The following is a 144,179-nucleotide window of genomic DNA, read 5'->3' on the forward strand; positions in this document are numbered from 1 at the left end:
GGTGGGGGAGACAGGGAATCCATAAAGGCCCATTGTGTACAATGAATGCGTAATACCCTCCTACACCTGAGCGGAGACCCCATTGATTCGACGAGCCTTATGGGATTATTGTGTGTTGGTCGAAACTTTAACAAGTTCAGTTCTTAATTTTGTGATTTTCATTCTAATCTTGTTATCTACATATGATACGGGTTAATTTACTTTTTTTAATCCTCATTTGTTTTTTGTTTTATCACTAGTAGTGATTTCGGTAGGCAGCGGCTTGGCTCTGCCCCTGGCATTGCTGAAGTCCATGGGCGACGGTAACCACTCACCATCAGGTGGGCTGTATGCTCGTCTACCTACAAGGGCAATACAAAAAAAATTGTATCTGCTATTTTCCTACGTAGCTAATTCATCAAGCTTTAGTGGTAGGGTGTGTCGTGGGATTCTACTTAAATGAAGTCGTTATGGCCTAAAGGATAAGACGTTCGGTGCATTCGTATCTAGCGATGCACCGGTGTTCGAATCCCGCAGGCAAGTACCAATTTTTCTAATGAAATACGTACTCAACAAATTCTCACGATTGGCTTCCACGGTGAAGGAATAACATCGTGTAATAAAAATCAAACCCGCAAATCAAAAGTACCTTTTGTGTTCGCGTAAAACTTCTGCCATATTTAATGGTACGACGTCTTGTGAATCCGCACGGGTAGGCACCACCGCCCTGCCTCTTTCTTCGTGGATATAATATCATAAGCAGGTACAGACTCTACAATCAAGATATTTATTCCATTCTGCCATTGCTGATTGATATTCTTTTTATTTGCAACTAGCGTCTCGCCCCGGCTTCGCTTGATTAGCAGCGCACGCGATGTAAAGAATTTTAGGTAATTTTTTACACATTAGGTTACATTATTGGAGTTTCAGTAAGGATCACTAATGTTTTTGAAAATATAACAGTGAAATAATTTTTTAAATCGGTTCAGTAGTTTCGGAGCCAATTCAGTACAAACAAACAAACAACTATTTCCTCTCTATATAATATTAGTATAGATAAACATTGACGACCCTCTTTGCTGCCAATATTATTATCTATATATTAATACGTGAAGCAAAAACTTTGTATCCCTTTTTACGAAAATTCCGCGGACGGAGGAGTATGAAATTTTCCACACTTATAGAGAATATAGAGAAGAAGTGCACAATGCTAATATTTTTTTTAAAATAATGCATAAAAGGTACATTAAATCAATAAAAAAAACCTTACACACATACCATGTATTTGACACACACACGCATGCATACTATTTATTGTCAAACTTTTATTCTTGACGTCTGTTGTCAAATTGAGAATAGAATATGGTTTGTCTTTGTTAATATTTTTATAGTGTAGTCTTGGCGAAATTTGTGATTATAGAAGTATAAAATACAATCATAATAGTGTACAAACTTACAATTCCAATTAATTATAGTCGAATTTCGACTACTGCGGGATCACTAGTTTTTATAAATTGTCCATCATAAGATAAATGAGTAAATTTAATACACAAAATGAAACGAAATCTTGAGGTGTGTCAGTGATTAAGATCGAATTTCGCAGCAAAACAATATAACACGACGTTCGAAATGACGTGAAAAAAAAAATCGTACGAAAACACAATCGACCATCAAAAAATAGTAGAAATATAAAATCAGATCCCGTGAAAATTTCAATACAATCCTCGACCGATAAGCAATTAGGAGCGGCTCCGCGAATTGAAAACGGCGAAAACTTTGATTGGCTTCCGTCTAACCTCTAGAATACAGGCCAATTATAATGAATATAGGCAGCGGAACAAGCCAAGTTTTATTGTCCGTGGTTCGACGTCATAGCCAGGCCCGGAGATCAATTGAGGCCAATAATTAAAACCACAACGGGAGCCGATCGAGAATTTCCAGTGCTTTTTAATTAATTCATTTGTTTTCTCTTATTATTTATTTACGAACGACAGTTATTTGTTTTATTGAATTTCGGATCTCGGTTTCTGGTTTATTTTGTTTTTTCTGCGTGAAGCGTGGTTATTGTAGATAGAAGTTTTGATGTCAGTGCTACCTAAAGTCAAAGTTACAACTGTGTTGATACAATGGCAGTAGTACCTACCTACTCGTCAAATGTAAATAGATGTTTACTTCTCGGCAGGGAAGTAGAACACTTACCGATTTACGAAAAAGCATATAAATGATTACAATTTTTTTTTAAATAATTTCTCATTCAATTCTATTTTATATTTATAATAAACTAACTGACCCGTCAGACTTTGTAGTGCCTCAATCGATAAATAAAAGACCTAAACTTTTATACAAAATAAACTTAAAACAAAGGAAAAACAGAATTGTTATTTTTATTTAATTCCGAGCGTTTTCGTATTTATCTACCTTTTAAACCTTCTCTGGACTTCCACAAAAAATTCAAGACCAAAATTAGCCAAATCGGTCCAGCCGTTCTCGAGTTTTAGCGAGACTAACGAACAGCTATTCATTTTTATTTAAATAAGAAGATAGATAGATAAAAGATAAATTTAATATTTAGGTAAATAAAACCGATTCATTTTTTTAATTATAGTATCATCTTCAATTTTCTTTGGAAAGTTCTCAGCAATAGGTAGCTTCATTCAGTTAATCAGATAGCCCGTATAGTCGTCTATCTTCGAAGGCAAAAATTCCGAGCGCCTGTGAATTGCATCTATTTCTGTAAGATAGTATAATTTTCTAAAACTTAATTTGTAACGAAATTTGGAAAATGTATTTTTATGAATGAAAAGGGTCTTCATTATGAATATTATTATTATTAGAATACTCCCATAGCACTCGTCTTCAATCATCTTCCAAAAAATGTCTAGCATCCTTTCGATCAAGCTCCAACAAAATTTAAATGGTTACAGTCGTAATTAATTATAAAAAGAACCTATGAAAAAATATCGGTTGGTGAATGATAGGCTTTTTGTAGAACCAACAAAAAAAATATGGCGGTGTTTCATATAAACTTGGCCATTGACAACTGAGCTCCATTGACTATATAAGAAAATCACACGTCCAGAATCGAATTTATTTACGTTCTAAAGATTTTCTACGTCCATTACTTTATTTTGTTAAAATTTTGAAATCGCTTAAGTTTTGTTACGCTGTGTCGTGACTATGCTACGGATATAAAAGATGACGTATAAAATTAACACTACATTATGTGGATTTACAAAATTAATTATGGCAGAAATGAGTTTGGAATTTAAAATCAAGCATTAAGATTCGTATTCGCGATGATAGAAGAAAAGATAGAAGTAAAAATGTTAAAGTTTATGTTACGTCCATGTTCAGCATCTAATCACTGGCTGCAAGTTTACAACACCTGCCCATTTATTATCACAACACGACTATAAATAGCAACACCGTTTAAAAAAAAAGATAAAGAAGAGGAAGTGATAAACCTTTGGCAACCCTGACACCTAATTCTTGACTCCTTTTTTTTTCATTCATTAAATTTGTGGCAATGTGATCTTTTGATATGACGGAAAGTGTGTTTGACAATGATAATATAATATTATTCTCTTACAACATCTTTTTAGATCAAAATTTGATGTGTATAACTTTGATTTTAAATTAAATATATTTTGTATAATTGAAAACGCTTTGTCATGATTTAATAATTAATTATTATTCCTTATTGAATTTAAATTAAAGGAAATTGGGTTACAAAAATTTAACGATAATTTCTCCTAGCATTATACTTAGAAACCTTCACAAACGCCTTAAAACATACCTACATCTGCATCCAAACCGAATTAGAAGCTCTTAAATAACAAAAATAAATGGCTAACGTCAAAATGCGTCCAGATTATAAAACGCTAATCGTTTGTCTAATGATGAGTGGGAACGGGACGTCGGAAAAAATTCATTCATGCTCTTTGTGGAACGCTGCCAAGGAATTTACTGATCCCATACAGTTTTTTTTCATGTTTTCCACCGGCTCCGTAACTAAATGTCATTGTGGAAAAGAATGTAGCTCGATGACGCAGCACAATGCAGCTAGGTGCTATTCTTTCCTATTTTAGAATTAAAACATTTTTAAGTTTTTTGTTTTCGATCGCAGATGAGTACCAACAGTTGAGGCCGTCAGCGCAAAAGTGGCCTAACCCACAATTTTAAATAATCATGCTTATAATTATGTATATTGCAATTTATTTAAAATATAATAAATTTTGATGCAAAACCTGCCTGTCCATAGTTTCACCCATATAAACAGATGGCTTTGTAAGCATTATTTTTGAACGTATTATTTTTTTGCCTACTCAAATTCAAATTCATGAAAACTTAAACCTCTTTTTTTCCTACCTATGCTGATAGCCTTGAGAGGTTATTTCAGCGTAACCTTAACTAGTAGGGCCAGTAAATATAATTGAAATCAAATTAAAAACATCGAATTGTTGATACTAATACCAAATAAAACGAACCTTTAATTACAAAGATAAATGTCGCGTACTAAGCGGAATATCGCTTAAGCCAAAGCTTATGACTTTTCAGCCCTCGACATGAGATCATAGCTTGATCGATAAAATTGGCACGAGGTAAACCTTAAAACAGTAGGTATGCTTCCTCAACAAAAGTACAAGTATCAAAATACTGTCTCAAACTATAGTCTATAAATATCTAAGGAGGCAGGGAGGGGTGTGTACAATAGCGGCGCTCCCGTTGCAATGAAAATATTAAATTTAATTAATAGCAAGCGGTGTCGGCGACGATTATATTATTACGGCTTTGTGTTATGGGTGTGCCACCCCTGACGTACGGTGACCATTATTACTAGGTTGTTTAAGACCCTAATAAAACTCGTTATTTGTTTTACACGGAAGGCCAGAACACTGTTTTATAAAGTACTAGTGGAAATGGATCAGGCTGCCCTGTGATTATCGTAAACTGTATGAAAAACTACGGTTCTTTGATACCAGTCAAACTCATACTCAACATATACTGTAAGCTGAAAGTACTGTGATATTCAGAGACCTTTCCTGAATTGTCAACAATAACTGTACAAAATTACATCATAATAGAATAAACGGCTTAGCACAGCGAACAAACATAGTGGCAAGCAGTCATTTTACACAAATATGCGAGCTTCAATTTATCGATTTACCACTAGTCTTCTTCAATTTCATCCTGATTGGAAATGCTCAAACCAACAATTTTATCTTTGAACGTTTTAAAGTTATTTAAACCCAGAAATTTAATTGCAGGACATATAATATTATTCCGAGAGAGGGTGAAGCCTGAATGTGCTTAACAGAATAGCCCAGAGAAGTCTGTAGCTAGAGAATGTCTTAATAATTCCAACAAAGCCTAGGAAGTGTTTTCATTTTAAGTTTTGTATATTCTGCTCCAAATGAAAATCAACCTACCAGTGAAAGTACATAATTATCCCTTCACTAGTATAAAGATGTGCGTGAATAAGCAAACCGATAAATAATTGTGAAGATCACGTTCGATTTTGTTACTTTTCTTTTTTTTTCTGCCTATGCGCTAGTAGGTAGCTTAAGAGGCTATTTGAGCTACACCCGGACGCGTAGGTGAGCTCACGGGCTCAACCTGAGAGAATTTGTTAACACTAGTCCCAGCAAGAACAGTGCTTCTCCGAATCGACCACCGGATCGGAATCACGACCCACTGTTAAGATACGGTGGGAGGGAACCTCAGTGGGCTGCATCAATGGGATAGTTCGAGGATCTGTTACTCTTCCTCAGCCACAGACAGACCGAATTTAGTTTAATTTTTCCCTGCCTAATCGCTGGCAGCTTTGAGGGGCTATTCCAGCCTCACCGATCTGTAAGGTAACTAGTAAGTCGTGCTTCGCTGAATTCCTACTAGATCTGAGTCATAGCCCACTGAGAAGATTCGACAAGAAGTTCTGTGGGTTGTGCCTATGGGTTAGCCAGATTCAGCTGTATTACGCGTTCTTTAAACTGGGAATGTCTACTTTTTCGTATATTTATGGTGACAGTACAACATGGCCGCCGAGACGGCTCATTGTCAAGCAAATCCGAGTTTGACGACATTCTAGTACGCCTAACTCGAGACTACTCGATAAACGCACTCGTGATAACTTATCATAACTTATCAGCGACGCATAACAAGATGAAGTCGATAAGTGAGGGGGTATAGGTACAAGCAGTAGACCAGAGGAAAATTTACATTTGTACTGCATTTTTCCGATATAAATAAATTCGGTCTCGAAAATTATTTTTGGATCGAAGTTCCTTATGGGACGATGCGGAGGGGTACCCTAACCGGGAAAAAACGTCCGTAACGTAAGATTCTTATTACTAAGGCACACAGTGTACTATAATACTATACTATAAGTTATAATTTGCGTAATTACTGATGGTAGGACCTCTTGGGAGTTCGCACGGGTAGGTACCACCACCCCGCATACTTCCGTCGTGAAGCAGTAATGCGTTTCGATTCGAAGGGTGGGGTAGCCGTTGTAACTATACTGAGGCCTTAGAACTTATATTTCGAGGTGGGTGGCGCATTTACGTTGTAGTATCTATGGGCTCAGTAACCACATAACGCCAGGTGGGCTGTGAGCTCGTCCACCCATCTAAGCAATTAAAAGAAAACAGAGTCTAGGTGGGTAGAATGAAATAAAAGTGGCAAGCAGACTGCTCTGTCCACTTGTTGAGTTGGTCGTAATTAACCTAAAAAGCGTGTTGTGTGTAGGGATCATATTATTATGTAAAACTTTTAATCGAGAACCTAACAATGAGCGGTTATAAGATATTTTAAAATAGCAAACGATTATAGCGCAAGTCTTACTTAAAATTATTTAAAACAGTATCCCGACAAAAACATCAGAATCGTCCGTATGGTTCTGAAGATCAAAAGTTCCAGCCTCGGCTTAAAACATTAGCCAAACTGCTGCGGTCTGCATGGATAGGTGCAAGAAACTTTGTGATCCTTGAAGCCTGTAGAAGCAATTACCAGATCAATGTTCAAAGTGTACGTTTTCGTGTTTCTCTTTTTATTTACGGCCCTACTAAAATTAGGAGATTATCGTTTGTAAGTAAAATGTGGATGATGCCTTTCTTTTGAGATATGATAAAAATCGTCTAGATTTTTTCATGTAGCGCTGAGACCTGGTCACTGAAATTTGCAAACCGCAAACGCATTGACGCCTTTGAGATGTGGTGCTGGAGAAAGATGCTCCGTATTCCGTGGATAGCATTTCGGATTAACGTATCAATTTTGCAAGAACTCAAAATCTCCTCGCGACTGTCATCAGAGTGTATTATTCGCAGACTCCTTGAATACTTCGGTTACATTGCACGGAAGGATGGTAGTAATCTCGAGAGGCTCATTGTAACCGGTAAGGTAGATGGAAAAAGATCTCGGGGGTGCAGCCCAATGGGTGGTCCGACCAGATCCGCACCGCTCTTGATTCCACATTTCACAACGCCCTCCACACCACCAGCGACAAGAATAGATGGAGAAAGATCGTGCGTGAGAAGGTGATACAAAAGGGTGGTCACAACCCTCAGCCGTGAGGAATACGACGCAAGGAGGAGGAGATATGAGGTCGCTGTCTCAAATATTCCACGATTAATTGATTAGCTCTTGTTCGGGTTGAAGGCGAAATCCGACTACAGGATGAGCACAATCAATAATTTAGACCACAGAACAAAGTAGCCGTAAAAATCTTCACCTAAATACAATTCAAATCAATTCAACGTACCTACGTAATGTATGTATGTTCGCGAGACACAATATTGGAAAGTGAGTGTATAGCTTTGTATAGATGGTGTAGACTTCGGGGAACGGAAACTGTGCCTTATTGTGTCTTAGAAAAGAATCGTTTTCGTTCATTGTACTCGTTGTCGTATTCGGTTCGCTGTTCGAATTTTAAGTTGGGTTTGCATGGTGCCTTTGTGTTTTTTTTTCGTTTTGATCAGCATGAATTGACCTGTCCATCTGGTATAAGAATCCATACGCTTTTGACAACATATTATATAATAATATGATTATTTTTTTGACAATCTGATTCCCGTAATTCTAATGGCGGTAGGGCGTCTTTTGAGCCAAACACTAACCACTGAGCCACCAGGTGGGTCGTGAGATCGTCCACGAAAAAGTACTTTTTGAGTTGTTTATTTTATAGTATACTCCCTTTTTTCAGTTTTGAAAACTTAACAAATGCCTATTTAAAATAGACAATAATTGTAACACATTCTATAATTCAGAGAACTGAAAGCGTTCATGAACAATCCAACTGTAAGCCGCTGTCACCATGTATACGTTTTGGTCAAGCTGCCCACAGGAACACTGATGATGTGGAAAGACTCATAATTACCAGCAAAATAAGAGGCAAAAGGTCTATACGCCGAAGCCCATAGAACCCGCGATCTGACCAGGTTACTCTGCAATAGAAATGCTGGTCGACGAAGGTCTAGGCAAAAGAGAGGAATAAGCGGAGAGAAACAGTGAGAAGACCACAGCAGAATCACGATCCTCAAAAATGAGAGAACGACTGAGAACGAAGAGGAGGCTATGTTTCTTTTGTACAACACGTTGTGAACACTGTTTATTACATCAAAATGATTTTGGAATGAAGATAATGGTTCTTATGGTGACATGGTGATCAAAAACCACCTTGAGTTCAAAGTTTGCAGTCATCCAAGCAAAGGTAGTCCTTCAAGCCGAATGTATGGTTGTCCCGAATCCTGGTCACGCAGGAGCCGGTCACCGTCGACGCTCCAGACACGTCCTTACGGATCCATCAGATCCAATAATCTTTGAATTAGACGCCTTCAGCTCCAACACTAGGAGCAGGTTTAGGGACCCCGGTAACCGTACTCGTCGAACTCGACAAGGAGGTCGACGTGCAACCTAACCCATGCATCAGTCCGTTGAATTTCTCGCCGGATCTTCTCAGCGGGTCGCGATTCTGATCCGGTAGTAGATTCATTCGCGAAGCAGTTGTTCTTGAGTTGTTAGGTCTCCTTCGGAGGCACTCAGGCAGCTGTTAGCATTTCCGACAGCTTCTGGCTGAGCCTTTGCTCGCCCACCTGTCCTGGTGAAACTGAAACGGCCTCTGGGTCACCAGTACTCCTTAAACCATAAAAAAAGAAAATGTCTGTTTGTGGCAGAAACATAACAACGAGAGCTATGTAAACTATGTACATTCATTTAATTGTAATATATTTCCGTAAAAACTCCATGTAAACTCAGCATTACACCGCCATTGTGCGTCACAGCGCCTCGTCCCAATATATCTGTAGCTGGAAAATGTCTGAAAATTATTCATGCGTACAATTGTTTTTCTTATTTCGTATTTTTTTCTATATACATATTAATTAAGACCAAAGACTAGAAAAAACTAGAAACTTAACCTAGACTACAAAGACCGGTTTCATTAGAATGCTGATATTCTCCATGTTTTTATACAGTGCTCATACGTAAACTCTAAGAATAGTGGATAGAAAGAAAATAGCCGCTCTGACGATGTGATAATAGAGAAGATTGCTTGTGAAGAGTTCGTGGACGGACCTTCGCATGAGAATCCTATTCTTCAAGAACTCAAAGCGTCAAGCAAAGTCTGTTTTCTATACTACAGTCTCACATAATACATTTCTTAGGACACTTTTCACGACCAGATAACTGATGTATTAAACCCTTCCTCGAAAGGAAAGGTGGATGGTGCAAGACTTATCAGGACTACAGCAAGAAATAGCTGGCCATCATGAGACGCGCCAAGTCTACCTCCCAAACCCCCTCCCTGACACTCGTGATGGCCACGACCACTGTTTCAAGAGTAAATTATTTGAGACAAAAAATTAATTAAATTATCCTCCCCTCTGCTGTTATAATCTTTTGAACTTTTAATATTCTTTATAGGAGATCGACGCGAGCGAGCATGGAGCTTAGGCACTATGACTTTCCAAGTCTGTGACATTTTTTTTTCTGTTATGTTGGTAATAATGTAGCGCTATTACCGTAATCATAAGTACTAGTCGAATATCCGTTTTGCTTTTCACCGTATTCGTGTCATTTTCTCATATCTTTGCCAGGACCTCAACTTATGCAATTATTAGATCAATTATTGGATTTGAATAACATATTGTGATATCTATGTGATTATTTTTATAGAAGTATCCGGATGACGACTAGCTCGTGGTCTTCCGGGTGTGTAGTGCTAGGGAAGAACGTGTAGGTATCGCAAGCCTGCCTAGTTCTGCTGTCATATTTGAAGGGACAGACAGATGTTATTTTTTATTGCTTGGATGGGTGGACATGCTCACAGCCCACCTAGTGTTAAGTGGTTACTGGTGCCCATAAACATCTATGACGTAAATGCGCCGCCTACCTTGAGATATAAGTTCTAAGGTCTCAAGTAGGTCTCATAGTTACAACAGCAAAAATAGTTATACAATTCAACTGGGACTTCGAGCTGAAGGTGCGTGACGGGAATCATATTGTGATATCTATAGGCCTTTTTCTCGTAGACCACGGACCCAAGGATGTTTGAAGTGCTCTAGTGTACCAAACGTCTCCCCTCGCTCTCACTCTCCCGATATCCGATCCCCACCAGGGCTCAAAACACGGTCAGAGTAGGGGGGTTCTAATTTTATCGGGTGGTGTCATCATCCGACCATGATCACGAAAAATGTATGATGTTAATTAAAATAATGATGATAGATAAACAAAGTTCACAGTCTACCATTTGAGTGGGTACCAAACCGATAAATGTCAGACACGAAATGTTCTAAGTTCAATAAAAAATTATATTACATCCCAAACTAATTAGATTCCATAGTTTCAGAATAAATCAAGAATACATGAACAAGTACTTGTCGAAAATCAGTGTTAGCATCCAAATAGATTCGAACCACAAAACGCTTGCCCCCTTAGCGCCAAAATTTTACTTCTACAACATGAATGAATGTTAATTTAGATTCACACTCACAAGCTATCCTGTGTATACAGTCGTCCTATTGTGATATGGATCGGCACGTGTGCACGCCTCTTTTAATTATAAGCGACATACGAATCTAGTGTGGTTGTATTTATTTAAAAATTTAAGTAGCGCGTTGTGTTTCTGTATTATTCTGATATCATGCAGTATTCACAAAATTAGCTCAGATATCTTTTACAACGGTACGAATAATTGACAATCAAATCCAACGACTTACCATCCGTGTTACTAACAATGTCCGTATCAAACCTAAAGAATATTAAAAGCAAAAATTTGAGTAATGAGGCCAGTTTGTCTCGATAAACTGGAATCCTAAAAGCCTCACGCGGTAGCGTTCAGAAAACATTTACATATAAGCAGACACCAATAACTAGTCTATCGGTTTGCTTGTTTCTTCCGCAAAAGAATCTTTTCCCCAATCGGATAATCCCATGGGACGTTAAAAGAAAAAAATATTCATCAAACAAAAAAAAACTTACATCAATATCAGGCACAATAACCCATAATCAATATTTAACAATTGAAGAGGGACAATCTTTAATACGAGGGTTTAAAGTCTTGTGAGGGCGCGTACAAAGAACCTTCCGTCCGCCTCTGACACCGTAGTCCTTATGTTCGATATTTACGGGTGGTATGGTAATCTTAAGGTTAGCGTGGTATGGACATATTATGCGTTTACAGGAGAGGAAGAGATCGACCGAACAAGACACGGATGGAGCGTGTGAACGGCGATATGAGAGAGAGAGAAGTGAGTGTTGAGATGACGGCTGATAGAAGAGAATGGAATATAAAAATTCCCTGTGCCGATCCCACCTAGTGGGATAAGGTGCAGACAAAGAAGAAGAGAATGGTAAACTTACTCATGCGAACATACATTACAGATTGTATAGTTACGAACAATAAATACTTTTTACTGGTGGTAGGACCTCTTGTGAGTGCGCACGAGTAGGTTCCACCACCCAGCCTGTTTCTGCCGTGAAGCAGTAATGCGCTTCGGTTTGAAGAGAGAGGAAGCCGTTGTAACTATACTTGAGACCTTAGAACTTATATCTCAAGGTGGGTGGCGCATTTACGTTGTAGATGTCTATGGGCTCTAGTAACCACTTTACACCAAGTGGGCTGTGAGCTCGTCCATCTAAGCAATTAAAAAAAAAAATACATGTGTGCAATTCACACGTGGTAGAAGTGAAACCTTCCAAAATTAAAATACAATTATCCTAAACGTCTTAAGTATATGTAAAATTTTGTCATTAGTAAATAATTGTAAGGTAGCGCCCTCTGTGAATTGATATTTTAATTTCACGTATAATCCTAAATTAAAATTCACTACAAGAGCTTTCATACACACGTTAGTATTAAAAAATCTCACAGATGGCGCTGTATTAAATAGTATGTATATTTCTGTCTCATTCTTTGCTGGCTTCATCCTACACATTTTTGTATTTGTGTCTCTTACCTGTCGTTTTTTCCGTTGCATCCGGTTTGAAATCACAACGATTCTAAAGAAGTTTTCACTTCAAAAAATAGAAGTCCGTTGCGTGCAGACTCAATTTCATTATAATATATAGACATTTTATTATTTCCTCGTACGGTGTGAATGAAGGACGTTATTTCCATCGAAACGCGAGGGACTCGCCAACAATACGTCTAACTGACAGTTCGTAGTAAATAATGTGTTTTTGAAGAAAACTCGCCGTACGCAAGAAAAGTTTTTCATGTAATTTATCGTTGTACTTGTTTATTGTTTGAATAATTTGTTTGGTTGTGTTCGAAACGTATTTAATAATGTTTTTTAAGTATAACCGGTACGCCAGTCTTCGTTAAATTAGGATGATTTTTTTTCCCCTACCTATGCCGATAGCCTTGCGAAGCTATTTCAGCTTCTCCTTGACGTGTAGGTGAGCTCACGGGACTCAAACCGGCAGTGTTGCTAACACTGGCCCTAGCAAGAGCCGTGCTTCGCAGAATCTACCACCGGATCGGAAACGCGACCCACTGAGAAGATCCAGTGAGTCCTTCGTCGCAAGCGACGGGTTCGGCAAGGACGGTGACCATTGCCTGAGGTACCTAAAAGCACCGTTAATGGATCGGGAGGATCCGTAATGACGTGTTTAGGGCGACATCGACTTAGGATTTAGGGTTTTGTCTTAACATTAAAAAAAAGTCATCTTTTTCATTAATTTTTAAATGGCCTCGTGAATGAACTAGCTTACGGCCCACCTGATGAGACCTGTGATAAGTGATAAGTGATAAGTGGATTTGGTTCTTTGTTTGTTTGTGTTTCAAGTATCCGAATGTCTGAATTGAAGTATTAACATACTACATACGACTCCCGACTCGAGCCAATAAATGTGTATGATTTTGAGTCTCACTCGTGTGGGGATTAGTGATCCAATAGTATTTACTTCACCACAAGTCCGGGTTTGATTCACATTTCAATCTTCTGAAAAATATCATGTGGTGCAGCGATTTACTAGTATATTGGAAACTTTAGCAAATAATCATAAAAAATGAAAACACAATTGCAATTAGGCTTAGTGTTTTATAACATTTAAATTTCGGAGTTTTCGACAATCGTAAGCAATTTACATAAATGTTTTAAAATCTCACAAACAGGAAGATAATAAGCAGTTGTTTGAACAAAGATATCTATAAAACGCTCTACCAAAAAGCTGGCAATAAAACAAAATATTAAATGTCACAAGTCATAATGTCCCAATGTCATAATATTTTCTTCGGCTGTGAGTTGTAGACACAATTAAATGTACTTTTTTTTGTACTGTCAAACTTTAAAGTGTTCATAACCTATAAAAATAATATATATTAATAACACTATAATAAACAGTAAAAAATGCGAGATAATCCGTAAAAGTAGTTTGAATTGTGAGATTTGTTTGTCACATGATCACTCAAGCTGGTGTAAGCCATAGGGATGTTTACATGAACATCCAGTACTTAGTCTTCATTTTCCTTATTCCTTCCTCAATCCTCTATCCACATCATCTGTTGACGCTCCAAGAAAACAACAAAAAGATAAACAAAAACATTTAAATTTAATAAACAAAACAACGCTGCCAAAAAAGGAAAATTTGTGAATTGTGCCAACCATTAATCTGCATAGAAAACTATCGAGTTTGAATAATCACGTGAAAAACTGCATCAGGAGCTTCGGAGTGAGTCAACATCATTACTTATTTCCGTCGCACTCTTCTATTTGAAGGTCAGTGTAACTGTTATTCTGGTGCAAGCAAAACGGTCACAGGGAATGTGAGCTCGTGCGCGCATATACAGTACGACTTAATATATAGAATCCTGCGGCCGTTATCAGCGCCGTGGGTGATCTCCTCCTCCTCGCGTCGTTTCCTCACTGCTGAGGGTCGTGACCATCATAACTCGACATGATTTTACTCCTTGTAATGTCCCGCCAGCGCCTCCGATCATTGGCCGCATGAAGGGCGTCGAGGAATGGGATCTCTAGTGTGGTGCGGATTTGGTCGAACCACCTTGTCGGAGTGCGCCCGCGCGGTCTCTTTCTCTCGATCTTCTCTGTCACGAATAGTCTCTCTAAGCTATCCGGTGTTTTCCGAGCAATATGACCGAAGTACTCGAGTGCGCGGCGAAGGCAGAGTGTGGACAGTCTAGTCTTGATCTGCAGTTGATCTAAGATATACAGATTGCTTCTCTTCCGCGGGTGATAATTTAACCAAAACAATTTCCTTTCAATTTAAAAGTTCATTTTCCAGAACAAAAGAATGACCGACGCCCGCGTCATATCTGACAGGTCGCCGCAACCTGACCTGTCAACTGTCAGGCGCCACGTGCCGGCGTGTGCGACTTTTAAACTGTTATCGTGGATTGTGACGGCCTCTGTCAATCTTGAAGGATGTTTTGGTTTTTCGACGAAAGGGTGTTGGGCATTAACGTTTTGCGTGTGAGCGCGCAATGTAATACGTGATTTTGTAGATAATGTGCTTTTTTGTTCATTGCGCCCTTATTAAGAAAGTGCGTGATTTATGTATGTATATACACTCACAATGAATTACCATGTGAGCATTCATTAAGGCTACGCTGGTTTTATTTGTTTACGTTGTAGATGTCTATGAGCTCCGATAACCACAGAACACCACGTGCCATAAAAAAAATCTTTCCTAGATTACTAAGCAATTACCTTATTTTCGATGTGTGTTTCATGATCACATACGACTAGTGATCACGTATCGACCTTATTGTGTTATACGTAATGCTTACAATACGACTGCAGTCGTTTGTAAGATGTGACTTTTATAATTATTAACTGAACGGTAGGTAGACTCAGCTAAAAATAAAAATGCCTTAACGGTATGCAGTTACTTTGAATTATACACGTGGTGATTTAACAAAATTGAATGTTTGTTTACATATAAAAATATCGAATAATGATTGACCTTATCCTTTGACGATAAAAAAATATTTAGTCTCCGCCTTATTTGAGTAAGCTTTTTTTTACGATTTCCGTCATTCGCAATGTGTAATTAACGATTAAAGCCGACCTTTTTGGTTCCTAAAGTTAAGGATGTGATCAGACGAGCCAACTCCTTATGTCAATATAATTCATTCGAACCTCAAAATATTATTAACGAAATTGTAATTTTTTTCATACGCGACGCAAACTTCAAACACTCCCTCGAAATATCCAAACAAAATTCAATAGCATTTATATAGATCTTTTTTATTAATTTAAGGGGTAGAATTTTATTAGGTATAATTCTGTTTGTAATGAAAACAATCGAGCCCGTGCAAGCGTTGATTATTTATTTATTTTACAAAGTTTTGTCGCTGCAATACGGCGACGAGTGTGAAGTGGTCCCTACAGCATGATTTATTGTACAAAATTATTACCGTTCTAATTTTCCATTGACTGGTTTTTTTGCCCGTGTAGGTAGATGAGCATACGGCCCACCTCATGGTGAATGTTTACCGTCGCTTATGGACGTCAGCAATGTCAGAGGCAGAGCCAAGCTGCTTCTTACCATTTAATAGTCACCACAAGCCTCGTTTGAAGAAGTACATTTCATGCTCTTAATTATAATATGCTACCTCATTATAAATTAAGAGGTGTAGTAATCGATATCTTTTTCGTCCTGTTCCTTTTTAAGGATACCCACATTTTTAGACCAGTCGACTTTTACTATCTATCAAGTATGACTTGAGACTAGTTAAGACTCGTAAAGCTGTCATCGTGGATTCGTAGTAGTATTTTGAGTCAATTTCCTGCCGTCTCTACTTGCATACTAATTTCAATCTTGTGTACTGGTGTCAAGGCATATTGTGAATACGCAGTTGGTCACATAGTTTTCCACAAAACCAATCTAAATGTCCATTTATTCCCTTAGCCCGAAAAAAAATCCGCACAGAACTAAAATGTAACCAAACATTATAGATGCTTTTAAGATTCTAATCAATATTTGCGGTTCTGTTTGAAAATTTCTTGACGATACAAAAAATTGAAACGAAGGAAAACAAATTTTCAATCATCCTGTATACAGGTTCCTACCTAACAAGAGGGCTCAGTACTGTTTATGTTATTCCGTGTGGCGTACAAAAGGCAAGCCGGTTGTTGATTTTATGCCAAATCACTACTACCCCATCGAGTTACGGCGCGATGATATCCATCGTACGCATGTTTTATTTAAAAACATTAGGGGTTTGAGTTGTTCATTAATACATGAACGTTTTTTTTTCTAAATAAACACTTGTTAAATTAAAATTATTTTCGTTGGATTTTTAATACCAACTCTAATTTAATAGTGACATTTTATTATTTTATTATTTAAAACATACTCGTATTATTATAGTAACGTTTTTAAATGTAAACAAATTTGATACGGTTTTTTATTGGTATAGTATTGAACTATTTGCCTTATATCTTCGTAAATTTAGTTAAAATTAAGTTTTTAAATTAAGTTCTTAAATTACGTTAGGTATATCATTTTAACATGCAAACTCAACGGCCCTTGGTCTTGTATTGGACTTTTGCGTTATATATTCGTAAATTTAGTTAAGTTTTTAAATTATTTTCTTAAATTAAGTTAGGTATACAATTTTAACATACAAACTCAATGGCCCTTGGCTATCATTCTCTCAAATACACATAGACCCGTAACATCAAATATCCTAAACAAAGACATCGATTCCGAAAATCTGGATATACTAGTACTCATCAAATCAAACACCTGGAGATTGTTTATTTCTGCTTATAGTCCTAAAGCGCCTAACTGATATTAAACTAGCATTATATTTAGTCTTACGTATAAATTTACAACACATTTGTTGAAGCAACAGACACACCGCTTGTCAACAAAAGTCTGTTGCAACTTTTGCCGAGTTTTATCACAGAACGAGGGTAGAAGTGTTTTTCGGTCGTTGGATGGGTAAACTTAACGGCTCTCTTGGCGTAAAGTGGTGACCGGGGCCCATGGATATCAAAATGTATATTCCGTCAGCCAACATGAGATAAAAAGTTAAAATCTCTGTGTATTATCGATTGCCACACTCCCGTCCCGGAAAAAAGGCTGCATGCTGGCTTATGCGAGGATGCAATGCGCCTCAAAACCAGAGACATATAAAGAAACATTAATACATATAGAATGGATTTTTCTGGAATTAGTAGTAGGTAGGTACTTACTGTCATTCTTCCTTAACTCACCTTTGTTTTGCTTTGAAATTAACTTTTCTGTTTCAGTGCGTAGTTATTACATAAATATACGTACTTAGATAATAGGAATCTCTCGGTTACGAACCTGCTTTTGTAGAATTTTACAGTGGGCATCATAGCTTTGAGTGTTCGGCGTTGGTAATGACAAGATCGGGAACAGTATAGAAATCATACGAATGTAATTAAGATCACTACCGAGAGATAAGCTGTGTTTCATACTATACATTCAATACTGAGTGCTCTAAAGAATTGTTAGTGATGATCCTGATATATTTTTTACATCATCACACCGTCCTAATCGGATAGATAGATACTCGTATGTGGCCGAATTCAAATGATATGTATACAACAATTTAGTTTATAGAATGCATAGTACCTATATTTGGCTCCGACACATATCCATTCGTGTGTATCCGAGGAGTATCTCTATCTCTCCCTAAAACTTGCATTAGGAAGGCTAAAGAATAATGTCCCCCAAGTTTTCGGTAATAAGGGGAGAATTTAATGCAAAATATAGACTTGGTGGTAATCAGAAGACTTGATGGACAATCACCCACCGTCGCAATACGGCCGAAAGCTTAACTTGCCAATGACAATGTCAATTAATGACAGTCACTGGTAAATGATAAAATGAAATAAAACGGATTTTAATTACTTTTTAATCAATGAGTTTTAATTACGCATAATGTTTAGTTTCAATAAAATTTCTAATTTTACAAGTAAATTTTTTACATGTCTTGTTAATTTACACATTTAATTATTACATAAATTACAATTATTCCTTATAGGTACTAAATCTGAAATTGGCTAAAAACGTTTTCGTAAATTTTTATAAGGGTTATTTTTATGGCAACAAAATAAATGCACTGGTGTCTACGTATTATGGCTTCTTATTAAAAAGTGTTCAAAAAAATTTAAATGAATGTGATTAAATTACAAAAAAACACGATTCAAAATATTATATTCCGATTTACAAAAAAAAAAGTGCTATTATAGTCATTTAAATCTATTATGACATTCCGTTCGTGCTACCTTGACCGTGGTCGCGATAAGACTGATGTAAACTTTTCGTTAACCACCCGCAATTTAAATTTAAAAAGAATGAACGATAAAATGGCGTTCTTTGGCGTGGAATAAATCGATAAATTGAAGTCCATATTAAATTATACCATAATGAATTATCGTGATCGCGTTCAATGTTAATTAATTTTAAAGTTGGTACATGACTGAATACAAAACAATTTTGTGGTTTATCGTAGCGATTATTTGAATACAGGACATCTCGAATAAAGAAATATAATTACAGAAGAAATGTGAACTAGTTGAATCTTTCATAAATTTCACGCTAACGTCAAATTGTATCTGAAGCCTCAGAGATTGGTTAAGAGATTTTAATCGACACAGGAAAAATATAATATGTTTAAAAAAAAAACATTATTTTAATATTTTTTTTAAGTGTAATATAATGATGCATTTTTTTAAATGTCAAAATGTAGGGCAGTGTTAAGGTTGTGTCAGCTGTGGTGTACCTTACACCTATAGACACAGCCCACTGAGTTTCTCGCCGGAACTTCTCAGTGGGTCGCAATTTCGATCCGGGGGTAGATTCAGCGAAGCACTGCTCTTACTAGGGCTAGTATTAGCAAATTCTCTGTTTGACCCTCAGCTCACCCACAAGTCTACACGTAGCTGGGTAGCCCCAAGCTACCAGTGAATAGGTAGGATCAAAAATATCTTACACGGCGTGTCTGGCTAAAACGCTTTCCATCTCCTTCTGCTGCGAGCGTTAGAAGAGGATGAAGAATCCATCGACTTTCCTTACCATTATCGGCTGTTGAAAATCTGTATGAAAACGTGTGCCTATCAAGGGGTAGATACATTTTGGAACATGGAAACATCGTGTAATATGCAGCTTAAGAAATCGTGTCTATGGCGTGAGATTTAGTGAAAAACCTAATTAAGTAAAATACTTTAAGAAAATTACATAACCATTATATTCAATTTGCATTAAAGTTAATTAAGAATAATTTTGACGTTATAAATTTAATTATAAATACTATGTGCTATATTTACATTTCGATAGCCTAAATCGTTGTAGTTTTGTTTTGGACTATTTTTTGTTGGCCATCACCCTGTCCCGTTCGCTCTTCACTCCGTTATGCTGTGTGCGAGCTGGACAGATTGATGTTTACATTTTTCGTCTAATTAAATAGGTACTATCTTTAATATTGTACAACATTTAAAATACTTCTTACGTTTTCACAATCGTTCCTAATTTAAAATCGTTCGACGCTCAACTTGTATTAAACAAGTTTTATTGAGAATCTTCTGGAATTAAGATTTACTTTGCGAATTCGTTATTATTTATTTTGACATAGTAATTCATATAACAGAATCTTTCACAGAACTATCGTGTATGTCGAACAAATATCTGGCACGTGTGACAATTGTACCAACTAATGTATTGTTTATTTTATGAACCTTCCGAGATTGCACATCAATCAATACTGGCTTAACAACGAAGATATCAAACGTGACTCATAGATAAGGTGTAATGGAACTTATTCTGTTCTTTTTTTTTATTGCTATGATGGGTGGCCGAGCTCACAGCCCACCTGCTGTTAAGTGGTTACTGAAGCCCATAGACATCTACAACGTAAATGCGCCACACACCTTGAGATATAGTTCTAAGGTCTTAGTATTGTCACAACGGCTGCCCCACCCTTCAAACCGAAACGCATTACTGCTTCACGGCAGAAATAGGCGGGGTGGTGGTACCTACCCGTGCGGACTCAAGAGGTCCTACCACCAGTAATTACGCAAATTATACTATTTTTGCGGGCTTGGTTTCTATTACACGATGCTATTCCTTCACTGTGGAAGTCAATCGTGAACATTTGTTAAGTACGTATTTCATTAGAAAAAATTGTACCCGCCTGCGGGATTCGAACACCGGTGCATCGCTAGATACGAATGCACCGGACGTCTTATCCTTTAGGCCACGAGGACGACGAATAATAAACGTTACGTGTAATAGAAAAAAAAAACCACGATAGTACTCTCGTAACCATTGACATATATGTATATATATCGATGCTTGTAACAATATTTATAGTAAGACTAATGACAGTGACTGATACTGTCTCGTTCCAACACACCGGATTGGCGATAAGCGAATGCGGGACACACAAAGATTGACTATTTGCATTTGAAATTTCACTGAAACTTTTTATAATAATTAATTTGTCGAACATCGTAATTCTGTTATCGGTTAGTTTATTTACGACGCCACAGCTTTTAGGAAACTGTGCATTGAATTAAACGAGATAAAATTAACTTCAACATATCTTTGACTATGATTGTCAGTCTAGATTGATGTCTTAGAAAAAAATAATTCCGTTCATTTTCGGCAAATCTTTTTTTTATTTTTTTATTGCTTAGATGAGTGGACGAGCTCACAGCCCACTTGGTGCTAAGTGGTTACTGGAGCCCATACACATTTACAACGCAAACGCGCCACCCACCTTGAGATATAACTTCTAAGGTCTCTGTATAGTTACAACGGCTGCCCCACCCTTCAAGCCGAAACGCATTACTGCTTCACGGCAGAAATAGGCGGGGTGGTGGTACCTACCCGTGCGGACTCACATGAGGTCCTACCACCATCATATGGCGCGACCGGATTTATGGAATTTGGTCCAAATGTACCTACAGTTTAATGGATCTAGATAGTTCGAAGCGGAGAAATATACATGAAATTAAGCGAGAAAGGCATGCCCTGTTTTTAGGGTTATATACACGGATAATTGGGTCAGTAGTTTTACTTTAAGCTACAACGTACTTTGCTCTAAGGTCTTCACTGGGTTTATCGCCATTAGAAGCAGAACGCAAGTCTTGACCAAAACCTGACGCTCATATGTACTATGCCGAAACCTTACAGCCGATAAGTGTGTCGCAACTTTAAAGAGAACTGGCCATTTAGTAGACATCTCGACTCGTATGTCTGGTCATGTTTGAATATAACAAAAAAAATGTTTAAAACCAACTAAACATTGCCGATATTAAAGTACAATGACCTATATAAACAATCTTATTATATGTATTTAATTAACTAATTTCAAGTTCTGTACATATCGCTACATAGGTACTTACTGCGACAGCCGCCCGTGTCACTAGAACCTCTAAAACAATTAATAATTTGTACAACGCACCAACAAAACAGTTAAAACTTATTCTAACATAGTACATATTGACACTAGTCTCAAATTCTCAACTTTCGAAAGTATAATAATCTATGGTCGATCGTAATCTATGGTCTTTGAACAGTTGACATTGACGTATCTAATTGTATGACAACAACTAGGTAGATTCATGTGTTTTTTTGTTTGTGTGTTAAAGTAAATTATTTTTTCATCCAGTCTGAATTATAAGTGAGCATGTCACACATAAATATTTTTTCCAACAAATATGTTACTTTTAAACAAAATAACATTACAATAAGAAATCCTCAAATGAGATTAAATCAATAAAAAACACTCAATTTTCGTCATTTGAGAAAAGCTCTCTCGGTATGACGTCATCATGGGTGCTATTTTTATAGCTTTTATGCTTTTGCACAACAGCTTCAACATCTCAAAAAAACAATAACAACACTGATCATGAGCAGTCAGTACATTAAGTGTCTGGTCAAAATATGACAGTCAACGGTCTCCGAAACTCCCCCGCCTGGGTGCTCTGGGCGTATTGGCCAGGATATTGCGGCATCAGGATACTTGATGACCCTTGGTAGTATGGCAGGGATGGCGACGGATTCGATCCTGATGATGTACTGCCTTCAGTCCTTTCCTGTGCTTTGGCCATGTCCGGAGACTCTGCTGGAGACCTGGGCGATAGGCTGGACGGAGCTGAATTGACAGAGTTCAGCCCGGCCATGGCGGCTGAAGCCTCCGTGTACATCTTGCTGATGTCCACGGGATATCTCTGCTGTTGCTGGTCCATATACATGTAGGCCTTGGACAAGGCTGCCGAATCCAGGTAGCCTCGTGAAGGATCCGGGTACATTCCGTAACTCCTGTATTTTTCAGCTTCTATCGAGTATTTCGACATGTCCATCGATGCACTGACCTGTAACAATGAAGGGAAATTATTTTCAAGAATTGCTTGTTGAATTTTGTTGGAAAATTTGAAAATGAAGCGGCATTTTTAAATCTAACCCAAGTACATCATGGTATCAATACCCTTAATTATGCCAAAAAATTGGCAATATCACTGACTCCTTTCAATTTACTCCGAACTTCTTTTTTTTTTACTTAGTTGGGTGGACGAGCTCACGGCCCACCTGATTTTAAGTGGTTACCGGAGCCCATAGACATTTATAACGTAACTACCGCTACCCACCTTGAGATATGAGTTTTAAGGTCTCAGTATAGTTACAACGGCTGCCCCACTCTTCAAGCCGAAACACATTACAGCTTCACGACTGAAATAGGCAGGGTGGTGGTACCTATCCGTGCAGACTCACAAGACGTCCTACCACCAGTAATAACATAACATTTTTCATATTTATTTAACATATTTCGCGTTGTTGTACATTTAGCGTCTATTCTGAAATCAGCGACTCAATATTGAATAGCCTCTCTTCATACTAATACGCCACTAAGGTCAATTAAAGGATAAATTATATTTATATAATAATATGTATGCGTTGAATGCATGAATTATTTTATAATCACACTGTTTCTCAGATTATGAGATTGCAAAAACACAAAGACCTTATAATTTATACGATAAGATATAAATTGGCATGATAACATATATCTCCAATGTGTATGTGATAAATTCAAGCCCACAAATCAAAAGCTACAAAGGATACGTGTAAAGGTTTTGAATTATTTTTTATTCGGTAATTTTTAATGAAGTGAGCCCAACACGTTAACGTCAGGGAAATATCGTTTGAATATTTTACACACGGTCCTGCGGTTCGGCGAAAAAAATAAGATACGCCTAATTTAATTCAACGAGGTCATAATATATTCAATCGCGATTCATATTCATAATACATCATAATACACGATCGGCTCGGTAGTCGAACGAGATCTAAAAAATAAAACAGCAACGTGAACTAAAGACACTAATGGAATTAAGGGGGGTTGATGGAAGATATTAAAAAAAAAACCCGAAGAAATCTTTGTAACCCAAAAGATAGAAAGAGATTAAAAGAAAATAAGTATTTCGTCAATATTATAAACAGAACGAAGAATCTTCAGCTTTAGACTTGAAGACTCAATTACATTTCGAAGAACCTTGGGATTTTCTTCGTAGCTGGTTGACTGACTGACAGGACTGCAGGACTGACTTGTACCAACTCCCAACTTACAGTTCCACAAGACATTCACTTATGATAGAGCGGAATACAATTAGAGAATCACAGAGAAAGAGTGATGGGAAAGCAGTTGTACTTTGAAATTTCGATATTCCTCTCCGTGTGGGCGGTGTCATTTGATCGCACTTAAAACAGGGCAATTTAAAATTAGGTGGGTCTTAAGCTTATCTGAAATCCCTCGCCTCAAATACGCCTGACGCTTTAACGAAGGCAAAAGCACAGAGAAGACAGGGACATGTAATTTGATGCAAAATCAACTCTTCAAGAAAAATTCGGACTAAACACATTTAGCAGTATTGATTTTACGTATAGAACCACTGAGAAAACAGAGATATGGAATTTGATGCAAAATCAACTCTTCAAGGAAAATTCGGACTAGACCTGACCTTTAGCAGTGTAAATCTATGTATTTATGCTGAGAATTTATTTATTTATTTACGTATTATTTAGAAAAGTGAATGAAAATAAATTTTATTGATGGACAACCGAGCCGGCGGTGTGTATAGCACGTTAACGCACAACATACGGTCCTCGGTCACGGGCGGCGCGCTAAATCAGGATTAGAGTCGGACACCGCGACATCACCTACCAGGTTTTATGCCTTTTGCCGCTTCCAACTATTTTATTGCCGGCCATTTATACAGCCAGTTCATTTCGAATTGGCCCTTTTACCCTTTCTTCGTTTCAATGCTTTGCTGTTTGAATTTGGAATAGATGCTCAAGGAATTCTTCGTTTTTAAAGTTTGCATCGTAATGTTATTGAACTAACTATTGTACGTATTTTTATACAATTTAAATTTCGGTATTATTATTGCTGTTACATATTATTACATGCGTATCTTTACGCCTCTTGATGAGTGGACAAGCTCACGGCATTACGACAACACTACATAATATTTTTTTGTATAACGCATTTTTGCCCTTTTTATCGTTACTAGTGGTCCCCAGTAGTTGAAAGTCGACTATAATTAATTGGAATTATAAGTTTTACCATTATTAAGGTTGTATTGTCAAAGACTATTTATTATATGTACTTCTATATCACAGGTTTTGCCAAGACTACACTTTAGACAAATATTAATAAAGACAAACAATATTTAATCTACTCTCAATTTGACCACAGACAGCAATAAGAAAAGTTTGATATTAAACAAACAGTATGCATGCGTGTGTGTGTCAAATACATGCTAGTGTGTGTAATGTTTTTTTATTGATTTAATTTATAATTTTGGCATAATTAAAGAAGAAATTGACATTCTGAACCCCTTCTCTATATTCTCTATAAGTGTGGGAAATTTCATACTTTTCTGTCCGCGCGATTTACGTAAAAAGAGGTACAAAGTTTTTGCTTCGCGTATTAATATTTAAATTGCACGATATTATTTCTCATCGTGGTAATGTTAAGTACGAATCCTGATAATACAAACTTGGTATCTTGTGCTGGATCCGAACAGCGACGTAGTCTCCATAGGTGGATACGAATCGATCGGCTGTCTCATCCTTTAAATACGGTTGTAATGGCGATCTAAATGACCTAAATTAACTCTATTCTTCAATATAACACAAACACAAAATCTTGCTTTTGGACTTATTGAACGTAAAAACGGATCGAAAGAGCGCCACTTATCCCGCAACGTTTAGAATGATGATTTCACACTAAGTTATCGAATCGACGAACTAATGAGTCCACTACCTCGACCGACGGACACGCACACATCATCAATCAACATAATCGAATATACAGAATCACAATGGTTCGTTAAAAAATACGAAAAACGCCAATTCACTATATTTAATACGGCGCAGGTAAAACGTGTTAATACTTTACTTGCTGGGCATATTTGTGGTACGCTAAGTCTTGTGACGTCACTGTTCTATTGGCTTACCAATTGCTGACAGATTTGCGCTAGTACTCGTGAGCACACTTCAAACCAAATTCATAAAGCTAATAGATAATTTGTAGTCGTCGTGGCCTAAAGGATAAGACGTCCGGTGCATTCGTGTTGAGCGATGCAACGGTGTTCGAATCCCGCAGAAAAATGTTCACGATTGACTACCACGGTGAAGGATGGTGTAATAAAAATCAAATCCGCTAAATTATAATTTGCGTAATTACTGCTGGTAGGACCTCTTGTGAGTCCGCACGGGTAGGTACCACCGCCCTGTCTATTTCTGCCGTGAAGAAGTAATACGTTTCGGTTTGAATGGTGGAGTAGCCGTTGTAACTATACTGAAACCTTAGAACTTGTATCTCAAGGTGGGTGGCGCATTTACGTTGTAGATGTCTATGGACTCCAGTAACCACATAACACCAGGCGAGCTAGTCCACTCATATAAGCAATAAAAAAAAACACGTAAATGACGTCACTAAACATAGCGTACTCACAGTATACTCGAACGCTACCGTTGAATGGCAACTAATTATTTTGTTTCGCGAGTTTAGGGCACGTTTCTCGATACGTTAATCGAATGATTGAGAAAAAAAAAAAGAAAGAACCAAAAACTGCTATTTCATTCGCTAGTTCGGGAGTCTATTAGGCGGCACAAAGGGCGTGATCGATAGCCTCCCCGCCGGGACCCGCTACCGGAGGCCTTCGATCGTTTTAATTAAATGATATATCCCCAGCGGAATCGATGAAAAACTTATTAGATATTATGTGGGCGTGAAATACTGATACATAACGCCGATACGTTTTGGGGTACAATTAGTAATGTATCACAGCTTCACCAGTCTTAATTTGAATTCGCGTTGGAATCTATAAATTATGTGGGCGGTGTATTTCGGTACCAAAATTATTACTGCCCTAACACTACTTACCTCCAAAGCATCTGTGAAAACTATACGAAAAAGCATGAATAATACAAATGAGACCAGAGCTGGTACTACATATAAATGCTTGAATTCATATGTTTATTATAAAAAAAAATATTTTATTTATTGCTTAGATAGGTGGACGAGCCATCTGGCCCACCTGGTGTTAAGTGGTTACCGGAGCCCATAGACATCTACGACGTAAATGCGACCACCTACCTCGAAACACGAGTTGTAAAGTATCATTTTTTACAGTACAATTGCTTCATCACCCTTCAAACCTCATTACTGCTTCACGGCAGAAATAGGCAGGGTGGTGGGCATCTACACATGCGGGTACACAAGACGTCCTACCACCAGTGAAATGTATATATTTTGAAGCGTATTCACAGATAATGACGATTGGCGCCCATTCTTATCTAACGACGTCACAACGTTCGCTTTTCTCACGCAAAAATCTGATGCAACTTCACCAGACAGCCAATATCCAGAATCCAAAGTCAAGTCGCGGTCTCAACCACAAGCTTTGGATTGAATACAGCCCAATGAAATCCAATTTCTCATTTCAATAAAAAAAATCAATTATAAAGTGAAAGCTAACATGCATTACAATCATTAATGCAGTTAATCGATTGAGTTACAGATAACCCATATTTCGGAATGCTTTTAATTTTGCCATTCAAAGTTCGATATTAGAATTTGATGCGTGATAATATGGTCCCTACCTCGAAATTATATCGATGTTTTTCTTGTATCCATCTATATTAATAGACGATTAACTATTAGTGTGCTTAGTGCGAGTTTTTTAACGTTCTCGATAGCGTAAAAGTTAACTCAAATTTATATCGAGTTGGAACATTTGCCTACCTTTGCCTCTAGGGGTGCTGTTACAAATGCCTACAAATTTTAAATTAAAAAAAACTCGCCCTAAGTACGCAGCATGTGTAGCGACGTATTTTATCTCTGCGACAGTTGACTTACAATTACCATACCCGACCAAAGTTTATACAGTGCTTAGACGACTGTACATTCTTAAAAGTTCAAGTGTTGTACTTTAGCTTGTACTTTTACTAATCGGAAGTATAATTAATGTCATGTCAAATTTAATTGACAGTTTTTGAGCAAATTGACATAATGGTGACACAGTGTGCCTTTATGTTTAGCTGTTGATGTCCAAAATTATTAAAGAAAAGTTTTAGACGTTGAGCTGCAATTATCGCTAAAGAAATTAATCAGGCGCGTTTATCACATGCATAAAGACCTATATTACGGGTTTGATTTTTACTACACGATGTTATTCCTTCAACGTGGAAGTAAATCGTGAACATTTGTTAAGTACGTATTTCATTAGAAAAATTGGTACTTCCGTGAACATTTGTTAAGTATGTATTTCATTAGAAAAATTGGTACCCGCCTGCGGGATTCGAACACCGGTGCATCGCTAGATACGAATGCACCGGACGTCTTATCCTTTAGGCCACGACGACTTCAAAATCATAATGAACATACTCGATTCGTTGAAGTTTAATGCGATTTCCTCACGCCTCGTCTGATCGAGTGCAAACAGTGAACCGCCCCCGCTAAACATTTACGTCACAGACATAAGATTAAACGTCACACGAGAGGGGAAGATCGAGGAGTTTTTAAATCGAGGGCTGGTTTAGGGATGACGGAAACTTTTAAACGAAAACTAGTTTTTAATAAAAAAAATATGTACCAACGCGACGCGTCAAATACTTTAGAGTTTTTTGGGATTACAATAGAAGAATATATGGTTCGTCATTGAACGTCTCTGGCGATGACTTACCTGGGGAAAGTCCTGAAATATTGTTTTATAGAAAAATAGACGGTAGTTTCCACAATATTCAAATGTCGACAAATAACTACAACTAATAATTATTATCTAGGAAATACAAAGAAGAATATATTTCGGAAACATTTGAGATATACGAGTGAATACCCAAAGATTGAATGTCAAATATCTTAAGTAAAAATGCTGATTTTGACCGCAAAATTTAATCCAGATCCAACAAACAAGAATCCTTTATCCACGAACCTTCGCTACGTTCAAACGCTGCTACTAAAGTCCTCTTTACCGACACATGTCACTTTCTGAGCTTATGAGTTGCATGTACTGAAAGCAAGGAGGTCTTTCTGTGTCGAAGGTCAAGTACCAACCGTTATAGGTCCGGAAGTATCACAGTAGTACCTAGTCAATGGTAATTAAAGTTTGCACTGTGAATATTACTACGGTAGTCTGAAGGTTTCAACCCTGAGACGAGGGCCGATTGCGTAGGTTCAATTGTCTAAGTAGTATGTCAAGTGTAGTGTTTTAATGGGGATTATTTTGTTAGGGGCGGTTTTGGGGTTGTGAAAATGATGTATTACGATTTGTGGAGAATTTAATTATGACGAGATTAATGTCTGGCGACGAAGGTTACGGTTAGTGGTTTTTGCTAATTTTGTGGAGTAGACTATTAAATGACCTGGATGATGTTACGAGGTCATCGTAACTAACCTACGTGAAATTGTTTCGAACATACATCCATAAATTCATCAGTGCTTCTTACACATTTTCCGTTTGAATTTGATACATAGCGTATGTATCATCTTCTCTATTTCTGTCTTAGATCAGTGAAGCGTTCCGTTTTTAAGCGAGAAAATTGTTTTACAACAATTTTGCATTGCAACAAGATTGAAATTTTGACCCTATATTTAAAAAATAGTGACGATATTCTATGTGTGATCTCAATAGTCTACAGTAGTCACTGTGCGACAGATGGGTACTAACCACCTATTTACTCCAATAATATAAAACAATAAATCTTCAATGAAATCGATTCGGAACTTTAGCGTAATAATGGTATCAGTAATAATGTTCCGGTACTTATTGTCAGTAATAAAACAAATTATTATCCATTAGACATTAATATTAAGAACACGAAAGCACATAAACAGACATACGATTAATAATAAGGTACATTTCAAAAGCTTGTGCAAAGATTAATGTACGCTATGAATGTATTCATCCGAATATTTCCGGATAATACCGGTTTAGGGTTGTCGTTCTTTTGATGAAATAATTTTTGACATTTATATTCCTTTTTTTATCTTCGGGTTGAGAGTTTTGATACGTCAGTAGTATCCCTTTGTGTCTTGCAGAGGTTCTAAAGTCGCGATATTAGTTTTAACGTGCGTGAATAACTTGACTTTGAAGCTAAGCAGCTATCGGATTCGAGCTACGGAATAGTTTTCAATACAAAATAGCTAAGTTCCATTTTTTATATTGCCAACCGATTTTTTTTTCTGTGAATATAGAAAAAAAAACTCCTAGGTACCTTTTTCGCCTCAGCTTCTCAAGGCAGGTTGACAAGCAAATTTTTTTATAAATTATATTAGGAACTATTGAAGAGTTATTATACTGTCTTATAAATTGAACAGTTTCTTTTTTTTTTTAAATCACCAACGAATCAAAACACAAAAAACCTTATACATAGATACAACGGATTGAAGTCTTGAGGTCTCAGTGGTTATGATCGACTTTCCATCATTAGTTATCCGTAAAACCAGTTTAAATTCCCTGTTGAAATTAAGTTAAATTTCAAATTAATTGACATCCCTATTCCTTGGCTATTGTTTACGGTTTAAAAGCGACGAGTCGTCACAATATAATTAGTGAGATTCTGTAGTTAGGGGCAATATTCTGATATTCAGTGAATCTCATATAATTCACTCAGTGGTTCAACGATTTTAGCGCGATCATCGGGAGTTGCAATTATTATTGTCCGGGATGCCATTATCATTTGCATTTCCCTTGGAAACTACCGTCGGTCCTACGTGATAACTGTCTGGTTAGTTAGACTATTTTCTTTAAATCAGAGGATCTTGAGGAAGCCTAATACCATTCGTCATGTGAATCCACGCCATACGAGAAAACGATATGTTTTTATCACAAAAAAGGTGAATTGTCAACCCTAATATAAAAATTTGTCTGAATTTTCAATTTAGCAGCGACTATTCACGATTTTTTTTTTCTCAAAAAAAGTTAACCTGAACTAATTTTGCTAAAAATCTAATAAATTACTTTAATAACCTTATCAAGAGTTATTATCGCCGACATCAATCCACAACTGAACGCAGCCTCCGCTATGTCGGGACCTGTTGGTAGCGGCGGCACCATTGAAGATTCATGCGTCAGCGAAATTAAGACAAAATCTTAATTCCATTTATAATATTTTACGACTTCCATAACTGATCGGGGGTAGTTTCAAAAGTATCGTTTTCTAAAAAGAGCGTAAGTGATGCTTATAGCGTTAAGAACCTTTGGGCAATACTTTTAAAACTATTTTTAATTGATCGTAATGTATTGTTAGTCAATAATTATTCTGGCACGATCTCCATATTTCACTGTTATGATTTTAGTAAAATTTGAGGAAGCGTATGACAAATACTTAAAATTTAATTTTCGATTGATTATTTTGTTCCTTGTCAATGACTTAAACAATTTTAGCACGCTTTTACGAGTAATGGTTTGGTATGTATCTCTATGTAACAGAATTTTAGAACGTATTTTTTATCTACTTTAAAGCGTTGAATTGAATTGAGACTTCGCACACCTAACAAGGAATTCCAATTGTTTTTTACTTTTTAGTTCAGCTACCTACAAAAGTGCGCTTATATAGTTTTTTATTATTGTTATTATTTATCTACGGTAAGTTGCATTGCTTATCTATTCGTAAGCAATGTAAAACTTTCTGTCTAGAAGTCGAAATATTTCGATGTTCTTGACGTCATTGTTTTTCTACGCCGCTTCATTCGCGAGTAAATCATAATTTGCGCTCTCCCCGTTTTAAAGTACGAGTATTTCAGATAAGGACTGCATGTTTGAACGTGTTACGCGAAATTCCGTCATATAACCTCCGGTAATGGATCGATCTGATACACTCTGGGTGCTGTTGGACGATACTAGTTTTAACGTTAGCAGCAGGTCACTGTTCTCGTTAAAAAGTCCTATCTGACATTTAGTCCATAGCATCTGCATAGAGTTCCTTGCTGGATCTTATCGTGGGATGGGAAGGTTTATTAGCCACTGCATCGTGTGAAATAAGTTATGTTATTTTATTATTATTAAAGAAAGAGAACGTAAAAAATTTTTTAATGCTTAGAAGGGTGGACGAGCTCATAGCCCACGTGGCTTTAAGTGGTTACTGGAGCCCATAGACATCTATAACTTAAATGCGCCGCCCACCTTGAGATATAAGTTTTAAGGTCTCAAGTATAGTTACAGATCTAGCTGTAAGTACATTCTACAAGCAGCTGTCCTTAAGCAGATAGGCCATCTTCGGAGACTCTCAAGCACTTTCAGCAAATAATCCCCATGTAAAAGCTGTACAGGACTCTGGGTGATCAACTATCGCTCCCAGAAAATAATAAAGTAGAAAGTATTTTAAGCCTTCTTACCTGAGCATTAGGGGTCAAAGCTGCTGAAATAGCATTCTGCTGAGCAGCGGCTGCGGCGGCTGCCGCCATGCTTGCTCCGAGCGGCCCGTAAGCTGCGCCGTAGTAGCTTCCCATTGCTTGACCCATTCCTCCACCGGCCATACCTATGAAAAAATGAAAAAAATTAAGCCATTCATCAATTAATAGCATTCATTAATCTAATTGTAAAATTTTTGGTAAACGTTATGATTTACTTTTGTTATTTGCTTTACATTCGTAACTTTTAGAAGCACTCGAGAAAAGTTCATACCCGATCCTGTAGACTGAATGGTAAACAGTCGACGTCGCCCAAAGCACGTCATTACGGATCCTCCCGATCCATTAACGGTGCTTTTAGTTACCACAAGCACCGGTCACCGTCCTCGTCGAACCCGTCGCTTGCGACGAAGGGCTCGACGAGCGAATTAACCCATAGACACAGCCCACTGAGTTTCTGGCCGGATCTTCTCAGTGGGTCGCGTTTCCGATCCGGTGGTAGATTCTGCGAAGCACTGCTCTTGCTAGGGTCAGTGTTAGCAATACTCCGGTTTGAGCCCCGTGAGCTCACCTACACACGTTAGGGTGAAGCTGAAATAGCCTCTCAAGGCTATCAGCATAAGTAGGAAAAAAAAAGAGAAAAGTTCTTTGTCAAATATGTAGGTACTAATGTTTCTAAAAAACAGCACACACGTACATTTAACAAACTTCAACTAGAAAAAAAAAGTATTTGAAATTCTAAGTTCGAACTGCTAATAACATTCAAAACGTCTAATTCAGTTTCACACCTCAGTCGGCAAGTGGCCGCCCCGTAATGGACACTGCTCCATTGAGTCCGGCTTCCACAACACTCATAATGGCTCGCCGGGAACTCAGATTCGAGCACCAATTAATTATTTCATTGTACTATGAATAATCCGGCTGCCCTCGAGTGCTATTAACTGACGGTCAGTTCCTTAGAGGTTTATATTAAATGCGCCTTAGGTACGGGTTAGTTTGCATTGGTCGGTTGTTATGAATTATCATTAAATAGTGGTGGAATGCTGTAAGCGTTTTAACGGTTTGATTCGAGTTGCTATTGCGAGTGGAGATCAGTATTCATTACAAGCATTTGTTTCTGTTTATTAGGGTTGGTTTATTTATTCTGATTTATTTATTAAATAGGTATGTCTCTACAACGAAAGTTGAGATTATCGACGTATTTTTGTTAATTGTTTTTTTTTATTATTATTTATAGACGAAACAAATATATAAAATAATTTGAACAGTTAGTGTTAAATGTTCAAGGAAAACTGTTTCTCGAATGCATCTACTATCGAATCAGAGTCCCGACCCCCTGAGAAGATCAAGAGAAAGAGAGCATTCACAATAATATAGCAGCATAGTATTTTTTTTTTTTAATATGTTTTAAGTACTTAAATCCATTCTTAGACAAATCGGGGCATAAATTGATTTCTCCAATACGAATGTCAATATTCGAGTTAAGTACGTGTATAATTCAACCAAATTAGGATGTCACCGCAGTCTACCCACTTGTGACGTTATTACATGAGACTCGATATACACTTCATGTCTTGCCGCGTAAAATATTCGAAAATAGAATTTAAATAAATAAAAATATGAGACACCCTCTTTGTGGTGGCGTCAATCCTATCTATAATATATTATGAGGCGCGACCGCAAATTAAAATGTTGTACCATCAAAGAATCGTGAGCTCTATGTCGGCAGGCATGAAGGTGAAAATTGCATGTGTACTCGTGAACGCTAACAACCTTTTGATAAGGGACGTTGGAGATGTTTTTATTATATTTTATAATTAAATTCGCTGTCATCTCCTGTGGGTATGGCGGTATCTATTGGCATTTGTCGATTCAGAGTGTCTATTTCAAAATGCTATCCAATTTTTATTTATGAAACTCGTGTGAAACGCATTTTCTTCGACTTTCACGAGTCGTAGACATAATTATAACTAAATTGCAGCTTAATTTCACGTTTTTGCGTTTTTTATATTAATATTTCCAAAGTCTCGAATATTTTACAGTTTCGTGGTCACGGATTACATACGAAAGTAACTAACTGTAGACGACACAATAATAAAATAAAAATAAAATGTATCCGCGACTTAAGATGGTAAAGGTTGTTTTAATTATGTCCAGTCACAGAAACTATCAATTAAAATTTTAAAATTATTTCGTGCATCATCATGATAATTTGCTTCCAGGGAAACTGGAAAAGCAGCTGACAATCCACACATTTTAGAAAAGCGATTATCGAAGTCGCCTATCACCGGAAATTCTGCACTCTCAAACTTGAAGATGCTCTATCCAGCTTAATCAGCGAAGTATATGATTGCTTCATACCAGAAACTGGAAAAATCCTGTTGGTTAAAAATACCACTAGTGCTTGTGGTGAAGTTTAGGCAGGTGTACGTGGCAGTAGTAGGTACGACGTGGTAAAACTTCAGGTATCTGACTCCGATTATTTTATCATTAACTGAAAACACTCTTTATCTCTCACACTTTTAGAAACCCTTATAACAGAATTTATGCGACACACCTAATATGAGAAAATTCCTTTAAGACAAAAACAAAACTGGGGATAATTTACTATTTATTTTGGTACCCGTATTAGCGAAAATTCCAAGGGCTTACTCGAAATAAATCCGATGAAAAAACACGTAATCAGACATACTATTTTCATAAAAGAAACATGTACAATGAGTGTAATTTCATACATGATTCGCCATAAGCCCGCTCAAGTCCGGCCCGCTCCTTGCATTAAGCACAGAGTAGGCACCCTTATTGTGTCCACGATAAATAGAAAAGGTCGGACACGACCCCTAAATGGGATTTCCATTCGGGTTTTCCTATTCAATAAGGCTATTTGAATGTGTTAAATTTCACGGAAAAAAATTCTTATTTTCCGTGACGTCAGGTGTTTTTTCTTAGGTGATTTATGGTGACCTTAGCGATAAGATCCCGTTTGTGCATGCAAAATGGTCCAGGTAATTCGGATCGAACGAGGATTTAGTGTTACGGGTCTCGAATATTCTAGTGATTTTAGTATTAGCAGGCTAAAAAGAGTTGTGTGGTAATGATTTGCGTCGGCTATTAATCAAATGATCCAGGTAAACGACCCCAGCCTAGTTACAACTTCATCATTTGTACGTAAGAGTTGTAGCCAATCCTTATCTTCTTATGTAACTGCCTTTACTTCTCTCGTTGGAATTAATGGTGACACTCAGGTCAGTATCTCTGTTTCTATGTTACCGTTAAAAAGCATTCATATATTCTAATCTGGCCTGTCATCTTAAATACGATTTAAGATGCTTAAATGCTATCCGGCACACTACGAGTACTAATACTCCCATAGGCACAATCCACCTAGTTTCTCCCCGGATCTTCTCAGTGGGTCGCGATTCCGATGCAGTAGTAGATTCACCGAAGCACACTTACTCTTGCTAGGGCTAGTGTTAGCAATTCTCAGGTTGAGCCCGTGAGCTCACCCACGTGTCCGCATGAAGTCGGAATAGCCCCTTATGCTACCAATGATTAGGTAGGGAAAAAATCTACAGCTTTCGTCAATTATCAATAAATATTCGTGCTTTGACTGATTTAGCATAATCAGACAGACCGTTGATAATCATAAGTTTGGTATCCGTTATTAGGTGTTTTTTTTTAATTGCAGACCTTCGTGGACGAGGTCAGAGCCCACCCGGTGTTAAATGGTTACCGGAACCCATATACCTCTACAAAGTAAATGCCGCCACCCACCTGGAGATATGAGTGTAACGTCTCAGTATAGTTACAACGGCTGCCCCACCCTTCAAACCGAAACGCATTACTGCTTTATGGCAGAAATAGACAGGGAAGTGGTACCTACCCGTGCGGACTCACAAGAGGTCCTACCATCAGTAAAAGTAGCTGTAATCTCTTCATCGAAATTATCATTCGTGAACTTGGCCCTTATTAAGTGATTCACAATCGAATCGCTTCCAAGCCGTTTTGATCTGCACCGCAAATTTGAGGTACATACTAAATTTCTTGAAAGTAGTTAAACTTTGATGTCAATAAACACAAGAATTTCCCTAACTCATTGCTAAGTACCTACGTTTTTGAGTACTTTTTAAACAAGAAACTTCAAAACTTCTAGTAAGCTTCTAGTAAAAATAGCACAAGAAAGTTTTTAGTTCGGAGTCCTGATTAGAACCGCAAAATGGACCCTCAAGATCCAAGCCTCGTGTTCGAGTTGTTCTATTTGGATCCGCATTTTTTTTCCAAACCAACAAACTTACAGGTGAGGTTCTTTGTCGAAGGGAAACTTCCACGGTATCGTCTGTACCTACCGTACCGTACCGACCCGTCGCACTGAACGTACCTTTGACAAAGTTTCAGAGCTTTCCACGAATAAAGTTCAACGTTACCTGTTAATTAAAATTAGTCATTTACATTACACTTTTGATGTTGCACTGCATCGGTTTCAGAGTTAATTTAAACCTTTCGATCGCATTAATTGGGTTTTTGTCGTTGGATCTGTTGTCGTGTATTTTATGTTTCGTGCTTTGATGTTTCGGTAAGGATTCGTTGCGATAACAGAGCGTATTAGAAGCGGGGATGGAAGTAAAGGGGAAAATAATTCGTTTCTCTTATCGTTTAAATAGTGGGTTTCTCTAAATGCCTATTCGGGTTGCACAACGTAATCATGAAGTAAGTGTCTATTGTTTCGATGAAGTATTTTTCGTTTTTTGATACAATAATAATTATTAGGAATTCGGTTGATAGAAGTCTCATTTGTAGAGTATTAAAGTACCACACATTTACCTGTGAACTTAAAATATTACAGAAGTAAAAAACCTATCAAGGCTTTTTTCTCTTTTATTAATTCTGTCTTGGACCCCGTTCTTATGAACATTTGTCTGAGTATCCTGATCTAGTTAGAAAGAGAAATAGCAATGAATGTAAGCACATACATATAACTATAACGAAATCCTTACTGGTTTAAGCTTGACTGAAATCTGCAATGAAATTTGTAGTAAAGTAGAAAAATAAAATATGTCCCAGCAGTATTATTATCAATTGTGTTTGGAACAAACATTGCTAAATATAGGGAAATCGCTAGAAAACCTTTGTGGAGTTTTTTTCCATATTCAAACGCATTTTTCCTCGTCACAGCCGTATAATAAGACGATAATCGATTACCTAAATCAGAATTCGACGCCAACAAATGACGAGCGAAATTTTACGTCGCATCACAAGCCTCACCCCAGTGTCCGACTGTCGGCGTACTTAACAAACCGTGGTTGAATTGATAGATTAGTTGTGTTTCGTGCAAATCATCATGTTTTGTTTAGAATGTTTCCCTGTGCGAGCTTCGATTAGAATCATGGATGAACTCTAGTTGGGATTTCGGTTTTTGCGTTATGTTTCCGATTGAAGATTTTTAGGCAGATGCCTAAATTAGATATTCCCCAAAAGTACTGTTGCCTGACTCATTAACTTTAACTCATACCTGAATATCTATTGGTACTTCATCCCAGCTCTATAAAAACAAACTAATTTTATTGAAATGGAGTTACATGTTCAGAATGATAGCTAGATTTATTTTGAAAACAAAACAGAAAAATTATAAACAAGTCATTTCCTTATATCATAAACTAAAAATAATCTCGCTGCATACGTTCACTCCAAGCGGCGTTTCGCGATCAACTGTCATGTAAATGACGTCACGTGACCGGAAGCAGTTTGGTGGGGGGAGGAGTTTCCGGCAGCGCACGCGATTGGTCACTTCCGTTCAGTAACAAACTGCCAGTACGTAATATGCTAATAGTGAATAGGCATTTTTATTGGATTATTGTACGGATTAGTAAAGGGTCCTTTTTAGACTATAATGGTGCTCCGATATATTATTGTGTCAAATATTGTTTTGACGTCTGTAATATATCATAAACGCTACATTAGCTGGATTTTTAGTAAGTACATACAGGATGTTGTAATTGTTTTACAAAGCGGAAAAAAGAATATTCTAAGGTCCTTCTTCTTCCTCCTCAAGTAATTTTCTCACTAATGAGGATCCTGGCTTCGACGTAAACGCTACAGCAAACTCCTCCGCTTGCTATGATCTTCAGCCTAATGGTGAGCCTTAGGCATTGGCATTTTGAGGCCACAACACCAGACAACGTCTAAAGCTTCTTCTTCGCCGAAGTCTTTTACTGTCTACGTGGCCCGTAATTATGCGCCTTTCTAGATTATCTGTATTTCAGTGCGCTATGTGACTAAAGCACTGGGGTAACTACCTTACAGAGGCATATTGTAGAGACGGCTTGGTGATTGTCGATCCCGAGTTGTTTTAGAATGGGGACGTTAGTTTGTCGAGCTGTTTTAGGAGTGCTAAGCATTTCTCGCCAGGCCACATCTCCAAAACGTCGACTTGTACCCTGTTCGATACCTTTAGTGAACAAACCTTCGGAATCTTATAGGAATATGGAGGAGACCAACGTGCGGATACAGTAAACGTTAGTGTTTTTTTTGATGTTCTGATCTTTCCTTGTCTTGAAGAGCTTAGTTAGGGTCTGGACCATTACAACGCGTCGACGAATTTCTTGACAGCCTCTCCTATCCAAGGTATTGGAATTCCTAGACAGACTATTCATCTAGTATGCCGGTAAGCTGAACTCTGTTGGATCTGTCAACCACCATCAGTTTGATCTTGCTTTTATTTATACTGAAATCAAGTTCTTTGATAGTCTGCTGTAGTAAGTATTTTATCTATGTTTCAGAGGCAGCCAGACAACAAAAGTGCTGTCTCGCTGGAGCCTTATTTACTTCCAGTTTGCTCATGGCGTCCTCTATCTTTGACATTACCTGCCCGCGCAGACTCACAGGAGGTCCTACCACCAGTAATTACGCAAATTATAATTTTGCGGGTTTGATTTTTATTACACGATGTTATTCCTTCACCGTGGAAGTCAATCGTGAACATTTGTTGTGTACGTATTTCATTAGAAAAATTGGTACCCGCCTGAGATTCGAACACCGGTGCATCGCTCAACACGAATGCGCCGGACGTCTTATCCATTAGGCCGCGACGACTTCAAAATTAAGCTCTAGTTCCTCAAATCCTAGTGTAGTCGGATCGGTATTGGCAAAATCCTTGCAATACTTCTTCCATCTCTCCACCGCCTCTGCAATATTATTGATTTCCTCTCTCCGTCGTTGATTGTTCAGGAGCTTGGTTTAAATAGCGAGTTACTCTGAAGATCTTTTTGAAGAGGCACAGATGAATTCTATAAAAAGGTTTTTGTCTTTCTTTCTCTCTGTTTTTATTAAATTGTGCAGTTGCAAGTGTTGTTCTTGTGCCTATATCGTATTTTTGGTCTACAGTTCTCCCGTCTTGGTTCTTAAATCTCATATCTGGTTAGATATCTAGTCCTTTCGAGTTTATAAGATTTGTAAGGGCCTTAATGTTGATGATAAACCATATTAATTTGCTCAATTACGCATTAACACTTTTATATTATTTTAGTAGGCTTTTATTTCACTAAACCATAATCTAGTATGACAGTTGGAGGAACATCCACATCGTTACAATGGTGTAATTTTGTTTTTTGGATAATGGAATTGCTGCTGTTTGGTGGTTGGTTACACCAGAAGTTGCCTTAAGACGAATTGTGACAACAACTTTAAATGAATGAAATTTCATTAATTTACATATAAATAAAACGAAAATAGAACTTGTGCTGTTCGGAAAAAAAATGTCGCCCTGTGAGTTATAAATCTCTTTATCTTCGTGTGGGTGGTGTTGTACTCCTATTATTTGTTGCATCGTATATTTTTCTCTAATGTTTAGTTTGTTGCATGCGTGTGAAGTTGATAAAGAAGAAAAGAATTATGTTTCTGAATCTACGTTAATTAATACTTCTTTTACTACTTCTTTATAATTTCTTCTTAAAATCTTTAATTATTACTTCTTTCTGCCTCATCTACGAAATACAGTCTCTTTTTGTTTCGGTTAAATTTCTTAACCATCTAATACATTTTTTATTGTTAATCGAGTAAGTGGCTTTTAAAACTATATATGTAATATAATTTTTTTTTCCCGAATTTCAGAAAAAAAGAATGTTATTCTACATTACCACACGTCTGCTGGCAACACACCCGAACAACGGCGTGAACATACAAATAAAAGAAAACTCGTATTTAATTCTATTATTTGAGATATAACAAACACGGACAGAACACAATGGGACCATTAACTACCTTATAATAACGTGCACTTGTGTCACTAAAAGCGTTTTGGTACTGTCGTTGACAATGTCCGTTATAAAGCATATTAATTATATTTATTTATACAATATTAATTAGTTTTTGTACTTTGTCATAGATAGTTCTACCTAAATTTATCCCCATCGCTCATGACACAGAATTTCTTGACATACGCGAATATCTCTCTCGTAAACTTTTTACTGGTGGTAGGACCTCTTGTGAGTCCGCACGGGTAGGTACCACCACCCCGCCTATTTCTGCCGTGAAGCAATAATGCGTTTCAGTTTGAAAGGTGGGGCAGCCGCTGTAAACGTTGAGGCCAGTTATCAATAGAAGCACGCACTCTTTCCATGTGAAAATTATTCACTGCTAATCGTACGGATTTTAGGGACTCCAAATTATCATGGCGTTTAGAGCAAGCCGTACCCTCTAAAACTGACCATAAATCATAATCCAGCGGATTAAGATCGGGACTAGACGACGGCCAGTCTTCAGCTCTGATGAAGTCCGAAACGTTCGTTTCCAACCAAACTGCGTAGACCGAGCTTTATGACCTGGCACCGAGTCTTGCTGGAAGGACCATTCTTGATTATTGAACATGGTGTTGTTAAGGGGCTTCACTACCTTCCCAAGAATGGTATCTTGATACACTTGTGCCGATGTTTTGATACCTTTTTCACAAAAGTATGGCCCAGTCACTCCTTCATAGCTAATACCCCACCAAACCATCACTGAAGTCGGATAGTGCCCACGTTGCACTCTGTTGACTAATTGGGAAGTTTCCTTAGAGCTTTAAGCATAAATACGGTCATTTTGTTAAAATGTTGCTCAATTGTAAAAAAATTCTCATACGTAAACAAAATTTTTCTATGACCTCCCTTTGCGTACCGCTTCAGTAGTTGTTTCGATTTTACCACCCTATTCTCTTTTAAATTATCAGTTAAGAAATGACCAGTACGTCTCTTATAGGCTGCAAGTTATAAGTCATCCTTTAAAATACGCGACATGCTATCTTCATCTCCCGAGATAAAATCTTTTGGTTTCGGACAGGATTTCTTCGAATTCTTTCCCTTACTGCTTTGACCACCTTTTGCGTACGAACACTACGTGAACGGCCAGGTCTTTTTCTGTCACAAACAGAGGAGGTCTCATTGCACCTATTAATAGCCCGGTACACAAACATTTTACTAATACCAAGCGTATGGAGAGTTTTGAAAATTGCATTTGGCTCCATACCTACTTTGTGTAATGCAATCACAGCGATTCGGTTCTCTTTATCACCCCACTCCATTTTAATATCGCATAATATTGTACAATGTATTGGCGCAAAAACACAAAATGAGAAAACTTAATGAGCAATCATATAAAAATGACAGATTCCAAATTCAAATGTAATATTTTATTTATTTTTAATTGTAACAGTATTTATGGCCAGACTAAGTATTTGTCAACCGATTGTTCCTTCTTTTTTTATTAATAGTTGGTAAATAGTTTGTTAAAATCAACTTTGAGGTTCAAACATTAAAAAATCTTGGAAATATAATAACTTTTCTTTTCTAAAATAAAACACACATAAAATTAATAGGAATCTAAAGGTGTCGTTGATTCTGGTTGAGTTTTGAACTACTGAGCAAAAACTAGTATTTTTTAAGAACATCTCAAGGCATTTTTACGTTACGTCACAAACCAGTACATCAAATCCACCGGATGTTAAAGGTTTCTTACTTAGTCATTTCTGAATGGATACCTTTCCCGGTGTTCCGGTTTATAAATATGAAGGCCGTTATCGCAAAGCAATGGAGGTTTTGATCGCAACATATCCTTATTTTAATGCTCTAATATAATTCTCTTATCTTTCGTGTACTAATAGGCCATGATAACAATGAAAACAAAAGTTCCGAGAACTACCTTAGATATTAACGAAAAAAAATCTATTTTAATTAAATAACAGTTTTAATTTCCGTTTATCGTATGTATCCGTTTTTCATTTTAATAATGAGATTTGAAACGCGAAATTAATTCTAAGAAAGTTGACGACACTTGAAAACCGGAAATATTAGTAAATAGAGCTTGTAATTTGAAACATGCCAGTGTGGGATGTATAGAGAGCAAAATGTAAAGACGACACGAAAGAGCTTTGATGAAAGCGCAGGGTGTAAGCCGCTTTTCGCTGATTGTAATGTCCGTAGATTATAAATAATATCCACAGATTATAATAAATATTGAAAATGCTACTTTAGCAATATCTGTAGACTATTATAAGGTAACCGTATGTCATTCTGTTTGCCTAGTCTTACAACTAGCGCTGTCAGTTATACGTAGCTTCTCGGGATCCTCCAAAAAGTCCACTGAAAACCACAATTTTATTGAGATTATATTTCCAAATATTCAAATTAATCAACTTCATTTCATTTCACTTCTTAATATCATTTTTTTATAAAAAAATATATAAAGGATTAGGCTGTATGGTATGATACCTTTTTTTTATTGCTTAGATGTGTGGACGAGCTCACAGCCCACCTGGTGTTAAGTGGTTACTGGAGCCCATAGACATCTACAACGTAAATGCGCCACACACCTTGAGATATAGTTCTAAGGTCTCAGTATTGTCACAACGGCTGCCCCACCCTTCAAACCGAAACGCATTACTGCTTCACGGCAGAAATCGGCGGGGCGGTGGTACCTACCGGTGCGGATTCACAAGAGGTCCTACCACCAGTAAAAGGTCCAGTAAAAAGTAAGAGGTCCTACCACCTTTGTCTTTCGTGTTGGAAAAATAGAACTTCTAATAGCGCTGTCAATGTCGTTACTTTCTAATCTATAAGTTAACTAAAATATAGTAAGTAATGTGTGGTAGACAAGGATTTCATCAAAATTATAATATATAAGCTAAATTTTCGTTATTATTTTAGATATTCTTATTAGAAAGACTTATTAGAAAGGGAGTAAGGGGAGATCGGAATGCTACCTTCACCGGCCCTATTGTCAACCCCACCTGCACGCGCCGGATGGCGGCGGCGACCAACAGGTTGCCGTGGTGCTCCCTGCTAGAGAACGAACGGGGCAATGGCGACCGAGCAATGGCGGTATAACCATACACACCCGTCAGGACAACCTGTACGGAAGAGGCGTCAGAAACCTTGGGGATCAAATACCCCCTAAAATGCTGGTGCAGAAGGCAACGGGAAACCACTGCACTAATTTCCCACGAGAGTCCTGAGCAGGTCGTATCCGACTGATGCATGACCACGACCACTCTGTCCAGAGTGTACGAATAGGAAGAATTAGAAAGACTAAATACCCAACTATTTTAGTTTATCTCGTGTAAAGGCGGCTGTGAAAATGTTTTAAATTAACATATTGTATTTGACTTTAATGTTTTATCCCTACATGCATTACACAATTAAAATTTAATACTAAACTGTAATATTAAAAAAAAACTCTGATTTTATGAAACTCTATAGGCTATTTCGTTAACGATTGTCCAACGCCCAATCAAAGCAAATATTGGCCCATTGTAATTGTACAAGTGAATACCTCGACACGAATTATGTTGGACACACAATGTTCGGAATCTGTTGTGCAAACATTTGTGTTGGCTGTCCGTACAATATGAACCTGTGGCTTCGTAATTAGCTCACATTCTTTTAGAAATTATTTAAAAAAAAAAAGTGTGTGTGTCCGCTCCGACGCACGACTGGAGTTTACTGGATATAAAAAATTAAACGAAACAATACGAGAAATAGTTCTATATTACGACAACACGATACACTACAGATTATTAACAAATTAACGAGACACAAAACAAACGACTAACAAATATATGAAAATACAATAATGAGAGAAACGCGCGATCAGTACGAGGCTTTGTGGCGGACTGCCGGCGCATGTACTAGCATGTCACACGAAATGCGCATAACGCATTTCGTGTGACATGCTAGTACGATTTTGGTCCCCATAATTTTCATACCCCGGGCCTATATATGTAAATCGATTCTAAAGGAGTAAACTCCAAAAAAACAACAGGGCAGCAGCCGGTCCTTGGGCAAAAGTAAAATTACAAGGAACAATAGACTGCGTAATTTTTCAGAATTTTCTCGAGCTATCAGAAGTCATTGATGGTTAAAACTACTGCCAATGTGACGTATTTTGATATACTTATAAAATATTTTCAAATTATTGCCGTGAATTGCAATTTTATATAATAGTAAAGATAATGAAAATTTCTAAAGTAAAAAAATCGTAAAATTTAGTAATAGTCTATACCTATATAAAAAGTTTTTTTTTTTTTTTTTTTTGCTTAGATGAGTGGACGAGCTAAAGTGGCATTACTTTTTTGATTTGCAATTTCCCACTTCATCTAAATTAGTTTTGCTTTTGAAAAAAATGTTACAAATTAAATCCGTAAGCGGGCGAGTTTCTTTTCTTTAAAATCTTTTATTTTCTTTAAATCTTTAAAGTTTAAGTTTAAATAAGTAAGTAATCTTTTCTTTAAAAAAAATTTGCAGTTCTTATCGACAAGTTTTTGGCATCACCAGAATCGCGGTAGTCAGAGGTAATTATTAAAAACTAGAGGTCCTGCAGTAGTCGATATTCGACTATAATTAATTGGAATTGTAAGTTTGTACACTATTATGATTGTATTTTATACTTCTTTAATCACAAATTTCGCCAAGTCTATTCTCAATTTGACAACAGACGTCAAGAACAAAAGCTTGACAATAAATAGTATGTATGCGTGTGTGCGTTAAATACATGGTATGTAGTGTGTGTAATGTTTGCTTTATTGATTTAATGTATCTTTTATGCATTATTTAAAAAAAATATTAGCATCGTTTACTTCTTCTCTATATTCTCTATAAGTGTGGAAAATTTCGTACTCCGCCGTCCGCGCAATTTTCGTAAAAAGGGATACAAAATTTTGTTGCCTCACGTATTAATATATAGATATTGCTTATATATTCAACAAATAACTCAACAAGCTTGTATCAACTGTCTATTGAATAGAAGCCTGAACTCGATACCAGACATTCCCTATTAATTAAATGCATTTCCTGTTAAACAGTGTTAAGACGTTTCATCGTTTAACTCTGTCAAAATCGTGCGAAAATCGACGGACTCCTAAATAGTCTTCAGCGAACAAAAAGTTGGTTTTTCGATTGCGCAAACATTTGCTTCCGTTTGGACAAACATACGTGATTGTACGTCGATAGTTTCATAATTAATTCATATTAAAACAACATGTTTTGTGGAGACAAAAGCTGTTGTGTAAAGTACAAGGTTGTTCGTTTTGTGTGTTTTTCGTAAATTTATTCGGTGAAAATTAATAATATTTCGCTAATTTATGAAATCTGACACGATATACATATTGTCTACAGTGTAACCATGGAGAAATTTGTGATTTATAGAATAAGTCTTTGACAATAAAACCTTAATAATTTTCAAACTTATAATTTCAATGAATTATAGTCGAATTTCGACTATTGCGGGACCAGTAAGCACAGTGTTAATGTACCTATAACAAGATGCTATTTTTTTAATGTGCGTGTATAGGTGATCTCACACATCCGGTGCTAACCAGCTAGAGTCGATAGAATATGAATGAAAGGACGTGACGTTGACGTTTTAGCGGTAGGCAGCGGCTTGGCTCTGCCCCTGGCATTGCTGAAGTCCATGGGCGACGGTAACCACTCACCATCAGGTGGGCCGTATGCTCGTCTGCCTACAAGGGCAATAAAAAAAAACGTGACCTAACTTTCATAAAATTTTTAGGTAGATTAATTTACGTCCTTTTTGTATTGCTTTGATGGGGGAGCTCACAGCCCACCTGGTGTTAAGTGGTTACTGGAGCCCATAGACATCTACAACGTAAATGCGCCACCCACCTTGAGATATAAGCTCTAAGATCTCAAGTATAGTTATAAGGGCTGCCCCACCCTTGAAACCGAAACGCATTACTGCTTCACAGCAGAAATAGGCAGGATGGTGATACCTACCCGCGCGCACTCACAAGAAGTCCTACCACCAGTAATTACGCAAATTATAATTTTGCGTAATTTTTACACTATGTTATTCCTTCACCGTGGAAGTCAATCGTGAACATTTGTTGAGTACGTATTTCAAAAATTGGTACCAGCCTGGGATTCGAACACCGGTGCATCACTCAACACGAATGCACCGAACGTCTTATCCCTTAGGCCACGTCGACTTCATAAACTTGGTGTGATATAGTTTTTTTTTTGCCCTTATAGGCAGATGACCATACGGCTCACCTGATGGTGAGTGTTTATCGTCGTTTTTTCGTTTTTTAAAACATTAACAGCTGTGTGTTCCTTTTAAATGTTTTATTGTAAAGTGAAAATTCTAGAAAAAAATCAAAGTATAGTAGCGTAGTAGTGATGAAAATAATAATTTTAAATTTTAGCCGTGGACGCTCACTGTGATTATCGCGCCATACATACACCGTAAGTGGTCTGATACGTATTTAGTCTGTTCTTCAATATTACTTAGAATTGATTCACAGATAAGGACAATTTGCATTTTCGTAGCGAATACCAAAATGCTACATAGAATAACAACATTGGCCAATTCTATTTAGTTTTCGATTAAAGTTTTGACATACACACTTGAATCGCCCTGTATATGTCATTAGTTAAATAAGACTTCGGAACCTTAAGCTCACAGTATCAATTAAGGTCAAATAGCCGGTTATGGGCGGCGCGAACCTTGATTTATCGCCCTAAGAGCAGAGCGCACCGACCCTAATGTTTGCAAATGTGTCCTCTGCTTAACACGTGCATGACGCGTGTGCAATCGGGCCTTTTATAGGCCGTTTCTATTTTTGAAGGAAAAAAGAATTATTATTCGATTGCTTTTTAGGCTTATTCACTAGATAAAGTACTGCTAAGTAAAGTAAGTTACTGACAATCGTTGGAGCACAAAACTGGTACTAGACCTCGCTTTGGACGTCGTAAAGTGGGCAGACAGCCAACGAGCTTTTTTTATTGCTTAGATGGGTGGACGAGCTCACGGCCCACCTGATGTTAAGTGGTTACCGGAGCCCATAGACATCTATGACGTAAATGCGCCACCCACGGCAGAAATAGGCGGGTGGTCGTACCTGCCCGTGCGGACTCACAAGAGGTCCTATCACCAGTAAATTATATTACAGTCTAATTGAAATTTAAAAATGAATGGTATGTGAGTTTTTTACTGACATAAGCGGAAAAGAGCACCAGGTACATTTCTGGTGAACTATCAAAAGACACAGCCCGCTGAGTTTCTCGCCGGATTTTCTCAGCGGGTCCTCTTTCCGATCCGGTGGTAGATTCTGCGAAGCACTGCCTTGCCGGGGCTAGTGTTAGCAACGTCCTCTGGTTAGAGCCCCGTGAGTTCACCTATTCGCTCGGTAGATCTAGTATGACCCCTCGAGGTCACTAGAATAGGTAGGACTATATGAGCTATTAACATCTATATATGCTGAAATCTGAAGGCGACCCATGTATTAGTTGTCCTGCATATACTCAAATAATAGTCTCAAAATGGTTAGTGAGCCGGCATACTTGTCCGCGCCGATAAAAAAATCTTAATCCCGTGAGCACTTGTAATTATTCACCCCTAGCTTGTTTCTATAAATCCACTGCAGCAATTAACTTAAAAGCCATGTTAGTGTTTGTCACAACCCTTGAGTAAGGGTCGCGGCACACGTGGCGACTCCGCCCACGGTAAGTCGCGCGACCGCAGCTCCGACGGAGTCGGCGATGCTTCCACGCTTCATTTATTAGAGTCGACGGAGCGTGATATGCGACCAATTTGTGTGATTTCAACGAGCACTCGCGAATAACAAGTGTCACGATATAATGGTTCCGATAAAATATTTCGAGAAAAAAAATTAATTGGTTATTATGGAAAAAATTGTGAGGTCGTAAAGAATATATTAATATATATAAGGTTGTATATGTAAAATATTTGTGAAAAACCATCACTGATCAAAAATTAAGCCATTTATTCACACTAGTGGTCCCGCAGTAGTTGTGATTCGACTATAATTAATTGTAATTATAAGCTTGAACTATTAAGGTTCTATTGTCAAAGACTAATATACTTCTTCATTCATAGGTTTCGCCAAGACCACACTATAGACAAATAATATTAAAGATAAACAATACTAACCTATTCTCAATTTGACCACAGATTTTAAACAATAACAAAAGTTTGACAATAAGCAGAGTTTAAATATGTGTGTGTGTCAAATACATGGTAGTGTGTATAATGTTTTCTTATTGATTTAACGTATTATTAATGAATAATAAAAAAATATATATTAGCATTCTGCACATTTTCACTATATTCTCTATAAATGTGGAATATTTGATAATCCTCCGTCTGCGTAATTTTCGTAAAAAGGAGTACAAAGTTTTTGCTTCACGTATTAATAATATATAGATAACGCTCAAAGATGAGTGAAATTAAAACGGAACAGAACAAGAAAAGGGAATAACAACCCTTTACTGAACCATAAGTACTTTAAAAATCGTGATATTTCAATAACTTTAATCGCATGTCAATGCAACCCCGAGTAGCGGGCGCGAGCGAAATTTGACGCACCCTCAAACTAACCCCCATTGTCACTTTCAATGACAGTGAAAACTGTCAACTGTCAAAAGCAGCCAAGACGGTTTAAACTATGCGTTCCATTTTCGTATTTCATATTTGGAATCTTTTGTGTGCTGTCGGCGGGCGCTCAATATTCTTGCGTCGGGTTTTGTGTGTCGTATGCTGCTATTGTTGGTGGATGTGTGGCTAGCCTTATATAGTTACATAACGTTTTATACAGCTATAGTTAGGGCTGTTCTTGTGCTATTTTTATTTATGTGAAGAATATAATCTTTGTCTATTTTTCAAGAAAATTTCAAATAATCATTTGTTCTATTTCATTTTACTTTACTGAAAACTAAAGTATCATACTAAAGTATAAATAAATTAAATCAACAAATCTTACGTAACGCAAAATCTAATTTTTTTTTCTTGATTTCCAATAGGAAACTTTTACCGGTGGTAGGAGGTTTTGCGAGACCACAAAGGTAGGTACCACCATTCTGCCTATTTCTGCCGTGAAGCAGTAATGCGTTACGGCTTGAAGGATGTGGCACCCGTTATAATGTAAAAACGGAGACCTTAGAACTATATCTCAAGGTGGTTGATGGCATTTACGTTATAGATGTCTATGGGCTCCGGTAACCACTTCACACTGGGTGGACCGTGAGCTCTTTCACCCATCTAAACAATAAAAAAAAGATGTCTTTGATAGCCCTGTTTACAACATTGATATTTTTTTTATTCATACATAATATCTATGTTAGCATGAACATTAGATGCCTGTTTAGAAATAATGATGTAGTGTAGATTTATCACGCGACCGACCTGGGGATAGCTCGGTTATCTTAAACCTGAATTCTATTATAATTAGATTACCCACCCTTCCAACCATAAGTCGTTAAACTGTTGGCAGCATTGTCTTGAACTCTCGTATTTATAACCCTCTAACATCATTAGGTAAGCGGACACTTGTTTACTGATTCAAGTCAATTAGTTTGTTTTTTCACTTTTGCAAATGCAATTTGTCTCACCGAATTTCAGGTGGTATTAAAATAAAATAAAAAGTAAAATCGTACGTCTGCCGCGTCTGCTTTTATTTTATACGTCACGACAAAAAATCGTGACTATAGGCGTAGTTTTTGTTATCGGAACGAGGCTAGTGACCAATTCTGTGCCGCGTTTGATACGAAGCCTTTTGTTTGTGCGAGTAACTGTCGTATGTTATAAGGCGTAGTTCCGAAAACGTGAACAAGTCAGTAGTGTATACTCATCATCATAATCGGTTGCTCTTGGCAGGGCAGTCGTGGTCATGTGGAATTCTTGCTCATTAAAGCCTTGACAGATGTTTTCCATAGTTTGCGAACCGAGGCCCGGCGCACACACTCGTTAAGTGGGGTTTCAGTAAGGTCTTTCACCTGATCAGTCCAACGCATGGGAATTCGTCCACGAGATCTCTTACCATTGACCCTACCCTGAACAACAAGTTTCTCGATAGACTCTGCTGGCCGACGCGATACTACTCGCTTTAAAATTATGAAAATTGCGTTAATTATCAATTTAATAACGTAAAGCCCACGCTCTGCAAAAGTTACGTTCAGGTATGTAATACGGTCGATTAATTGAGTTTTATTTTATGATAATAAAACTTTTTGTCAGCTATAATCTACACAGTTACGTTTGTGATTAGAGTAGAAGTTACTATCAGATTTTATACTAACTATTGTCATCTATACCAGTACAATATGCTATAGTCACTAGTGCGCGAAGATGGCGGCTAAAATCAAAATCTTCATTTGTCCGCAATTCTCAAATATTGAATTTAGAAACTTAATAAATTCTTGGTTTTTAAATATATTTTAATTCTATATATACAACCGAAATTCTTATAATATGAATGTTCATAAAAGTGTAACTTGCAAGTAGATTGTATGTAAGTAACAAGTTGCAAGTAGATAATCATCAAGTGTAGAGAGCACGTGTAAACGAGGCAGCGCGATTGTGTAATCTCGGCGGATCCGATGACATTCGTCTGAATTGAATGGTATCGTTCGACGCAGGAGGGCGCCATTGAGCTCGTCTGCTATTTTTGTGACCATTCTTTCGTTTTTCGGACGTAACGGAATTGTCTTGGATTAGATTGCATTGATAATACGGTCTGTAATTTAACTTTTTTTTTGTATTCTTTGCTAGATATTCTCTTTGAGATATGATTTTAGAATTGTTTTTCTGTCGGCATTGGCGTTTGAGCGTGTAGTGGTCAGTCAGATTTGTCAACAACCTTAGTTTGACGTTACGAGGCCCATAACAATAAATAAATCGATTGAGCCTTATATAAAATAATACTACGACTATTGTAAAATTTCGTTTTACAGCACGTAATGATGGCTTACGGATCGGATCTTCTCAGTGGGTCGCGTTTCCGATCCGGTGGTAGATTCCCCGAAGCACGGCTCTTGGTAGGGTTCGTGTTGGCAACATAGTCAGGAGCCCCGTGAGCTCACCTACTAGTTAAGGTTACGCTGACATGATCTCTCTAGACCATCAGCTTTGGTAGGAAAAAATGGCATCCGTGGTGCATTTTTGTTATAGAGGTCGCCTTTAATTATCTATGTACATTTCGGCGAACTTTTTTGGAACGTTGACCTTTTCTAAAGTATTGATATGAAGTTTTTACTACGAATTCCCAATATATAAACAACAAATATATATTGGATTTATTGATTTTTGATTTTATGTTAGTATTTTTAATTCAGTCAAAACTAACTAAATGTTTTTTTGTTTTTCTCAATAGCTAAATAGCATAACACATGAAATCTGATATAGCAAGAATATAATAAATACGTTCAGAAATTACTTTTGGATTTTTTATATAGCGGTGGGTTCGTTCTAAATGGTTTATTATGTATTATACTCACTTTTTCATTAAGTTATTGGCGATTAGGCACAATTTGCGTCATGACTGAGCTAAATGCCCTCCTGTGCAATTAAACAAAAACACTCAACATAACAGAGAATCAGGGCTGAGCCACATCTGGGCGGCATTTACAACGTAAGCGCCGCAACCCACCTTGAGATATGAGTTGTAAGGTCTCACTTTTAACACTACAACGGCTACCTTCAAACCGAAACGCAATACTGCTTCACGAGAGAAATAGGCAGACATTCTACCACCAGTAATTACGCAAATTATAATTTTGCGGGTTTGATTTTTATTACACGATGTTATTCCTTCACCGTGGAAGTCAATCTTGTGAGCATTTGTTAAGTACGTATTTCATTAGAAAAATTGATACCTGCCAGCCGGATTCGAACACTGACGCATCGCTACATACGAATGCACCGGACGTCTTATCTTTTAGGCCACGACGACTTCGGATTTTAAAATTGAAAAACATTAAAAAAATACAACATGTCACTCACCCGCTCTGAGCGCGTCCATGGGCACACTGGGATACGGTATCGAGTACGGGTACCCCTCCTTCCTGAGGGTCTTCGGTTTCCTTCGCGGCCTGTACTTGTAATCTGGATGTTCCTTCATGTGCATCGCCCTGAGACGTTTGGCTTCATCGATGAACGGCCTTTTCTCGTCTTCTGTCAGGAGTTTCCATTCAGCACCTGATGGAAACCGATAGTTTTGTAAGATTTTACTTATCTATATGATATATAAAAATGAATCGCTGTTCGTTAGTCTCGCTAAAACTCGAGAATGGCTGGACCGATTTGGCTAATTTTGGTCTTGAATTATTTGTGGAAGTCCAGAGAAGGTTTAAAAGGTAGATAAATATAAAAATGCTCGGAATTATATAAAAACAAACAATTTTGTTTTTCCTTTGATGTGTCCCCCGTCGGACGGATTCCTTTTGTTTGTTTTAAGAGTTTAAGTCTTTTACTTGTCGATTGAGGCACTACGAAGTCTGCCGGGTCAGCTAGTTCGTTATATAATACCTAACACTGAACATACCATAACGGGATACGTGACCCATTTTGCATTGAAAATGCACATATCATCTTATTGCTTTTCACTTTTTTTATGTCTTAGATGTGTGGACGAACTCACAGCCCACCTGGTGTTAAGTGGTTACTGGAGCCCATAGACATCTACAACGTAAATGCGCCACCCACCTCGAGATATAGTTCTAAGGTCTCAGTATAGTTACAATGGCTACCCTACCCTTCAAACCGAAACGCGTTGCTGCTTCACGGTAGAAATAAGTGGGGCGGTGGTACCCGGTCGGACTCACATGTGGTCCTGCCACCAGTTCAAAATTGTTTTATAATAGTTAAGACTGCATTTGAACCCTGAGTTTTCTGTTTTCCGAAGTTTCGAATAGGCACTATACAGTTTTCGTGGTCTCCTTTTAACGGTCAACCCTAGTCAGTTTTAATTCGTTGGGACTCGATTATTGTGCTAAAATCTTTGTTTAATTTACATACGTGAATGAAAATATTATATTACGTATTCTTCTTCTCAGTCGTACACTCCTGGCGGAGTGATCGTGGTTATGTAGGTATGTCTTAATGCTTTTGATACTACGTATACGTTATGATAATCTCTGTCTTAAAAAATGGTGTCGTATGAAATGATAATAATTTTACTTCTATTACTAGCGCCCTCGCTTCGCTTCGGAAACATTAAAACACACATGAAACAAAAAAATAAAAAAAAAAAAAATAAAAAAAAAATAGCCTATGTTCATCAGGGACAATGTCGGCTTCTAATGGAAAAAGAATTTTTCAAATCGGTCCAGTAGTTTCGGAGCCTATTCGAAACAAACCAACAAACAAATCTTTCCTCTTTATAATATTATTATTATTATAGTATAGATTGTAATGGTGTCGTATAAAATTTTAGTTTTATTATTACGAAGGTAAATTCTGAAACCAGAATTTTCTTATTTCTGTTTTTTTTCTTTTTCTTTAATCAATACAATTTATTATTCGATTCAACTATCGTCATGTATGAAATATACTTTGTAAGAATCATTGCTCATAATAAGAATGCCTGAAACTTTTCCCGAAGCGTTAACAATAGCTGTATAAAGCTCCAAATCAATCAAATGGGTAATACGTTTGTCACAGTAAGCGAATACAAATTTTTCATTATGATTTAAAATTCATTGCATTCATATTAACATTTAGAGAATCATTAAACTATTGTATACTTTCTAGAAAGGCGGTTTTGTTTAACAATTATTAAACAAAGAAATTAGCAGCTCTGTATTTGGTGGTTAACATGATAATATAGTTAAGTTTTCATAATTTAAAATATTTCAGCAAAACGGAGAGCAAGCTGAAGTACTATTTAAAAAAGGAAAAAGATAACTGAAAAGTAATTTGCCCGGAGCATCGTTCATAGCGCAGACAATAACATTCAATCGATACAATATAATCGAAGGCCCGAACGACCTGTCTCCCAGCTCGATTCAAGAGACCAACCCTTTGTCTCCCTCCATTTATAGAATGTTGTATTCATCCACCGTGGAGGGGCGCCACCGTCCATTGAAACAGACAAGACAATCCCAATTCAGACGGGTATAAAAGCGAAAACAATGTCTCTAACATAGAAAGGAACAATCAGCCTCCGAGGACCAAGTCTCGTCTCGTTCGCGCTAACGATACCCCAGATGCGGGAAAAGGAGACGGCGAGAACAATGGCGGAAAACGCCGCCTAATGACGAATTTGCGCTTTTCATTCCGCAACAGAAGTTTTTCCCGGTTCCTCATTATTCTGTCAATACTTTGGGGTGGGTGTTCTCGTCTTTTGTGGGCCGGGATGATAGGATCGCGTGCTTAGCGACTATAATAGCTACAACAGATGAATGCCCTATTATGCGTGATGAAGACTCGGTTTGCTGTAATATGTACATTGTAACGCAGACTGGATTATTGGATTGGCAAAGCCTAGATTCGGTGGGCAGAGGCTGAACAGTGGCCTGACTGATTTGTCGGGAGTAGACGCATCCGCCTCCGAAGTGAAATACAAAGCTTAATCATCTGTAGATTAGATTCGAGACTAAGAATATTTAAGTTAACCGGATATTTAAGTTAACCGGATATTTAAGTTAACCGGATATTTAAGTTAACCGGATATTTAAATTAACCGGATATTTAAGTTAACCGGATATTTAAGTGAACGTTTATTTAATTTAGGTATAGAACTACAAAATAATTTTTGAAAAACTATAATATTAATAACGTTTTCAATTGTCATCACATTAAATCGTAACAGTATAATGAAAGTTTTGTTCACTTTTTAATTAGCTTAAAGAAGTTAACAAAGCGGCCTCCGGCATTTGTTAGCCATTGTCGGAACGTAAGCTATGTAAGCTATGTATTTCGACAAGCATTTTTCCACCTTGAGATATCAGTCAGAAAATTCAGTTTCATTGGAATACAAACCGTTCTACCGGAAAAGTTGGGGAAGTTGAAAAATAAGGACAAAAAAATCATTGAGCACTACTGCGAATTAATGCAACAGGAGCCTTCCAAACTCATATCCTCTTCATTATGTCTTAGTAATGATCTCCTAATTTAAATTCGTCCTTTGGTAGGTCATTGGCACTGTCAACAAAAACTCCAACAGTTGTTCAATGTCGAATAGTCGAAGGTAAGTCATTAAACCTGAAATCTATTTACGTATTCGAAGACGATAGTAATTGATAATTGTATTGTTGGTTACAAAGTTTGTATTCAATCAATCAAGTCGCCCTTTCGCTAAGCTTTGTTAAGGAGCATTTGTTTTTAAACAATTGACGTTGCGTAAAGTAGTAAATAGGTTATCTATCTTTATGGAATGTATTGCCCTAATAATTGTTTTTTTTTTAATTATCATTTATGTGATTTCATTTGATAATTTAAGAGATTAATCTAACGAAGGCTTCAGAAACTCGAAGTTGTTTAAGTAAAAATTCCGCAGTGATCAGTATATTATGATAATTTTGATTTGTGGACATCAAACAGAGTTTTGAATGGTCAAATACATCTGCTCTTCGAGACTATTCGGGCTCGAACCGGGTGTGTTGCTAACACTGGCCCTAGCAAGAGCAGTGCTTCGCAGAATCTACCACCGGATCGGAAACGCGACCCACTGAGAAGATTCGGCAAGAAACTCAGTGGTCTGTGTCTATGGGTTAATTTACTCGTCGAGCTCATCCTCGCAAGCGACGGATTCAGCAAGGATGGTGAGCGGCGCTTGAGGTACCGAAAAGCCCCGTTAATGGTTAAGGAGGATCCGTAATGACGTGTGTTAGAAACTAATACGTAGCTTTAGAACGTACATTTGGTTATTTGGAATAAACAACCATTGACTTACGAAGTCGAGAAATGTTATTAGATATTACTGTAATGAAAGAAAAACATTATCTCCTTGTATTTTAGGGAAAAACAAGATCAAGCTATTGATTGCGGAAAATACACGACATGTCCTATTTCCAACAAGGCTTACGGATACTAATTAACAGTAGGCAGTGGTTTAGCTCTGCCCTGGCATTGCCGACGTCAATGGGTGACGGTAACCACTCACCATCAGGTGACCCGTATTCTCGTCTGCCTACAAGGCCAATAAAAAAATACATATTGGTGTCAGGATGCTGAAAATAAATTCATAAGAAACAACAAAACTCGAACTGTCTATGATTCCTGAACGTCTACATCAAAATGCATCATCTAAAGCAAAATTTCGACGAAGTTTTTGTCCGTTATAATCTCCTTAATCTAATTATCCAGCTTCGAACTGGAGAGGTCTAGAAAGTCGCAAAAAAAAACACACACACACACTCAGATATCGACGCCAAGAATTTAAAGTTTTTTTTTTATTGCTTAGATGGGTGGACGAGCTCACAGCCCAGCTGGTGTTAAATGGTTACTGGAGCCCATAGACATCTACGACGTAAATGCGCCACCCACCTTGAGATATAAGTTCTAAGGTCTCAAGTATAGTTACAACGGCTGCCCCACCCTTCAAACCGAAACGCATTGCTGCTTCACGGCAGAAATAGGCAGGGTGGTGGTACCTACCCGCGCGGAATCACAAGAGGTCCTACCACCAGTAAAGTAACTTATGAAAACAAAAGTCAACACGTATACAGAGCCCTTGTGCGTCCGACAACGATTTGCATAACAAACAATAAACAAACATGACAACGACAATGTTGTATAGAACGAATGGCTTGCAAATATCTGTCGCTTTCGGGCGATCTTCGTTAACGGCTGTCAGTTAAAGATTATACACAATTAGTGTTTCATATTCGGCTCGGTGCGATCGCCTTGAGATGATCCGCCCGTGCCCAATGCTTTGTGAGCTAAAACGAATATTTCGAGCCTACACTACATAAATGATGTTCTGTAATGGGACAGATGTGGAACGAAATATGAAAATTAAATATCTTTTTATTAATATTCACTAAGTATTATTTGTTATTGGCATGTCTGTAATATGTTTTCAAACTGAGTCTTAGAAACTGTTTGACTTTAATTATTAAATAAATAATAGTTTACTATAGGGGGGGGTGCTTTTCAGGATATTATCAAAATAACCGTTCTACTCATATCTGTTCATATTTATAACTACTGATACCATGCACCCCACGCCTTTTATTATAATAAAATTATTTTTTCTTACACTATTTTTAATTAAAATTTATAAATTTTTTTTTCTATTTTTTAGTTGGATTTTCTATAAAAGCGTATTTTGTTAGTTTTTTTTAAACTATTATTTCTTTTTCATTTTTTAGTTGAATTTCAATTTTTTCAATTTTTATTTTTATATTTAATTGTCATCGGTCCTCAATAAGTATACCAAATTTCGAGTTAATCCGACGTTTTGAAGGGGGTCAAATACATGTTCAAAGATTCCGTTACATATTATCATACATACGTCTGAAGCTAATAAAAGCGTATTAAAAAAACTTGATTCAAGCGATGCGATAGTGTCTCTATTAATTTTTTTCTAAAGACACGCACTTGGGTAACAATTGCTTAAGAATGACTTCCAACATTATGGAACGATACGGATTTGCATTAGTAGTGGTGGTAGTGCTTACAAAGAACCGGCACGCGTAGTTAGCTACCTATCGCCGTCCTGGTTTGTTACTGGTGGTAGGACGTCTACCGCACGGGTAGGTACCACCACCCTGCCTATTTTTGCCGTGAAACAGTAATACGTTTCGGTTTGAAGGGCGGGGCAGCGGTTGTACTGTTATAAGTGAGACCTTATAACTCTTGTCTCAATGTGGGTGGCGGCTTTACGTTGTAGAAGTCTATGGGTTCCGGTGACCGCTTAACCCCAGGTGGGTCGTGTGCTCGTCCACCTATCTAAGCAATAAAAAGAAACATAAAAAAACCTGTATATTAACACTGCCTATTCACCACAGGGTAAAATAAAACATTAAATGGCACGGTACAGAATTGTTCTTGAAGATGTAAAAGATTAACTAATATTTACAAAAAAACAATATAACGAAGACGGGAAATTTAATTGCTTCAAATATTTGTGTTTCGGAACAAATAAAATATCAAAATAAACTTGTTGATCACTAAGACGATAGCGGAATAGTTTTAAATGATTTTTTTAATGAAAATTAGCGTAAAAACATTGCATGTAATCCTCCTTACTTCAAACTACATATAAGCATGTACCACACTAAGGGTATAGAAATTTCCAATTACCATACTAGGGCGTCGATTGTACAGTGTGAACTAAGCTCTAAGAACATTACGTATTCCCGCATCTTCGACTCTCAAAGTTCTGCGAGACATTGTCTGAACTAACAATACAGAACACTTATTATAATGCAAAACACTTATTATTGAACAGAGTATTTGTTATTACAATACATACGGCTTTTGTTCCATTCGTGTTTGCGATTTCATTTTGCGTTATTTATCTTGTTCTATCGTTGCGTAAATAAATGAAAAATGGATTAATTGTTGATTTTTAGATTAATTTATTATCTTAAATATAAAATTCTCATGTCACAATGTTAGTTATCATACTCCTCTGAAACGGTTTGACCGATTTTTATGAAATTTTATATGCATGTTCAGTAGGTCTAATAATGGCTACTATCTATTCTTCATACCTCTAAGTGATAAGGGTTGTCTACCCCTAATATTTATTTATTATTTTTTGACAATTTTTTTTGTTATAATGACGCATTATGTGGTTGAATGAGGTTTTGTTATTTTTATATTCCCTCATCGTTCACAGCGCTATATGGCTCTTTCACTCATTTACCACATCCTTACACACTTACAATATAGTTCGTTTTTTTTTTTCTACACTAGAAATTCCCTAGAAATCTTATATATGGCAAAACAACCGGGTCAGGTAGTGTTAATATAATAATTTGTATGCGTTTGAGTGAAATCGCGTAGGAAAATATTGCACGTTCCGATTTGCTGTTGTTCGTAATTTGGATGGACGTTTATCTTAAAAATGTCTTTGGTCCGGTTCAGATTGGAGTATTTGGTTAAATATACGCAGATTTTTTCTTTGATGACGTATAAACTAAAAAATAAGTAAGAAAATACTTTTATCTGAATATTGAGGTAATATAGAGGATTTTATTAGCATTGCACCATTATGTTTGAATCAATTTCATAAAGTGACAGAGCGATCCCTTATATAAACAATGTCAAGTAAAAATATAGATTTTTTTAGATGCGAGTAGTTTTAATTGTTACTTACTACATTAAGTCGTTGAATTAGGTATTAAGAAAGAAAATGAAAAAGTTTATTTATTTATTTATTTTTATTGCATTTATGGGTGAATGAGCTCACAGCCCACCTGGTGTTAAGTGGTTACCGGTTTCCATAAACATCTACAACGTAAATGCCGCCACCCACCTATAGATATGAGTTAAAATGTCTCACTTTTAACAATACAACCGCTGCCCCGTCCTTCAAACCGAAACGCATTACTGCTTCACGGCTGAAATAGGCAGGATGGTGGTACCTACCCGTGCGGACTCACAAGAGTTCCTACCACCAGTAATTACGCAAATTATAATTTTGTGGGTTTGATTTTTATTATGCGGTGTTATTCCTTCACCGTTGAAGTCAATCGTGAACATTTTTTGAGTACGTATTTCATTAGAAAAATTGGTACCCGCCTGAGATTCGAACACCGGTGCATCGTTCAACACGAATGCACCGGACGTCTTATCTGTTAGACCACGACGACATCTGACATGTGGCCAATCATGGATAGGTACTCATGAACATACTTTAAGTTCGATACTGATGATATTAAGAAAAATCTGCATTTCCGTGTTGGAGAGATTAATGTTAGCGCTAAGCAATGTTCTAAATCAGAGAAATTGAAAGGTTTTTCTTTACATTAAACATGAAAGCAGAGCGACAACTTATCTTCTAATGCCTTTTGATAGAAATACATTCGCATCCAATTTCGGTTCGCCCTAAGAACATTTCCTTTTAATTAACAATAACGTGCAACGATCGTGTACAAAGACGCGTCACGTGTCGCAAGTGTTGCCAGTGCACTATAATTATTTCCTACAGCGACTGTTCGTTACCGGGCGAACAATGACGCCGCTAGCAACACTGAACAACTCCCTTCCGGTTTTCAGTTATTGAATTAGGTATTAGAGAATTGTTTTAAGAGAAAAATGGTGACTTAATTAACGCGAACTTTAGCTGGTGAATTGTATTGAATGACTTTTGTTTTATTTTATTTTAAAATCTGTTTTAAATTGGCTCAATACATTTTCTGTTAGTATTAATTATACATATATTATCTATTTCGTACAAGACCACTTATAGTATAAATCGTTTAGTAATTCAATGTTCTGTTCTGACTGTGTGATATTTCCAATGTCAGTTATCAAAATAAAAAAAAAACACTCTAACAACATCCTAAACAATAAGTACCTACTAATTTCCGCTCACACAGATATATGATACCCCAGATAATACTGACGAAGATATACACGAAAGTGTACCTAACAGTTATGGAGGTTGTATCATTAAAAAGTTTTTGCAACCAATTTTATCGAGCTATCCTTACATTACTGCCACCTCGGATTACGAAGTCGTAGTACACACTGACATCAAACGCTACGTGAAACAACAATGCAATCACACTTCGCAGAAACAAAAAAAAGGATTTAATCCCTTAACATACATTGTCGTACACTGCAAAACAACGAATACACGAAAACAACAGTACAGTACAATACGGTACAGTGGAGTACAGTACACACACGTGAAATACAATGAAAACGTCACACAAAGGACGTTCTCTCAACGTTGTATTAAAGCGGGCATTGTGCCTGGAATCGGACGAAAATGTTCTTCATTACTTTGAAAGCTTGTGTGCCCTGCGACAATGCTCGAGGGGGGAGCCTCCACAAAGAAACCGCCCCACCCTTTCCCGTAAAATTGAAGAAACGTTATTTAGGTCATGATTTTATTAGACGTATTTTTTTTTCTTTTTCTTTTATTGTTTTTTAAGCTATTGCATAGATTTTATCGCGGACCTTGAGCGCGGCGACCGAATCATGAAATTCCGTAACGAAAAAAACGTTACACCCCTCACTCCGCCTACCATGTAGCTCGCGTTCAACACATTCACACGTTGCGTTTGTGTAGTGTTTGCGAATAAGCGCGTGGCGTGACGTCACACTGCATGCGCGTCATGAAATGTCTGCCCATCTCTCTCTCGGCGGTCTAGCTTATGAGTGTGAAGGGGACAGTTAAGATTTTGCTTTTATTAATGTTTAATATAGCGTGGTCTTGTTTTATTATTGTTTTAATATTAAATTATCATTATCTAATTGTAATTGTATAAGTTGATAAAAAGTGCTATGCAATAGCTTTACCGCGGCAGTTCCCGAGTGCCAAACGTTTGTATCTTTTAATGCTATCTAAATATGTTTGTCTCTGTGTAATTTTACGATGATAATGATTTCAAATGTTTTGTCATATCGAGGCGGGAAAGCCAGTTTGGTATAAGCGACATTACGTGTAATAACGCGACATTTATCTCTATATTAATACGTGAAGCAAAAACTTTGTACCCTTTTTACGAAAATTGCGCGGACGAAGGAGTATCAAATTTTCCACATTTATAGAGAATATAGAGAAGGAGTGCAAAATGCTAATATTTTTTAAAAATAATGCATAAAAGATACATTAAATCAATAAAGAAAACATTACACACACTGCTACGTATTTGACACACACACACACATATGTATATATACTCTTTGTTTATTGTCAAACTTTAGTTAATGCTTAAAGTCTGTGGTCAAATTGAAAATAGGATATTAATGTTTATCTTTAATATTATTTGTCTATAGTGTAGTCTTGGCGAAATCTGTGATTATAGAAGTATAATAAATAGTCTTTAAAAATGTAACCGCTATTATCGGACAATATAACTCCACGTTCCAGGGAATCCCTTAATCGCATTTCACACTCAAGATAACAAATTGAATTTCTATTTTTAACTGACATCTACTACGCAGTCCATTTTTAGAATTTCGAATAAAATGCGTAGAAGGAATATGTTGTATGTTTTATGTATACATAAAAGAGAATATATTAGAATTAATAACGTTAAAAACATTTGAAAAAATATACATAGTTCGTTCGTAGGTAGGTAAATTTAAATCCATGCATCGCGGTAAGCTTATTTCCTTTGTGTTAGTGAAGACTATTAGATTATTGACGGATACAAATTTTTCTAATGAAATACGTACTTAATAAATGAATAGCTTCGTGTAATATAAATCAAACCAGCAAAAATTATGATTTGTGTACCGTACTATTTCTGCCGCGAAGCAGTAATGCGTTTACGTTGTCAATATTAATTGTCTCAGGCAACCACTTAACACCAGCTGCCTAAGCCTTAAAAAAAGCTTCACGGCTTTATCGCTTAGCTAGAGAGCGCATGCGGATTACGAAAATCGTGTCTAAATGAGTATTATTATAACCGTCTTAGCGTAAAAAATTTAGTATCACGGTAAATATTATTTTCTCAATACAAAAATCTGCTAGGAAAATTATTTTATGAAAAAATTAACATCATAGCACAATAAGGAGACAAGTGTATTTTTGTTGGGGTAACCGAGCCGCCTGTTCATTCGAGATAACGCGTTCGAAACTAGACCGCGTGCGTGCTCACAGGAGCTAGCGGAAAAATAATCTATATATTATATACGTGAAGCAAAAACTTGGTACCCCTTTTTACGATAATTGTGGAAAATTGCGTGGACGGAGAAAAATGAAACTTCCCACACTTATAGAGCATATAGAGAAGGAGTGCAGAATACTAATTTTTTTTAACAAATTGTGTATCTATATATTAATACGTGAAGCAAAAACCTTGTACCCCTTTTTACGAAAATTGCGCGGACGGAGAATAAAGAAATTTCCCACACTTACTTATAGAGAATGAGTGCAGAATACTTTTTTTTTTACGCCACCACGAAATCTGTGGTCTTTGACAATAGAACCATAATAATGTTCAAACTTATAATTTCAATTAATTATAGTCGAATTTAGGCTACTGCGGGACTAGTAGTAAATAATACATTTGCTTCTCAAAACAACGATACAATTGTATTTGAACCATATAAACCTGTTTCTTGCTAAAATGTAATATCTTAAATCTTCTATATCGTTCCCTCACTGCTGAAAATCGCGACTATATGTCGTAGCCTCGCATTAAAACTATAATCTCAAAACTTACTAATTTTACAGGAGAGTGTTTTAAAGGTTTAAGTAACATGTGATATTTTTAATATTAATCATCTTTGCAACATTTATTTTTTTAATTTTTAACAGTTACATTATCTGTCTTTTAAAGTAATATAAAATTATGTATTAATTTTGTTACTAGTAGTCCAAAAAATAGGTAAACTAAAAAAAAAAAAACTAAAACTAAACTAGCTACGCTCTTTTGACAATATTTATGAGAAAAATACTGGTGATACCAAATGATTTCGCATATTAACTCAATTTTGAATGTTTCAGGAAATTTTACACTTTTAATGCGAAAAGACGATGTGGCGTTCTTCCACTGTGTTCGATCATGGATGGCATGGACCGCATGGTACATACTACCACCAAGTGCTTCTCTTACTAGATATTCTGACCATCAGCTGGTGTTCTGCCCACTGCGCGCTTCCCTCTATACGACTATATAAAATTTAATATAAGACAATTTATATTAACACGATCAAGTGTAGGTACTATTTTAAATTAATTATAAATTTTCATTTGTCTTCGAATTTACCGTATTAATAGTTTTTTTTGAACGAAGTTCCTTATGGGACGATGCGGAGGGGTACCCTAACCGGAAATAAACGTCCGTAACGTAAGATTTTTATTAGTAATGCACACAGTGTACGACTTAACTTTGTAATAACGTACAAAAGCTAACATATTTTTTTATCATTCATTGAACACGATCTTAGAGCGTTCGTTTGCGCAATACACTAACTCTTATGTAAACAACCGTGAATGAAGTGTACCACAATAAGTTCGCACGTTACCGAATGACCGTGGGTTGTTGCGAAACCTCCAGTTTTATTTTCTTTATACCTCGAATAGCACTTTAAATTAATATTTTTATAATATAATAAGGAACTTCGTTTCTATCCGGTGTCCCACGACACCACACATCTTTTTTTTTACTTATCTATTCTAGTATAGTATAGTAGTATACTAGATTCACCGAACTAGTAGGTGAGCTCATGGGGCTCTAACCAGAGGATGTTTCTAAGACTAGCCCTAGCAAGAATAGTGCTTCGCAGAATAATTTTCCACTGGATCTGAAGCGCGACCCACTGAGAACCCAACTGTATATATTATATATCTGTAAAAAAAAACATATTTGATTTGCGCCATTCGTAAACGTAATTGAAACTACTCTTACGGTCTAATGTCGCGTAAATTTCTACATTTTAAACCAAAATTAATACGCTAAATATAATGTCGCGGACGAAAGCGGCCTACAAATTTTTGCGCTTGCTACGAAATTCGTCTAAATTTTACGACTGTAATTTGATAGGTTTTAATATTTTTCATGGTCTGTGAGGCACACGCTCTCTGCCTTCGTAAATTTTAAAAGCTGTATAGTTCAGATAATATCTTCTATGAGTTTTATTTCATTTTGGAAGGCCGATAACCTTTGTAGTTCTCACAGTCAATACAATAAGACGTTTGTGAGTAAATGTGTTGAAATGGTCTTTTAGTGTTACTGTCTCAATAACCTTTCGTAAGCCCGTTAAACTATTTATGCAATACAGGAAAAATTTTAAAGAATATTTTAATTTTATTCCATTTTCGTAATATCTTAAATGTTGGCAACACAAACGACGAATAGCTTCTAAAAACAAAAAGTGAACTCGAATTTTTAAATTAAGAAGAGCCCTAAGTCATTGTAATCGACGCTCAACTATACCCCATTTAATAGATTCTCTATTCAAAGAGCGGGTATTTGTTGCCAGTACATTAAAAGAGAACTTTTTATGTTCGACCGTTGTTCTTTATCCGATTTTCCACGGTGTTACTATTGGGCATGCCTCCGCATTCTGCTTCTACGGCGTCCAATGGCATTTTCGAGACTTTAATTACTGCATCTAACGCAAAAAACGAGACAGTTTTTGAAACAAAAAATGTTCTACAGAACCACAAAAAAAAAAGAAACGTACATAGTTGGGAGCGAGGAAAATTGCTGTAAATTGGTATACAGGCAGAGTCGAGAGCATGTGTTGCTTTTGTTGTATGTAATGGATGAATGTTAGGTAATGGAAACTGTAGCGTAGCCAATGAGCTTGTAATTGACCGATAGTGACTTTGTAATGTTGCCATTAAAAAAGATCGTGGCATTTGTGAATATTCCATGTTGTACTGTGAGAATTGTAACAATAGTTTTTTTTGCTTAAGTTGCAAATACATATATAAGTTGTTTTTTTTCTTTAGTTTATTATGGTATATTTCAAGTAGTTAGTTTAATAAAGATGGCAGCCTAGTGAGGATGGCAAAATACGTTTTCTACGACACGTGATACCCAAAGAAAATAATACTAAATAAATTCAGATCAGATAAAAAGCGACAAACGATTTCGACTTTTTACTTTTTCCCTTGTATTCAGTATGCAATTATGATGCATTCCAAAGAAGTTTGAGGTTGCAGATAAAATCCACACCAATTTTTTATTTTTTTATTTTATTACCTTCAACAGTTTTATCTAGTCTGTAATTCGATTGCAGGGCAAATTCTGTTATAAATTCATTATTATTGAAAATCTCACCAGACGCGAGCCATCTAAGATTCAACTCTAGTCCCGATGTTTACGGTACACGCACGGTGCGTTCGACCGTCGAAGCCATCACGTCTACAACGAAAGGGCCCTGCGTTAATTAATATTAAACTGCGCACGCCCCCGACAGTTGGCCGGTGGAAATTATCGAGGGAAGTCTGTGCATCAGACTTTGATGAAAACAAACAAAGAACGACACACGGATACGTGGGATTGCCAGCAAAATGTACGTTTATATGATTTTTGAAACTTGAAATTATTGTAGAATTTTTTTTGTAAGTGATAGTAAGATTCGATGCCAGCTCAGTCATGCGTTTCGATTTAAGGCTAGGACAGACTTTATACTAGACTAGACTAGACTTTATATTTAGACTTCGTACTCATGTCGCAATTTCGGTGACGGCATGCGCGTTGCAATGTCTAAGTATTCCTATCACTATTTAAAACCAGATGAACCGTAAGGTGCTTTACCCATCAACGTAATACAAACTATATGAAAATGAAATAAAGTGCATGTGAAATGGTAGTGTAAGGTAGAGGGGGAAGAGGTCGACCGAAGAAGACATGGATGGAGTCATGTACATGGAGAATAACGTTTGATTTTTTAACATTTGATTTGATTTGAACGATATGAGAGAGAGAGGAGTGAGTGTTGAGATGACTATGTCAACATTTGTATGGGTATGAGTATATTAAGAAACGAGCTTTTGTGAGGCCTATAAGGTCTCATACGCAACTGTTAACATCTCAGATAGCATTACTAAAAATATTTTCATTTTTAAACTTGGATCTCTGTTTGCTCTTTGGAACTTGAAATAATTTTAATTTAATTTTATTGAAATAATTTTGCTCTGAAATGAACTTTTTCAATAGTTCCTGTGATGTTCACAAAACTAAATAAGCTCCTACAAATCAGACACAACGGAGACAAACAACTTGGAAAGTTGTCACCGAACAATAATACTACAAGTATCCGAAATATTTATAATAAACGTCCTTACTATCATCACAAAATTCTTTAGTTACCTTTTTTTATAAGCAAAATGAAGTATGTGTATTCTAGAATTCTTCGCCAATTAGAAACTTACTTAATAAAAACAGTTTTTTATGACATGACAAAACCTTTGCGTCTGTTAAGATGTAGACATTCTCAGACTCTCAATCTCAACATGCTAACGGAATGATTATCTGTGTGCTTAGTGCGAGTTTTTGAACGTTCTCGATAGCGTAAAAGTTAACAGAAATTTGTATCGGTCGGCACAGCGCCCCTAGATCCGGTGGTAGATTCTGCGAAGCACTGCTCTTGCTAGGGCCAGTGTTAGCAACACTCCCGGTTTGAGCCCCGTGCGCTAACCTACACGTCAAGGAGAAGATAAAATAGCCTCTCAAGGCTATCAGCATAGGTAGGAAAAAAACAATTTGCTCACCAATCTTCCCGACCGTGTGTCCGCACTAGCGCCACTAAAAAGTCTCTGCGGATCGCATTGTGAGCGCACCTTTGTTGCGCTCATCGACAATTCGATTGATTTCGTAAACAAAACGCGTTTTGTGCAACGATTTATTATTGGCGTTTCGTGTACAATGCGTAGGTAGGTATTATATTCAGTTGGCAGGTTCGGGACAGATGTTTGTTTTACTATATGAAAATAGTACGACTCACTCCACTCTAGGAGTAAATTATAGAGTCCTGTATTACGTTTAATTATTTTGAGTTATGAAGAAAACAAAATGTAATTTTTTGCGGTGTAAACTAGGATTTATGCTTGTATGTTAACAACCTGACAGCTGTTTTCTACTTACCCGATCCCCTAGGTACCATAACTTGAAATTGATTGGCGTAACTATGAAACTGACTAGCTTCACAACAAAAGCTTTAAATATCCAGACCCATATTATTATTTTTTGGATCTAAATTATATTATCTTAATCACCTAGGTTTATAGTGTCTTCAAGAACTGAAGTATATTTTACAGCCTAAAGTATGGCATTCGCAAACTTTCCGAGGAGTTTCCATGCCCAACCAGGGATTTTGGGGTATCCACACCTACCTAAATCGACTCTGGCCTATTTTGAGTAATACTGGTACTAAAATCACACTTGTCTGCCTAAAGACGCTTGCTTATACACACACGTCACAACTCTAATTAATGATTTAAAAAAGTGTCTTTTATAATTTATTTTCATTGCTTAGTTGGGTGGGCAAGCTCACGGCCCATTTGGTGTTAAGTTTTTACAAGAACCCATTGACATGAACAAAGTAAATGCCAATATCCGCTTTGAGACATGAGTTCTAAGTGGCAATTTTACAGTAAAACGGCTCCTCTGCCCTTCAAACCGAAACGCATTACTGCTTCACGGCAGAAACCGGTGGGGTGGTGATACCTACCCGTGCGGACTTACAAGACGTCCTACAGCCAGTTATATTAATAATCCCAATGTGTTATATTATGTTCAAGAAGGATTGCATTAGAATTTTAAGCGCATATAGCAACTTAATTTAATGGTAGGCAGCGGCTTGACTCCGCCCCTGGCATTGCTGACTTCCATGGGCGACGGCAACCACTCACCATCACGTGGGTCGTATGCTCGTCTGCCTACAAGGGCAACAAACATTTTTAAAATATTAACATTGTATTTCAGTAACACAAAAAATTTAATGAAAGTATAATGTTGACAATGAAAATTTTTTTAGGGGGAGTTTCAGGCAAACGCGTCCCAGAAGACAGTGCATGAATAAAACATGAACAGTTTGCACAGGACAAAAGCGTTGCTAGAGCTTGGGAAGCGCGCGCATAGGGACAACAGAAAAATATGTTGACTGAACATCGAAAGAAAGCTCTGTGTTTGTTTAAGACAAATCAGTGACAAATAACAAAATTAATTAAAACGGGTGTTATGCTTTGCACCATATTACGATTAGCTTTTTACTGGTGGTAGGACATCTTGTGAATCCGCGCGGGTGATACGACCACCCTGCCTGTTTCTGCCGTGAAGCAGTAGTGCGTTTCGGTTTGAAGGGGGGGGCAGCCGTTGTAACTATACTTGAGACCTTAGAACTTATATCTCAAGGTGGGTGGCGCATTTACGTTATGGATGTCTATGGGCTCCTAACTAAAAACTTAGTAATGTAAATATTGTTTTCAAAGTTTAAAGCAAAACTGTCCACTTAGTTCTAAAGTTCTGGTGTTATTTTTTATATAACACGAATTTCTTGATATCTTCGTTTAGCTGCTTTTCTTTGCTTCGAAGTTTCAAATATAACTGACATATAATAATAATAATATATTTTTCCCTGTTTTCAAGTATTCCTCAATACAAGGTCCTCAATACAATTCAAGGTCCTAATGGTATAAAAATTCTTAATATGCAACTAAATTATTAAACTTTAAACAAGTACCGCTAAAGAAATTTGTTTACTTGTGATAAAAAAAATTAATAACATTTTATATAAGTTTTGAAACTGCTACACCTATTGCTAATACTTTTTTTAGTTAGTTTAACATTAATAAAACAACAGAATCTGTATGTAAATACTATCTACATGTCTAGAAAAATGCTAACGAACATAGAAACAAAAAAAAGTCGCTGTAACAAAATTAAAAACATTTTCAGTAGCTACAGACACAGGCGCTTCGTACAGTACAAAAAAAAAAGTCTTGTTTCACTGCGCCGTCACCGCCAGAATTGCGATTGGGTTTTTTTTTCAAACTCACTCTTACTCTGAACCCCCTTTGGGTGCATTTTCGAATAAAGGTTTTTGCTTACATTCGGTCGTTTAATTATTTCGGTGGCGGCCACCCGTCGCGTCACAGTACTTTGATTGCTCATTATTTTGTACGGGTTTTGTATTCTTCAGAACTGTTATCGATCTCGTCTCGAGTTGTATGACGTGGATCATTTTTTGTCACTGGTTTTTTTTAGTAAATAGTGAGTCGGTCACGCTACGTTATAGCTTTACTGAAGTATATCTTACTGGTGGCAGGACCTCTTGTGTGTTCGCGCGGGTGGGTACCACCACCCTGCCTGTTTCTGCCGTGAAGCAGTAATGCGTTTCGGTTTGAAGGATGGGGCAGCCGTTGTAACTATACTGAGACCCTAGAATTCATGTCACAAGGTGTGTGACGGCATTTACGTTATAGATGTTTTTTTTTTTATTGCCTTTGTAGGCAGACGAGCGTACGGCCCACCTGATGGTAAGTGGTTACCGTCGCCCATAGACTTCAGCAACGCCAGGAGCAGAGCCAAGCCGCTGCCTACTGCATAATACTCTCCACAAGCCTCGTTTGAAGAAGGACATGTCATAGCGCTCGGGATAGCCGGAATAGGCTCCGGTAACCGGTCAACACCAGGTGGGCTTGTCCACCATCTATGCAATAAAAATAAAAATAAATGAGGTATGTTGTACATAAACTTGTCGTAGGTATGCTTATAACACAGAAGAAAATCGTTGTTAACTACATAATGTGCTTACCTTAAATTTTAGCCTACCAATTCATTCTCACAGAAATTAACGAAAACAATTCTATATACCGATACACCGATAATACGAATGAAACAAAAGAAAAATACCCCGTCAACATCTGAATAAGACAAAGTTAGCTTGAAATTAATAAATAATAATAATAATAATTAACTACATTAATATTCCAATTGGCGTTATTGAATACATGTTTTCACGTATCGATAGTTAATTACACTTAAACAAACACGCGCTGTATATTTTTCACAATAGGTGACGTCACTCACACTGAACAATCCAATGTACAATGTTTAACATTCGTCATACAAACCGAGTTTATTCTTTACATTGGCATAAGACTTGGATACATGAGATTTAATAATTCACTGTGAACACAAATGTGTGTAGACAGAAAAATATATATTTCTTTAATTTGTTTAATTAATACGATACTGTGGTTTCTTCATATTGTACTGACAAGTAGTTTCAGTAATAAGCCTTTTTGAAGTAAAAACTTATCTAACAATATTGTGATTTGAAGTCGATGAAACGAAAAAGCGACAGTAAAAAGAGACAGACACATAAATTCGTAAGATTTCACGTCATAGAAAATGAGAAAGGCAGCATTGTACAGTATTTCTTATATTCGTGGTTCTCTTTGTGCTCTGATTCTTACCTTATATTTGTACTTAATACATTCTGAATGGATCTATATAATATATACGAATAAAATTTAAAATAATTATAAAACCTTGTATCACTATGATCATTACTAAAACCTACAATTATCTTCTACCACGAGTGAATTGCACAAATGTTTTTTAATAATTTATTTGAAAAAACATTTTTTTTTTGTTTGTTTTATATTTGAACTGTCGGCTGAGGCATTTCGATACAAGGTCCGACGTAATTATCTCTAATTACAGTTTACGAAAATCAGCATTGTGCCAGCACGCTAGGGTTGCTTTGCTTTGAAATGCCTCATTGGTAAAACTCAGATTGTATGTGACACAAAAGGACACAATAGGGATGTGACTAATGCGATGATAATTCTAAAAGTCTGCAAGTAGAATAAACAGTGCAAGCAAATAGCGTCTTGTTACAATACCGTAGAGGAAATCTTAGCTAGTTCAAAATTTATGTTGCGATCGTCCAAACACGTGAATAAAATTATAGAAAATTCATAGTTTCATTATAGATTAGAAACCAAAAAACGTGTTCAAATAAAACCAATGAAGCCTTCATGAAAATTAAATGTTTTTACGTAAACATAATTTGCTAGATGCTAATTTTCCTATGTGTACAAGTAGAATTATTAGGCGCGACAAAACTAAAGGTAAACAAAATCTGTGTCGTCACTATATGTACGTGTGTGTGGGTATAGTAAATTTGTCTATACGTCTACAATTCTCTAAAATTGAATATTTTATATACTTCGGAAAGTTGATAAAAGAAAAATCAATTTAAAAAATAACAATATTTAAGCAGTTACAATAAATTTGTACAAGTGCTTACTATAATCACTGATTAAATATTGAAGCCTATGAATCTGAAAAGAAAACTTACCTAATCTCTTTGATATTTCTGAATTGTGCATCTTGGGATTGTCCTGAGCTATTTTCCGCCTCTGCAACCGAGACCAAACCATGAAGGCGTTCATTGGTCGTTTTATGTGTTCCTCCTGGGATTTCTTCTGCTGCGGCTGCCCGTTCATGGATAGCGAGCCCATGGTGCCTATGGCGCCCATCGCTGACATGTGACTCATGGGAAAGTGTCCCATCGAGCTCCCGAAGCCGGCCCGGTCGCACATCGCGCCAGCGGCACTGTGGAATACAACTATAATTAAATAAATTTGCTTTTAGTAAGTATTTGAGTATCCTGACCTAAGAAACCCAAGCCTCCAGTCCGTTATGGTTATACTCGGGCATACGAAGATATGATGTATATAACGATACATGACATTTTCAGATAATGAAAATGTTATTTTTGTCATGCATTTGTCATGTCGAGTGAATAATAATAAATAAATAAATAATAATAAATATTTACTAACAATCACACCACGTTAACTGGTCCCGTGATAAGTTCGTAAAGAACTTGTGTTACAGGTACCAGATAACGGAAATAAATGTAATATTTTTATTATACACATACATATATTTAAGATACATCCATAACCCTGGAAAAGACATTTATATTTATCATACAAATACCTTCCCTTGGCGGGATTCGAACCCGCGACCCCCTTGTGTAGTGACCATGTCACTTACCACTACACCAGACGGCCGTTTAATGTGAATGTCAAGTAATTCTTTTGTTGACACCGGTCGCCCGCGGTGGTCATTAACAAACCTATTGGCCTAATTCACTAGTTTATTACTGCAAGCCCCGAAACGTCTGCATGGTTAAAATTGTAAAAATTAAACAGTATAGTTTTATGCTTAGATGGGTGGACGAGCTGACAGTCCACCTGGTGTTAAGTGGTTACTGGAGCACGTAGACATCCACAACGAAAATGCGCCATCCACCTTGAGATATAAGTTCTAAGGTCTCAAGTATAGTTACAACGGCTGCCCCACCCTTCAAGCCGAAACGCATTACTGCTTCACGGCAGAAATAGGCAGGGTGGTGGTACCCATCCACCCGCGCGGATTCACAAGAGGTCCTACCACCAGTAATTACGCAAATTATAATTTTGCGAGTTTCATTTTTATTACACGATGTTATTCCTTCACCGTGGAAATCAATCGTGAACGTTTGAACTCCGCTTACAGATCATGGGAATAGTAAAAAATTCATAGTAGGTATAGTCTACATATTACAACGTTTCCTGAAGTTCAACGCCCACTGAATACTTCTGTGCTGACAAGTTCACGAATCAACGACCACATGTGACAACCCGACCTCCCGATGCTCCGACATATATTTAGATATATAGTTGTATTGTATATGGGCGGGTGAATTGGATCGCATTGATTCTTTTCTGCAGAAATAGGCAATATAATGACCACAAGAAAATGTTTTGTTGAGACTATGTTTATTCCACTGAAAATCGATAGGTGATTGAACGGTGTAAGCCGCTGAAATTCTCTTCGCCTCTACGTTCGTCTATATTGAACTCTATAGTCTTGATCAGAACGCGCTACTCTATCGGAATCATGAGGGAGCTTATTATAACTAAAGTGTTATGAATCCGTTTAATAATAGTGCTTATAGTTTGTTTTAGTATTCGGAAATCCATCATGGGAATACATTTCAAAACATACATAGCTGTTTTTCTCGTAAAGTTAGAGGCTTATAAGAATAGTTAGGTGTAAACGCTTTATCATTAAGCTCTACACGCTTCAATGATGATAGAACCTTCTCCTAGAACCTAGAACCTAGAAGATTCTCGCCGGATCGTCTCACTGAGTCACGATTCCGATCTGGTGGTAGATTCTACGAAGCACTGCTCTTGCTAGGGCTAGAGTTGGCAAATTCTCTCAACTTGAACCCATGAGCTCGTTGCTAACCGCCTGGGCATAGCTGGAATAGCCTCTTAGGCTACCAACGAATAGGTAAGGAAAAAAGTCAGTGAAAAAATAAGAAAACAATTTAAGCATTCAAATATTTAATACTTTTTAAATTGGTTATTAAATTGAAAGCGCTCCCGCATCGTGTGCCAAGGTGTCTTCTTCGGTCACCTACGCCTGAGCCCCCCAATATCTAATCCCTACGTAACAACGAACCGAACACGTGTACAATGTGACTTTTAATATGCGCCCGACAATTATAGCGTTCGTCAAAGTGGAAAATATTAATATTGTGAAGCGCTAGGGGAGATTGATAAATTGGCGGATTATGACGCAGAGAGATGTATTCTGAAGAGGCGCTTTTACTAAACTTTTTTTTTTTTTCACTCGTGAAATGATAAGAGTGAACGTCAAGTGATTGCGTCTTGTATTTTACGCGATTGTAAATTTGTTTTTAGTTGTTGATAAATAATTATAGAAAATTCGTTTTTTACAAAATTTGATTAGATTAATTTAATGTGGATTACTTAATGAACAATTTTGTTTTAACTAAGTAAGAAATACATGCACGGTTGTGGTTTAGAACTGTATAGATGGTGGCATTACTTTGACAAATCCCCTAGGGAGATAAAATTGATGTATGAAAGTTACAGCTACACTTTCATTCAAAAGGTATGTTTGTTTTGTGATATATTTGTGCAGACATAATCGTTGATTTAAAGGTAAGTTAAAGAATCTAGAGAGATAATAATATTGAATATAAAAATACCAAAAAGGTTTCCCGTACCGGGAATCGAACCCGAGCCTCCTGGGTGAAAGCCAGGTATCCTAGCCACTAGACCATACGGGATATGAAATGGCAACTGAAATTTTAAATTAAGTTCGTACGTTATCAATTTGTCTTGAAATTTAATTTTTTATTCTATCTAATCTCCATATTTTTTTTAATAATGGACTACTGATGACTAGTTGAGTAATAAAGACGAGACAGCGTAACAAAAAGACAAACTCACTTTCGTATTTATAATAAATGAGTTGTACAACCAGAGATCATCTATGATCTGTGAGTACAACGCACCCTTTAAGCCCGAACGCTATTGTTTTGAGGCAAAAAGCACACCGACGGCCCCGCCACCGGTACCTAAATGAACGAGTGTCCTTAGTGCGAGATTTTTAACGTATTCGATAGCGAAAAAGTTAACTCAAATTTGTAGTTGGAACGTTTTCCTACGTTTGCTGTTAGGGGCGTTGTTCCATCATCATAGTCGGTTGCTCTTGGCAGAGCAGTCGTGGTCATGTGGAATCCATGTTTATTAAAGCCTTGACAGATGTTCTCCATAGTTCACGAACTGAGGCTTGGCGCACGCATTCCGTAAGTGCAGTTTTTTTTTGGTAAAGTCTTTCACTTGATCAATCCAGCACATGGGGTTTCGTCCATGAGATCTTCCACCATTAGCCCTAGCACTGTTCCAACTGCATACAAATTTGAGTTAACTTTCACGCCATCGAGAACGTTAAAACACTCGCACTAAGCACACAGGTGTTAACTACACTGTCTTAATCACTCAGTGTTAATTAATTTAAAACTAAACATACATTCGTTAACAATTAAAAGCTAACACTATTACATAATGTAATGTAATATGTTGATGCAAAGGTTACAGGGATACCAGGGTAGAGCTACCTCGCCTTTTTGATCTTTTTAACTAATAAACGTAAATTTAATGTTATATTGATCCTGCGCGGACAGGTAGCACGACTCTGCCCATCTCAAAGCAAACCTGCGGTAAGTTTTGTAGGGCGGACATCTGTTAAGCTATATGCAGTTAAGACAGACGTAGTATCTAAAGGTGGATGGTGGAATCCACGCTATAAAACATATAGATTCGAGTAGCCACTTAGTCTTAACGACACCAGATGTACAAGTAGTAAAACTACTGATCATATTTTGATATAACTTCACAATGTTATAGCTCTTACGCCAAAATAGCGTATAGGTTATAACGTTACGTACGATGAAGTACAGAAAGATGAACGAAGGATAGATGGCGCGAGTGTATTCCCAAGAAATTTGTGTTTCTCGTGCAGTTAAGTGATAGACAGAGCGAATTGTGATTGGGCCAATACCACCAATACCTGTACCAATCTTTTGAAGATATTTGAACCCTTCCACGGTTTATTGGTTAACGACAGTCAATATTTACGAGTATACTGTGTGATTCGAGTTAGCCAGAAATAAAATGCCTAATGTACACGAGCGATGCGATTATGCCGCGATTTAAATTCACATGCAGTAATTAATTTTACTAACGTAATAAGTAATTTTTGTGTTCACGAAAAACGTCTGCTGTATATAAATAATATTATTTCATATTAGGTGATATCAGCTAATACAAAAGAGATTATAATATGGGTAATTAAAGTGTTTATTGAAAAAAAAAAGGAAAGAGATATTTTATCGTGACAATAAAGTTATATAGACTTCAAAAAGGGCGAACATTCCTCAAACGGATTTATTGAATTTGCTACTTTAAATACGTGAAAATAGCTGTTATTTTCATACAAAAATAAGTTAGGTATACTTACATTGCGAAAGAAAACAAAATTACATTGGCTTCATTATTTCAATTATAACTTTACCAGCGGAAACTTTGAGTCCTTAAATAAAATAAATAAACATTTGTTAATCGAAAAACGTACATTTCATATTTAACTAACAATGACAAGCGTGAGCCAAACTACACTACAAGCTACGTGTCAAGTTATTACTAACATCAATCCAGTTTTGTTTAATTATGGGGAAGTGCCCCGTATGTAGATTCTATCTAACAATATACAGTTGTACGTAACATGAATTTATTATAGTATTCTCTTCGATATTTGCGACATAATTAAAGCTACTTTTACGGCTATATTTATGAGTGCATATATTAAACATGGTAGCTAACGAAATGCTTAAATGTAGACTAATAACACCTTATTCGTTCAGGGCCATGAAATCTGACAATGTAAGACGCAGATATGAATGTATTTTTATGATAGGACTGAAAAAAAAAATTGGTTTTCGGATGCGAACAGACTAGAATATCGGCAAAAACTAGGAATGTGTATGTATTTTTTAATTGGCCCACATGTAGGTAATAAGTGAATTAACGATATTCATAATTAACAATATGTGTGAATACCGCCATTTATTTGAAGACATGGGGTCAAAATTTTATATAACCCATTTTTTTATTTTTTTTATTCCTACCTAAGCTAATGGTCTGGAGAGACCATTTCAGCATAACCTTAACAAATAGATGAGCTCACGGGGTTCAAACCTGACGTCGTTGCTAATACTAACCCTAGCAAGAGCAGTGGTTCGCAGAATCTACCACCGGATCGGAAACGCGATTCACTGAGAAGATCCAGCGAGAAACTGAGTGGGCTGTGTCTGTGGGTTAATTTACTCGCCGAACCCTTCGTGGCAAGCGATGGGTTTGACAAGAACGATAGCCGAATAACCCATGATAACCTTATAAAATAGCTAGCAAATTTTTTGTATAAAATTTATTAATAAGATAACATAGGTATCCTAGTTCGTCACAAATAACTAACAATAAAACAGTCCTTTTTGAACCGTGTTCAGTAGTCAACAGCAAGTTGGATGTGCATTTGTATCCCTGGCATTAACTGACGTACCTACACTCAGCACTCACCATCAGGCGAGCAGTACGATCGTCTACCTTCAAAGTAGACAAAGCATTTTCGAGAGCAATACAAAAACCGGTGGCAACGCAAAGGCACTAAGTGACAAACTCTGATTGTTTGTGGCACAAGAAAAAGGGCCGCGTAACCAACGGATTCTTTGTAACTATTTGACGGTAGCTCGTGAATTCATGTCCAAATATTGGCCCACATTCCACATTACTGTTCAAATGTTTGAAATTTAACCTTTCCCGTAGTCGTTTTGGATTTAGGTGTTAGTTGAAATCGCTACGTTATGACGCCAATTGTATTTTACCTCGAGCTATTAATTGGCATTTTTTCATTGGACAAACCATTTAAAATTATGTTTGGACGATAAAAATACTATGTATTCGGGTAAAATCCGGTTAAAGGGTATGTATCCCGTCGTTTGGCAGTATAGTCTACTTCACGATCATTCTTATTTATAATAAGATATAGATAATAAATAAGTTAAATATTATAAAGAGGAAAGATTTGTTTGTTTGTTTGTTTCGAATAGGCTCCGAAACTACTGGACCGATTTGAAATTTTATTTTTCCATTAGAAGCCGACATTGTCCCTGATGAACATAGGCTACTTTTTTTAATTTTTATTTTATTTTTATTTTTTGGTTTCATATGTGTTTTAATGTTTCCGAAGCGAAGCGAGGGCGGGTCGCTAGTAAATAAGAAACTGGGAAAAAATCACGCACGGTCATCCGACCCCAAATTAGGACTTCCTTTTTTTTTTATTTATTGCTTAGATGGGTGGACAAGCTCACAGCCCACCTGGTGCTAAGTGGTTACTGGAGCCCATAGACATCTACAATGTAAATGCGCCACCCACCTTGAGATATAAGTTCTAAGGTCTCAGTATAGTTACAACGGCTACCCCACCCTTCAAACCGAAACGCATTACTGCTTCACGGCAGAAATAGGCGGGGTGGTGGTACCTACCCATGCGGACTCACAAGAGGTCCTACCACCAGTCAAAATGCCCTCTGTTACGGTTACAAGAGACTGACATATATACTTATATACGCTAAAATATATACATATGTGTATAGATAATGAGCACCCAAACAAAGAGCAAACAAACCTGTTCATCAAACGAATGTTTGCCACGAAACTAGAAATATTGAAAACCTCGGAAACACAAAAATGGCAAACGTAAGATTAAATCGAAAATTTAAAGTGATATTTTCCAAAGAAATTATAAAAGCGCTTATTTTCGCTCTTTGTGATTTCTTGAAACTGAAACTGCGTCGATCTTAAGTCACGGATCGTTGACCAAGCATTCCTCGAGTCGCACTTACATTACACACTGCAAACTACTTAGAGGCCGTAAAGCGACCATCACAATCTGCGGCGCACTTTGTCTAAGCAATTAGCAGGTACACGAACGCGTTATTCAACTACAAAAATCACTCTGAGATCGTATTTCTTGAGACGTTTTCAGGTTCCGTCACTAATGTCAGCACAAGATTTCAAATTAACGTCGTAACGTGGGCAGACAGCCAACGAGGTGGACCGATGACCTGGTCAAAGTAGTTGGTAGAGACTGGATGAGAAAGGCAAGAGACCGAAGAGAATGGGGTGCATTCGAAGAGACCTACACTCAGCATTGGGTGGACACGAGTTGAAGAAGAAGAAGAAGTAAAGGATATTTGATTTGTTTAATCAAATTTTAGCCTAGATTGGCAAGGGATTCAGCTAAAACTCTGCATACCTCACTAACGAATTTCAACAAGGGATAGAATTAGGATATAAATCAATGCTCAATCAATCAATCAAGCTTTTCGTAATCAAATGAGAATAGATCACTTCATCCGGATCTTCTCAGCGATTCCGATCCGGTTATGGATTCAGCGAAGCACTGCTCTTGCTGGGACTAGTTTTAGCAAATTCTCTCAGGTTGAGTCCTGGAGCTCATCTACCCGTCAGTGAGGAGCTGGAATAGCCCCTTAGGCTACTAGCCAATAAGTAGGGAAAAAAATCACTTCAAGCGTAAGATAACGATGTCGTAGATGGAAACCAGTTTCGCATGTCCTTATCATTTGATTAAAAGCAAGGCAGATTTTGTCATTAAAATGCGAAAAATATTCAATTTCACTTACACTCCAATAAGACAGTTCACACAGACAGTCTACAATATTCCAATACGACAAATTGGGTTTTTCTCCAACAAGATTTTCAAGGCATCGATCCCCATTGTCTCAGCAACGTAACAGTGAAATCGTCGGCTGTAAGCGAGTGCTAATGGACAACGCAAGCTGCATGATCGATTGTTTGTACTGCGGCCAGAACAGAGAAACTTTGAAACGGCGACTACAAAGTGCTCGCGCTGTACAAATTTACATGACCACTGTCGCAAACTTGTCTCAGAATCTTCGTTTTAAACAACGACAGGATTTGTTTTTGAAGTTGTGCGAATATTTTCACTCGGGTTACTGCTACGATCGGTTCTATGAGATAACGAACATCTGTGTCGGCTGAAGCAGTTCAACCCTGAAGCTAATTAACTTAGAAATAGAAGTACCCTACAAGAAGATTATTGTAAATGAGTAATCTTCAGCATTTGCTGTGAATTGCATCTAATCTCGCCGTGACAGAAGTGTTAAAATAATTTCTATGTTTGTTACTAAAACTACTAATCCCAGTCAATATTAGTACCTACCACACCTATCCCTGTCACTATCATCTGCTAGTGATTGCTAGCTCGTTTCTGCTTTATGAAACCATATTATATCCATATTCCGTCCTCAATTTTACACTAGCTGGATGACATAATCTTCTTCAAATCTTGTAACTATACTGAGACCTTAGAACTTATCTCAAGATGGGTTGCGCATTTACGTTGTAGATGTCTATGGGCTCCTGTAACCACTTAACACCAGGTGGGCTGTGAGCTAGACCACCCATCTAAGCAATAAATAAAAATATGTTACAAGAATCTTTAGAGGTAACCAGCCAAATCTTGGTTCTGTCTAAACGCAAAAACCATTACAGATATTTGAAATTAGCTAATGGATAATTAATTTTTCGAATCATTTCGAATTTTCAGAGGCCGGGTCCCTAGCTAGTAAAGCCTGTTGCAATTTTGACATAGGCAACCCATTTATAATTTAATTTAAAGATTTGTAGTCTCTATACTTTTTTTTTCCTACCTAAGCTGATAGCCTTGAGAAGCTATGTCAGCGTAACCGGGCGAGTAGGTGAGCTCACGGGGCTAAACCGGGAGTGTTGCTAACACTGGCCCTAGCAAGAGCAGTGCTTGGCAGAATCTACCACCCGATCGGAAACGCGACCCACTGAGAAGATCCGGGCAGAAACTCAGTGGCTGTGTCTATGAGTTAATTGACTACTTTTGTTTGTGTTCGATACGTACCTAGGTATACGGATTGCTTACTTCATTGAGTTGAAACTTTAAGCAGCTGTTACTGACAATTTGAGGAAATCTGGTATGGTACCATTAAAATACGTAATGATGTTGGCCCGAATACTCACCGAACTGTTACATGATAAACCTTACATGCTGGAGACTCTTTCAATTTTTATTTTAAAATAAGTATTCTTTGGCATCCGCCAGCTATATCTACGACCACTGCTATTTCTACATAGCTCAAAACAACTGAGGCAACCACAAAAATATCCTTTAAAAGTTGAGGTGCAAGAAACATTTAGACACGAGTTCTAAGTCTCTACAGTACAGTGGTAGCCCCACCCTTCAAACCAGAACGCATTATTATTTCACGGCAGAAATAGGCAGAGCGGTGGATCTTACCCGTGCAGGCTCACAAGAAGCCCTTCAACCCGCGACTTCTAAGTGCTAAAATTTATTAATAGGACTTATTTTTAGTCCAGCTCTAGATATCCACGTGCAGACCATTATAAGTCTCATTAATATTGTTATTCAGTTTGGCTTAAACTACAGCATGGTCGTGATTTTAGTAAAATTCAATTAGGCTGGGCATTTACGGAGACTAGCAACCGCTCACCATCTGGTAGTAAGCTAGTGCACTCCACGTTACAGAAAGTAGGAATTTAGGTATACACCGAATATCGAATGGTCCGTCAACAGGACAGTGTATAATAATAATAATTATTATTATTGGTGGCCCTTCCACAGGAAGCCATCAGGCCAATTAAACAACACTCATTAGTGCACCGAAATCATTGATTTTACAACGACCGCTGTAAATATCTTTTTTATATTTTACAATACTAAAATATCGGGTGTAGTCTTTGTTGAGAGCCGACGTATGGAAGTGCTTAGAATTTATTATTAAATCGTTTCATATTTACTTAATTACTCCGACTGTCAAGACAGTCGGAGTAATTAAGTAAATATGAAACAGCAGAGGCTCTTGTGATAATATTTTGGTTGATTCATCGTAGCACATGAATATGTTCCGGCCTATTCGAGTTAAAATATCTCTATATCTTCGACCTAGTAATAAGTACATCATCTATTCCATCTAATTCCTAACCCCGTCATTCTTATACCTAGTCAGGTCATAAATTCTGTCACATGTTTAATGTAAAATAATTGAAACAAGTGTATTCATTATGTAACCATTCATATACCAAAATGAACTTAACATAACATAGATTCTTATGACACTAAAGTTTATTCAAAATGACCTCCGTGATTTTGAATACAGGCCTTTAATCTGAAAAATGAGTAAAATTCTAAATTATACTTTTTATTTTCATGAACAATTCGAAATTCGAATTCAATTAACTTTTTTGTGGCCAGCATTCTAAAAGAAAAGTTTTTACTGTGTGACAATACTTATGACCTGACTAGTTAAGTATATAGCACTAAGCAGCTAATGGACAGAAGTTCGGAGTCGTCGTGGCCTAAATGATAAATATGCCCGATGCACTCGAATCGAGCGATGCTACTGTGTCAATGTTCGAATCCCACAAGCAGGCACCAATTTTTCTAAAGCAATACGTACTTAACAAATCCTCACGAATGAATACCACGATGAAGGAGTAACTGCGTGTAATAAAAACGTTAATACTCAATTGAGACCTAATGTCTCAAGGTAGGTGGCGACATTGACATAGTGTTGTCTATGGACTCCAGTATCCACTTACACTCTACATCAGATGGGCCGTGAACTCGTTTAGCCACGTAAAACAAAAAACAAAATGTTTTCAATCTCTCTAACATACCTACCTACCTATCATCAGAAGCGGAATATAGTTTGTTCAAGTTGTTGTTGTTATAGGGTATACCTATAACTTCATAAACTTCAATAATACTGTGGAAAATAAAGGCTTTAAAATATGTTTCTTTCTTAATATTGTACAGAAAGTGCAATTAAGTCTTTTATTATTGTTCAACCATTTTTAGAATATTCCAACATTTTTTTTATTGCTTAGATGGATGGACGAGCTCACAGCCCACTTGGTTTTAAGCGTTTACTGGAACCCATAGACATCTACAACGTAAATGCGCCACCCACCTTGAGATATAAGTTCTAAGGTGTCAAGTATAGTTACAACGGCTGCCCCACCCTTCAAGCCGAAACGCATTACTGCTTCACTAATGTATGTAATGTAATGTTTTATTCCTCATAGCTTGTTATGGTTTGTAATTTGGACTTTGACCATAGTGCAAGTGAAAATCTTGTTTCAGTAATAACTAACTATATGTAGGACAGTGGTCTGGCACTGGTCACTAGCGGTGGGTTGTAGCGGCATTTTCGGTTAGCGAAACGAAACTAGCTATCAAATGTCAATAGCGGCTTTTGAAACGCGCTATTTCAGTAGCGAGCAATAGCGGGTTTTGTTTAGCAGTAAACTAATGTGCACACGAACGAGCTAGCGTCGCGATTAATATTTCAGTAATTACGTCTTTATTTGTAATCTATCTTTAAGGATAGGATATGTTAGCTTTACTTCTTTAAAGAGTTCGTATCGTACTTTATAATACATTTTAACAAGGTCTATAAACTTAATCTATATTAATTAAACAACTTTATACTTAATATTTTTAACTATTCAATTGGCAATTAAACTTAAAACTTAGCGACGCGTCGCTAAACACGCGACTCGTAAATAACTGGTTCAAGGCCACAAAATTCGACATCTACTTGCACTCACAATTTAATTTTTTAAATCTTATTTTAAGAGTTTTAAGGGCTAAAGTCAAAGGTCAAATGCATCTCAGTCGTGTGCGTGACAGAGACAAAATGATGATTGTCTATTTCGATCGAACCCATGTTTGCGCTGCGTGTCGCGATAGCTGCCGACCGAGCGGTTAAACGAATATTGCCGAACGTTGTGTGATTTGTGTTCGTGATCGGTGACGTGATTGAGTAGTAGACGTTAGCAGGTTATTGCAGTACGGCGAAACTAGCTAACCGCTATTTTGTCTATAGATAGTTTCAATAACCGTTTACGTTGCGCAACGACTATGCCACCGTCCGATTAGTCTCCTCCCGACGATAGGAAAAATTTACGAACGGCTCCTTAGGAAACGCCTCTGGGATTTTGTTACCGCGAACAAAATTCTCATAGACGAACAGTTCGGATTCCGCTCTAAACACTCGTGCGTACAACAAGTGCACCGCCTCACGGAGCACATCCTGATAGGACTAAATAGGCGTAAACAAATCCCGACCGGCGCCCTCTTCTTCGACATCGCGAAGGCGTTCGACAAAGTCTGGCACAACGGTTTAATTTACAAACTGTACAACATGGGAGTGCCAGACAGACTTGTGCTCATCATACGAGACTTCTTGTCGAACCGTTCGTTTCGATATCGAGTAGAGGGAACTCGTTCTCGTCCCCGTCAACTGACTGCCGGAGTCCCGCAAGGCTCCGCGCTCTCCCCGTTATTATTTAGTTTGTATATCAATGATATACCCCGGTCTCCGGAGACCCATCTAGCGCTCTTCGCCGATGACACGGCTATCTACTACTCGTGTAGGAAGATGTCGCTGCTTCATCGGCGACTCCAGATCGCAGTAGCCACCATGGGACAGTGGTTCCGGAAGTGGCGCATCGACATCAACCCCACGAAAAGCACAGCGGTGCTCTTCAAAAGGGGTCGCCCTCCGAATACCACTTCGAGCATCCCACTCCCTAATAGGCGCGCAAACACCTCCGCCGTTAGCCCCGTCACTCTCTTTGGCCAGCCCATACCGTGGGCCTCGCAGGTCAAATACCTAGGCGTCACCCTCGACAGAGGGATGACATTCCGTCCACATATTAAAACGGTACGCGACCGTGCCGCCTTCATATTAGGACGTCTCTACCCTATGCTTTGCAAGCGAAGCAAACTGTCCCTCCGTAATAAGGTAACTCTCTACAAAACTTGCATACGCCCCGTTATGACGTATGCAAGCGTAGTGTTCGCTCACGCAGCCCGCACCAACTTGAAGCCCCTCCAGGTTATTCAATCCCGATTCTGCAGGATAGCCGTCGGAGCACCATGGTTCCTGAGGAACGTGGATCTCCACGATGACCTGGAGCTCGACTCTGTCAGTAAGTATCTACAGTCGGCATCATTGCGCCATTTCGAGAAGGCGGCACGACATGAGAACCCTTTTGTCGTGGCCGCTGGAAACTACATACCCGATCCTGTAGACCGAATGGTAAACAGTCGACGTCGCCCAAAGCACGTCATTACGGATCCTCCCGATCCATTAACGGTGCTTTTAGGCACCACAAGCACCGGTCACCGTCCTCGTCGAACCCGTCGCTTGCGACGAAGGGCTCGACGAGCGAATTAACCCCTAGACACAGCCCACTGAGTTTCTCGCCGGATCTTCTCAGTGGGTCGCGTTTCCGATCCGGTGGTAGATTCTGCGAAGCACTGCTCTTGCTAGGGTCAGTGTTAGCAACTCTCCGGTTTGAGCCCCGTGAGCTCACCTACACACGTTAGGGTGAAGCTGAAATAGCCTCTCAAGGCTATCAGCATAGGTAGGAAAAAAAAAAAAAAAAAAAAAAAAAAAAAAAAAATACGACCATGCCTACTGGTCACGTTCGATCATAAAGATCATTCGATATCTCGGAAATTGTAATGTGATTACGGGCTACTGGTGGAATTTTGTTTTCAGATTAGCTCTGACGCAGGTGATATGTAGAGGAATATCTTAACTTATCTTAATGAAGCTTAGCTTAACGAAATCTTAGCTTAATACGTCTACACGTCCTTATGGATCCATCATATCCAATAACCGTTTCATTAGACGTATTTAGCTCTAACACTAGGAGCAGGCTTAGAGACCCCGGTAACCGTACTCGTCGAGCTCGATAAAGAGTTCGACGTGCAACCTAACCTAAACATCAGCCCGCTGAGTTTCTCGCCGGATCTTCTCAGCGAGTCACGATTCCGATTCGGTAGTAGACTCATTCGCAAAGCAATTACTCTTGAGTTGTTAGGTCTCCTTTGGAGGCGCTCAGGTAGCTGTTAGCATATCCCACCCCACCTGGCTGAGCCTTTGCTCGCCCACCTGTCCTGGTGAAACTGGAAAGGCCTCCGGGACACCAGTAATCCCTAAAATAAAAAAAATGCGTTCCATATGCACCCCTTATGCAGGTTCGAGACTGCGCACTTTTAAGTACCGAGCGCATGCACTGTGTTTTAACTGACATAAAAAAAATGGAGGAAGTTATCAATCCGACTCTATTACTTTATGTGAGTCGTCTCTCAGAACTTTTTTCTACGTGAATCGATTTTGAGGTTTATTTTTTATTTGAAAGCTTATTAACAGGTGCTTCTCGTGTGTTCCCATTTGAATTTTATCATTATTATTTTTTAACTTATCCACAGTAATACATAATTGACTTTAACTACATTGATGATGGACCGACTTCAGCAAGATATAACGAGGTTATATCTTGCAGATGTCGGTTCTCTTTTTTGTTAAAACTTTGTATTTGGTAATTCTACCATTGTGTATAGGTAAACTTTATGTTTGCCGATATATAAAATTTACCTATAGGTAGGTACACTCACAAAAAAAAATTGGATTGTCTTTAATCTTTTGATTGCGTTAAATTGATAGAAAAGCTATCGCATCGGCTAAGCGGGTGACAGAACCCAATGTGAATCTCGCTATCCATTTCAAGACAAGAGATCAAAATTTCAATACGAAATTTCCATCGTTTCAAATCACAATTTGCGGAAGCACTAAGCAGGATGGTGGTGGTGGTGTGAGCTCACAATGCAGCCTGATTGAAAAGAAACTGATTGAGACGTACAGTGACATTGACATGACATGTTGCTTCACAATGATTTCCACTGGCCCACATAACCATATATGACAATTAATCTTAATAGTCATAGGTACATCAGTATCAATCCATATATCTACGGACATAGATTTTATTGCAGCTTAGTACGCGTATTGTAGGACCGCACGGGCTGGTATCAGCATCCTGTGCGTTTCAGCCACGAAGCCGTCAGACGGCTAGCATGAGAATAGAGTTTTGGGTCATATCCGATCCTGTGGACCAAATGGTAAACAGTCGACGTCGCCCTAAATACGTCATTACGGATCCTCTCGATCCATTAACCGTTCTCACCGAACCCGTCGCTTGCGACGACGGGCTTGACGAGTAAATTAACCCACAGACACAGCCCACTGAGTTTCTCGCCGGATCTTCTCAGTGGGTCACGTTTCCGATCCGGTGGTAGATTCTGCGAAGCACTGCTCTTGCTAGGGTCACTGTTAGCAACCCTCCGGTTTGAGCTCCGTGAGCTCACCTCACGTCAAAGAGAAGCTGAAATAGCCTCTCAAGGCTATCAGCACAGGTAGGAAGAAAAATAAAAAAAAATTGCAACGCAACCGAGGCTTCAACTTCGTGTTTCAATAGCGGTATTCACAGTCACCACTTAATACCAAAGAAGCCGTAAGCTTGCCTCCCGTAAAGCGTACGAGTAGAGTTAAAAACCCTATTCCTGCTAAGCATACCTACATACACACACATCAGTCTTCGCAATAAATCAAACAACACAGAATTTCCTATAATTTTTGGCTCAATATTTTTTTTTATAACTTTCATAGACAGGTAAGCATGCTCCACACCTGATGGTGAATGGTTACCGTCGCTCATGGGCATCAGCATTGCAGTCAAGACGCTATCTACTCCTTTACACTTCCGTGCGTTTGAAGGAGGACGTAATTACATTTAATACACATTCAATACAAATCACGCCTTACCAAAGTTCATTTGAAACTGTTAATAAAATCTATCTTTTATTATTGCCTTTTTAGGCAGACAAGTGTACAGCTCATCCGATGGTAAGGAATCACCGTCGCTCATGAACGTCGACTTTTTCTCAGAGCTCCATCAAGCTGGAGACTTCATATCATAGACTCATTTTAATTAAATCAACGCTTCTCCTACATTATAGAACCGAAACTCGATCAACTGCAAATATACCTACCTATCCATACAACAAGAAATGCTAATATTACGAACACTATTACTCAAAAATACGTCAAGAATACCCCCATCTATAATATGTATATCTATCGTAAATACAAAATTTAAAAATCACCCCTATAAAACATCTACCTACATAGGTACTTAGTAGGTATTCCTGATAAGAGCATTTCAAACCAATGAAACAGTTTTATTTAGAAAAAATATATTTAACACCTAAATTTTATCAAAAATCTAATTCAATTCGTAATTCAAAAAATTCCTAATACTCCCTTCAGGGACATCAAACAACAAAAATACGCGAAGTGATTCAAATCAAAACATCTGTGCATCTAATAATGGCCGCCGAACAAACATGAAAACCAATAGATCGGTCGCAAGTTCAATGACATTCGAAATAACTTTTGAAAACTCAAATAGCGCCAACATAACTTTTAATTTAATTTCATTTACCTCATAAAGTGACCGCTGGCACGTTGATGTAGCTCTAAATCCACTTCGCTGTTTTAGGTCCACGTTTCGAAGGAAACCGCTCCGTCGGCACTCAACACTGAAGATCTTTATACGAATTTTATATGAGACGATAACTTTAACATGTGTTTCATTGATCAACGCGGTTGTTTGTTTAGATTTGTTATGTGAATTCGACGTTATCGCGTGCGAATGAACCGCGCGAGCTCCGTGCGTTCGGCTCCCGTTCGATACAATGGCGACAATTGACAATCGCGCGGCGCGACTGCGGTCACCGCACTACCGACAAATCGAGTGATAAAACCGAACGTTAGCACCAATAGGCGGCCGCCTCTACGCCCACGAGTGCATGCCGCGCTCTCCGATTGGCCAAGCAACTGCCATTGCCTTACGGATGTTATTATGCAGAACGAAACCAACAGTTCGAAATTCGAAATAAGAATTTAAACGTTGACTAGCCAGGCGTACAATGCAAATTGGTTGCGCGCGTTGTGAGCCGCGGTCTCTTTCTTTCCGTTGTCTTCGTTTTTTGTTTACGATGAGTTGCCGCACGAAACAAGAATATTTTCGTATGACAGCCTGCGGTCGATTCACCTGAGATTTTCAATGGCCACTTAGCATTATTTCTTTATAACGCTTGTTCGAGTAACGAACCAAAGAATGTTATGTTATTGTATGAATCTAAAAAATACTCAATCTGAATATATATTATATTTTTTACGTTTTGTAAGCGATATGATGTGGCTCGGCTATCTAAAGACGAAATAAAAATAATTGTAAGGTTTCCTTATAGATATAAAGTGCGCTTGGTATATTTGAGCGCTCTTTGAGTAGGTATTAATAGTTCTTATTAAACTAAGTAACCGACAAAATAAGATGTATTTTTATTTAAGCGTGCAAATGTTAACTGTTTTTTTAGGATCATCAAACATTGTTAATATAGTTGAAGCACTGCTCTTACCTCCTTATGTTTAGTATTAAAATAAAAATAAAAAGGGAATGTTTTTTTTGCAGAGACCACTTAAATAGGATATGATTTTCTTTAATATCAATCGGTTCTTCTATTGCATTGAATTCTTTGAAACTACCGGAGCTTGTAAACATCAAAACGTAAATTCCGATAGCCATCTTGATACAAGCTAGAATTGTATTGTAAATTTGTATTGTTTGACGCCTCTTCCACTCTGTAGAAGGGAACAAATGACTGTTTCACGTCAGAAATAGACAGTTTGTTAGTACCTAGCCTCGCGGACTAGAAATACGTCTTGCCACGACTAATTACACATAAACTTTTAGGCTTTATTTTTTATTACACAACGTCATTACTACGTTGTCGAAGTACTTCGTGAACATCAGTTAAATATGTATTTCCATTTCTTTTCTTTATTAATAAATAACAAATCAAAATAATTTAACATAAATCAATTGATACAGTAGAATGCTTCCAATGCGCTTGAAGGAGGCACAGTCCTCAAGATCCTAACTGCGTTACCTAGTTGGACAGCCAGACTCACTCTTAGTACTTTGCACCAGCCAGCCTTAGCATCACGGGTAACCTCTTTCAAGCGTTTGGATATTTCTGATAAAAATTTCTTTGCTTCAGTCTATCGTCTCAAATATGTATAGGTATTTCCTAAATAACAAATCTGCTGCCAACTTGAAGATATAACTAAATGCTGCAAAGTCATCATCATTACTGGCCTTGGACTGGTAAAATAAAATCCCCCTTTGCGTCGAAGTAGATTAGAGATTTCCTCCACCGACATTTCATTCTTGTCATTCCTGTCGACATTTTAGACTAAAAATGGTTCTAAACACATACTGAACGAACAAATCTAAAGCGCTAGGCTCGGCAGAATAAATATGCTACATATCAAATCGTATGCACTCTGTGTAAGTAAGAGTGAAGAATTAAATCGTCACTTCCTAGAAGTTAGTGTGGGTTTTAGAGTAAATGTTTATTATATCTTATAGATCAGTTCCTTACACAAGCCTAGTTGAAATTATTGTTAATATTAAGTTAATTGATTTCATCATTCGTTTAAAATCTAATTGTGTGAATTTTATTTATTAAGTATTTTTAATTTTTATCAAAATTAATACTAGTCATTGGTATTGATGTATAGTGCACACAGTTTCGTATTCTCTAACCCTAGAATTAGTAAAATATCCAACTGAAATTAAAAACAAATACAAATTTTATATTTTCGGATGCATAGCAATAAGTGAAGGTTTGTTTCATAACTTATTGGATTTTTGGCGCACTTTAAAAAAAATTAGTTTAAGATCACATACAGTAGGTACCTACCTACTTAAATACCTTTAACTTTTTAAATTTTCTATTCTTATTATATAAAAAAAAAATATTGTTCGGCTCTTGATAATAACTTAAGGGCAAAAATCGATACCACAATCAATATCATAGATAATTTTCACATGAATAGATTTCATAACGGAAGCCAGATGAAAGAATAACATATCCGATGTATCCCAAGGAACTTCTGTGACCGTTAAAGATATAATTTTATTCTTTGTGAAAAATTAACATACGTCCATCACACTAGATATGATCCAATAATAACAACAGTATAAGTTAAATGCTAATTCGTAACTGATATGTAAGACATCTCGATTGCTTGTAAAAATCGATTTTTTTTTCTTGTCAAATATTCAAATTAGGAATTGTCGTGAAATCGACATGGCTACCGACAAATGCAACGCTTTTCGATACCGTGTTCATGAATATCGCACAATGAAGGCGTTCGATTATAATTGAATTGTAACTTTGTGTGAAATGTTGGCGACACGAGGGCAGTGGGTCGCGCCCTAAGGGCGTTCAGCGACAGACGCGCTCACAATGTGCGGTCTACAATACGACGTACGCAAATTAACTGCATACGTATACAAAAAAAAAATTATTGCCAATAAAATTCTTTTCATTGATTCGCGACGCACAGTACATGCGCCGCTGATAAAGATTTCTTTTAAACGCCTATAAATGATTTTTGCATATGACATTGGGGCATGCCGGATGCCATAGTCATGTTGATTCCGTGACATGTGTAAAGCAGGTAGTTTCGTGAAGTTTTATTGCTGCGGCTTCTGTGATTCAAATTCGCTCGACAGATTCACGAACGGAAACTAACAGACCGTTACGAATCCGTTTATTATACAAGTGTTATAAATACTTTAATAACTGAAAGGTGAATGGTCCATTACGCTGATACGCGTTCGAATGTTAATGCTTTAAGCAAATAAATATGTAATGGCCTTTTTGTTGATAGCATACGCTTAAATGATTAAGCACAAATGCGTTGCTAAAATTTTTGATTTGGATAGATGAGTTTAACGTATCACGTTGAGTATTGCTCCAATATTTGGGCGAGGGCTTCCAAATATCAGTTATATTAATTTTACTGTACTTATACATATTCATTTTACTATTACAAAATAACGTATTTCGGTTATTTAACTTCCGTTATCGCGGATAGTTTCATATATCTGGATCGATGAAGCGACTTTGGCCTTTTTGAGTGTATACCGTATGTCTCATGGAGAATTGTTTGAGCAATCGTTTGAGTTCCATAATTTCCACTTTACTTTCATTTATCCACCTACCTAAATACAGTCTCTTCAGTCACAGTCACGGTCTGTGTTAGTGTTATTTCAGGCGCGTAACATTCGGGACTCATTGCAAAATTACTCTTTATGGCGTTTCAGACCGCTATGACATGTCTTTCTTCAAACAAGCTTGCAATATAGATCTAAGTATGTAGTAGGCAGCAACTAGAACGATGCTCTTGCTAATGCCCATGAACATGGGTACCTATTTACCGTCAGGTAAATGTGGTGGGTTGTATGGTCTAAACTAATATGGCAAAAAAAACCGTCTTAATACATAGCTACATATCAAGTAGGTACACCTTTGCCATATAGGAAATTAAATAATAAGCAATAATGAAATGAGCTGCCAACAAGAATATGTGAATAAATGTAAATAATATGTAACCTCACGTCAACACTTACGTAATATTAGTAATTACGTCTATTACAACGAAGTGACCTACATTTTTGAAACAAAATTGAGTAAGTCTATTATTGACAACTTATCTATCGTACACCCTAAAAAATACAATGTTCCTCTTTTAATACATGTATTCTAAGACCAGACAATTTGATTTTGCAAATATTCACGAAGTGATAGTAGAAACTTACTAAACAAAACATTGTATTCATTAGTAAGCTTACACAGAACGTTCAAACAAGTATTCAGACAAGTACCGTAATGTACAATGAAATTTTCTAATACAACAATTTCTATTTGGATCAATTTCACAGCTCATACAATAAACACAAAAAGCGATACAACATTGAACCATGACCGTGATTCCAAAAGTCCATTTCTATTCAATTGTATTAGCATACCGCCTTACATATGCATATAATTGCATTACACACGTATCCACAGTGTCATATGGTAATACGATTGACGTTTGCAACCGTTTTGATAATTTGTCTCGCATTTCATAAAGCTTTGTAACACGCATTCGAAATCCGTTATCGATAAAAATGTTCATGCAAATTTTTTTTTAAAAATATAAATCGATTTTTTCCTGGTTCTATTGTTGCATTAAACGAGAGCTATATTTTTTGTATTTCGAATAGAAAGAAGACAATTTAAAATTCAAAATTTTTTTTCTTGATTGACAACTTTCTGTGGAATCGGTGATATTTTTTGACATCCATAAACATAGATTATACACTTAATATATTCCATAAAAGCAATCGTGTGCTACTGATTCCGATATGATTTATTGAGATTTAAATATGTACTTTTGTAACGAAATATCTACGATATAAGTGTATACGTATCAGGAATAAAATTTAATATATTACCTATTAGGTAAATTTCACGTTGATCTTTTGTCAGAAAATAATAAGAGATTCGACAAATATTAAGGCCAAGTTATTGTAACACTTAGGTAAGTATTAGGTATAAGTTCAATGAATTGTAGACGTGTATTTCCCTGGTTAACACTAAGTGTTATAAGTTGAATGAATTGTAGTCGTGTATCTTTAGTTTTTTTTTTTTTTATAATATAATCTACGTTGCCTATCTTGTCTTATTTTCTGTTAATAAGGCACATTGTAAGTCCACATATGTAGAATTCAGATACGTCTATTTTACCGCTATGCAATCCCTGCGCCAAGCAAAGAACGTATTGAATAAAAATAAGTCACATTACTTCTTAGTTTTTCGGCAAGAATCATAGTAATATCTGTGCTCTGTTTACGTTTCCCACGGCTAGTGAGGAGCCACGCGCCTATCGATAATCGACGACTGACTGCCGGTGTCATCGAGTGGACGTGTCGATGACGTCATCTGATAATACGTGACTGGCCACTGTTCTTTTGGGGTGAACAGAGACGTTCGTTTGTTGTAAATGTAATTTTGGTTTCTGTTTACAATGATTGTGCTCGAGTGGCGACTGTATTAGGGTTTTTTTTTATTGCTTAGTCGGGTGGACGAGCTCACAGCCCACCTGATGATTCATTCACACCGTACGAGGAAATAATAAAATGTCTATATATCATGAAATTGAGTCTGCACGCAACGAACTTCTATTTTTTTTTATTGGTTAGATGGGAGGACGAGCTCATAGCCCACCTGGTGTTAAGTGGTTACTGGAGCCCATAGACATCCACAACGTAAATGCGCCACCCACCTTGAGATATAAGTTCTAAGGTCTCAAGTATAGTTACAACGGCTGCCCCACCCTTCAAACCGAAACGCATTACGGCTTCACAGCAGAAATAGGCAGGATGGTGGTACCCACCCGCGCGGGCTCACAAGAGGTCCCACCACCAGTAAAAAGTTTTTGTTTTTTTTTTCCAGTTTAGGTGGATCGTGATTTTTTAGATCACTAGTGCAGTGAAGTATTTCAGATAATAGCTTTATTTCGTTGGTTAGTAGTTCGGAAAACTATTTTAAAATATTATTGAAAAGCGTACATCTTTGTTGATGGTATATTTTAAGCTCGCGCGGGTGAGTACGACAATACTGTCTGTTTCAGCCGCGAAATAGTAATGCGTTTCAGTGTGAAGGTTGAGAGATACTTAGACACTTAAGGCGAAGTAGATAGTGAGTTCGATTATCTTTCTCTTTTGCTTCCTAATGTAATATCTCTTGAAAGAAAAAAATATATTTCGATTCGCGCAGGACGACACGACCGCCAGAATATGTCTTCCGCAAAGACTTTTGTTTGAAATCTTTTTAAATCTGAACCTTAATAGACTTACCAAAGCACTATTTGTCAACTCTGTTAGTTCCACTTTAGTTAGTTTAAATAAACGCGTGTAAGCATCATCCTATTTCTAGAATAGTTCATTTGTGTTTTGGTCATCGACTGAGTAAGGATTTTATCTTAATTTGTCAACCAAAATTCACTTCATAGTTTGACTCTATTCCACTCTGGTATCACCTTACATTATACAAAGAAGATACTATTATTTCACGATGAATCATTGAATATACTGGTAGAACATTATGTGGATCCTGTCAATTTCTGCCGTGAAGCAGTAATGCGTTCGGTTTGAATTCGGCCTTAGAATTTATATCTCAAGGTAGGTGGCGGTATTTAGGTATGTTGTAGATATCTATGGGCTCCGGTAACCACTCAACATCAGGTGGGCCGTGAGCTCGTACACCCACGTAAGCAATAAAAAAAAAACATTGTCAAATCAAACACAAAACTGATTTCCTTTAAAAACATCGTATTTATTATTTTGGCCAATAAAAAACCCCTACTGATTTTATAATTCTTAAGTGATTGACTTATATGTTTACTGTAACTGACGGACGTAAGTGTAAATTTTTAGTAAATAAATAGTTTAGTATATTTTTCTCGCACGGCTGTGCACCAGTCGATCAAACATCGATAAACACCGACATTCAACAACACTATCGTTCGGTTGATTCTAATTGAGCGCTACTTCATTCATAATGAAGAATCCCCTTAAAATTAGTGCTCTTTGGTTTTCTATCGAGCGGAAAATCCGTGGTTTTAATCTTGATCATTTGCTGCACTTATTGTGTCGGATTTGGTGCAACCGATGGCGTTTGGTGTGAGTCGGCAGCGGTTGGACCGGAATACCTATAAATTCGATATATTCCGATTTTAAATTCGAATATTCAAAAGGACAAGGATCGTATTCAAAAGGAGCTGTGATCATTGTGCTTAGTGCGAGTTTTTTAATTTTCTCGATAGCGTAAAAGTTAACTCAAATTTGTATGGAGTTGGAACGTTTGCCTACGTTTTCCGCTAGGGGTACTGTTCCAACTACAGACAAATTTGAGTTAACTTTAACGCTATCGAGAACGTTAAAAAACTCTCACTAAGCACACAGATAATCATTCCGTTAGCATGTTGAGATTGAGAGTCTGAGAATGTCTACATTTTAACAGACGCAAAGGTTTTGTCATGCCATAAAAAACTGTTTTTATTAAGTAAGTTTCTAATTGGCGAAGAATTCTAGAATATACATATTTCACTTTGCTTATAAAAAAAGGTAGGTTATATTATAAATTTGAGCTAACTAACGCTATCGAGAACGTCAAAAAGCTCGCACTAAGAACACAGGTCTTAGTACCAGCGATGATACTGCAACTACTGGCTATCCTACACAAGGTCACCGAATGAGACATAGGGACGTCTCCATATTTTGTTTGTTTCTCGAAAACTAAAATAATTATTGACGGTTATTTTCTACAAATTGCGTCACGCGCTGTTTTGTTGTCAATATTCGATAATTTTACATTATATATTTTTTTTAGTTATGACTACATTTAGCGTTTAATTTTCATTTTCATATTTTCGTCTTATTTCGACATTAATCCTTTGCCTTGGACCACACACTAATCCACGTTGTAAAGCGCAAAAATTGGAACGGCCTTTGTGTCAACTGCGCGCATTTGTGCCATTCAAAAACCGACTCTAACTTTCACGAACTAAGCTTTTAACTCGTTTCCGTTATCCGTTCGATAAGTGTTTGTTTAGGTGCAATGATAAAATCAGTAGCAGAGTCCAATCTCGCACGTAATTTGCTCTCATGGAAACCTGTCAGGTTAATCTCCGATTCCTGGTTTTCGACATAAGCGAAATTTGTATTTGTTTAATTGTTGAATGCAAACAGGGGACTGAGATGTTTTTCATTAGTACATACCTAATGTTCATTATATACGATAATAGTAAATAGACATGCTTTAACAAAAACTGACTTCAAATAGACAAAAAAAAAGATATTCCAAAACAAATTAATGTACACTAAAAACAATACCTAATCATCGAAATCGGTTGGCGTGATATTGAGTTATTCATCTATTTGTCGCGCACGTACTTAATGCAAATTTAAGACCTATATGGTTTTCTCATGGATGCCATTATCAGAACTGGACTAAATTATAATGGGACCACATGAAAAGCGTCAGCTTTCTAATAAAAAAAGAATCATCAAAATCGATTCATCCAGTCAAAAGTTATGAGGTAACAAACATAAAAAAACATACAGTCGAATTGAGAACATCCTTCTTTTTTGAAGTCGGTTAAAAATGCAACTAGTTTTGAAGTGTTTTTATCTATTTACTTCAAGAACAAAAATATATAGGATTTTTTAGGCTACTTCTAATCAGAGTACATGTTTTTTTGCAATCCAAGCTGACGGTTCATCAGATCTTAAAGTAGATGTTGTCGCCGAGAAACATTGGCAGTATGAGAATGACAGCTAATTCATCCCACAGTGGATGTGCAGTGGATTGTGGATTGTTCAGATGTCATAGAGCCCTTTTAAACTTTAATGATATTAATTATGACTACTTACATATTAACATATTACATGATGTGTATTGTGAGCCTAATAAAATAAATGAATAAATAAATAAACCTTTTAATAATCCTGCGGGAGTAAAAACTACCAGCCTGCTTATTTCTGCCGTGAAGCAGTAATGCTTTGAGGTTGGAAGGATGGAGCAGCCGTTATACTTGCGCCATTTTGAGAAGGCGGCACGACATGAGAACCCTCTCATCGTAGCCGCTGGAAATTACATACCCGACCCAGTAGACCGAATGGTAAACCGTCGACGTCGCCCAAAGCACGTCATTACGGATCCTCCTGATCCATTAACGGTGCTTTTAGGCACCACAAGCACCGGTCACCGTCCTCGTCGAACCCGTCGCGAACGCTTGCAAGCGACGGGTTCGACGAGCGAACTAACCCATCGACACAGCCCACTGAGTTTCTCGCCGGATCTTCTCAGTGGGTCGCGTTTCCGATCCGGTGGTAGATTCTGCGAAGCACTGCTCTTGCTAGGGTCAGTGTTAGCAACTCTCCGGTTGAGCCCCGCGAGCTCACCTACAACGTTAGGGTGAAGCTGAAATAGCCTCTCAAGGCTATCAGCATAGGTAGGAAAAAAAAAAAAAAAAAAAAAAAAAAAAAAAAAAAAAAAAAAAAAAAAAAAAAAAAAAGCCGTTATACTGTAAAACAGAGATTTAGAACTCATTTTATATCAGATGGGCCGGAGCTCGATCACCCATCAAGGCAATAACAAATAAACAATAGTTCATTTAATTGTCGATGAGAGATTAAAACGAGTCAAAATCTGTCAACACCTTTCCGTATTAAAATCTACTGAAAATTTGTCAAATTTATCACCTGTGCGCATTATAAATATTCTATTAGCATTCTTCGCAAATAAATATTTAAATAAAACAAACGGATTTCAAAGAATTCTCATTGTTCAAGTTACACTTATCGTCCGCTCGTGATTTGCTTCCGAAAAATACAATCCTTCTACTAAAATTCAAAACCTTCCATGTTTAAACCCTTAACAAAGACACCCGGAAAGTCAATGGTCCATCTGGCATCTCATACGTTAATGACCAACAAAAGCCAACACACGTTACTGATTAAGCTCTCAAAAATTTACTTAACGAAACTCAATGAATTCTATAGACCCTGTGGTTAGTTGTTACAAATCGCCTCAATACGTCGTTTCAGAGCGAGCAGATGCTCGTAATCTTAATATATGACAATTCAATTACGAAGAAGATTAAACTAGTTCATAAAAGGTAGCTATTGACGGAAGAAATGTACTGTTTTCCGTTCAAGTGAATTTGATTGGTCCGGAATCCTTTTAAACCGGATACGATGAAAAAGCGGTCAGAGCAAAGATAACAATCTAATTCCGAATTCAGACTTTGCGGGTTCTCATTGAGCCTAGACTGAATGGCTTTTGGAAGTCCGCCCTATACAACGCACGCTACAGAAGGTTTCTTTTAAAATCTTCGAGTGTTTGATGAATGGTATACCGTTAATACGGATCTTGTGTTGATGGGAATAATGACTATTGTTCATTGTATCAACAATTGCTTTTTTGTTATTTGGGGATTATCGATGTCCGATTTTTAGTTTCCCATAGGATTCGTCGGTAGCTTCTGTCGAACGTTGGTGACAGTGTTTTCGGTCGAGGTACTTTTAAATTATTGAAGCAAACTTTATTTAAATTTAATCTTGCTTCTGTGATTTATCTTTGCGAAGCATAATGTATTTTTAACAAGAATTTTTTTATCAAATAAAAAGAAAGAAGATTTTTTTAACTACGAAGTACTATTACACTACGCTAGATGAACGCTAGAGTAATCTAAAGTACTGAGATACGTATGACTTCGCACTTACGTATTTTAAATGTTTTTTACAATTATTCTTGGTTTTTAGAATAATAATTCCAGTCACATCGGAGGTTGGACTATAAATAACATTGCCGTTCTTAGTTTCAAAGAAGGCGCTCTGAACAGCAAGGTAACTTAGAAGACACATTACTTTCTCTACTTATAGGTTTTTTTATAGAAAAGGCAACGCTAGTGCCGCTTCTGTCCCAATTCTTTTTTATTATTAGCTACTGGCGAGTGTTTATCAAACGATTTTTTTTTTAAATGCGTAAAGTTCTCTCTAATCTATAGATCTCTAAATACATATATTACATAATATGAATCTCTATATTGCGGTGTCAGCGATACTGTCTAATATCGGTCATTGGGTGAACACCAGCCCACCGGGTTACTCGCCGCATCTTCTCAGTGGGTTGCGATTCCGATCCGATTGTAGATTTTGCGTAGCACAGCACTCTTGTTAGGGCTGTTAGCAAAATCTCTCAGGTTGGGCCCGTGAGCTCATCTACCCGTCCGGGCATATCTGGAATAGCCTCTTGGGCTGCCAGCGAATAGGTAGGTAAAAACGTAAGCACTGTTTGTATAATTTAAGTCAACATACTAACGTCATTAGTATTTGCTGTTTATGCCTTTTTGCCTCTGGGGTTTATATATATTCTTCTTTAAAACGTATCCACTATTGGTTCTTTTTTTCCGTACCTTACCGTACTCCTTGACGTGTAGTTGAGCTCACGGGGCTAAAAACCGGGAGTGTTGCTGACACTGGCCCTAGCAAGAACAGTGCTTCGCAGAATCTACCACCGGATCGGAAACGCGACCCACTGAGAAGATCCGGCCAGAAATTCAGTGGGAGTATTGGTTCAGGCATCATTTCGACTCATAAATTATATCGTTTATGTAAGAGCATCCTTCGTACTGATTCTCGTCTCTTAGCACCGGAGTGCGAAGGCGGGCTGTGGAGCGAGACATTTGTGTCTGTTGGTTGTAACAGATCAGTGCTAGATCCGGACACGAGCAACCCGGATAATTGGAGTACTTTACTTTAAATATTTTTGTATTATATCGTGTGGAATTTCCGTTTATTATAATTTTTATTTTTTTTAACGACCGTCTGGTGTAGTGGTAAGTGACATGGTCACTACATAAGGGGGTCGCGGGTTCGAATCCCGCCAAGGGAAGATATTTGTATGATAAATATAAATGTCTTTCCAGGGTTATGGATGTATATTAAATATATGTACGTGTATAATAAAAATCTTACATTTATTTCCGTTATCTGGTACCTGTAACACAAGTTCTTTACGAACTTATCACGGGACCAGTTAACGTTTCGTGATTGTTAGTAAATATTTATTTATTTATTATTTATTTATATTTTCGACTGACTGAATGATGCAGTGCTTAGCTAACCTGACTTAGCGCCGAGGGTTTTAGGTTCTATTCCCGCATCGTGTGATAAACAGGTTTGTTTGTTCTTTGTCTGAGCGTTTATTAATTATATATGTATATATTGAAACATTTTTAAGTATGTTTATCAGCCTCTGGTACCCATAACACAGGGAATCTTAAAAGAGGCCGGATGATGGATTCGTTCTCGGTTATTATAATTTATTGTTATATATTTATTGGCGAGTTACGTTCAGTGCATGATTGTTTACTTTAAAACAAGGGCCGTTATTAAAATAATATAATCTAACTCTAATCCAGTCGTTTCTAGTTTTATACTCTTCAAATCAAATCAGATCCAAAAAAAATTATTCAACATAAATGAAAGTACATATGTCTTGTTGAAGGTTTAAAATAGTATAACGTCTGTAAGAGTTATAGTAGGTAATCTTAAAAATGGTAAATTCCTTACATGATTTTCTATCAAGATTATTAATAATTCATCATCAGAATTTTTTGTAATTCATTTTAAAAAAATAAAAATGTAATTTCGTGTTTTTGTTACATTTTAGTTATGAGGACAGGAACAGGAGACTACTATTTTTGACATGAGTATTAGCAATCCCTTACAAATTACCTACATTGTTTTCACAGTTATAAGATTTTACAGATATTAATTAGTGACAGGGGCCCATAGAATACCAGTGATCGCCTTGAGACGTGAGGTCGTTACTTTAATTAGTATTACATAACAGCTGCTCCACCCTTCCGTAATACCGCGTGACCGCTTTGCTGCCGAAATAGGCAGCATAATAGTACCTACCCGCCCGTCCGGACTCGCATACTCCCTTCCACATTTTTTTTTTTTTCTAATTTATTTCAGCAAAAACCATACATTTTAACACGTTTTTATTAGCTTCAGACGTATGTATGTTAGTATGTGACGGAATCTTTGAACATGATTTTGGCCCCCTTCAAAATGTCGGATTAACTCGAAATTTGGTATACTTATTAAGGACTGATGACAATTCAATATTTTAAAAAAAGAGAAAAAAAATTATGAAATTTAGCTAAAAAAGGAAAAATAAATAATAGTTAAAAAAAACTAACAAAATACACTTTTATAGAAAATCCAACTAAAAAATAGAAAATATATTTTAATAAATTTGAATTAAAAATAGTGTAAGAAAAAGTGATTTTATTGTAAAACAAGCGTGGGATGCATGGTATCAGTAGTTATTTATATTTTATGAACAGATATGAGTACAAAAGGTTATTTTGATAATATCCTGAAAAGCACCCATAGCTTTTTAAAGCTATTATTTATTGTTAGTATTACTCATAATCTATGTTAGTAACTTAAAGACGTAACACATTAACATCTGACTGTATTTAATACTTTTTTGGAGTCTTTCCTAAGTGTCTGTTGCAAAGGCAGTCCCTCTATGTTGCTCGATATGATATTCAGAAGACTGTTGCTATTGCCATTGTATTAACGTTATTGCCTAAGTTTTATAAACGAATGGGTACTGTTTACTTCCGATATCCATCGATGGGATAAAGATACGCTAAACTTCAATACAATTGGTACATTTTTATTATTTGTGTCTTAGATTCTTAAGTTTCAATACACGTCAATGATCCGCTTGTCAACGCTTCAGCTGGGCTTCGGCATTCGCTGGCTTTCTCACGACTATACCGCTATGAAATTTGAACCTTATTCCTGTAACATAAGCTCCACAACATTTACTACAAACTACAAATTTTACTAAATACGCTCGAGGGTTTTGCCAATTTGAACACTATGATTTTCGTGTAAGGTGCTTTTATGAACTTCCGTTGGATTTTGTTATAGAAATTTAGACTTTATTCATTTGAGAATTAGGCTTATAGGATGCTTGTCCGTTACTGACACTACGATCTTTGACCTGTCGCGAAATTTTTGTACTGGGTATTCCCTGTAGGGTTGGTACTATGCAAAAATAAATGTCTATGATTATCTCAATATTTTTTTATCAAGAATGAATATCCACATACTCGCTCACCATTGCGTATACCGTGAAATCACCCCATAAAATATATTAACAAGTTTTTAATTTTTTTTAAAATATGGCAAAGGAATCCATTTCAATATAGTACTTTAACCTAATCTTTAAAATTAGTGTCTTTGTCGTAGCTGTTAACTTGAAGCTTAGTACAATTGTCATGGTAGTAAAACTGATTCACTACTCTATGATTTTTAATTTCTCATCTCAATGCCACAGACCCAGACAAGTTATTGAAGATGAGCATGTCATAGCGCTACCGAAGAGGGAGGAAGCGACCTGAAATACCAGAAAGAGAGAGGAGACACAAATTAAAACCAAAATGAAGCTAATAGAATTAACATAAGTCGACAGGACAAAAATAAAATAAAAAAACAACTTCATAATATTCTTTACAATAAAACCTAACATTTTGGAGAATCTCGATAACGATTCTGGATAATTAAAATATACCTAAATTTAAATAAAGTCGCGATTTAATCAAAATCATAACGACAAAACGAGAAAGTAAATCATTACGTTGTACATTAAGTAGAACAAAAATCATAGACGATACGTCTCGTAAATATAAAGATTAACATAATTCGATTAGATCGTTCGCTCGATGGGTTTTATATATTAATTAAAATAACTAACTAATTATTGTAATGAAGGAATGCCTTAATTTTTACATAATTTATACACTTAATGTGCGAACGTGTGTTAGTCAAATCTGTGGGGGAATGTTGGCGACGGCGAGCCTTCGGCGCGCACTGTGCGGTACCGTGGGTTTCGTGGAGTCGGAGTGGTGGGGCTCGATGGGGCTTAGTCGGTAGTCGGTTTTGCGGGGTAGCTCTTACGTGGCTGACGCCGTGCAGTCCCTCGCGCGCCTTTCTCAAGGCGTAGTCTCCCGGCAGGAATTGGGAGAAGAGGAGGACCCCTGTCTTCTTCTTCTCCCTGTTCTTCTCTGGAGGCGCCGGAGTCCGACATAACCCGGTCTCTTACCCCCCTCGACCGGGTATCCGTAAATGGATTCCCTAGCATTAAAAAAAAAGAAAGGGGAATCTATGTTGAATGTATATAACGCTTTGGTAACATATTTTCAAGTTTTTGTTGTCTGTTATCTGTTTGTTGAGTTGTTGTACCTACTAATACTCGAGGTCGCCGTGGACTAAATGATAAGGCGCTTGGTGTAAGTACTTGTATCGCGCGATGCGACCGTGTCGATGTTCGAATCCTGCGAGAAGGTACCAATTTTTCTAAATCAATACATACTTAACATATGTTCACGAATGACTTCCACGACGAAAGAATAACATCGGCGATTAACATGAAAAAATTCCGATTTTCTTTTTTGTGTAATTACCATTTAATACATACAGACCTCAAGTTTCCAAGTTAGTGGTGATATTTACTTTGTGATGAATAGTAAATGTTTGTTTTTGTTGTACATACAGATTAATAAGACAGTAGAAATACCAGTATAATGGGATAAAGGCACAGCTTAATTCTTTAAGACAAATCTTCTATCAAACCTGCGAAAAGACCAGTAGAATAATATTTAAAAATTATGATTCTTGGCAGAAAAGTTATAGAGAATGATATACCTGTCAAACATGCTAATGAAAGTCATACAAATGTTAACATTTTTTTTTTTTTGGTCAGGAGGAAATCGCCGGACTTCCGCCCTCCACTGGGGATAGAGGGCGGAGCATGTCAGAGTCGAACTGACTAAAACCTCCTGTCGCTCAACAACCAACGTCCAAACCTCGCATGAGAAAGAACTCATGAAGAGGCAAAGGGGGGAAAGTGAAGCGTTTAGTGCCGAGCACATCTCTCCCATCACCTTCCCCCTCGGGACGCCGGACCGGCGGTCGTCGGCGCCACGACCACCAGCCCTCTCGGTCGGCAGGCTATCCGAAGCCCGCCTAGATGGCGCCGGTTACAGTGAGCTATCCTACGGAATACCCCGCTGGACCAGAACCAGCGTGGGTCGAGGATAGCCGGCCTTCCATCACCCGGATGCTCTTGCGTAAAACGCGTGCAGAGCAGCTTGCACGTCGTCTTCTTAGGCCCCCCTCGTCGGTCCCCAGACCGACATGTGAGGGGGACCCGAAACACTTAGAGGGCCAGGGCTTGGGCGAGATCCGCCTCCCTGGCCCCCACTCGACGGCGGCGGGATTGTGCGTCTCTAACGCGCCCCGCCGCCTCCTTCTGCGAGATGGTGCACTCGCAGAAGTCGAGCATCGCCTTCCACGACTCGTCGACACGAGCATCGATGCCACAACACTCGGCAACGACAAGTTGTTTCCTATTTTTGCGACGAGGACACGACGCCACCCCTCCCATGCGGGGCAGGCGACGAGCGTATGCTCTGCCGTGTCCAAGTCGCAATCACAATGGTGGCACTCTGCCGTCGGCTCGGCTCTGATCCGGTGCAGGAACTCACCGAAGCAACCATGCCCAGTGAGCACCTGCGTGAGCCGGAAAGTGAGGCGTCCTCTGTCACGATTCACCCAATCCACAAGGACCGGGCGAATCGCCTCGACGGTCCTACGACCAGCCGAAGGATCAGCCAGCCGTCTGGACCGTGACTCCAACCAATACGAATGCATAAAAACGCACTTAGATGACAAATATATTTCTTTAAGTACATTGCGACAGCCCTAAACAAATCCACAACAGGAAGTACAGGGTGTGAGCAATAATGACCTCAAGTTACCCACCGTACACCCTTGCCTTCTTATATTTTTTTCACAATACCAATTGTCATTATCTAGAGCGTCGTTGTGTTAAAAAAAACGCAATAAATATCATACGATTGTCCTTAAAAAGGGTTTTAAATTTAATATAAACTATTATTGGGGTTGAATTGCGAATTCGATTTTGCGCTTTGTCAATCTGCTTTTTTTTTTTCGGAGACGTTCGTTGACAGATGCCATTATTTTGTTCCGTTTTCGAATTTGTCTGACGTTGCTGTTTTTTTTTTTATTAAACTCAAATTTGGTATTGCCTTTCTTCAATTGGCCTCTTTTGTGATGGCTGTGAATAAAAATTGATCGATTTGCGACCAATCTTAATTAAATTTAAACTAGCCTTAAATTTTATCCTGGTTCGACACGAAATACGATATCTGAACTTGGGAGGTCACTAGGCATCCGCTGCTTTCCGAGTTCATTTACCCGTCTGCGCTAATAATAAAAGAGCCAGTATTCAAAGTTAATGTTTTGCAGTAGTGGTGAAAGAAGAAAAACGATTTACGCAACTCCTTCAGCGGTAGAACAATCTAATTGTAACACAGCCATGACACAAAAGAAAGTTATTTTCACTAAGCCAAGTGCTGTAATCCTTTTAACTGGTTTTCGTACAAAAGTAAAAGTAACAATCTTGAGTTATGGAAAGATTAAAGCGTAATAAGCATTTGTGGAAGAAAGTGCCGTTTAGCTTATTATCCCATTTACATTCTTATAAAGATATAATCTGAGAAATTTGCGCTAATTACATTTGCTACCTAACTTATGACACTAAGTGTGATGTTATCTATATATTAATACGTGAAGCAAAAACTTTGTATCCCTTTTTACGAAAATTGCGCGGACGGAGGAGTATGAAATTTTCCACACTTTAGAGAATATAGAGAAGAAGTGCACAATGCTAATTTTTTTTTAAATAATGCATAAAAGATACATTAAATCAATAAAGAAAACATCACACACACTACATACCATGTATTTGACGCACACACGCATGCATACTATTTATTGTCAAACTTTCGTTCTTGACGTCTGTAGTCAAATTGAGAATAGATTAAATATTGTTTGTCTTTGTTAATATTTTTTATAGTGTAGTCTTGGCGAAATTTGTGATTATAGAAGTATAAAATACGATCATAATAGTGTACAAACTTACAATTCCAATTAATTATAGTCGAATTTCGACTACTGCGGGACCTCTAGTTGTAATTTAATTCGCTATCTATTGCGCAGCTAACGAATATCTTATTTCTTGGTGCACTAAGCTTTGCTTGAACCATGGTTTAAATAGATTCTTCGTTGCAGATGTCATTGCGTATTAAAAAATGTACGACACTTCAGGGTTTTTTCGTCTTATTCCCTACCCTCCTACCCTAAGTCTCTGAGCAGCAAGCCAGCAAGACCATGTAGACCAACATAATTGTTTAATAGGGTAATTTAAAAAGCTTGTAAGGGTTTTTAATACTGTGTGGAACTAAGTTACCGAGCTACCGTGGCCCTTGGTCATAACAAGGTGCATACCACCATACACCTTGAGACGTGGAATTGAATTCACAGTTCTGCTTCTTAGTATCTTCCTAATCTCCAGGTCAACCAACCAATTAAAAATAAAGCGTTTTGTTTTATGTTCGAAATTCATGATATTAAGCCAAACACTTATTCCAAATATAGAAACACAAGATATTTAGAATGACACCAGAAAACCTATAAAATAGTTGTAAAAATATTATTTATTACCAAACGGTCAGCTTGTTTTAATTTTTCTATGAATATTAATGTTCGGCTACTAGTTCGGCGCGAACACTTTTGAATCGCACTAGTTTGATCTCGCGGACACGACTGTCATTTATTATTTTTTCTTGGCTGCCAATCGTGAATTCAGTTTAAGCGGACAGGCACCTACGCCACTTTCGGCATTTCCAACATAATGAGCATACGTGAACGTTATATTTAAATTAACTATAATATGAACACTATACGCGCGCGGAGGAGTTTTTCGAGTTCTTTGGACGCGTTTCCAGGAAGAGAGGTGACAGTTTTGAGAAGCTGTGGGTAACAGGTGAGGTATGCGAAAGAAGGCCCAGAGGCAGAAGTCTGTTGCGATGGTCGGATCAGAAACGCTGTACTCTTTTTTTTTTTTTTATTGCCTTTGTACGCGGACGAGCCTACGGCCCACCTGATGTTGAGTGGCTACCGTCGCCTATGGACTTCAGCAATGCCAGAGGCAGAGCCAAGCCGCTGCCTACTGCCCCCACTCTCAACACTCCAGTCCAAGTTGTTATTGACACGGCCGAGGATAGGCAGGAGTGGCGCAGGATAATCCAGGAGAAAGTCATTAGATGAGGCGACAACCCTCAGCATCGAAAACCTTCAACGCAAGGAGAGAGATAGTGTCTGATAGACTACACTGCGACCCCTCTGCTGCTAAGTCGTTTACTGTTAGACAACGACGTATCCTGGAAAGAGATGCTCGACTCTTACACGAACACCATTGGACTAAATACCAACCAGGCGATGATAGACTGGACACCTAAGCATATGTTGTTTCTATTAGAGTATTCCAGAGATGCACGTGAACGGTACCTCCAGCTCCTGACGTTGATGATAATGTGACTGATGACCACCGGACGATATCTCGTGGCGCGTTGTCTAGTGACATTTGCAAGATCTAATGCTGGTAAACATCTCTTGCGATCCACCGGAGTACTGATGCTATATGCTTGCAGCCATTATGCGTTTTGATACCAACAGCAATCCAGTCGTTAATCCATACATTCCATACATTATTTAATAATAAAAATGTGATAGCATGTTTGATTGTCCCACTTTCAAATTGAAATAAAGCAACAGATGATCTTTCTTAATTGATTATATTAAATCAGGACAGTGAAATAGGCTACATTCGATGACGAAATAAGATTTGATTCCCACGGGAAACTACCTTAACACTTTTCATTAACCACGCGCAAGACAAACTCGCGGGTAACAGTTACCTAGTCAGGTCATAAATTCTGTCACATGTTTAATGTAAAATAATTGAAACAAGTTTATTCATTATGTAACCATTCATATACCAAAATGAACTTAATAAAACATAGATTCTTATGACACTAAAGTTTATTCAAAATGACCTCCGTGATTTTGAATACAGGCCTTCAATCTGCGCGGCCAGTCGTCTATCGCAGCACGAACGAGGTCCATGTCAATATCGGCGGCTGCCTTAATCAAGGATGTCTTGAGTGACTCCAAATTGGGATGAGGCTTTGAGCACGCCTTTTCCTCCAAGTGTTGCCATATCTTGTAATCTAACGGATTCAAATCTGGACTGGAGGAGGGCCAGTCTTCGTGCCGGATGAAGTCGATTTCACGCGCCGCCAGCCAGTCTTGTGTGCTCTTCGCTCTATGAGCTGGCCCCGAATCTTGTTGGAATACCCAGTGCCTATTATTCAACATGGTATGAGAAACAGGTTCCACAAGGTTCGTCAGGACTGTATTTTGATACACAACTGCATTCGTTTTTACACCTTTCTCACAAAAATGTACCTCTGTTAAGCCCCAATAAGAAACTCCCAACCATACCATGAGCGAGGATGGAAAATGACCTCGTTGGACACGCGGAATACGGTTGCTCGCTTCTTCACTACTGTGTGCGTACACCTTATCATTTTGTTTGTTGTAGCTCTCTTCTACGGTAAAATTTTTTTCATCCGAAAAAAGAATTTCCCGATATTTTTTTCCCGCGTACCGCTTCAACAAAGCGCGGCATCTCTTCAGTCTCAGGTCCATTAGACGAGCATTCAAACGATGTCCTGTTTTTCTTCGATATGCCCGAAGCCCTAAGTCTTCATTTAACACCCTTTTTACCGTGGTTCTGCTTAACCCCATCTGAAGGGCCAACAGTTTCTGCTTACGTTTGGGATTTCTTTGAATTCGCGCCTTCACAGCTTTTATCACTGCTAGAGTCCTAACAGACCGAGGGCAACCACTTCTTAACCTGTCATCTACACTAGAGTCTTCATTGTATCGTTTGATGGTACGATAAACGAATCTTTTGGTTATATTAAAATTTTTCAGTATGTTAAAAATTTGAATTGGCGCGTAACCGCAACGATGCAACGCAATAACTGCAACACGGTCTTCTTTAAGCGTCCACTCCATATTTAAAAATAAGTAAATATCTAAAAGTATACATTTTTATTTTCAAGAACAATTCGAAATTCGAATTCAATAAACTTTTTTGTGGCCAGCATTCTAAAAGAAAAGTTTTTACTGTGTGACAATACTTATGACCTGACTAGTTATATACATGTAAATATTTTATATTTGAGAGTTGGAGTTCCTGTTGCATGGACTGCATGGTAGGTGCGTCATGTTCTGGTTCTGGTCCAGCGAGGTATTCCGGAGCACTAGTGGCACCGCCTGGAGTGGCTTGTTAAGCTGCCGTACTGAGACAGCCGACGTGGAATCATCGACTATCGCTTTGACGACCCGTCGGTCGGGCTTGCTAGGAGTGGCGCCGTGAGTCTGGTTGCAGTGTTGACCGCGGGAACCCCCTACCCTGACCGGGTTCTGATCCTGGGCGGAGATCGGACGTCGGGTGAGAGAGTGCAAGGGAAGTCGTTTGGTAGGTAGGGTCCTTGGGACCACGATACGCAATCGCGGGCCAGTCCCACATACCCCACGCACCCTTTAGATGTGGAAACCTCGTAGAAGGTTTGGCCCATGGCCCAAGAGAAAAAAAAAGGTTGCCTCATGTTAAGCACCGCTTAACACTGGCTGGGTCATAAGCAAACCTGCCTATTTGATATGTAACATTTTGTATTTAAAAAGAACATTTTTTTGTTTTTTGGTCTTTGTTTGAATGGAGTTGAAACTTAGTACAGTATTTTTTTTTTCAAAATTTGCAGAGGGTTTGTAATACCGTAACAACGCGTATCATATTAATAAAAAAAAATCGTAATTCATAAATTAGGTGAATCGTATCATACTTAGTAAAATAACTCATATTGTTATTGAATATTATTTAGCATCTTGGGCTATTCCGTGTCATTTGGATATTTCGCTGTGAATTTCCGCTTCGTACTCTAAATACCCAACATACGGAATTAATCAATGAACATACAGACAGACGGGTGTCTTTATTCAGAGTTCATGTTTTTATCTTAACAAATATTGCTTTCTTCCATCAAATCAGAGAAAGTTGACACATTCGTTTATGTGTTTCGAAATTTATAGGTTTTTAATGTTTCATATGAGCAGAAACGTTCCAAATCGTGGCAGACAGGTGTCGTCTACGTGGATATAACCTTCCTTGAGATGAGGAAGAGGTTACGTCTTCAGGGTTGTTCTTGATACCACACATGACGATTGTCTGATACACGCTGATGCTGCAAGCCTGTCTGATTATAGCATAACCAGAAATCATGATTTGAAACGTTTATATTGAGCTCTCTCTCTCTCTCTCTCTTACTACGAGACCCAGTAAGAGATCTCTTCTCTCTCTCTTCTTCTTCGCCAGACAGTGGCCGTCATGCTTTCGATAACGAGTTTTACCAACCTCCATCACCTCTCCTTTTCGGCTGCACGGCTGATGCTCACGTGTAGAGGACAATCCGTTGCAGCCTTGATCTGGTCAGACCGTGTTACGGGAGATCTATCGCGCGACCTAATACCCTCTGACCTATACCTCCAAGTGCTCTATAGAAAGATCTTCACCGCGCGATGTTTGATTTTTGCGAGACAAAAAAACAAAAGTGTGATTCTACTTATATGTGATTTGCGATCTCCAGATATTTAGTATAGCTAAAATATATTATTGCAAAACTATTGGCAATGCCTCGACTGATCCTGTTTATGTATTCGAAAAGCAGAAATTTGATGCGTTTTCTTCAAAATATTAAATTAAATTAAGATTGTAATCCTCAACGGACATTTCTTGGTGATAAAATGTAGTTTTGGAAATTAAATGGCCAGTTTGGACTCGTTTGGAATTAATCAGTTTATTGCTTCACGTTGGTGTTTCAGGATGTTAATCAATATAACAACATGCAATAATATTAGGTAAGTTCGAATCGAAAACTTTTACTGGTGGTAGGACCTCTTGTTACTGGTGGTAGGACCTCTTGTGAGTCCGCGCGGATAGGTACCACCGCCCCGCCTATTTCTAGCGTGAAGCAGTAATGCGTTTCGGTTTGAAGAGTGGGGCAGCCGTTGTAACTATACTGAGACTTTAGAACTTGTATCTCAAGGTGGGTGGCGCGTCTACGTTGTAGATGCCTATGGGCTCCAGTAACCACTTAACACCAGGTGGGCTGTGAGCTCGTCCACCCATCTAAGCAATAAAATAATAAAAAAAGTAAATGTACAAACTCATTTTATTGCCTTTGTAGGCAGATAAGACCGTACGAAATACCTGATGTTTTACCTGGTTAGTATTACTATCACTCATGCTCCTCAGCAATACTATGTCGCTGCCTATTGCTTAAATTTAATACCGTTTCAAAATGAAAAAAAAGATGATTCAACACATACACAACAGTATCTTTAAATCTGACCAAATTGAGGTTTCATCTTCACGAAAATTTAGTACGAGGCTTTCCACCCTAGCATCAATGATTCTGAAGTAAATTATAATCTGCGAATCTGTTACACAAGAAGCAACAACAGCTCAAGCGACGTGAGAACATTAATCAATCGAGAATCAATTCATACATCGATATAAATTACAACAACGATAATTTGTATGAAAACACAATAAACGTCAAATTTAGCAACGAGGTATTGACAATTTTATTGCTCAGGGGATCGTCTTGTCTCTTACTCTGTTCCCTTATTATAGATAGAGAGATATGTTCTCAAAAAAGGGTTAGGGACTAATATGCTATGTTAGGGACAAAGTGGGCGTTGCTTTAATGTCAGTTTTAATAAATTGCGCGGAAGAAATTGCTGTCGTAGGCATCTTTAACTTTATTTATGTGATTTTTTGTGATCGTATTTTCAATGTTTCGGTGTAGACAGAGAAATATTAAAGCAAAACGTAGCTTTGTTAACTATTTGATTGCCATATTGAACGAGAAAATTTTGGTACTGTAGAAAACTCTTGTCCTGTTTTTTTCCCTACCTAATTTTTGATAGCCTAAGGGCTTATCCCAGCTACGCACGGATTTGTAGATGAGCTTACTGGTTGAACTTGAGCAGCTTACGGGCAGAGCAGTGCTCCGCTGAATCGACCATCGGATCGAAATCACGACCCACTGAGAATATCCGACGAGGGACTCAATAAGCTGTGTCTATGGGAGCTTATGCTGTTGCATTGTCAGCCCGTTTCGGTTAATACTGCACTACCGGCTTCTGCAGAGACTCTCTGGCATTTAAAGAAAATAAATAAACTATGTTCTCATCCCTTATCTAATTATATTAAATAATAGCCGTACTCGCCCGCTTCGCTGCGTATTTAAAATTAACATTATTATTTATTGTCATTATTATTAGGGAGTCCAACACTCATATAAATACTAGCCTATCCATTAAGTACATATACATGTACTTGGTATTCAAGTTTCAAGTCAATCGGATACATGGTTCAGTAGTTATAACGGAACATCCGTAAAAACCACTGTAGATTTATATATTAGTATAGTATAGATAGACTCTCCCTATGCGATATAAATGCACATGTGTTTTTACAAGTCAACACTAATAAGCCGTTCGTGAAACTGATAAGAATACGTTCTAATAGCGATCAGGGACACCCATCCCAGTTCATGAGACAACAGTAATGCAATCTATTGAGACTTAGATGTTCTAAGATAACGCCATTCTTTGGCACATCTATACGCTTTGTGGCCAAGAGTAGGTTAGGTCAGAGGTCAGAATTTTAATTATATTGCACAATAACGCTCCGACCTTGTGACGAGTCGTCCGGATAACGTTACCTACTCCAATATGCTCACAATGCGAGCTACCGTTACTGTCTCATACGATAATATCGTTTGATAGTTTAGTCTACAAAAATATATAGGTACCGATTAAAATGTAACACTACTAATAAAAATGGTGATCAAATCTATTTCTATGTATGTAACAGCACATTAATTATTTTCAGGTAGCTTCAAACACAAGACACGAGACGCATTATATTGACTATTTTAATAACTATTTAAATACACACCTACTGTGTCGTCAAGAGGAGGACTAAAATTGAACATTTTCTTCTTATTAGAATAGAGAGTTGAAATTAATAGATATGTTTGAAGCGCCATCCATGCTAGTTATCATATTTATTTAAATTTTATAAATTGATAAACGAGTTCGCGGCCCACCAGACATTAAGTGGATACCGGAATTCATAAATGTCGTAACGAGAACGACGCGTGAACCTTGACACATGAGTTTTAGCCCACTGAGTTTCTCGCCGGATCTTCTCAGTGGGTCGCGTTTCCGATCCGGTGGTAGATTCTGCGAAGCACTGCTCTTGCTAGGGCCAGTGCTAGTAACACTTCCGGTTTGAACCCCGTGAGCTCACCTACATGTTAGGGTGAAGCTGAAATAGTATCAAAGCTATCAGTATAGGTAGTAAAAAAAAAACACATGAGATTAAAGATAGATAAGATTTTACCCATAGTACATACCTATAAGGGCTGTTTCACTAATAGAATCGGAACGTTGAACTGATTCGCAGTAGATGTGGTATTTAGGTGCAGGCTCACACTGCGCCTAACCAACACTAACTAGAGGTCCCGCAGTAGTCGAAATTCGACTATAATTAATTGGAATTGTAAGTTTGTACACATGATTGTATTTTATACTTCTATAATCACAAATTTCGCCAAGACTACACTATAAAAATTATTAACAAAGATAAACAATATTTAATCTATTCTCAATTTGACCACAGACGTCAAGAAGAAAAGTTTGACAATAAATAGTATGCATGCGTGTGTGCGTCAAATACATGGTATGTAGTGTGTGTAATGTTTTCTTTATTGATTTAATGTATCATTTATGAATTATTTTAAAAAAATATTAGCATTGTGCACTTCTTCTCTATATTCTCTATAAGTGTGGAAAATTTCATACTCCTCCGTCCGCGCAATTTTCGTAAAAAGGGATACAAAGCTTTTGCTTCACGTATTAATATATAGATAACAAAACAAAATTGTATTAAAAAGAACAGCGACAAAAATACGTAATGAAAAAACAGAAATATGTTTGTCCGTTTTTGTTCCTGTAATTGGCGTGATACGTTTCAAACAGATCGGAAATATGGGTTATTTTTTACCTTAAAAACCAGAAGCAGACAAGTTTCAGTCTTGTTTAGCGTAACAAGTGTTGTCGGAGTCCGATGTGACGTCCTCACAGATACAACAATAAAGTCTCTATTTCTAAGGCAATTCAAAAATATCCTTCTGGTCGAAGAGTCTTCAGAAGTCTTCCAAAGAACATTTTTGATTACTTAATCCCTTAAAAGGGCTTGGTGACTACAAGAGGAGAATACAATGCTTAAGATGAACAGGTTTAAAAAGAGTTTTTAGTGACAAATAGTATCTAGGTATCTGTATATTATACGGATTATAATGAGGATCTTATTGAACTAATGAGCGAGGTTCATAATAATATCTTCCACGAACGTTCAAAAAGATTTCTAATAAGATATAAAAGAGAGTTAATCCTTATTGTGCTTAAAATATTCGTGCAATACTTGACAAGGCAAAAGCAATACGTTTTTTCGTGAATCGTAAACATCTAGTCCTTTATTAGCTTGTCTCATAAATAAGAAGATGTATTTACGTATTTTGTATGTTGCCTTAAGTGACTAGATTCGAGCGATTTATAGTTCGGTGATTGCTTTTATTCGATGAACAAATTTGACGTGAAAACTGCGAGCGTGATTTACGTGTTCCTTTTAAACATGAGAGGTGTGATCATAGATGCTCGTAGTCATTAAAATAATTAAAATTGCAATGGTTAATTTACGGCGCATTCGTTGTTCGAGAATGGAAACATCTCCCGGTCGACGTCACAATCCAAGCTTAAGCCCGCTGTAATTTTGTAACTTGCACCACGCCACGTATGATATAAAACTTTATAATTGGTAGCGACTCGTAAACGATACACAACTCGTCACGACGACGTCCGTATGATTTCACCGATATTTTATTTTTCTTATTAAACTTATTACCTTGTTTTATTACGACAAAAATATTTTTTAACTGCTGAATGTGGATTTTGGGGCGAATACTTTTTGTACAGTATGAATGTCACACGTTCGTTTGTTAATAAAATAGATTTTTTATTAAATAAATTATTAGTTTATCTATTACTTCTACTATATATGACTAGTTTATTTATTACTCTGTATGCTTAGAGTCAATACTTTCAATCAAGCCAACGCTCTAAGCATACAGAATCACAGAAAGAGTCGGGCTGTGCCTGACAAGATATTGGCTATTAAAAAAAAAAGAAATTAAAATATTGGCTGATACTGCTACTGGAGTTTTTAGATACCTAAACGAGAATGCCTTAACTTGTTTTTTGATTGAAGCTAAAATTGCCAGAGCAATATCAGGGCATTCTGATCCTACGTATAAGCATCATGATCTAGCATATGTTTCGTAATAAGAATAACGCTATTGAGTTTCCTCATTAAAAGTGCCGGTCATCGCAAGCGACGGGTTCGACGAGTAAATTAACCCACAGACACAGCCCACTGAGTTTCTCGCCGGATCTAGATCTCGTAGATTCTTCTGATACTAGTTAAGGTTACGCTTAAATAGCCTCTCAAGCTTAGGTAGGAAAAAAAAACTAAAAGTGAGGGTTGATTTTAGCATTCTTTTTTTTAAGGTTCCGCTAATCACTTAAAACTATGCGATATATGCAGCAATTACTGCAAGGCGATTTCGTATGATAACGTCTTACAGTGAAACTTAACTACACGAGCATACGGACTAAAGGCGTGTACACACTGACCGTGACTAATTAAAGCACGTTACACAATGTTAGCGAGTACAATTAAAAAGGTAAACTTTTATTTATGGGCCGTGTTTTAAATCTTATTTTATGGGAACTGCGGTTTGGACGGCTTAGCGATTTGGCAGGTGTCGAGGGGACGGTCGCTGTTGGACACTCGCCTAGATAAATCATAGGGGAGACATTGTCGAGTCATTTTTGTCGTTACTTTTTGAGTGCGTCCACTCGATCGGGGAATGTAAGCTCGAAGTGCTCGCAATTGGCTGGATGTTAAACGATGATATGAAAATTTAACGACTTAATGTTTCTAATTATGTCTCGAACGAAGTGAGTTTAAGATTAACGCACTGGTGATAGGACGTCTTGTGAGTCCGCACGGGTAGGTACCACTACCCTATCTATTTCCAACGCAGTAATGCGTTTCGGTTTGAAACGTGGGGCTGCCGTTGTACTGTTAAAAGTGATACCTTGGAACTTATGTCTCGAGGTGGGCGGCAGTATTTACGTTGTAGAGGTCTATGGGCTCCGGTAACCACTTAACACCAGGTGGGCCGTGAGCTCATCCACCCATCTAAGCAATAAAATAAAAAAGGCTAACTTTGACGCACTAAGTTTATTTTTAAGTTGAACCAAATCAACGCTTTCAATGCCGTAGGTATTGGCTAAAAATTATACCACAATTAACTGAACAAATACCAGAATTGAGACAAAATCAGAAACAGCAAATCAATTTACTTTATTGCTTTAAGCATGCATGTAGTAGGTATACTTTCTTTTCCCTTGGAGCATTCTAATAAAATTATGATGAAATTAATTAACACTAGAGGTCCCGCAGTAGTCGAAATTCGACTATAATTAATTGGAATTGTAAGTTTGTACACAATTATGATTGTATTTTATACTTCTATAATCACAAATTTCGCCAAGGCTACACTATAAAAAATATTAACAAAGACAAACCATATTCTATTCTTAATTTGACAACAGACGTCAAGAACAAAAGTTTGACAATAAATAGTATGCATGCGTGTGTGCCTCAAATACATGGTATGTAGTGTGTGTAATGTTTTCTTTATTGATTTAATCTATCTTTTATGCATTATTTAAAAAAAATATTAGCATTGTGCACTTCTTCTCTATATTCTCTATAAGTGTGGAAAATGTCATACTCCTCCGTCCGCGCAATTTTCGTAAAAAGGGATACAAAGTTTTTGCTTCACGTATTAATATATAGATAAGATACAAATACAATTAGTAATGCTGCGTATGATAAATTGCTACCAAGCATATTTCGATGAACTTAGCCTTGCTTCTAGTCTAAGCCACGTATACCACCCCAACGAGCATCCAATATGTTCTATCCCTTCAAACATAGACAAAAAAAAAACAAAATAATCTTTTTAAACGACATGCAAAGGATCCAAGAATGACCGTATTGATTCCCACGTCCCTCCATTCGGGGGCACAAGGAAATAAAAATGCCTACACCGTGTGCCTCTTGCATTAATAAAAGCTACAATAAATAGCTTGGTCACTTTGCGCGCTGGATGGTGGATTGTAGTATAACGAATTTGAAACAGATAAAACATTCGAGAAGCTAAACATTTTGACTTATAAAACATGAAATATTTTGTGACGTATTACGTTTGCAGAAATATACCCAAATATGTTTAAATCGGTAATAATTAAAATATAATTGCTCAATGAATTTCGATGCGCTAGTGGAGCGAAAGTTTTGGAGACATTAGCCTGTTTTATTAGTTCTAAAACGGCTTTGGTTGGTAGATCCTTAAGTGGTAGAACTTCAAATGTTTCCACAATGCTTCTATTTATTGTATCGCAGGTTATCGATCCATCTCCAAAATTGCATCACCAAACAAGTTTTATGCTAAAATCAGTGTGAAATAGGCTCTGATTGTAAAACACAAGTCTCTACGTAGATAAATCAATTTTATAGTTTAATCACCGATATATTTTACTCATTTTAAAATCTCAACCGCATTCGGAGTCACAAACTACTTAGTGTAGACAAAGAGATTTATGCTGACTGAAATTATATCCAGCAAACTTTCCAACTATATCCATACAAAGTAGAACTTCACTTCGAAATTTATCTGCAATCTTAACGCATACTACAGTTTTACACTCAATTTATATAAGAAATATCATTCCTCACGCATCGAAAAAAAAAAAAGACAAAAAATGAGAGCATTAAAAATATATTCTTTATAAGAGATAACACTATAATGACGTGGGTTCGTACGGGCGGCTAGAACAAACAAACGTACATTTACTATATTTTTAATCCCTCATTCACAGTAGAAGGACGAGGTATCTTCGTCTCTTTCTGACTAGACGTGAGCCCGTTAATGAGAGAATGGGATCGAGGATGGCTCAGGTAGGTGCCACGATGTCTGCCTCAACCAGACGATGAGGCACCGCTTTTGTTGTTTTTTTTTACTATTATTTCGTAATCGGAATGTGAATGTTATTTTTTGTCCCTCTCTTTTTATTTATGAGGGTGACACTTATATGGATGTGAAGTTGAAGGCGTTGGTTAGCTCAGTGGCCAGTCGGGGAAATTTTGGCGATTCATTCATTATATTAGCTGCTATCTAAAAAAATTGGTTAATAAAGTATGGCTTGTTCAATGTGTTACAATTTCGACTCTACGAGTATTAGAACAAAGTATATAGTCATATTCCTCATGACGTACATAATTTACAATTATTGTTGCATGCTGTTATTATTAATAATGCTGGATGAATCACTTCACGACTCCTGTGGTAGTAGCTATTGGAGTCTGTAGACATTACAATCTAAACGCCACTACCAAGCTTGAGACATGGATCGAATATGGTTTAATAACGACTGTGACATTACCTTCCAAAATCATACAAAAGTGCACTTTACCCATGGCCCAATTACTGTCCCGCCGGTTTTTCTCAGTGGATTACGATTCCGGTGGAAGTTTTTTTTATGGCTTGGGTGGACGAGCTCCCGGCCCACCTGCTCTTAAGTGGTAACCGAAGCCCATAGAGATATGCAACGTAAATGCCGCCACTAACCTTGAGACATGAGTTCTAAGGTCTCATTTTTAACAGTACAACGGCTGCCCCGCCCTTCAAACCGAAACGCATTACTGTTTCACGGCAGAAATAGGCAGGGCGATGGTACCTACTCGTGCGGGCTTACAACACGAGTAATGACGAAATTATAATTTTGCGGGCTTGATTTTTATTACAGGATGTTATTCCTTTAGCGTGGAAGTTAATCGTGAGCATTTGTTAAGTACGTACAAGATACGTTTTTTTTTATATTTCCTTAGAAATATTGGTACACGTCTGCGGGATTCGAACACCGGTGCATCGCAACTTACGAATGCACCGGACGCCTTATCCTTTAGGCCACGACGACTTCATACTTAGTAAAGCACTTGCTAGGGCTAGTGTGAGTAAATTCTCTCAGGCTCCCAGCGAATAGGTAGGAAAAAAGTGCACTTTCACATAATTCATTTCAATTTTTATCTTCCCTTATGTCGCCTAGAGCTTCGTAACGTAACGGTGACGATAATACCGAAACTCACCCACGTTCTGTGAAACCTGTCGAACAACTAACAAGACCTGCTTCAAGCATACGTCCCGTTCGCTCTCTATATCGAGGAAAAGAGAGGCGTATAGCGGTTTCAATAACCCGTTTCCTGATTCTGGCCTCGGGCCGTTTGGTCAGGATTCGATTCGGTTCGACGCCTAGTGAAAGGGGTGAACAGACATTGATAGATCGAACACACAATAGTATTAGAATACGTTGTTTTCTTAACTAACAACGGCTTGTGTGAATTTTGTCTAAGGGATGGCGGTGGAGTTGCCTCACCCTTGTAATTTAAAAATATCAAAGCTGTGTTTAAAGAAAATAAGTTTTGGCTATTTATTGATGGACTATCCCACAGCCTATCTGATGTTAATAGCCCGGATGAGTGCTACCCTGCTGCTTACTTTCCGACTAAATGTTTCAATTACGTTGATTTATCAGTTGGCCTCCTTTGCTTCAAAGTGGAACTTATGACTGCTTCACTAAATAAGTAGGAAGGTACTTGGGCAGGCTCAGAATGCAACGTACTAGTTAAAGTACGTACAGGTATGTACGTATAAGTACTGATTCAGACCGTCAACAGAAAACAGTAAAACAAAGAATTGGAAAACTGTCCTAGAACTAACTGACTGAAACTGTCCTAGACCCCTTTTATTTCTTTCGTTTATTAACCGACGAAGGAGGATTTGTGATACCGGCCTCTTCCCGGAGGTGTCGTAAAATTATTAATTATTCGCCATTAAGCAATAGCAGCGGTCTCGGGATACTAAATATCAACCAAAATCAAAATGCCATTGGGCTTTTATCAGTATTCTGTCAGTCCTCATAAATGGCTACTAACATCCCACATGTCCTTACCGAGAAACAATCTGGCCTTCCAACTTCAAGGATGAGACATCGTACAATAAAACTGCGACCCCGATTCCACCTAACTACAAGCCGACTATGAGTTCCTTCAACAATTAAGCGCTCTAAGAAAATTGCCAATCAAAGCCCTAACAAGATCCCACCGCAATAAACTAAACCTTCATTTTAGTACGCAAGGATTATAACCGAATTTAATTGCAGCTCCATAAAGCTTCCTTTTATTTCGACCTTATTAATGTTCGGAACGGTCACTACAGTTCGCTACACCGTGAAACACTTCAATGACCCTCGTGCTTGGGGCAGTTGGTACCCAAAAAAATATCCAACGAATGCTCTGGTACAAATATCAAAGCAGCAATCCGCGCCACTTCAAGTCTCTTTGATATAATTCAATAGGAATTTATTACGTTATTGACTTCCACGGAGCTACGTCGTCAAACGGTAGGTATTTAGTATTCCGAAATACGAATTCGGTCTATGACGTTTGTGAATTGGGGCTTTGGTTAAAACATACCTTATTACATAGGTATGTTGTAATGTTCTTTTTGTTAATTCAAATGCAAATAAACAGATAAGATTATATAATAATATGATGATAGATTTTGAGTCGTTTACTTAAGAAAGGCCCAAGCTATTTATACCTACAAGAATAACTTTGCAACTCGCAATGTGGTCTAAAAGATACGGTACTTCGTCCGCTTGCATCGAATAACGCGACTTTACCGAGGTTCAAATCCTGCAAGCAATTACGAGTTTTACCATTTAAATACGTAAATAATTTAGTATTAAAAAATGATTTCTAGGAACAAGTAACACCTTGTTATTAAAAAGAAACGCGCAAAATTTATAACTTGGCGTCATTATTTGGTGTCAGTACGTAAAGTAGTCATTTGTTCCTTGTCAAATGGCTCTACCCCTGTAAAGACTGTGTAAAGTGTGTGTAAAGACCCCTATGTAAAGACATCAATCTCAAATCTCTTGTATCAAGGTGGATGGCAGCATACACACCGTTATTGTCCTTGTAAGACGACGAGCATACGGCCCACCTGATGGTGAGTGGTTACCGTCGCCCACGGACTTCAGTAATGCCAGGGGATGGGCCAAGTTGCTGCCTACCGCAACAACTGTAGATATCTATGCACACGCGATCTATTCTAAGATAACACATATATCTCTAACCTACGTATTCCAGAGACGAAACAGCGTCAAAAAGATTTCTGCAAACCATATCCGACATCACAATTTTTATGTCAAATATTTAATATTATCTAAACAGAAAACTTCGTTCGTACCTGCAACACGGGACTTCGAATCCGGGTCTAAGCATTTTGTGGTATCGCATTACCATACACATCCGCCGTGACACTCCTCCTCGTACAATGACAATCGAAGTCTTCAACCGGCGACTGAATAACACCTTGTATAGAGTTGGGAACACGATATTATAATTATTGTCTAACGTTTATGCTTCACGTATTCAGGTGTTTGTGTTGAACACATTGTGCATGGAGAAAGAGATTTTAGGTCAACTTATAACTTTAAATGTTGCCTGATCGCGGCTTTTTTTTATTTATTGCATATATGGTTGGACGAGCTCACAGCCCACCTGGTATTAAGTGGATACTAGAGCCCATAGCCACAACGTAAATGCGCCACCCACCTCGAGATATAAGTTCTAAGGTCTCAGTATAGTTACAACGACTGCCCCACCCTTCAAACCGAAACGCGTTACTGCTTCATGGCAGAAATAGGCAGGGCGGTGGTACCCACCCGCGCGGACTCACAAGAGGTCCTACCAAATCAAATTTAAATAAATATGACCGTATGTTTAATTCTTCAAAGTAAATGTGCCATCCATTTATTTAATTACATGAATGTTGTTGATCACCCTGATCGTTTTGTTAAAACTAGTGGTCCCGCAGTAGTCGAAATTCGACTATAATTAATTTAAATTTTATTTATAAACATTATGATGGTTATATTGTCAAACACTATTAGACCTTTTTAACATAATCACAGATTTTGCCAAAACTACACTATAGATAAATAGTATTAAAGACAAACAATATTAATCTATTCTCAATTTGACCACAGACTTTCAACAATAACAAAAGTTTGACAATAAACGCAGAGTATATGTTTTTTTATTTTTTTTCTATTGCTTAGATGGGTGGACGAGCTCTCAGCCCACCTGGTGTTAAGTGGTTACTGGAGCTCATAGACATCCACAACGTAAATGCACCACCCACCTTGAGATATAAGTTCTAAGGTCTCAAGGATAGTTACAACGGCTGCCCCACCCTTCAAACCGAAACGCATTACTGCTTCACGGCAGAAATAGGCAGGGTGATAATACCCACCCGCGCGGACTCACAAGAGGTCCTACCACCAGTAATTACGCAAATTATAATTTTGCGGGTTTCATTTTTATTACACGATGTTATTCCTTCACCGTGGAAGTCAATCGTGAACATTTGTTGAGTACGTATTTCATTAGAAAAATTGGTACCCGCCTGCGGGATTCGAACACCGGTGCATCGCTCAACACGAATGCGCCGGACGTCTTATCCGTTAGGCCGCGACGACTTCAAATATGAAATGTGTGTATATATGTGTTTACGTCAAATACATAGTAGTGTGTGTAATGTTTTCTTTATTGATTTAATGATATTTTTATGCATAATTAAAAAAAATATTAACATTCTGCACTCCTTCTCTATATTCTCTATAAGTGTGGGAAATTTGATACTCCGTCCGCGCTATTTTCGTAAAAAGGGATACAAAGTTTTTGTTTCACGTATTAATTAATATATAGTTTAACATCGCGACACAACTGTCCTATTTGAAACTGTCACAAAACACTTTTGTTAATATCGAGGCTGCTTTGTGACAAATATTTTTCACTTTTTAAAAGAACGCATCCATAAATGATGAATGGAACGCATCTTTACCCGCCATTAATATAACCATACCAACCTAATGAAATGTCAACTATGAGCCACCAAAATAACTATCACTTTCGGTTCGATTCGAATCTCTTCAAGAACGAAAGAGACGGACTGCAATTGAGCCGCGGCAGGACGGCGAATTCAAATTTGTATCTCGTGCAACGTCCAGACATTCTGGAACCGACCATTCAACTAACAAATGACAAACAAGAAAAAAAAAACGCTAAGCATTATTTATCTACAAAATTCTGTCGTGTGTTCGTATATTAAAATACAAATACGAACAATGACGTTAGAGAAGAAAAAAGAAATTTATATCTAAAATGCTAACAAAGCATCCGGGGCGGACGCTCAGAGAAGTAGCAATGAAATCGCCTCACAATAATCTTTCCGAGAATAATTCAACTAAGCCGCTGTGAAATTTGCGTATTTCTAAGTATTTTTTTTTATTTATATTTAGACAAAATAATAAGTAGCGGTCCTCGTTCGTCTAAAGATCGCTTGAAAGGTTCATTGTAGTGATGAGTTTCAGAAATTTAATTTTAATGGAAATATCAAAGAGTGGGACACAATGAACGTTTCTCGGAGACGTTTGTCGCTTCGAAACGGCGCGAGTTACACGTACAACGATAGAAATGTTAAATTAAAGTTTCATTATAACGTATACTATATTAAATTGATTCGAGAAACGAAAGAATTTAGTGAGAATATTAAAATACGGCTGGCGCGTGGGACGGCACGTAGGTGTTGCCATCTCGGAAAATTTGTTACCTCTAATTTTGTTTTTAATTTACTTTTTTATCTTTTCGTGGCAAATGGAATGGGTATTACGGTAAGTAGCCGAAAACTTTTAACGTAACAGTTAGTTTGAAATCGTCATATTAATATAGTAATAAAAAAATATTGGGAATTTTAAATATGTTACAAATTAAGTGTGCTGTCATTGTAAATATCTAACATATGTTTGTCTGTGCATTAAATGTATTCAATAAAACTTTTGAATTCCGAGATGTTAACTACGATAGTAATAGTATAATTAAACTATATAATAATTAAACTAACCAATTTTGATGAAGTCAGTTTTGTTTTAAATAATATATTTAGAGTTAGAAATCTGTCTGATAGACGCGACAGTGAAATAAAAACATCAATGATGGTGATTATCAGATGGATCATCATCAGTTTTGTAGATACATCTTTCGCTACTAGGTGAGCGGTAAAAACTAAGAGACTCTATAACCGATATATGAAAAAATATGTCCTCAACTTATTCTCAAAAGCAGAACACGTCGTAACTGATCTATGAGACTTGACAGCGGCTCCAGGTCGTGGCGAATTCGTGCTTCCACCAGCTGGAGTGTAACAAAGTACGTTCTTTAATTATTTTCACCATTCATTGTTTTATCGATTTATACTAGTGGTAGGAACTCTTGTGAATCCACACAGGCAGATACCGCCACTCTGCCTATTTCTGCCGTGAAGCGGTAATGCGTTTCGGCTTGAAGGGTGGGGTAGCTATTGCAGCTATACTTTAGAACTCATATCTCAAGATTGGTGGCGGCATTTAAATTGTAGATGTCTATAGTCTATTCCTTTCCTTCCTATTCGTACGCTCTTGACAGAGTGGCCGTGGTCATGCATCAGTCGGATCCTGCAATACCGATGCTCTCTTGATGCGACGCCATGTGGCACGATGCTTCGCAGAGTGAGAACAATCATTTATGTTGGAGTGAGTCACAGATTTTATGAGATCGGTCCATCGTGTTGGAGATCGTCCGCAAGATCTTTTGCCCTCGACTTTCCCTTACACCACCAACCGCTCAATGGAGTCCTCATTACGAGTGATGTGCCCGAAGAACTTGAGGATTCCCATTTGGACTGTTGACGATAGTCTCTCCTTGATGTTGAGCGATTTCTATAATCTATAGGCTCCGGTTACTACTTAACACCAGGTGTCCTCGCCCATCCATGTAGGTAATAAAAATAAAATAAAAAAGGCCTGGACTAGACGACATTGACAAAGTTTTTCATTTTCTGTTACACGAAAATCCATTCATACCAACAGTTAAAGATCCCAGTCTTACTACTACTGTTTAGTTATATTTTAAGTAATCCTTTGTGTCTATTGGAGAGTAAATTTGGGTATTTATTATTGAAGCAGGATTAAGGGTGCCCGAAGATCGGTTAGTCTTTCACTCGCCGATTTGTAAAGTGGTTCTTTTTGAATGAGCTCCCTGCGTGGGTTTTTAACCGACTTCAAAAAAGGTGGAGGTTCTCAATTCGACTGTATCTTTTTTTATGTTTGTTACCTCATAACTTTTGACTGGGTGAATCGATTTTGATGATTCTTTTCTGACGCTTTCCGTGTGGTCCCATTTCAATTTAGTCCAATTCTGATAATGGTATTCATGAGAAAACCATATAATATGTCTTAAATTTGCATTAAGTAGGTACGTGTGCGGCAAATATATCCCGCCAACCGATTTCGATTTAATTTGTTTTGGAATATCTTTTTTTTTATATGTAGTCGGTTTTTATTAAAGCATGTCTATTTACAATTATAAGTATTCATAATTTAGTTTCATTGAGTTTATTGATCATATTTGTACTTGACTAGACCAGCAATTTTAATCGCGTTATATTTGTGATTCAGAATGTAACACGTTATATGCTACCGATATGAAGGCTAGTTTTTTGTTTTAATTTCTAATCGATTTGTAGATCGTGTTAGTTGCTACGTATAATCATGAAGCAGCAAACACTCATATTTGTGCTCAGTGCGCATTTTTTGACGTTCTCGATAAGTAGCGTAAAAGTTACCTCATATTTGTATGGAATGGGATCGGCTGCCTACGTTTGCCGCTAGGGGCGCTGTTCCAAATGCATACAAAATTGGGCTAACTTTTACGCTATCGATCCCTCTCGATACCCCCTCGCTCTCACATATCGAGGCGTCAGTGTGCCGTATCTCGCTGACGGGACACCAGCCGATCGTCATCGCATCCGTTTATCTCCCCCCGGACAAGCCCCTTCTGAGCAGTGACATCGAGTCACTGTTCGGCATGGGAGACTCCGTCATCCTGGCAGGCGATTTAAATTGCCACCACACTAGGTGGAACTGCCACAGTTCAAACATAAATGGTAGGCGTCTCGACGCGTTTATAGACGACCTTACCTTTGAAGTAGTCGGTCCCCCAACTCCAACATGTTATCCGTATAACATCGCGCTCCGTCCGAGCACTATAGACCTGGCACTGCTGAGGAACGTAACTCTGCGCTTGCGTTCCATCGAAGCAATGTCAGAGCTCGACTCAGACCACCGACCTGTCGTTATGCAGCTCGGTCGCCCCCACAACCCAGTCACAGCTACGAGGACCATGGTGGACTGGAAGAAGCTGGGCAAATGCTTAGCCGATGCCGCTCCACCAATCCTCCCCTGCGGCCCGGATTCAACTCCCTCCCCCGAGGACACAGTCGAATTCATAAACATCATCACGGATCACATCTCTTCCGCGATCATAAGATCCTCAAAAGAAGTCGATGTGGAGGATAGCTTCCACCGCATCAGACTGTCCCCCGAACTTAGGAACCTCCTAAGAGTTAGAAACGCGGCAATCCGGGCCTACGATCAACTTCCCACGCACTCAAACCGGATTCGGATGCGTCGTCTACAGCGGGATGTAAAATCTCGCCTAAGCGACGCCCGAAATGAGAATTGGGATAGTTACTTAGAAGGACTCGCGCCCTCTCATCAAGCATACTGGCGACTAGCAAGGACTCTCAAGTCCGAAACTACCGCTACTATGCCTCCTCTCGTACGCCCTTCAGGCCAACCACCGGCTTTCGATGACGATGACAAGGCAGAGTTGCTGGCCGATGCACTGCAAGAGCAGTGCACCACCAGCACTCAATACGCGGACCCCGAACACACCGAGGCAGTCGACAGGGAGGTCGAGCGCAGAGCTTCCCTGCCACCCTCGGACGCGTTACCCCCCATTACCTCTGACGAAGTTAGAGAAGTAATAGACAACCTTCAACCTAAGAAGGCACCCGGCTCCGACGGCATCCGCAACCGCGCGTTAAAACTCCTACCAGTCCAACTGATAACAATGTTGGCTACCATCTTAAATGCTGCTATGACGCACTGCATCTTTCCGGCGGTATGGAAAGAAGCAGACGTTATCGGTATACACAAGCCGGGCAAACCGAATAATGAAACCGCTAGTTACCGACCGATTAGTCTCCTCCCAGCGATAGGCAAAATTTACGAACGGCTCCTTCGGAAACGCCTCTGGGACTTCGTTACCGCGAACAAAATTCTAATAGACGAGCAGTTTGGATTCCGCGCCAAACACTCGTGCGTACAACAAGTGCACCGCCTCACGGAGCACATCTTAATAGGGCTAAATAGGCGTAAACAAATCCCGACCGGCGCCCTCTTCTTCGATGTAGCGAAGGCGTTCGACAAAGTCTGGCACAACGGTTTGATCTACAAACTGTACAACATGGGAGTGCCAGACAGACTCGTGCTCATCATACGAGACTTCTTGTCGAACCGTTCGTTTCGATATCGAGTAGAGGGAACTCGTTCTCGTCCCCGTCATCTGACTGCCGGAGTCCCGCAAGGCTCCGCACTCTCCCCGTTACTATTTAGTTTGTATATCAACGATATACCCCGGTCTCCGGAGACCCATCTAGCGCTCTTCGCCGATGACACGGCTATCTACTACTCGTGTAGGAAGATGTCGTTGCTTCATCGGCGACTCCAGACCGCAGTAACCACCATGGGACAGTGGTTCCGGAAGTGGCGAATAGACATTAACCCCACGAAAAGCACAGCGGTGCTATTCAAAAGGGGTCGCCCTCCGAATACCACTTCGAGCACCCCACTCCCCAGTAGGCGCGTAAACACCTCCGCCGTTAGCCCCATCACTCTCTTTGACCAGCCCATACCGTGGGCCCCGAAGGTCAAATACCTAGGCGTCACCCTCGACAGAGGGATGACATTCCGTCCCCACGTAAAAACGGTACGCGATCGCGCCGCGTTTATACTAGGACGACTCTACCCAATGCTTTGTAGACGAAGCAAACTGTCCCTCCGTAACAAGGTAACCCTCTACAAAACTTGCATACGCCCCGTCATGACGTATGCAAGCGTAGTGTTCGCTCACGCGGCCCGCACCAACTTGAAACCCCTTCAGGTAATACAATCCCGATTCTGCAGGATAGCCGTCGGAGCACCATGGTTCCAGAGGAACGTGGACCTCCACGATGACCTGGAGCTCGACCCCGTCAGTAAGTATCTACAGTCGGCATCGCTGCGCCACTTTGAGAAGGCGGCACGACATGAGAACCCTCTTGTCGTGGCCGCCGGAAACTACATACCCGATCCTGTAGACCGTTTGGTAAACCGTCGACGTCGCCCAAAGCACGTCATCACGGATCCTCCTGATCCACTAACGGTGCTTTTAGGCAATACAAGCACCGGTCACCGTCCTCGCCGAACCCGTCGCTTGCGACGAAGGGCTCGACGAGCGAATTAACCCACAGACACAGCCCACTGAGTTTCTCGCCGGATCTTCTCAGTGGGTCGCGCTTCCGATCCGGTGGTAGATTCTGCGAAGCACTGCTCTTGCTAGGGCGGTGTTAGCAATTCTCCGGTTTGAGCCCCGCGAGCTCACCTACACAAGCTAGGGTAAGCTGAAATAGCCTCTCAAGGCTATCAGCATAGGTAGGGAAAAAAAAAAAAACGCTATCGATAACGTTAAAAAACTCGCACTAAGCACAATTATTATAGCTTTAGCGTGTACGTGTATCGAGTATGTATGGACTGTCGCCCGGGTAATGTCATTGACAATAATATAATAAAGTACCTGAAAGTATACGATGTTTCATCTAAATCCGTTTACCATTTTTGCGTGATTGGGTAGCAATAAACATCCAAAACTACAAACGATCAGTTTTATGTTTATATTAGAATACATAGACATAATAATTTTTAATAATTTAATAATTTTTCAAGTTGGTGATTGTGAATTTTTGAAAAAAACAACAACAATTAATCTATCTAACAATTAATTCATTCGATAATCGCTCTTTCAGCCTTTGTTATGAAATTCAAAACTCAATTCTACGTGATTCGATTCAAACATCTTTTATAATACTCTAACTTCATCATCTAGCAATTTTCGCACTAAGCACGTTCGTTTAAATGTCAAATTTCAATGCAATAAGACAGCACATGTTACGATTTCGTACGCAATGATCTCGCAACAAGTCGTGCGTATGATCCGCACTAGTCGCCCGATAAAATTAATTGATTCAATTCAGGATAAAGGCGGTTGCACACATGAGATAGCGACAATAACGCAGACAATCGCCCGGGATTAGCTGGTGCCCGCTGCGTCTAATCATCCGCTCGTGAGAATTCGGATTAAATTAGTATGGGCCGTTGACGAAATTCTACAATATGATATTAAAAACACATCGAGTAGGGTGGAGAAGGAAGTTGAGAGTTAATTAAAATTAAAATATAACAGAAGAAAAAATTAAGATTCTTCTAGGCTTTATATTGTTTAAAATGTATTTAGGAAAAACATATGTTTTTTTTTATTGCTTAGATGAGTGGACGAGCTCACAGCCCACCTGGTGTTAAGTGGTTACTGGAGCCCATAGACATCTACAACGTAAATGCGCCACGCACCTTGAGATATAAGTTCTAAGGTCTCAGTATAGTTACAACGGCTGCCCCACCCTACAAACCGAAACGCATTACTGCTTCACGGCTGAAATAGGCAGGGAGGTGGTACCTACCCGTGCGGACTCACAAGAGGTCCTACCACCAGTAAAAAGTATGAAAAAACAATATAGCAAAATATTATTGTACAATAGTTTAATTTGCAGACGTTATTTTAAGTTACCTTTTTTTCATAATATATTTTTCGTTCAAATTACACAAAAAAATGAAAGAAAACTTTCATAGCCACACAACACAGCTGTACTTCATCCAAAAAACCTCAAGTGGTCACACAAAAACATTTGTCGCAAACATCTGAACCAATTTCAATGCCAACAATCGTTGAATGGTCCTTTTAGAACGATGGTATTGGCCACCACTTGACATCCGGTTTTGTCCAATGTTCGTCACGTATCTATTGTGCAAAAATTGGCCGAATGCTCCAATCCTTCCTCGACACGAAAAACGGGAATAAAGGTGTACATTGAACGTATTAGGTAATCTATTAAGGATTACATTATTAGAAAAAAAACCTTATTTGTATGAACTAAAGATACATTAGACTTAGTCTTTATTAAACATTCACTATTTAATTGTAACTAAATCTAAAATTCTGTTTTTCAGCCGTAAATATGATTACTACTAGCCCCTCAGTAGTCGAAATTCGACTATAATTAATTAAAACTATAAGTTTGAATATTATTATGGTTCTATTGTCAAAAAATATTATACTTCTTTAATCACAGACTTCACCAAGACTTACACTATAGACAAATAAATATAAGTAAAGATAAAAATAATAAATATAAATAAAATAATATAAATAAATATAATAAAATAAATATAAATAAAAATATAAATAAAGACAAACAATATTAACTGATTGTTTTGACCACAGACTTTAAACAATATGTTTGACAATAAATACAGAGTATATATGTGCTGTGTCAAATACATGGTAGTATGCGTAATGTTTTTTTGTATTGATTTGATATACACGAATTTAAGCAAAAAAATATATATCAGTTTTTTGGAATTAATTTGAGAATACAAATATTAATAAAGACAAACAATATTTAAACTATTCTCAATTTGACCACAGACTTTAAGCAATAAGAAAAGTTTGACAATAAACAAATAGTATACATGCGTGTGTGTGTCAAATACATGGTAGTGTATGTAATGTATTTTTAATGATTTAAAGTATTTTAAAGCATAATTAAAACTAATATTAAGATTCTGCACGCCTTCTCTATATTCTCTATAAGTGTGAAAAATTTCATACTCCTACGTTCGCGCAATTTTCCTAAAAAGGCGTACAAAGTTTTTGCTTCACGTATTAATATATAGAATTCCCTCTTCGTTCTTTTTACTAAGGCGACGAAATATCTATAGTAGATTCTAGGGAAGCCGAATCCGAAGACAGTGAGAACGAATCTATCTCTAAGAGATCTAAAAGACTAAAACATAAATTAAAAACAAAAGAAACAAAACAAAGTTAGGTAATCCATGCGCTTAGTAACACAAATCGATATGATTACTTCAGTGCGCCGCGTAGGGCACCGGTGACCTACACGGCAGTCAAAAGGCTAAAGTAGTTTCATAATGAAACTGTAGAATTATGTGAAAATATGTCATGATTTTCAATTTGCAATACTATTTTTACGAAACTTAATCTTCTATCGAATTAGCTGTTTCTTTGTATATTATTTATATTTATTTTTGATAAATCATTGTGAATAAAATGAAGTTGATAATGTAGTTTTTTTATTGTTATCAATAAAAAATGTATACCCGAATAATTATTTTCTTTATACCTCGAATATAACTTAAAATTAATATTTTTATAATAAGGAAATTCGTTCCTGTCCGGTGTCCCATGACACCACACATCTTTTTTTTTATGTATAGCGTTAAAAAATTCCGTCACATACATAAATATATAAATCGCCTTTTTTTTAAAACTTAGATGGGTGGACGAGCTTACGGCCCACCAGGTGTTAAGTGGTTACCGGAGCTCATTTACGTCTACAATGTAAATGCCGCCACTCACCTCGAGACACGAGTTGTAAGGTTTCAGTTTTAACAGTACAACGGCAGCCCCACCCTTCAAGCCGACAGAAATAGGCGGGATAATGGTACCTGCCCGTGCAAACTAACAAGACGTCCTATCAGTAAGTCCTCGTCGTCCTCGTCGAACCCGTCGCTTGCGACGAAGGGCTCGACGAGCGAACTAACCCATAGACACAGCCCACTGAGTTTCTCGCCGGATCTTCTCAGTGGGTCGCGTTTCCGATCCGGTGGTAGATTCTGCGAAGCACTGCTCTTGCTAGGGTCAGTGTTAGCAACTCTCCGGTTGAGCCCCGTGAGCTCATCTACAAACGTTAGGGCGAAGCTGAAATAGCCTCTCAAGGCTATCAGAATAGGTAGGAAAAATAAAAAAAAATCACTAAAACTGAACATTACTTATATACTTTTCTTATTGCGTACATTAACATTTGAATGACGGACACATTCATTTGTCAGTAAGAGTGCAACGTAAATAACGAAAAGGCAGTTTTGATCAGTAATGTGTCGCGGTATTGTGCTCCGCGCCGGATGTATCGCGTAGCCATAGTTTCGACTGTTGTTGCCCTGATATATGGTGATGTGCGAACGGGCATAGACAGTTTGTTAACGCAATAAATCGTGGGGGTGGAACAACAACGGCCGTGGAGTAGATGTCAGTTCAATTTTTTTTTAATTGTGCGTTTTTCTTTTTTCCTACCTAAGCTGATAGCTTTGAGAGGCTATAATATCAGCGTCGCCTTAAATAGTAGGCTCGTGGCTAACACGAACCCTAGCAAGAGCCGTGCTTCGCAGAATCTACCACCGGATCGGAAACGCGACCCACTGAGAAGATCCGCCGAGAAACTCAGTGGGCTAATTATTGTGCGTATTGCGAACCTATTGTACGTGTTGGTTGTTTTTAATTTTGCGGCCAAAAAAGTAACGATTACATGAATTGAAACTTTCTCTAATTTTCGCTTTTTTTTTGTACTTAGCGTGTTCAGAATAAAAAAAAATAAAAAAAATGCTTCATCACAATCAAGTCAATCACTCATTTATGATAATATTATACATAAATATTCATTTATATTTTTCATTTTACGCATTTGATAACGCCAACACGGATGACAATTTAAATACGAACTTTTTTAATAAGCTTATAAATCGTACTTCTTTTGTTTTTAATAATGTTCTAATATCAAGTTAGTTTTCCTTTATTATTGTATTATAAATACTGATTAAATAAATTTGCCGAATTTCAACACGCATTACTGGATAAATAGCAAACAAGCTAGAATTTGAATTTCGAAACAGTGATACGAATGAGATTTTTAATGTTTTTAATGTATAACTCATAATTTAACAGTTTTTACGAATATATAGTTATAGGACCATGTGTCTGTTGTCATGACAACAAATTTACTATACTTATAATTACTGTAACATTAAGGTTATGAGAATTAAATCAAATAACTCGCTTTTGGCCCCAAATTTGAAAACGACCCATCTGTAAGTAGCACCGATGTACCTATTTCTTGGCCGCAAAACAATACTTTTCATAATTAGATCTCATTTTTCAAGGTGGGTGGTAGCGCCCGCGTTCTCGTTACCATGAACTCCAGTCGTCAATGAGTACCTCAATCAATAAAAGTAATCCGTGTTTTCTGATAAATAACCGCAGGTACTTGTGATGAAAAATCTACTGAAATGTTTGATAATTAACATTCCATCTGATTATAGAAATATATTATATACGAATAATCTAATGATTTAATTTACATATACTATACAGACATGTAACAAAAAACGAATCTAATATACAGATTTTACTGCCTTCAAAGGTAGCCCACTTGATGGTGAAACGATTCAGGCGTGACACCTACTGTCTTATACCTTTTTAAAGAAGAATATATGTACGAAAACACCTTGTGAGGAATAACCACGCAGTAAACTGGCAATACCTTGAGTCTCCGCATACCCCATTGAATCGTTTCGCGTGATGTTTCAATATGCTAATCAAATATGTTAATCTTTATACAATTTTGTTCGTGACAACCGAAAGAGGAAAAAACCTACTTTATAACTAAAGTTATGATCTCAATGTCACCTCTATTCATTTCAGCTCACGGAAGACGTTTGTAATTTCATAATATTAAAATGTTTCGCATTGATTTTGACTACAATGGTATGTGAACAATTGACAATACGTATAGGTAACAATCACACTATGGCAAACATGCTAGATTCCTTCACGCGTCTCAAATTATAACGTGTCAACGCTCAGTACACTGTTAAGGAAATGTCAACTGTATAGTTAGACTTTAAGGGTGATTTTAGTACGATATTTGTGTTCGATATATCGTTTTAAATGGCTAGCAATATGTTGTTGCCGATCAAAGTGCTATTGTAGAGAATAAAGAGTAGCTAAAGATGGGCTTTGTCCCATTGTGGCGGGTGTTCGAATACAATAGACGTGATCACGTTTAGAAAATTTTTGGACAATTTCAATGTGTTTTTGCAACGGGTTGCACCTTGCTGGGCAGGGGTGGAATCTGATTTCGAAAGGAATTATTACGTTTACTAAAGAATTATCGAACAGTTAATAAAAACGGTAACTAAAATTGGAAAGAATAAGGTTGGAAATTGAAAGAGGACATGGCTCTGAAGTATGAGACTGGCATCAACTTTATCAAATGATAGTTACGGATTGATTTATGCGAGGATAAATTAAAGGAGGTTCAGTATTGGAGTGGTCGTTGACGTGATGGTGGTCGGTATTCAAAAGGTGGATGTTCCTCGACTAAGCTTTACTCGCTCTCACCCCGAATATCTTTATTGGAATAAATTAGCAAATAGAAAAAGGAGTAAAGGAAGTGTTAATGACAAAGTTACTTATCCACTGCGGTTAGGATATTCCACGCTCGAGGGAGATATTATAAACAACATAACCAAAGTTTTACGAGGTTAAAAGGCGTCGGGGAAGATGCTTTGAAATTTGGTCAAACCTAGTGACGAAATAACTTAAAATGCCATTGCCTGAAAATCTCCATCAGGCCTAAGATCGGAGCAATTGGAAAAATGTGCTGGAGCGGTTCCGTTAAAACCACGATCCTCATGAGTGAGGGAACGACTCGAGGAGGTCGAAGTAGTTTAACGTACGGCCTACCTAATGGCGAATGCTGAGTTATCGTCGCTCATGGAGGTTGGTAATGCTAGGAACACAGCCAATCCCAGCGCTCCCCGCAGCCCTTGATTGAAGAAGGACATGTTATAAGAAAACCCCGTATATCGAAGTTATAATACATAACAGATATACCAGACTAATTCGCATTGAGCAATGCGACTGTGCCAGAATTCAAATTCTGCAAGCGAATAAACGAAACCCGTACTTAATAAAGACTTCACGAATTCCGCGAGTCTTTTCTCAGTCGCAATACTCATATCTGTGACCATCATCTCCAGAAGCATACGCCCTATAATATCGTCCCTTAACTTCGAGGACATTTTGTCTGTCGCATCACATACTGTCTTTAACTAAAGTCATGTCAAATTTCAAACGCGATCCGGTCCTGTACATATTAGTGTCGGCAACAGGGTGGCATATTTTTCCGAAACTACTTGTCACAATGGTGTGTTTCATTGAAACGTTCCACCCGCCGTCGACGGACATAATGGGGGCATAGGTGCGCAAAATATTGGGCCAAGCATCGCCAATTGTCTGGAATTAGCCGCACAATGGACCAAACATTGGCTACCGAGCTTAACGTTGCGTCCTTAGAAAGTTTTATTGTAATTTCGGTGAATGAATTCGTGAATTTGACTTCCTACTTAAGTGAGTTCGTATGAGTGAACAATTATTGGAATGCGAATCTTTGTTATTCCGTTTCTTGGATATACATGTTAGCGTTATTGACTGCCCTATTGGTCTAGTGGCTGGTGACCATGACAACTGGACTACGGTGGGCATGTTCAATTTTACCATAAATTATACTCTATACTTTAATATTCCACAGATTATTATAGGAGAGGAAAGCGAGTGTTTCACTTGCTATTAATAATATATTTAAAAAGTACATAGCAGTTTTCTTTAGTAAAATGACTATTCCAACATTAAGACGGGAAAGTATGGCCGCTTCGTGGCAGGGTGGTACTTACCCGCTCAAGCTTACTCTTTAACTTACGAGAGCTTAGTTGATTAGTAAATAACATGGTAATACTTCACGTCTGGCGTCTTTCTCATCACCAAGGGTCGTGATTCCATTGATGAGAAAGTCAATTTCTCTTTGATGGTGCTCCTCCATCTATGTCTGCTCTTGGCATCATTGAGAGCATCAAGTAGCTTGGTGTTGAGAATTGAGCGGTTATTAAGTCGGACCTTTGATCAGTCTGCGACCTCTTGGTCTATTCCCATCGATCTTCCCAGCAACCTTTTTTATGATTGAGGGAGGGATGGGATTTGCTAACAGCTACCCGAGCGCCTCCGGAAGAGACCTAATAATTCAAGAGCAGCTGCTTCGCGAATAAATCTACTAACGGATTGGATCACGACTCGCTGAGAAGATCCGGTTTTTAGGTTAGGTTACACGTCGAACTCTTTGCAGAGTTTGACGAGTACGGTTACCGGAATCCCTAAGCCTGCTCCTAGAGTTAAAGCTAAAGACGTCTAATGTAAGGCTTACCCAGAAACCATCAGCTGGTCGTTACGTACAATATTTATAATAAATAATTTGAATATAAAACAGAAAACAAAAACAACACTACCACTAAATGGTAGAGTGATACTAAAAACGACCAGTTGTTTTAATTTTTACAAAAATAATCTTGTTTAAATTATGAACTAAAAAACGTTGTCTCCATTGTTTCGCAATAACAATAATGAACATAGCTTAGCACAATTTGTTGGAAAACGTGTCTCATTGTCCGTCAAAAACATTATTATCTGTTTAACGCGGCATGTGTAGCGCTTCAGGCCGTTTCGCAAAGCTCGGTCCGATTCATAAAAGATTGACAGCAAGTATTTACCAACAAACTTTCTGTTATTGTGAATCAATAATGCGTTTGAGTTTAAAAAGTGAGAGAGTTGCAACACAATTTCGATCTCATGTCTATAAATGCCTGGCCGTGTACACAGCTGTCTGAAGTATTTTTCCCAACTATTTCCCAATAGCCTCGAGGAGCTTTTCTGGCTACACTTAAGCAGTAAAGGCGGTAAAAAGCTATAAAAAAACACGTGTGGCACTCGGGGACAGCCGCGGTAAAGCTATTGCATAGCATTTTTTATCAGCTTATGCAATTATAATTAGACAATAATAATTTCATATTAAAACAATAATAAAATAATACCACGCTATATTTATAAACATTAACAAAAGCAAAATATTAACTGTTCCCTTCACACTCATAAACTAGACCGCGCGAGTGAGAGATGGGCACATTTTTCATGATGCGAATGCAGTGCGACGTCACGCCGCGCGCTTTAGTACAAACACTACACAAGCACAACGTGTGAATGTGTCGAACGCGAGCGACATGGTAGGCGGGGTGGGGGGTGTTAGGTTTTATTTTCGTGACGGAATTTCTTGATTCGGTCGCCGTACTCAAAGCCCGCGATAAAAGCTATGCAATAGCTTAAAAATGCCCTTTAGCTTCGTGGCTTAAACACTATTTTACTTTTGAACTAATCAGAATTTTTTATCATAATCCATTAAAACTAATAGATTCATTTAATTAAACTGTGATTTAGGCTCACCAAATTGTGACAACGAGCCGACGGAAAGATGACGGGTGAAGGAATGGGTTCCAGGTTTCGTGCATGTTAATAAAATCCATTCTTTATATATGAAGTATTGAAGATTATTTATATATGAAGAGGTATCTATATATATGAAGTATTCTAGATATTGGATGACAAGTTCTATGATTCGTGATTTAAAATAACATTACACGATAACAATATTCCTCTTTTTTTAACAGCGGTGCAATAAAAATCTCTAGGTACATTATTAGAAAAGTCATGTTGAAAAACTAGAAAAATACCTTTTGATAAAGCTTGACTCGTCAAAACGCTCCGCTTATGAACTTGCGACCGCAGCTAGCTTAACGCCGAACAATAGTTCGTACAGAAATTTTGCGTTTACAATAAACAATCGGAATGTTTTGTTGAGAATTATTACAACATATGCGTTTTTTGTCACGCTAATTTTAGCTTCAGGCTTTTACTCTTATTGTATATGAAAAATGAGTCCTCTTTTGTTTGTCGAAACTTTTCATTGACTTCTTGACTTTAATATAACGTTTATTCCTTTGTCTCTACTTTAGACGATATTTTTTTACTTTACTTTATGTTCAGAGGAGCGTCAGATCTTCCGATGAAAAGGGGGTGATTCCACCTCTTGTCCTTAACGTGAAAGGAGAAGTCTTCTGCCCAATCATGTTAAAAATAATAAGCTCACAAATATTAATATATGTAAAGATAGATATGATAGGAATATGATGTGATAGAAATATGATAGACATGATATGGTAGATATGATAGAAATATGATATGATAGAAGAAATCTAATGAAGAAACCTACCATATATCGCCCTAACGATATTCCCAATACAACTAGATTTTTGTCCAATTAATCAAAGTTGATTGAAATTAACTAATAATTAATTTAAAATCTCATCGAAGAACCTTATTATTAAACGAAAAGTTAATTTTCGCTATTGTGTTCTAAAGTACAGCTTACAGCTAATAAGTTCTTCTAGAAACTTTATTCTCATTTACCATAAAAACGCAAAAAGCAACCCATAATATCCTTCTAATTTTCAACCCATCCCAATACATTTAAGTCCTAAATCACTTTAACCCTAGACTTGTAAAAGCACTGACGCCATAAACACACCTACGAAAGGACAAAACAAGTTGAAGCTTTAGATAGGCTGTCCCCCTCATACGTATGCAATTGTGTATAGGTGTGAACGGGATATGTGTAATTCGGACCTTGCTTTTTATTGTTTTTGTGTTCGCGTGCAAACAGCGAGTCTAAATACTGAGTAATGTTCGCGCCTCCCGCCATCAACAATGGACAATCAATAACAATTTCTGAACGCGCATGTAAACGTGGCTTAGTGAAAATATATTGCAGTCAGTTCAGTACGAGCCTGTGAATAACTATCGTTTTAAAACTAAATAATTTACGAACATAAGTCTCCTTTAAAATCATCTTGTGATACGTTTTCAATAAGCTCTGTCACCCTTAGGTAATCTCTGCAATGCCTTAACAAATTTCAAATTAATTTTGAACATTTGACTACCTATACATATTTGGAACTAGTTGAGTCCCGCTATGTTTCCCGCGGCTATTGTCGTACTGGGGGTGACGCTACGGGGCAAAGCTAGTCTAAAAAAGTTACTCCTTATATCATCAGCTACCTATCAGTGAAAGTCCCGTCAAAATTGGTCCAGCCGTTCCAGAGATTAGCCGGAACAAACAGACAGACAAAATAAAAAAAATGTTATTTTGGTATATGTCCTGTGTATACATTTACGTATTTAGTAAAAAGCGGTTATTTTATTATTACAAACAGACACTCCAATTTTATTTATTTGTATAGATGATACCGTTGGTACATACCTTGCATTACTGTCGTAAGAATTCGCCGGATAATGCACAGCACTGCTTTCAGATAATTATAATATTACCAATTAGTTATACTATTATAACTATATACTACCACGCGTGCCCATTGGTTTGAAGGATGCTACAGTTACCTATACAATTGATGTGTCGATCGCATGTTTGAAGCTATCTGACATTATTTACGTTGTCAGTTCTACCAATTACGATTAAATAGGCGTTTTCTAAAAATAAAAAAATGTTAATGGTTGATTATTGTCTTAATTTATATATTCGCTAAACAAAATGCTTAGAAACTTCGTTGTACATAATCTCAAGCATGCTTTTTTTATTTAGCCGCCTGGTGTTAAGCGGTTACTGGAATACGTAGACATAAATGGGTACAAAAAGCCGACCCTTGCCTTGAGGCATGAGACACCTCTGCCCTACCCATTATACCGAAACGCATTACTGCTTTACGACAGAAATAAGCAGGGCGGTGATACCTACTTACATTAGCGTAATCTCTTTAATCTATATTTTGATTTTTTTAAATTAAAACAACGAAAATATGACTCGTGATACGAAGAACGATTCACCGATATATTATATTTAAACTAAGCTTGATTTGTGTAGTTTTGAAAGAATTAACAAGAGCTCTGTGTGGATCTAAATGCATTCTTCAACTTGACAATGTCGGGATTACATTCCCATACAACATTAATTCTGTATTATGAATGATGAAATTTATAGTGTATTGGTTTTTTTTTATCTCTACACCGAACATACTGGATAAGAGTCAAATAGATTTCACTTATAGGTCTTAGGAGAGATCTGGAATACGATAACCAAGTATTAATTGGTAGGTAGGTAGATTTACTGATGGCAGGACCTCTTGTTCGTCCGCACGGGTGGGTAAAACCACCCTGCCTATTTCTGCCGTGAAGCAGTAATGCGTTTCGGTTTGAAGGTTGGGGCAGCCGTTGTAACTGTACTGAGACCTTAGAACTTATATCTCAAAGTGGGTAGCGGCATTTAAGTTGTAGATGTCTATGGGTTCCAGTAACTACTTAACACCAGGTGGGCTGTGAGCTCGTCCACCCATCTAATCAATAATAATAAAAGTATTTGTCCCAATTATCTAACTATACCAGCGTCGGTCCTGTACCTTTAGTATCGACACATAATACTACCACAGCAAGAGTAATGACTTCACCAGGCTATACCGAACAATAAATCCTGCGTCCGACGAACAGTTGATGTTATTTATCTGCAAAATTAATTGCGGTCACGTCACATATATCATTCGGTTTCAGTCAATAACATTAATACGATACCAACTATATGTTAATGTTATACAAATTGAAATTTAATTCTATAAACCTAACTATGATCTGTTAAGCACGATTCACACTGAGGTTGTTGCTGAAATACAGAGGCGAGTAGCTTTTTGAAAGCGCAAAACAAACAGAGACACAGCATAGGTCTAATAGTCTTCCGAAGTGTACTTTAGTAGGTTTAACGAGGGGGTGATATTGCTCGGTAGACCGACGGACCAAAATGTTCGGAACAAAACCTCAAATTACTGTTTTTACAAGATGGTACTAAGGTGAATTTAAGTTCTAAGCGAATTGATTTGGATTTGGTATCTAGATTATTAGAACAGCACCTAGTAGTCCGAAGGACCAGTCACACCTTTGTCATTACGACGCAGAACAATCAAAGCCCTCAATGTGGACCATGTAAACGTCTAAGAAAAAACTTGATTGGTAGCCGTTGCATTATCTACGTTAATCTATATTAATATTAGAAATACGAAAGTTTGTTGGTCATTCAATCAAGCAAAATTGTCTAGAAAGGCTTAAATGAAATTTTGCACAATTTTATATCCTGGATAAACATCAAAAGTTTGATATGACTTCTTGTATCATGACAAACGAAAACAATCCCGGGTGTATCTGCTGTAGAAAATACGACAGGACGTTTGCTAGTTCGTTTTACGTACCAACAGATCTACAAATTGACTGATAAATTATGGATCAGAAAGTAGTACAAACAACTGTAACATAATTGCAATGTAAAGTATTTCAGATTTACTAATTTAACGCGAATGTAACCATGGAGCAGGTCTGGTATAAAATGTGATTACTATTCCACTGATAATTGCAACAACTTTGCAGCAAAATTTACCGAAATAGCTATTTAATAAAAGTAGCGGTTTGTAAAAGTATAATTAGTAAGTATATTGTCTCTAAAACAATATAATAATAAAACATAATCGTCATGAGTAATGCTATAGATATTGCACAGCAACTACAACACTAACTTTTAACAAAATCCGCAAATATTCCTAAATAGGATGGTGTAGCTAAATAGTGTTCCTAAATAGGATCCGACACCACCCAATCTCCCAAATATTTAAAAACTATATTTATAAACTATATTTAGAAAACAACAAAGTTCCACTAAAACAGACATAGGTATGTACAAAACGAGCTTTATAAGGCTTCACCAACTTAATGGTAATATTTTTAAATCTGTTAACTCTTGAATTTTCAAGATAGATTTTACCACCATAGATGGGCTGAAAAGTTGATTTTTCTCTTAGATACCATAAGCGAATTTACTTTGTGACATTAAAACATTAGCTGTACCGAAACTGCGACCATTTTGCCCATATCTGCACTGATTTGCCGGTGAAATTGATAGAATGATACATACCATAGTTAACTCTGCATGGTGCTGGACATCGTGTATGGTGACAACGTACTCTTTTTTTCTCTATACCTTGCGTATCATTTCCTTAATGCTATGGTTAACAAGGATGATAATTTTCTCTATTAACTTTGCCATATCTTTTTTATTTTTTGGTTGGCTTTGGACACTATTTTAAGATTAAGGATGTTATATTAATCTGCACTTTCGTTTTCTTACGATCTGACCGCTGTACGTTGTCTTTATAAGACAATGTTTTTAAAAGTATAAAAATCGTAATCTCGTGTCTTCAATATGAACATTCCCTGAATGTTCGCTAGCTCGGCAGGTAGGTCAGTAAATCAGGATTATCCACGGACCCGGCCGTCCTCGTTTGCTCGTTATTTATACACTGAACCTGAGGCACGTCGCTTCGAGGTCGATCTCGATAAAATATTTATGTGGTATTTGCGGATTAACAATTTTTTCGTAATGTTTGTAATGTCACTTTTTGTTTTGAATAGGCATATTATGTTACTTAAAAACACGATGGCTTCTAACAAAGCCCAAATTGACGGGATTCGTATACTAACTACACTATTCTTGTTGCACTAGGTGTTATCTGGTGGTAGATTCTGCGAAGCACTGCTCTTGCTAGGGCCAGTGTTAGCAACACTTCCCGTTTCAGCCTCGTGAGCTCACCTACACGGCAAGGCTAAGCTGAAATAGCCTCTAAAGGCTATCAGCATAGGTAGAGACAAAAAAAGCACTAGGTTGCAGC

At 37.7% G+C, this 144,179-nt stretch overlaps 1 protein-coding gene and 1 non-coding gene across 2 annotated transcripts; both read right to left on the reverse strand.

Moving 5' to 3' along the window:
- Positions 1-18,320: 18,320 nt before the first annotated feature.
- On the reverse strand, positions 18,321-89,344 carry Sox21b (SRY-box transcription factor sox21b). Its single transcript, XM_028180278.2, has 5 exons — positions 89,037-89,344; positions 72,515-72,771; positions 52,619-52,813; positions 32,324-32,466; positions 18,321-22,793 (listed from the first exon to the last, which is right to left on the reverse strand). The coding sequence occupies exons 1-5, from the start codon at positions 89,039-89,041 to the stop codon at positions 22,356-22,358; spliced, it is 1,038 nt and encodes a 345-aa protein (XP_028036079.1). The 5' UTR covers positions 89,042-89,344; the 3' UTR covers positions 18,321-22,355.
- TRNAE-UUC (transfer RNA glutamic acid (anticodon UUC)) lies at positions 75,239-75,310 on the reverse strand. Its single transcript has one exon. It is a non-coding gene; the product is annotated as a tRNA-Glu (tRNA).
- Positions 89,345-144,179: the final 54,835 nt, after the last annotated feature.

This window comes from Bombyx mandarina, chromosome 04, assembly GCF_030267445.1.
Source record: "Bombyx mandarina strain Sakado chromosome 04, ASM3026744v2".
Lineage (NCBI taxonomy): Eukaryota > Metazoa > Arthropoda > Insecta > Lepidoptera > Bombycidae > Bombyx > Bombyx mandarina.

Coding starts and splice junctions, on each gene's coding strand:
- Sox21b (XM_028180278.2), bottom strand. Junction 32,467..52,618: donor CATGGACGCGCTCAGAGCGG/GTGAGTGACATG, acceptor ATTTTTTCATAG/GTATGGCCGGTGGAGGAATG. Junction 22,794..32,323: donor CTTTGACCCCTAATGCTCAG/GTAAGAAGGCTT, acceptor TCATTGTTACAG/GTCAGTGCATCGATGGACAT.